The 144,179-nt window shown below is 46.1% G+C and overlaps 2 protein-coding genes, 1 long non-coding RNA gene and 1 other non-coding gene across 5 annotated transcripts; 1 reads left to right on the forward strand and 3 right to left on the reverse strand.

Annotated features, from left to right (window-relative positions):
- The first annotated feature begins 46,099 nt into the window (after positions 1-46,099).
- On the forward strand, positions 46,100-55,516 carry LOC120849531 (tumor suppressor candidate 3). Its single transcript, XM_040221771.3, has 4 exons — positions 46,100-46,304; positions 52,416-52,490; positions 54,413-54,503; positions 55,204-55,516. The coding sequence occupies exons 1-4, from the start codon at positions 46,100-46,102 to the stop codon at positions 55,217-55,219; spliced, it is 387 nt and encodes a 128-aa protein (XP_040077705.1). The 3' UTR covers positions 55,220-55,516.
- Positions 55,517-93,314: 37,798 nt separating this feature from the next.
- On the reverse strand, positions 93,315-113,931 carry LOC115314017. Its single transcript, XM_040221770.1, has 4 exons — positions 113,913-113,931; positions 113,185-113,326; positions 97,446-97,827; positions 93,315-93,599 (listed from the first exon to the last, which is right to left on the reverse strand). Exons 1-4 carry the CDS (start codon positions 113,929-113,931, stop codon positions 93,315-93,317), a joined length of 828 nt encoding a protein of 275 aa, XP_040077704.1.
- An 8,200-nt stretch (positions 113,932-122,131) lies between these two features.
- On the reverse strand, positions 122,132-126,293 carry LOC120849515. Of its 2 annotated transcripts, none has more exons than XR_005717943.2 (3): positions 126,253-126,293; positions 122,518-122,636; positions 122,132-122,441 (listed from the first exon to the last, which is right to left on the reverse strand). It is a non-coding gene; the product is annotated as an uncharacterized LOC120849515 (long non-coding RNA). The 2 variants fall into 2 exon arrangements; XR_006076941.1 differs by lacking the exon at positions 126,253-126,293 and adding an exon at positions 122,711-122,722.
- Positions 126,294-127,521: 1,228 nt separating this feature from the next.
- Positions 127,522-131,584, reverse strand: LOC120836230. Its single transcript, XR_006076942.1, has 11 exons — positions 131,397-131,584; positions 130,284-130,386; positions 129,963-130,221; positions 129,539-129,902; positions 129,064-129,237; positions 128,902-128,977; positions 128,689-128,799; positions 128,352-128,600; positions 128,123-128,294; positions 127,783-127,930; positions 127,522-127,718 (listed from the first exon to the last, which is right to left on the reverse strand). It is a non-coding gene; the product is annotated as an uncharacterized LOC120836230 (transcript).
- Between the last annotated feature and the right edge of the window lie 12,595 nt (positions 131,585-144,179).

The following is a 144,179-nucleotide window of genomic DNA, read 5'->3' on the forward strand; positions in this document are numbered from 1 at the left end:
AAATGCGCCCCTCCGAGGGACCCGCATATAAATCGATTTATCCTCGAAACTACCCTGCCTTTTCAAAGCAAATTTAATTTAACAGGATTATAGGAACATACAATGGGTACTAGCAGTGCTGTTCTCACATTTCATTTTTGGCGTGTCATAACCCCTTTAGGAGAAATACGCTATCGCAAGCATGAGAACGTAGGACGCCCCTCAGCGAAACGATGCGGAGGTCGGGTGTGACATAAACGTTGTACAGGTCCTTTATGCTGCTCTTGTTCATTCCCATGAGACACATAGCCATGGCGCCTCGCCTGTTTGTATCGAAAATGTGTTTGGAAAACTACGCGACGGTCTTTAAATCGTCGTTGTCCATGAGGAAGATTCTCGCGGCGTTTATGTGGTACCTGTCGCGAATCGTTTCAGCTGCTTTACTACGTTGGGACAATCCGAGTCTATTATGTCTTAACCTTGTAAAAGGGCCACCAGGCGATGCAGGATGGCCGGTAACATGACGCCGCTGCCCCCGATTTCGAAGAGACGAAACAAATGACGCACGCGGCACAACGCCTGGTCCAGCAGGTGCATCGCACCGGTTTGGATGTCGATGCTGGGCTCGGCGTCAAACTGCGTGGTGCTCTCGACGAATTACGATCAAATGCCCCCGCATTCGGCCTGGTGACCGGATTCCGATTTCCGCAGTTGTTTCGTCTTCCACGTGTTTAATTTGGTTAATGTAGTGTTTCCTCCATCAGAAAGTACGACGGTAGGATGTGAATCAGCTCGTTTATCGTTGTATGGAGAGCCACTTGCGAGAACACCTTTTGTAAGGGTTCCACATCCACGAAAGCCTTCTCGTACTATCCGTGATAAACGCAATTGTTGTGTTCTTTATTAACGGCCGTAGCCAAAGCAGGTCGCGCCGTGTCTACGGTTTTCACCACGATCGACCCGGGCATGGAGAGGTACGGGACGAGGTAGTCCGCGTCGTGCAGAGGCTTCAGCCACTTTGAAAAATAACTGATCGCATACGCGGCGTCGTTGCCCTCGGGTATGTTCAAGGTAAACGATCGGCAGCCCTCTGCCTGCTTAGGAATAGACATGAAGCGAAAAATAGGGACTCTAACCAAAAATATATTAAAGACTTCCCCGACGTTTCGGCCCGAAACGTCGGGGAAATCTTTATTAAATTTTTGGTTAGAGTACCTATTTTTCGCTTCATACGTTCAAGGTGGGTACGATTTCGTATAATTTTTCCACGTATTGGGGCTCTTGTTTATTTCGAGCATACTCTATCATGTCGGACATGATGCGTTCACCGACCGTTTTGGCACACGCACTTCCCGACCATTCTATGCATCTCGCGGAAGTATCGATGTCGAAAAAGTTTGCCGAAGCCCGCACGCCGTGCACGGTGACGTTGGGAACGTCACGATCGATGTGCTTGGCGAAATTAACTTTGGCGTTTTTTCGTATTTGCGAATGTCATAATAAACTTTTTTATCGATACGCGTGATAAATCTTTATTTCGGGGTCGGATAAAAAAAATTGCCTTCCTCCTCCCATGAGCGTGTGTACAGTGGCCCAATTTTTTTATAATATCAAGCGAGAGCCGACCTCCAGGACGGCCAGTCCGTGCCACGGAGCCGTGCGGCGATACGGGAGAGATTAAGCGCGTGCGCAGAAAGCCCTTTCTGGTGGGAGCGTCGTCCGCTGCGAGCGCCTAAGGAGAGACCTGCCCGCACCTAGATCTGGGGGACAACGCCAGTGTAGGGAAGACCGCTCGTGGGGAATCCGTTGATCCGGTGGTTGCCAACATCACAGCCGTGTCCGGTGTGCCGGGGTGGCGTGTTTACAGTGGCGTAACTATAGTCAGTTACAGGTTAAGAAGGTAGCGGCAAATGCTCCTCAAAGGGAATCGGATATACCTCCGCCACCTCCCACCGTGTCCGTGACGTCGCGGCCAACGCGCGAGGAGGGTCTTGCCTTTCTGTACATATTTGCTTTATCTTTCGACTTCGACTTAGCATTGTGGAAGCCACGAGAGGGAGATTAGAGTTCTCCCCCACCGACGGAAACAAATACGACTTTCGGGGATTAGCTTCCCCCCCGATGGATACAAAGGCTGCTTTCAGGGGCTCGGTTCCCTCTCCGATGAATACAAAGGTCGCTTCCTTAAAAAGTGGGATCGGAGACAAGTGGGAATCCATTGAAGCGGAACAAGGAGCGTTTTTAGTGAACTCTTCTTTCGACTGCGGAGAGATTTGAAACGGGCGCATCACACTTGTGGGAGGAGCTTCTCCTACCTTCTTGACTTGTAACCGACTATAGATATGACGGCGCCCATGGCAAATGAAATTTCGCGCCCCTCATGATGATTGTGATAATGACATCATCATCATCATTATGTTGTTGTTATTAATATTATTATTATATATGTGCAAAAAAGACCATCTCACTGTTTTGGGCAAGCGAATGTGTGATTTTTTGAATGATTGTTCACTAGAGTGGACTATAGCCGTCTTGTATATCCATGCATCGTACGATACACCAGAAGTCCACTAGGTTTGCAAAAAAAGTGAAAGAAGAAATGAACCTTGCCGGTCACCCGTTGTCGTCCCTCTTTACACGAAATATGCGAAGTTCTTAAATTACATAAAACCACACAAAAGAGAACTACGAAGTAGGCATGTAAACAGTTCTTTGTTGCAGTTTTTCTCTGCATTACAATGAAATATGTTGCTCGAATTTATTTATTACATACATCAAATCTGTATTCTATGCCTACATGTTTTTATGAAAAATTCGTTTCGGCAAACTCGGTCGTCTCCTCGCTGTCGCATATTATTGCCTTGTGTGACGCCAGTGCTGTTGTTGATCATGAAAAATTGTCAAGAAACACGCGTTCTTTATGTTTAAACGCTTTATTTATATCATTTGGTTATTATTTACACAAACATGAAAAGGACAGTACACTAGGGCACTCCGTCAAAACTAGAGCAGCACTTTTCTTGCTTTCGATGATGCAAACTGTTCTAGAATGACATCAAAGTTCGTTTTTTTTTTTTTTTTTTAGTTTCTCCTCTTTCTACACTCAGAAGAGCAAGATCAGAAATTCCGTCCTGGCCCCTTGAGGCCCGCTAATAAGAAAGTATCAATTTCAGCTTGCTGAAGGACTTCTCACAGCCAGCGATGGAAACTGCTATGGTTAACATTATCTGAATAGCGACGCGAAAGTTGGGGAATATGCTGTCGGTCTCCATACTTCACAATAAATTTCAGAAGTTCTTCAGCTCTTGACAATTTCTGGTCAACCCGCCGTGAAATCAGCAGCCGGCAATCTAAAATTTCTTCATAAAGGTCCAGCGCGTTAACGTCGGAACTGTAAAGCTCGCCAAAAGTGTAGCAATCTATTTTTAGTTCGTTTTCGTCGTCCCTGTAGCACAGCTTGTTGATATCGAGGAGAAAGCCAAACTTGGCATCGGTGTCCTGCAGGCGAGTAAACCTTTCGTCGATTTCAAAATGTAGACGGTCGAGTGTGAATTTCATGGCCCTTTCTATTCCCTGCTTAGCCGTTAACTCTTCCCCTTTGGACTTTTTACCAAGCATCTGTTATTTTCGTCGTGAGCGCCTTTCAACATCGACATCCCATGCCTCCCCGCAGGGGGCACCTGTGAAAGCAGGTGTTTGGAGAGTGGCGTCTCCACGGACCCCGAGCCATGCGGGTTCGCCCGCCCACGTCTGGCTGTGCGTGGCTTTCCCGTGTCTGGGGAAAAGGGAATCCTGGTGGTTGAGCTGAGCCCGGGGCAGGTTTGGACCCTTCGGGGCCCCCCGGGTGAGGCAATCCCTACTAAAAAAAAACCATTTGGAGCCTGTATGAAAATAAACGGGTCCATACCGGTAACAGTTTAGCCATACCGGTCACCAGTTTGCCAAAGGGGTCGCCCGTATGGCTCAAAGGGGTCCCCCGTATGAGCCATAAAGGTCACCTATTTGGGCAACCAGGTCACTTCCTTGGCAAACGGGTCACTCGTCGGGTCAAATGGGCGACTCGTTTGGGCAAAGTTGTCGCACGTTTGCTCAAACCGGCGACCATGTTGCACAAACGGGTGACCGGTGACCGTCAAACTGTACCGATTTAATCAAACGGCTCTCGGGAGCCCGTTTGATATTGAACGTACAGATCGGCGGACTGGGCACGCCTAGCTGTTTGAGCCGTGGCAGCCAATGTTTCCGGAAGGCTGGCAGCGCCGGTTCATTGATTTCAGATCGTCCGCGTAATGCAAGTAATTGTATTTATAGTTTAAGTGCGCTGATGTGCGCTTATACTGCAACTAAAACTAACACTTTTTTTTTGCGACGTTGGTGAGCCGATATTTTTGACAGAACTTTAAAACTTTGTCCATCTTTTTTTCCTCAATTTTCTTGTTCAGCTCGAATATTTCTCGCAGAAGACGCGGCCGCATGAAAGAATGTACTTCTAGAGTCCGTTTCACTTCATTTCAAGACGCGGCGAAGGTAGCGCGAACACGTGCCTGCAAGAACATCGAGCATTGCGAGAGCACCCCCGCCGTTGCAGCAGTCAAATTACGAGTTCGTGCTGGGTGCTTTTTTGGCTTGGGCGCAAGCCGAGCTCATGGCCGACGCCATTTCCAGCGTGCGTGCTGAAATTCGCGCGTTTCGCCTCCTTTCCAAGGCTGCAAACGCGACGTGCAGTGGCAACTCCAAGAGAGAAGAAAAGCGCGTGTAGAGGTAGAGCGGTCCGTGCACCCTCTCCCCTACCATTGACTGCATTGCCACAAAACGCCAACCACAAGTTTTTTTTTTTTTTTTTTTTACATATATAGAATGCATGAGGAGAGGGTTGCGAAGGAGGGGGGTGGGGTGTCCCGGTGTCTTGCTCCTTGACCTCGCCGTCGCCCCCTTCCTCCTCTCTGGTCGGCTTTGTCACGTGACCAGAGAGAGGGTATGGCAGGCTTCACGCTGATAAGCAAAGCCAGATCCGGCTGCGCGCGCGTTGACAGTCGCTTGTTTCTTTGTCTGCTTGTTTTCCGTTGCAACTTCGTTTGTCCTGCCTGCTTCGATCTGCTGCCTTTCCCTGCGGTCTTATAAGAATGTCTCTCGACAACGCATGGGATGTGCACCAAATGTTCAAAAAGTCCTACGCGTATATCGGCAACAAGCGATTCTTCAAAGTCAGGAATTCTTGCGGTTTGGCTGGGTTCGGCAAATGACAGCTTGTCCGCCGCATCGTGTTGAAACTTCAACGAGCCTTCCTTCTTTTTTTTGGGTTTGTGTGGTTGTCCTGCTTTGACCGTGACGACAAATATCACGGATTACATCTTTCAAGTCCGCTATTATTATGGTAAGTGCACTGCAAAATACGTGTTGGCAACGATTGACCGCTCTTCTACGCGTACTCTTCCAGGTTATCCGTAGACTTATGCAGCGCCTATTCACGCGGCAGCGGGGAGAATAATTTCCTCGAAAGTCTAGCTGTATAGTCTAGAATTACCTCGGTTCTTGTTTGCTTTGCAATCTTCTCAGTTGCATAAAAGCTTAAAGTGCCTCGCACATTTCACAGATCGCTTGCACGTTTGTACTTGTCGTCAGAAGAGGTAATAAACTTCGAGGAGAATTGAAAACAATGTTTTGTGTCTGTTTTCCTGTCCATTTGCATGCACCTACGCGAGCGCATTTGTTCTACGTGTTTTCTCCATGTTATAAATACGTTTTTGAGTTTCGGGACGTCTTAAATAAGTTTAAAATAACCAACCTCCCAGACGATACCCATTTGGGCCTAGCGAATCCGAATGGCACGTTCAAACGTGTGGTCACGTGCCAGGTCGAACGGGCACCCGTATCAAACGGGCACCTGTATCAAACGCGCAACCGTGTCAAATGGGTACCGTTTCAAACGGGTACCAGTATCCCATAATCACGTTTGATTCAAACGGATCGACAGGTTTGATTCAACCGGGTCGACCAGTTTGAATTTCAAATGGTTTTTTTCAGTAGGGATACACCACTTCGGCCCCCGCTTCTCAAAGACGGGAGTCCTGGTAAGGCCCGGCCAGGATGATTCAGTCTAGTCGCCATTTCTTCTACTACCCCCCCGATCTCTCACTTTTACCTTTCCTGTTTCCTTTACTTCTCTCTCACTTATCTTACTCCTTTTTCACCCCTCTTTGGCGGCAAGGGCTAACCTTGGGTGGCAATGGACCTCTGTCTTGACCCACACTTGGGTATAGTTTCCCGGCAGCACTGTTAGCGTAACGTCTCCAGCCAAGCCCTTCTTGTTATGGTGCGTTACCTAACCCCTTGTTGGGCTCGGTGGTGGGCGGTGCACCGCGGATTCTGAACACCTTTTGCCCTCCTATGGCGCTCCACCCCTCTAAACCCCGTTCAGGGCAAGCCTTTAAAAGGCGTTGTCTTGAACCCAAGACCACTGACAAAGATCCTGAAATTGAAACATTTACAAAGTTTTTCATTGTTCATTCGCTCGATGAACATAAACCTGTTGCAAAGCTGTCGCCTTTTGTTGTTGCCAAGGTACTGGAAAATCTTGTCGGGTTTTCCTACAAGGCTAAAAAGCAGCACTCCGGAGACCTCTTAGTGGAGGTAACCACCAAAAAACAAAGTGAAGCGATCCTGAAGTTGACTAGTTTTCTTAATGTCAAAGTGTCAGTTAGCCCTCACCGCACGCTCAACACCATCCGTGGGGTCCTCTCCGAGGACGACTTCTTGCACACTAGTGAGGAAGAACTCCTCGAGGGACTCCAAGGTGTTGGTGTTGTTGCTGTTAAGCGCATTATATTTCGAAAAAATGGTGAGGAAATCCCTTCCAAACACGTCATTCTTACATTTGAACGACACACACAGCCAGAAACCATCAAGGCAGGATACCTTAATTGCCGCATCCGCCCCTATGTCCCCAACCCCCAGCGGTGCTTCCGTTGCCAGCGCTTTGGCCACGGATCGCGCAGCTGTCGAGGGAGAGAGACTTGCGCAAAGTGTGGCAGCCACGACCATCAAGCCGACATCTGTGAAGATGCCATTTCCTGTGCCAACTGCAAGGGTCCTCACCCTGCCTACTTTCGCGCTTGCCCCTTGTGGCGACAAGAGAAAGAAATCCTTACCCTGAGAGCCAAAGAAAACATTTCATATCCGGAAGCTAAGCAAAAAGTCTCCTTTCTTTCAAAAGGTACGTACTCCGATGCGGTGCGCAGGGGCCCTCCACCGCGAACGGAATCGAAGGTCACCTGAAGCCCTGGCAGTGGCCCTTCGGGCCCCAATTCCCCCGCAGGGGCAGCAGCTCCCCCCACTTTGTGGAGGGAGTACACCAGCTGCCCCCAAGTCTAAGGACAGGCAGGCAACGCCATTGCCAGTCCTTACTTCGTCGCCCACCCCCAGTGAGAAGGAGCGACACTCCCGCCCCAACTCACTGGGGAGGGCCTCCTCCAAAGAGCGGCACAACTCTCGTGCTGCTCTCCCAGTATCCAAGGGGCCGGAGCAGGCAGAGTTCAGTGATGTGATTGCTGCGCCAATTGCACCAAACTGCGCCAAGGGGCTAACCCTGCTACATCCTGCTAAATTTTGCCAAAATATGGGTAATCTGCGCCAAACCTGCGCCAAAGAACCAGTTTTGGTCGCCTTTCAAACCGAAACTAAACTGAGTACCGTAATTGAGCCTGCGTGACCTAGGTGGCGCAAGCGGCCACCCGACACCTGCCCGACACAAAGTACCCTGCATCAATCGTGACATTGTAACCCTGGAGCCGGGGAAAAGAAGGGACGTAGGACAGGCAGAAAACTCCAATGTCAGTATTGAACCGATTGAACCAGCTCGCCTGCACCCTTGCTTTAGTTACATCCATCGTCCATCCGGTCTCGCATGGTTTTTCCCGCCGTCTTCTTTCGCGCTCTCGTCGTCTCGTAAATCTCGTCTCGCGTTTATTATTATTATTTTTTTTTAATTTTTGCAATGATACATGCGGGCGTGTGCGGACGCTCCGACGCTAACGTGCTGGGTACCAGCCATGCCGTCACGCTGTGAAACGAAATTACGTTTTTGCGCGGAGGGAGTTACTTTTTGAGCTTGAAGCATTCGCTTCTGAAAGCAACGGCCGTGGGAAAACTGTATTTGGTGCCTGCCTGCCAGTCCGCGCGTCGCTACAGTTATGGAGCTTGCTAAACTGAAACATAAGGACGCCGCATGTTCATCAACATTTTTTTTCTTGTTTAAAACATACGCTACTACAAAAATCCCTTTTTTAAATCAAAGACTGCTGGGTGGAAGTATTGATTACCTAGGTTTCTCTTGGTTGGGTTTTTTTCGAGAGGGACCCCGGTACTTGAAAAATCTGTCGCGCAAGAAAGTTACTGAAGAGGAGTGAGCTGAAGTAAAGAAGGTAATGTCTGCACGCTGAACCCTCACAGCGCGCTTGTTTGTCTCGAGTTCAGTCGTTGCAGAAAGCGCTCCAAGAACGTTTTGACCCTGACTTGTCCCGCGCCGATGCGGTCAGGTTCTTTTTTTATGTATGTTTAGCTTGTACCTCGCCTGCCGGCCTTGCAAGCACGCGCCGCTGGACTGTTTTTTGTCGCATGCTGGGCAGTTACACTTTACATACATTTTTGGAAACCAGTTGGCGACGGAGCGGAGAGACATGATTTCGGTTTCGATCGAACAGCCGGCTCCGCTCGCGCGACGAAGCACGTGCTGCTGCAAGCCTGTCGAAGTTGCCGCCCTCACGTGCATGCGAACATGATTGCACGACAGAGGCACCAGCCGGGACGCTTGGAATCCACTGTTTCACGCTTACATTTGACGAAAATCTGGCACGTCGGGAATCAGTAAAACGGTGGCAAGCGGTTTTTCAGAATTTCTCGGCAACGCCTACAGCACTGTACACTTTTGGGATGTCTCAATGTGACTTTGGAGACATTGAAAGTGGACATTCTTTACTAGCCTAAGCCAAAGCGGGAGACATTGAAAGTGGACATTCATTACTCGCCTAAGCCAAAGCGAAGCTTTGCAGAAAGTTTTGAAAAGCAAAAAGTACTTGCTAAATGCAATGCACATTTTTCTTGTGTGCAATTTCGCATTGCACTGCAGTAGCTATGTGTTTCATCAGTCGGGGACTGCTTCCATATATTATTTTATATCAATAGTCAACCTAATGCTGTGATATTTACTACTAAGCTTGTCATTTTCAAATAAATTTTAATATGTGAAGTTTGGTTTTCAAATAAATTTGAATAAGTAAATGAATGAATTTGAATGAATATGAATAAATAAGTTTTCTTATATCCATTCATTCGTTCCAACCCAGACGTGGTTCTCGGTCTTACGTCGCAGTTTTGAGCGTCGTGTCGCATAGGTTATCTTCGCCACCATATAATATCAGTCTGCGCGCTTACAGTCAATCATGGGCGTTCAGGGAGAGATCCGTTATCGACCGTTATTTTTGTTTGATCTTTCGAAGCTCGTGCGGGCGAGTCGGGCGAGTGGCGTGCGCGAAACGCTCGAGCGACACCGAAACCTTCGGCGGTGGGGGTCTGCGCGTTAGATGGTTCTTTCAGTTTTCAGTTCGGTGGGATTGCTGCTGTCTATGGATATTACTGCTCAGCAAAGTGGTGCCAGCATACGACAAAATCCGCTGTCTGCAGTTTTTTTTTCATTTTGCGACGGACGATAGGTGAGACTACAAACTTCGTATGCGCGATACTGAAAGAAGTGAACGCGTTAAGTTATGCGCGCTATTTTTCTTCTTTTCCGCTTACTTTTTCAAATAGAGTCAGTAAATGGATCTGCTATGCAAATTGCCCAGAGTTCAAGTTGCTGCCGTTGAGCAAACTCCGCGAACGTCGTCTCTGCGGCGAACGGCTTGTTTGCTTCTTGCTCGAGGTGCGAGTTTTTTTTCTTATTGGCTCTGTGCAACTTGGTGCAAATATTCGTTACTTAAAATCCTGTAAATACTTCCTTGCGTATTGTATATTGTCCTTTTAAGGTTGCTCATACATTGCATAAAAATGAATTCGAATGCTGTGCACTGGAGTTTTAGTACGCTTTTTCGTGTGATGACTAGTACGGCATTATGGGGTATAAAAGTAATTTATAATTTCTTGTAAATGTTTTATTGAATGTCATGGGTAAGAGCTTAAATAAATGAGATGTGCTATTTGTGAAAACTGCTTGTTTAAGATGTATGTAGTAATAAAGTAAATATGTAAAATATGTAGATACTAAGTGAAAGATTGCGAGATGCCAGTGAACGCAATGATTTCTATATGATGTATCATGTTACATGTTTGTATATCTATGTTCTTGATCTCGCCATAAAGTTGACTTATTCATTGTTTATGTATTCCTGTAAACTTTCTCTTAATTCTGTAAATAGCTAGGCATTTTTAGAACGTGAAATGACTTCAAATAAAATGCGTCTTATTCAATCTTCCGGTTTTATGACGTTTCCTTGGCGAGGTTGTGTGAGTGTGCTTGTTGTTAGGCATCGATAAAAAACAGCAAAAACAGATGTCCATATCAAGCGACGTCCGTGTTTACAGTGTGAAAAAGCGATGCTTTAACACAGACGCACCAGTGCGCGCCGCACGCAAAATCTCAACACGCATCACCACCCATCATCGTACACGCACGCGCGATAAACACACGCCGAAGAATGGATAGTTGGGCGAGTTGGTGGAAATTCATCGTAGGAAACAGCGCGAAAAACAGACGAGGACGAAGAAAAAACACACGGGACGAGCGCTCGTCCCGTGTGTTTCTTCTTCGTCCTCGTCTGATTTTCGCGCTGTTTCCTACGGTGAAACACACACATACAGTCCAACCTCGTTATTACAAACACTGATATACCGAATTATCGGATATAGCGAAGTAAATATAAATTTTGGTTGGTTATGCTTTATTTCAAGGGAAGTTCGACCTTTAAAACGAAACCGAAACCACGGAATCCTACGCGGTATCGGTTATAGCGAAATTATTTTCGGCCGCGCACGGCTCGAAATATGTGTAATACCAAAACAAAAAGAAATAAAATCTATAAATTACCATGTAAAAAGGCAATGTACCTAAATTCAGTGCCGATTTTCAAGATACCGAACGTTGCCAACGCTCGAACGAGCACATTGGGAGGTGACTGGCGCCATCTATGAAGCGGGTGCATAAACCCTAAAAGATGGCGCACCAGCGGCGCCACCTATAAGCGTCATCGAACACTAAAATTTAGAGTGCCAAAGCGACAGCGACGGCAGTCAGTCAATCTGGGAGCAGAAAATGGCGACGTTGAAGCGCAAAGCTCTGTCTCTTGAGACGAAAGTTGAAATTTTAAGAGCAGTTGACAGCGGCCGCAAGAAAGATGTTGCGGAGGACTTCAAGATCCCACCCAGCACATTGTCTACTCTCTTAAGTTCGAAGAAGAAGACTGAAGAGACCTACGCCAACAGCACTCTGAAAGGTGACAGAAAGCGTGACAGGCCTTCTCATTACCCCGATGTGGAAGAGGCTTTGTTCTCCTGGTTCAAGGACGTCAGAGCGCGAAACTTGCCGGTGTCTGGTGCTCTTCTGCAAACGAAAGCCGTCAGTTTAGCGTGCCTCTTGGGGCATCATGACTTCAGGGCAAGTAGCGGTTGGCTTCAGCGCTTTAAGAACCGGCACGAGATCGTCTGCCACACCCTGTCTGGCGAAGGATCCGCTGTTAACTTGGACTCCTGCGAGAAATGGCTGGAACACTTCCGACCTGTACTCCAAGAATACGAAGAACGTAACGTATACAACGTCGACGAGACTGGAGTTTTCTACAAGTTGTTGCCGGAGCGGTCATTGGCTGTGAAAAACGAAACCTGCCACGGAGGGAAGAAGCACAAAGACCGGGTAACTGCTGTCGTTGCGGTCAACATGGATGGCTCCGACAAGAGGCGGTTGACCGTCATCGGAAAGTCTGCTCGCCCTAGGTGCCTACGGGGTGTTCGAAATCTGCAGGTTGATTACTGGTCAAACAAAAATGCGTGGATGACGACGAAGCTCTTCGAGGACCGGCTGAAGGCTGTCGATGAGGACATGGAGGAGCAGCATAGGAAGGTCCTTCTTCTGTTGGACAACTGTTCGGCGCACAAGGTGTCTTGCCCACTGAAGGGAGTCCGCCTAATGTTTCTGCCACCCAACACAACGTCGGTTCTCCAGCCCTTGGATAAGGGCATCATCCGTTCTTTGAAGTGCTCGTATCGGAAGCGTTTGGTGACGCAGCTTGTGTTCGACATGGACCGGCGCCAACCCACAGCCATCAACATGAAGACAACGTTGACAATGCTGTATGGATCTTGGAATGACGTGAGACGGTCAACGATAAGGAACTGTTTCGTAGATGCCGGCTTCGTTCTGTCCTCCGACGAAGTACATCCTGAAGACCCAGTGGCGCAACTTGACGAGACACCGTGGGATCGGTTGACGTTGCCGGATAGTATCACATTCGAAGACTTCGTCTCCGACGACGACAATTTGGCCGTGGCGCCCGAGCTAAAGGACCAAGAAATCGTGGACCGTGTTGTGTTGCCCGGAGAGAATAGCGGCACTGACAGCGAAGGTGAGAGCGACGACGACATTGAAGAACCTCGCACAAGTACTGCGGATGCCGCGGACATCGTGACAAAGCTGCGAAGCTACTTGGAGAAGCTCCCCACGGCAAAAACCACTGAAGTGGAGAAGGCTCTCGCCTGCATGGACACTGTCGAGAAGTTCATACTACTCAATGCCGTGAAAGTCCACCAATCGGCGGCTGTTCGATCGAAACAGACACCATGCCACTCCGCTCCGTCGCCAACTGGTTCGCAAAATTTTATGCAAAATGTAATTGCCCAGCATACGACAAAAAACAGTCCAGTGGCACGTGCTTGCCAGGCCGGCAGGTACAAGCTAAACACACACAAAAAAAAAAAAAAAAAGAACCTGACCGCATCGATGCAAGACATTGCGAGTTATGGCCAAAACGTACTGGAGCGCTTTGCGCAGCGACTGAAGCGTCAACACACGCCCGCGTCTTTCGTTGAATTTTTTTTTTTTTTTAAGACGCGAGACGAGACACATGAGACGACGAAAGCGTGAAACGAGAGTCGGCGGAAAAAACTATGCATGACCGGATGGACGATTGATACAGGGTACTTTTTGTCGGGCGGCCGCTTGCGCCACCTAGCTCACGCATGCTCAATTACGGTACTCAGTTTAGTTTCGGTTTTGAAAGACGACCAAAATTGGTCTTTTGGCGCAGGCTTGGCGCAGATTACCCGTATTTTGGCAAAATGTAGCAGGATGTAGCAGGGTTAGCTCCTTGGCGCAGTTTGGCGCAATTGGCGCAGCAATCACATCACTGCAATAAACTCCCCAATAGGAAGCCCACAAGGCTCACCATTAAGTCCTCTTATTTGGAATATCTTCATCGCTAACCTACAAGACCTTAAATTTGAGGAAGGAACACACATCCAGGCATTTGCAGATGATGTAACAATCATAGAGGCAAAAGTAGATTGGAAATAGAAAAGAGAGCAAACAAAACGCTGGCAACCAGAGACAAATGGAGCAAGGAGACAAAAAGTTTACTGCAATAAAACGAAATCCCAATACATAACAATTGGAAAAGACTAAAAAAAGGCCACCAACAGCGAAATTCGGAGATAAGAATCTCAAACACACGGAAGAACTTAAGATACTAGGAGTGGTTTTCGATCGAAACCTATCATTTATTCAACACGCCAACTACTTAAAATATGAAATATATCAAAACACCACTAAATTGGCGACATTTTCAGGAATAAAATGGGGAATTAAACCTAGACAATTCAGAGACATTTATATGAAATCAATTGAGAGAATGATAGTATACGCAGCAGCAGTATACTGGAAACGTAATAAGAACTCCCACTTACTTAGAAAAATGACCTCCGTACAGAAAATCACACTGATAAAAATAGTCAAAGCATACAGGACAGTCGGTAATAAAAGTCTCAATATACTCGCAAATATAAAACCAATACAATTGATACTGAGAAAAGAAGTGGCAACATTCAATGTTTTCCAGAACAAACAATATTGCACAATTGCCGAGAAACAATATAAAAAAAAAACAAAAAAACTCAACACCTAATTGAAGTGTGGAAGACCCACCCTGGCAAAGTTGGAAGGCTTTCCCTTCCGAAGCAACAACCAAACTGCTATCCCAACGGAATACAAAATACACACAGACGGATCAGTGGCAAAAACATCAGTGGGCACCATGTACATTATAATGGACCAGGCGGAGTCAATTATAGCTATGGAAAAAATAAAATTACCAGCATATGCAAATATATATGAAGCTGAACTAATTGCCATACTTGAAGCATTAAAGAAGATACTAAGATACAATCATAACACATTTGCAATATACTCAGACAGTATATCTTCATTAAAAGCTATTGAAAACCCAAACAACGCAATAGTACATAAAATAAAAAAATAATAAAAAGAATCCTTCAAAAACATAAACTCTACTTGCACCATATAAAACAACATTCTAATTTGACGGGAATGATAGAGCGGATAAATTAGCGAACGACGCACGTAAGACAGGCACACTAACGGAACTGAGGATGTCAAAAAAAAAAAAAAACATATTAGGAACGAAATAGAGAAAAGTATGAGAGACATTTGGAACGAAGAGTGGGCACAAAGCGATACAGACAAAAAGGTACACAGTTGGATCAAGTCGATTTACAACATTCCAGAATACTTCCCAATCAATTACTATCAAACTCAACTTATAACAAATCACAGGAAATTTCCCTACTGCTTCAAGAAAATCAGAGGAACAGAAAACAGTGATTGTGAGTGTGGGGCGGAGGCAGAGGAGTTCCAACACTACATTGGAAACTTTCCTATCACCAAAGCACTTAGTGATACCTTCATAGCCAAAAATCCATCAGGACCAACATCTAAGGAGCAAAGATCAGAAGACACCAGGAACCCACACATTAGCATACAAAAAAAGAAAAAAAACTCAAGATTATTGTAAGTCAAGAAATGAAGAAGAACAGAAGAACTCGCTTAAAATTAAATAAAAACCCGCTGGTTGGACCGGGCCCGGACCCTTGGGGTGGTTTCGGTAGATATTACTTTCCTTTTTTTTTTATCTAGCATAAATTGGATTTTACGAAAATTATCACTTGGGTATTACCCCTATTCATTTTATCTTTAATTTGGGTTAAGTCTGCAATGCTAACGCTGGAGCAGACTGAGGCACGTTATTTTTCTTTCTTTTTCTCTTGCCTCACAACATATTTTGGAAGTCTGGAGCGGACCGGTTTCCTCCAGGAAGGTAAGCGCTGCTTTGAAAGCTCGCCCCTTGGTCTGTTTTAATCCGTGCCGTTTGTTCCTGGTTCCGCAGGTGAACCCCGATTCGGCATCGGCCGCCTTCAGCACCACCCGAGCGCCATCGTGTTCGGCGCATTCAAGGAGATGGTGGCCAGTGCCGGCCTACGCGCTGCAAGCCTGGCAGTCACGGTCATTTGGGCGTCTAAAGGGTTGATGGGCTAAGAAGTTCGGGCTGAAGGGTCCGGCGGGTTGAAGGCCTTCAGTCTTTGAAGGCCTTTGGTCAGATCAAGCCGTCTGTCTCGCCAGGCCCCGACAAACCCCAGCCTGCTTTTTTTAAGATGCCCTGCCCGCAGGCGTCTTTATCCCTCATCATTATCTTCCAATCCTGTGTGGACAATGCTGAGGTCCCAGACGCATAGAAGAGGACTTTGGTAACGCCCATCCACAAGGGCAAAGGCAAGCCCGCGAACGTTTCTTCCTATTGCCAAGCGCATCAGCGAGGAGCGCGTGCGTGGCCGACTGGTTACCGTGCTTGACTGTTGCGCGGAAGGTGCAGGTTCCATTCCAGTCAGTGGACTGTCAATTTATTTATTTTTTCAACTTGGCGTTCTCGTAAGTTCGAGAACATTCTCGTCTGATCAAGTTTCGAATGTTCTGCGCACTGAAAGTTCTACTCAAATGTCCCAGAAACCCACGAGGGTACATAAAGGACTCCGCATGGCGAGTGAAATCAGTCTCACTCCAGCGCTCGATCCTGCTGTTTCGCCGACATCGACGCCTGCGACGTTAACTTACTTCTATTTTGTTTTGGGCACAAGTTCGCCCCATTAAACATTTAGTTTCTTCAGTTATCGCCTCATCAATCGCCTATTGTGACACTATCGACCAGTTTCCGTGACATTAGTCCTCTGTAGGACCTTCAGGAGGCAAGTCAATCGGAGTCTCCTGGATTACCCGATCGACAGCAAGACCCTCTTCTTGTCACAGCATGGATTCAGGCCAAATAGGAGCTGCGGAACTGCCCTGGCCACCATTATGCACTACATCAATGATGGTTTGGAAGACAGCACTCCTACTGACCTTTCCGGAAAAGGACTCGTCCGGTGACCGCGAAAGAGGTAGGACGTGTATCAGCGACTTCTCCGATGCTTCCCCAATCTTGGCTCTCTGGAACCCTGTGACTGACAGGTAAGGACCTTCTTACATTGCCAGCACAAAGGGGGGAGGGGGGGGCATTTTGGGAGGGGTACGTAGTAGATGGGGACGTGCACTCCCGCTACGACAGCACCTTCAAGAACAAGCTCGTCTTTACGTCGTTGCACAACGAAGAGACGATGGATAGGGTGGAAGGCATCGACGAGTACGACAAGATCGTGCTGAACGCCAGCTACGACGAGAGACTGGTCTACGACTGGTTCACGAGCGAAAAGCCGCTTGGCGAGTACCTCAAGACTTTCTTTCCCGTCTTTCGAAAGGTCGAGTTTGCGGGCAGCCAAGTCCAGATCAATGGCATCCTGACTCTGTACTACGGAACGAACGCCAAGGTGCTGGATCCGCTGGCGGCTGGTGACTGTAACCGCATGGTGGCCGAGGACTGGGCCATGATCATGGCTCACTACCTGCTCTACTCGGCGGATCAGGCCTTTGCCTACAAACTCGAACGGGCATTCGAGAGACTGAGCGCGGTTCGCCAGCGCGAGTTTCTCTACAAGGCTCACGTGGCCGTCAAGCGCATGACCAAGAAAGACGTGGCGTTCCGCAACGTGACCGAGTTTATCAATTTCGTGCTGAGGCGCGACGACTACAGGCTGATGAACGTCGTTCTGACGGACAGCAAGATCGGCCTTTAGTGCTACGAACGGCCCGACGTCGTGGAGAACCGAATGTGCAAGCGGCAGTGGCGAGTCGACTTTAAGTGCCGTTTCGGGCGAGAACCCAACCTCGCCGAGGAACTGTCCAAAGATCGCGAGTTGACCATGTGCACCTTTAGCATCGGCGGCGGTAGTAGCAGTGCCAGTACTAGTACCAACAACAATTTTATGTGCGGCAGAACGGACAACGTTTACGAAGAAGGGCCTTCGATACTACAATTATAAAAATGACGGAATCGGCGGATTCCCAAAGGAAAGTGTTGAGAAAGTTTATCGAGGACTTTGTGATCGGAGAGAGAATTTGGGAACGTACGGCCATCGTCTACAACCCCTTCCAACACAAGTACACGCCCAAAATGTTGCGGTACCTGCGGATTCAAACGGCCATCTGAATGATCATGGACGGTGAGCAAAAAAAAAAAAAACTGCCAAGTCCGTTTGACCTGGCGTTTTTCATGTTAACCTTTTCGTTCATTTCGTTTATCGTGTTGTGTCGAGAGATGAAGCGGAAGCGTTGTAACGGTGGCGGCGGCGGCGGTTGCAAGAGGCGAAAGAGGGGCTCTCACAAGAACAAGATCAAGACGAATATCGGCGGCGTTTATCACGTGACCAGAGTCCCCGACATAGAGAGTCTGCCGATCGAAATGCGCAAAGAGATTGAAAAGGCGTTTACTCCGAATCCAAAGTTGAAGGATCAACTAAATAACCTCCTCCTGCGAAAGGCGATCGTACAGTACTGCAAGCAACGCCAGTGCGATCTCTCGCAGTACCCGACCAACGATCCGGCCAAGCATTACAAGTTTAAAGATATACCCGAAGACGTTTGAGATCACTTTGAGAAGGGAGTCGCCACGCACAACTCGGTCACCAAGCAGCCTCTGTCAAAAACGTTTCGCGAAAACGCCATCGCCGTCCACGTTTCTTCGTACATCAATAAAATCAAGAAAGACCAGCGCCTTCCGACGCGCTTGCCCGAAATTGTCGAAACTCTCCTGAAACGTATGGCTTCTAAGGAGTAAATAAAAATGGCCAAGTGTTCCAAGTGCGGTTCCTCGAAGCGAACCGCTAGAGCCAAGTGCTCTAAATGCAGCCGTGGTCGTGGCAACAACGGTACGGCCTGACTTTCGCCCGACCGATCCAAAGGCGTTCCGTCAGCTGTTGTGGACGGACGAGAGCATGTTGAGGAGTTCCTGGGCCACGTATGGCTTTTAATTCAAAAAGAAGACACAAACATGAGGAAGTGCATCAAGCCCGACACCCGACTGGAACTTACCTTGAGGTTCCTAGTCACAGGTGGGTTCAGCTTTCTTCATTGCAACAACCACGCAAAACAACCATATTCGAGTCGCATTCGTAGAAGACAACTTGATAACACTGACCACATTTGTCCTCAGAGTTATTACGGAAGACGCATCTCTATCGGCGTCACTGTTTTGACCTTCTTTCCAAGATGACTGCTTTGTTTCGTGAACGTTCTGCGACTTCGGCGATTTACGCAACTTACGAACAGCACTGCCTAAATGATACGTTGATTTTGGTCGCTATTTATTCCGTATTATCGTGGGAATCTTGTATCTCTACAGAGAGTAGTACTGAAGGTTGATTGTTCTTCGTAAGAGCCTTAGCTTGGTGTGTCATCTCATCTCTTCTAACTTGCTTGCTTGCCTTCTTCGTCCAAGCTTCTCTCCTTTCCAAACCCATCAAACCCTCTGGTTCATTTTCCAGTTTTCAGTACCTACAATTGTGCTAGCAGCAATTATGCTTTGTATGAATTCGGAAGTATAGAAAGAGCGCATTCAACTCCACATGCACTGCTTCCTTTATGTTGAACGACGCGAAAAACCAGTGGTGCGGCTATGGGGGCTGCAATCTCCGTCACTGTGGCAAACCTCGCAATGGACGCAATCGAGAGAAAAGCTCTGGACACTTTTTCCCCAGCACCTGTGTGTTTCCTGCGGTATGTCGACGACTGCTTTTGCATTGTAAAGACCAGTGAGATTGAATGTCTCCACACACATATGAACTCCATTGAGCCGGCTATTCGATTCACCATCGCTGCGCCTTCGATTTGCACCTGCCACGCTCGGATGCACACTGACCGGACCTTCCAGCCACCTTCAACCATTGTTTCGGTGTACAACCTGCGGTGTCATGGTGTCTTAGTGAAAAAGGACAAGCTGTCATACGTTATGGGAGCCCGAGGAAACTCCATGTTTGTAAAAGAGGCCACAAAGCTGGTCTTCGCTTCAAGGGAACCGTGGCCAAGAGGGCTCCGACTCCAGCCAAGTTGGCAGCAGTCAGCAGTAAGCCTTCTCACAGATGTATAATACTTGGTGAGACATTAAAGCCCGATGGCTTCCGAAGTTGCATGTTAAGACAAAATTAATGGGATAAAATATTCCAAGGCTTTCAGAGGTTTCAATGCTATAGGCTGTTGAAGGGTCATAGTTTGACTAGCACGAGCTTTAGGAATGTGAAGCTCCGAGCGCAAAACTGAAATAAAGAGGCCCTATCTCCCTCTTTGTTTTTAATATATGAAGAAAAATAGTGATCTTGTCACGGTCATCTAAGTCGCTTGGTGGTTTCTGATATATTCACAGTATGGAGGTTTTACAATAGCATGATCCGCGTCGCAAATGCCTGCTAATCTTGCAAGTTTTGTGGGAGGTCCATGATATCAGTGGCCCGCTCGCCGGGCCTTATGCTGGCTCCCCGGAGTAGCTGGGCCCCTCTTATATTTTCCAGAAAAGCATTGAACTGCGAGGCACTTATTTTTTTTTTCTTTTGTAACGAACAGCTGCCACTAGCAAGGTTGCGAAAGTCAGTTGGTTTGTTCAATAGAACTGCTGAAACCCAACTATGTTTGGCACTGTCCGTTGAGTACTGCCCATATTTTCTGAACCACCTTCTCATCGTGGGTGTTCCTCTTTTCTAGTCTATGACATGCTCAGTTTTCTTACCAGGGAAGTATCTTGTATGAATGGGCCATTGGAGGGTCATGACAGGGATATTAAATTAGAAGATTCTTGATGCGAAATCTGAATTGGTAATTTATATACATGCCTAGAAAGAACAACTGCGGCTCGAAATCTTTCTTTTGCACAAAAACCGCCGGTCGAGAGTTGCGTGTTCAGTGTTGCTTTCACTCGTTTCCATGATGACATTGTTGAGCATGTAATATGCTCGAGGTACTAGGCAATCGGAGGCACATGTTCACAAGTGGAAATACATATTTGGGTACATAGAACATACTTTATTTTAGTTAACAGGCAGGCGAGCTGATTAAGGATAGATGTGGTAACCCTGGAGCGTGGGGACACAAAGGGACGGACAGACAAGAAGCTCCGGAGCTTCGTGTCTTTCCATTCCTTTTTGTCCCCCACTCCAGGATCTATATTTTTAGAACCACTGAAATTCAAGGAACACACTGTTGCAAGCAAACTTTAAGTGCATAGTTGTGGAAAGTCACACTAGGTCTGTTCGATTTGCCTGGACCGGCTCATCTAGTTCACATAGTGCAAGAACTGATGCATTTGATTCAACCGGAAATTACACAAAAGCCGAACTGGCCCGTTCAATTAGCCTCAGTTCCACAGAATCTTGCACTGGCCCAAAGTCAGTTCAGCGTTCATGCAGTAACAGACGGCAACTTTTTGGTCTTTCGGAAGTTGATTACAGCGTCGTTTGTAACACTGCAACTTAACTTCGTGCAGCCGCAACCCAACTCGCGCACTGCTGCTGCACTCCTCCAAACTCGGTCTCGACTGGTTCAGAACTTTCTGGCCAAAAGGTACGTACCTAGTGATTTATAAGCAGACTGCATAATCGCAAGAAGTCGCTTTTGGAGACTATACGGTATCGCAAGATATTAACAAAGCATAAATTGTAGTGGAAATTGCTTTGCTTATAATTGCAGGAAGTAAAATATTTAATTTTCCAAGAAACTATACTCCGCGACAACTTTTCTTGGCAATGCAGTGGAAGGCACGTCCCGCGTCCCCTCTCCCATTTTGACTGTACGCAGGCTCTCCTCCTCTCCCCCGAAATGGGGGAGAAGGAAAGCCTGCATACACTAGAAATGAGAGAGGGGACGCGTGACGTACCTTCCACTGCATTGCCAAGAAAAGTTGTCGCGGAGTATAGAAATACATGACAGCGATGCATGACTTGTATTCTTTTCCCTTGCAGACGCCTTCAACATGTACATCCAGATGCATCCTAGCGAGGCCTCTCCAGGGAAGAGGACAGCTCGGGTGAACAATTAGGTACCGGAGCTGTTGCAGGATATTAACAAGAAGCTTGACTTTTAAGCTTGCTTAGAGGTTGAGCTTGTTGTTTTATGTTCTCACTATGCCAATTTGGCTTCACTAAATACACATATAGCCTGAAATGACCAGGCTCATGCTCTTTCTTTGCATGACAAATGCATGTAAATTGTTGAACCTGCATAGATACATACGTCCGTGTGCAAACGTTTAACACCATGTTGATTCCTATTACTGCTTCCAAATGGGTAAACCCATAAAGATGTAGGTTCCTCTATCTGAACAGGTGAACCTGTAGAACTATTGGTTCCTATATCTAAACGGGTTAACCTGTACAATTACATGTTCCTGTAACTGAATGGGTCAACCAATAATGGTAAGTGTTCCAATTAGCATACGGGTTGTTTCAGTAGGAAACCGATTGCGCAGTCAAAAGTATTTTGCATTTCTTTTGACCATGACTGCATATGGTACTTTTGCATCAAATTTGAGAATGATGCAAGCAACAGTTGACTTCTCATGCCAGCAGCAGACACCATACTGTACTGTACATTATAGAGAAAATGTTTGAAACCTTTACAAACGCTAATTTTGAAAGAGCACTGCTATCAGGCATTGCCCCCAAATGCCTGTTTTCTGGCAGAACAGCAAAAGTTATATCCTTTTGATATTCTAAGCTGTGTAAGGAGCCATATCTAGAAAATAGTAAATTAGTTCTAGTGAGTTTCGCTTATGTTATGGGATGGAATTTTAGTATTGTAAACCAGGTTTTGTGGTAGCTAAATAACTAGTGATTCTGTATTCATTTGCTTTCTCTTAAAGAAACATACTGGAAAGCGAAGAGGAAGGCCACCGATGGGCTGGAGAACTCCTGCCTGGAGAGTACAGATGGTGGGGAGCCCGATAATGGAGTTATGTTGAACATAGTAACTTGACATTTTTCAACAGGAGAAACAGTTGTCATTATCGAGCTTAATTTTATTTTCATAGTGTGCCTGCTCTAGCCACTAGCAAAGACAGCAGCCAGGCGTCGGCTGGTACAGCTGTGAGGCTCTCCATGCCCGCTCCACGTGAGCTAGTCTACAGTAAAGCAATATGAATTTCATATTTTTAACCTTGGAGACACTGACAAGGTATTTACACTTGCCGTTGATTTTGCAGCCACAGGCCTGATAGGTGCCTACGCACGGGGTAAGAAAAGTGGCCTTGCTTATATTTCTACTGCAGGATAAATGCACGTGATCGTCATTTCATGGGACGTTGAAGAAAAAGAAGTTAATTTTCATGAATCTATTGAAAAGGCGTAGAAAGAAAAGAAGTGCAAATATAAATTGAGTTGTGAGTCAGTGCTGTGCGAGTGTTTTGTCTGCTGCGATTGTGTCACTATGTGCGATTGTTTTTGTGTAGTGACTTGCGTTTGTGTGTAAGTCCCTACTTGCACTGCCACTTTGAGACATGAATAACCAACTTGTCGAAGCCGCCCGTTTGGGTTCAGGACTTTAGCATTGCATTGCATTGTTCTGAATCAGTGGATAAAAATTGTCAAAGATTTTAGAAAGGAAAAGGGCAATCCGGCTAAGCCAGAATTAACGTTTCTACTTGAATGTAATGAGAGTTTCTTTTCAAAATTTCCCCCACCTAATTTGGGGGTTTGCATTATATTCGAAACGAGTCAAAATCTGCCTAGGCAGTGTCACAGAAGAGGCTCTTTAAAATGGCTACGACAAATCTTACGATCGTTCAATCTTGTGCTGGCAACATATACAGTAAAATACCACTTGAACGAACATCATTTAAACAAACTATTCAGTTTTACTAACTTTTTTAAATCCCCCACCGAAGCGCCATTGAACCCAATGCAAACGCCCTTCAGTTTAACGAAATTCAGCGCAATGCGCATTTCAGTTCTACGAACCTATTCCGCGGCACCATCCTATATCTTCCGGGTCATATTGATCACTCCAAGAAGTACAACCCGCACTTTTTGTTGCATATTTTCACGTTGAGAAGCGCGCGACATATATTTTGCTGCATTTTAGCTTTGAACTGGATTGGCTATCTTAGATAAGCTCGTAGCCAGCCGAAGCCATAGCTGGCTTTGCGTGTTTAGCTGGCTTCACAGCCATAGCCATAGCCGCAGCTTCAGCCACCAAGAAAAGGCGATCGCGTGCTGGTTTATCGTGAGCGCCAAGCGAAAGCGCCTGTCTCTAGACGAAAAACGGGATATTTTGCGAAGGCTGGACTCCGGGCAGCATCAAGTCAACGTTGCGAAAGCATTTGGGATCCCGGCATCGTCATTGTCTACGATTAAGAGCCAACGTTTCAGTTTCTCCAAGCACTCATGTGCTTGGAGAAACTGAAACGTTGTGCTTGGAGAAACTGAAGGCCTTTGCTGCCCAGCAAGACTGCTGTGCCGGAGAAGGTTCATGAGAGCTTGGATACAGTGATTCAATTCACGACCAGCGCAGTCCTAAACGCACAAGTGCAGCAAAATATTACTGCATTCTACACAAAGTGCTAAGTGGCGGAAATACACTTGCAAATGAGCAGAGTGACAGATAAATGGGTTGAAATATCATTTGAACACTCGATTTTTCCTTTAGTTTGTGATAACAAGCTACAACATACTTATTTCAGTTGAGTGAACTTTCACTTGCCTGGCTGGTGACGGCAGAGCCGACATGCCAGGGCACTGTGCAGACTTTGGAACGTATACGCTGCTCAAGACCACTACTGACCACTTCTGTCAAACCAGAGTTAGAGGATAGTTTCATCCCTCTAAAATTGACTTACCATTGAGAGCAATTGTCTACATCGCATAATTACGTGCGTGTCACATTATTAAAGAAGACCATCGTCGTCAAAATAGCGAAATTATGCTATTCTTTGCTTTTTTTTTCTTTTAGGGTTGCAAAAAGAGCAAGTGCTCGCTTGCAAAAAAAAAAAGAAAGTGCTCGGTAACCCGGCAAATCGGTCGCTGTGGAACGTTTGTGCGATGCCCAGTCTTATCAGTGGGGCCTTCCAGCTTCGCCTGCAACACATGCCCCCGTTTTCATGCCTGGAGGAATGTCATCACAATGGAAGCAAACTCCTGTGTACGAGTTTACAGGTAGTCACTTTTTTTTTTAATGAAGACCTATTGTTGAGATTTATTTAGATGCTAATAGTATATTTAAATAGAGCATTGCAGTATTTCTCACCAATAAATTGTGTGACAAATAAATCCAATAAAAAATAGACAAGGTTTATCCTTTCTTTCTTATTTGAGGCGAAAGTGGATAACAAAGAATATTAGCCAACATTGATTCCAAAACCTACTCAACGTGAATCATTCTGTTACAGGCACATCCGAATCCGCGGCTAAAGTGAAGGATTTCACATTCGACCTCATCAGGAAGTGTGAGTCGATTGGCCTCACCACTGATGCCATCATCGCGGATATGGGCCCAGGGCCTTTGGAGGCAATGTGGCATTACTGCCACTAAGCTTGCCAAGACCTCAGTCTCCTCCAGATGTTTATGTGCCAGGGGGTCTCACCGACAGCTGTACTTACTAGCAGATGCACCGCACATCCTCAAAAATCTCTGAGGTCATCTTGTGCGAGGACAGCATGTAGTCATACCGGACGAGATTGTACAGAAGCACAGCCTTCCATCAAGCGAGGTAAATTTGCAATCTTATCAACCAGCGTCAGTCACCACTTGTGCTCAAAAAATCATCTGACAGTATAAGTTGTAGGTACATATCACTCCTTCTCTCCCCTTGCTTACGTGAACATTTTGCTATGCAGGTGTCGATCAACTATGTCCGAGAGGTGGCCCAAAGAGATAGAAAAAGTGAGTTGAAACTGGCACCCCACCTAAAGGACAGGCACCTTGACCCCAGCCATTATGAAAAGATGACTGTTGCCTCGGCCCTGGCTGTGATAAAACACAGCACAGGTTCGGCAATATGGACGCTCGAGAAGGAGGGTCAGATGTCTTCTGCAGCCATAAAGACAGCGTGGTTTTTGGAAACCGTTATTAAGTGGTCCCACCAGTTATCATGGCGCAAGATGAGCCTGGCAATGAGCGAGATTGACGCTGGGAAACATGACGACGCCGTGGAGTTCCTGGCTGAAGTGCTGGACCTCTTCAAATGACTCACAATCCAAGGATCAGGCAAGAAGCCAGCGTGGAAACCCGTACAAATGGGTGCCCACATCACAACTTAGGCTCTCCCCATACAAGACCTGTACTTAAAAGAGAACGATTTCAGGTACTTGTACCTTAGTCGGCTCTCTCAACATGCACTTGAGAACCTGTTCAGTGTCATTGGGCAAAAAAATCTCGTCCTGCAACCTGTGTAGTTTAAAACTGCTTTGCATACAATGGCACACTGGGAACTATGAGATGGACAACTCTCAGTATCTATGACATGCGTAACGGCACGCCTATGGCCAACGTAATGGCTGCCGATCATGCTTCAAAGTGTATGCAGTGGAAGTACACAAATTTTATTCCCACATTGCCTGTGCTTGGCGACTCTCAGATTAATAAAATGCACCAGCACTTTCACCCACGTTGGAAGGACGCCCCGGCATTCCATTTCAGACTGGGGATTGAATATCGGGCGTCGGCCACCTTATGAACCTTGTGCCTTAAACTGTGACAACACTCGTGCTGCACGTGGGTGGCAATGACTTCACCACCATCGGAACGGCAACATTTAACAAGTACCGAGATCTGCTCCACAACATCTCTAGGGTGCACCCTGAGATTGCGTCGGTAGTCACCACCCTCGTCCTACCGCGATTTCTGAATCGCTGTCGTGGAAAATGCGGCTTGGACGCCATGCGCCGCGTCAACCAGCAGGCCTGGCGGTTCAACGAGCGTCTCTGTGAGCACTGCCATCGTGTTGCGGGTGCGTTCTACATCGATCATGCTTTCCACCACCTCCCGTTCACCCGGGTCCTGGCAGCTGAAAGACAGCATCCAAGTTTCTGCAGAGCGGCTTTGCTTGCTGGAAACCTCCACCAGTGTCTTTTGGTTTATTTGGTGGCGATCAACAAATGCAGAAGATATAGCTAAATTTGAATTTAGCTTGCCTAACACTGTCGTTAATGTGATTGCAGTGCAAGGGCTTCCTGGTCCAGTGGAAGGGACTACCTAAACAGCAATGCACCTTGGAGCCACAGCGGTATCTGAACGCACAGTGCCTGGCGGAGTTCTTCAACCCAACTAATGGCGAATTCCACTGAGCATTTTGGAGCGCGCCGGGATCAGTTGACATGATCCGGAATGGAGCACATGATCCGAACGGGGTCGCGCCCTCTACGGATCCCCAGTGGAATATGACCACTGCTCCGGGATCGGCGGATGCCTTCCTGTCATTCACCTGCCCGGGAATCCCCTTTCTGCGGCCGCCGCGGTCGTTTCGAAGACGTCTTCGGAATCGCGGCGCTAACACGTGTTCGACGCACGAGCGGCAGGTTTATGATTGGGGTTTAATGGCGCAAGAGCGACTACGGCCATATTGCGCCAAGAAAGTTAATTTAAGGAGCCTTGCATTTACATCTAACTTTACTTATTTATATCAAGTGCAAAAGGCCAATTGCATGTAGGAAACTTAAAATGCGAGCAAATGGTACCAAAGGTCTATCACCAAGCAAAAAATAAGGATGAAATGGAAGGTGGTTTCTGAAAAGTTCTGGAAAATATCTTCGACGTTGATGATCCAAAAATCTACAATTCCACAGGATGTGAAGGACAGTTAAGATTTTCCCACACTTTTCACAGAGCTTTACATCTTCACCGCAGAGCAAGTGCAGGTGAGTCAATCGAGAATGACCAATTCTCAAGCGGCATAAAAGAACTTCCGAACGGCGGTCCTTATGGGAGGAACTCTCCCACACTTTTAAGTTGGGCTTAATAATGTGAAGTTTGTTATCTATCTGTGTGTCCCAATCTTGTTGCCATAACTTAATAATTGACTTGTTTAAGGCTGGCTTGAGGTCTTGGTGCGGCAGGCCAAAAGACGTTTCCGTGTAATTTTTTGCAGAAAGTGCAAGATGGTCTGCATTCTCGTTACCGGGAATGCCCACATGACTGGGCACCCAGCAGAAGTTTATAAATTGTCCTAGATGGAAAGCTTTGTTTATGTGAAAACGAACCTGTTGCACAAGAGCGTTCTTGCTGTCTGCTAAAGATGAAATAGCTAAGAGAACACTTTGGGAATCAACAAACAGAACTGCTTTGTTAATGTTATTTTCTAGAATATATTCAATAGCCATCAGGATACCATACAGTTCAGCAGTAAAGATAGTTGCTAGAGGGTTGAGTTGCCTCACTTCACTGAAAGCGAGAGAATAAACTGCACAGCCTACGCAATTCAATGTTTTCGAGCCATCAGTGTAAAAGTGGAGATAGTCACTATATTTCTTCTCTAGCTCTGCGAACTCCCGCAAGAGAACAAGACGAGGAACAACCTTTTTGCTGTACTTCGAAAGTGACCAATCACAAGAGATTGGCACCAAATCCCAAGGAGCAACCCTATAGGCCTGTCTCAACAAAGGAGGCTCATCAAAACAAAGGTGCAGCGACCTTGCCATGCTCTCAGCCCGAAGGCTCAAGGGCCGAACAATACTGGGGTTATTCTCAGAAAGGCGCAATGATGCAGAGGTCTGCAGAGCAGAGAATGCAGGGTGGTGTGGATCACTATAAACTTTGTAGGCATAGCAGAGACTAAGATATTGTCTGCGTCGCTCAAGGGACATCTGATGTGTTTCAGCATACAGACTCGGCACGGGCGACGTGCGAAAAGCACCTGTGGCTAGACGCAGGCCAAGGTGATGGATTGGGTCTAACATCTTCAAAGCAGATGGTCGTGCCGACGCATATACCGGTGCACCATAATCCAACCGGGACCGCACTAGAGAGTTATAAATTCGCAGCAGACATCGTCTGTCAGACCCCCAAGTTGAGTGCGACAGCACTTTAAGAATATTGGAAGATCGTAGGCATTTTCGTTTTAGTTCTTTCAAATGGGGTACGAATGTGAGCTTCTTGTCGAATATCACGCCTAGAAACTTGTGCGCCTCCTTAACAGTAATGGTAACGTTATTCAGATGCAACGTAGGATCCGGTGACAACCCTCGACGCAGCGAAAAAAGAACACATACGGTTTTGTCGGGGGAGAAGCGAAACCCACGAGCGGCAGGAATGGCTCAGGAGCTTCTAGCAAAAATTGCCGGAATGCCGGAAGCTGCTCGAGCAACTTGACGACAAACTTTCGTCAAGCAGCAGCATTAGTAAGGCGGGCGGGTACACGCAGCACCTCTCGAGCGGCCATTACGAATTCTTCTGAGGCGAGATCAGGCGAGATGCCCCGCGAGAAAGGAAGCCACGTGTGTGCGCTGAGGGCTGGCCCGGCTGGCTTCCGGTTTAATCCGCCGAAATCGGCGGAGCGACTTTTCTCGAATCCAGATCGAGATCTGGACCGGGAGCTAATCCAAAACGACCAGTAGAACACGTCCGTCTCGATCCCGATCGCCCAGTGAAATAGGATGACTTCAGGAAAGTCGATCCCGGCGCACTCCAAAACGACCAGTGGAATTCGCCATGAGCTAGCGCAGAGCCACTTGGATGCAGTCACAGACAAGCTCCTCTATGAACTACAAAAGCTCTCCAACCCAAAGAAATGCGACGGACTTGTAAGAGTTGAGTTTAAGCTTGATGCTCGGTGGGTCTTTCACGAGGGGGGCACTAAAATTGATGGCGGTTGGTTACTCCGCGAAGAATGCGATTTTCAACGTCTGAACTTGCCAGCTGGGTGGTTTGATTGGGAGAATAAGTTGGGCGACTCTGTTGCGATCCAGTTTCCTTTTAGGGTGAAGGGCGTTGTTCGGCGTCAGAGGGCTTCGAGATTTTTCATGAACAAGTTCCCGCAGGAATGCTTTTAAATTTTTGTGTAGCAAGGGGAGTCAGTTTGTAGTGGGAAATGGAAAGGGACGATGTTGTCTGTTTGACATCAGAGTCAAGTCTCCTCCAAGTAACACTGAACAACCGGATGGTAAGAAAAGTGAACCATGAAAAAGAATTCTCGAACAATCTGTACGTGAAAGCAATAGAGAGATGTGTTTCAAAACTTGCAAACCCAATAACTGAGAACGATGCATTAAAACAGAGGTTACATTCACTATGCACATCAGTTGAGAGTCAATTCAAGCGAAAAAAATGGCGCAATAGGCCAACATTTTTACAAGACCGCAGCATAACTGTTGACCTCGGCACTAGTCTTTGTAGAGAAACATGTGATAGCAGCCCCTCTCAAGATGTTGTGGCATCTGAAGCGATAATCCACATGTTGCACAGAAGGCTAGACGAAGAAACTGCTGAGACTAACGAGCTTAAGGATGAGGTTTCCGGGTTAAAGAGCACCGTAGAGCAGCTGGAAGCTCGAAATCACCTTTTCTCTCGAGATGAAAACTTGTCCTTCCCCCTTATGTCACGTAGAAGTCCATTGAATAAGGGCAAAAGGATCGGAGAGGGTAGCAGGAAAACAGACCAGCGAAAACTTAAGGTAGTCGCCGAGGTCATTGCAACATCACTGGACGATTCCCTGAGCTTTGGCCTAAGCACAAAAGTTTTCTGTAGAAGACTTGAGAGGACTTCTACACAGAATATCCTATAATGACTCGGAACATGCTCTCGTGTTCAGAGTTGCAAAAGGAAACCGAAAGGTTGCTTTTCGCAACGATGAAAGGAAACCTTTCAGGGTTGCAGAATCACGTCATACGAGGATTTATGCAAAGGAGACAAGAAGATGGTCCATGTTGTCCGTGACATTGCGATGCTTCTGGATCTTCAAAGGTGAAGTAAAACAATTTGTCAAGCACTTTCGCGTAGCTTGAAGGGCTTGCCATCCGTAGCTGTTATAAAAAGCTATCGGCGGAGTATAGATGAGCGACTCTAAATAACAAAAACACCAGGGGCAGCTCATGGTTTTGTTTAAGATATTGGATATGTCAATCAAGAAATTGCGAATGGAAGACACATGACCATCCGCAAGCTCAGTGCTTGGCCACTGATACTAAAAATTTCAGGTAATGGCAGCCGGATTAGTAGAAAAACGTCTTGGACGACACTGTGCTTTGTTGTGATAGGACCGGGGAAGCAGCTGCAAGCTCACAAGCTTCACGGCCTTCTGGCACTCGTAGAAATATCGGAAAACTACTTTTCCGTGAGGGAATCATTCCAGCACCTCGTTTTGGAAATCAACTCTGCGATTGATAGCCAAAACATCCCTGTTGCGGGAATTAATTTTCAGATAACAGTACGCCTCGGATCGGACTTGAAATTTCTTCTTGTGTTGATAAGCTTGCAATCTGCTTCCTCAAAATTTCCGTGCCCCTTCCGCCATGCAGATTCCAAAGATGACACTTTTTCAGACTGAGCCAGCTCAAACTATACCAGACGTACTCCACATGCGTCAGCGAATTCTTGACTGCCTTCTTGACTGCCTATTGATTCAAATGGAGGTCTTTGATTGTGAGGCAACCACACCAGACATAGCAGATGTCATAGAGCTCATCCTTGAGAAGCTGTAGCACGAAGAATTTGTTCTGGTTGGCCTGCACGCTCGTCCGGCCCAGCGTAGCGTCATACACATCACAGCCCTCATTGTAGACGACTGCCTCGCCCTGAAGTTGCATGCACAGGGGATACACAGCTGAAATGGCAAGGCGTGGCCCACCGATTTTAAACTAAGTGTAGCTAATAGGTACCAAACAGGTAGTCGAAGTTCCACCTGGACATATGATGCATGCTTCGGGATCATCCGAGTCGTCAGAACTTATGACAAAGGGATTCAGTTTTGGCTTTTTCGAAAAACAATGAAACCTTGGTGTTCCTTGCGTTCCGTTCCTTGGCCATTTCTCTTGTCTTAGCCATATGCAATGTGGAAAAGATTGGTAGTGAGATATAAGTGTCGAAGGAGCTGTTACAAAGTGAGGTTGGCGGGGCTTCTGGCGTTAACGATTTTCATCAGAAGAATACCTACCCGCCCCTTGACAATCGCTGCATTAAAATGAGCTTGCTAAGAGGACAGGTCTAGGAGATATGTTGCGATTTAAGACTGTTTCAAAATGTCATTAGAATAAAACCAACATACCGCTGCCGTTCTCTAGCGCAAGCTGGCACGAGCTTAGAGCGCCAGCTCGCAGAAACTATGAACGGGATATTGACATGAGCTCTTGATATTTCTGTGAAACATTTGATGAAGGTTGAAAAGGTGCCTTGTACAGTGAAACCCCAATTACTTCCCATTAAAACCCTTACGCTGGCCTACGGGTGTCGTTTATGTGGTATTAAATGTTTGACATCACCATCAACGACCCTCTATATAAGGCAGTGAGAATATAAATAAATAATGTGCAAGCAGAAGTCACTGTTGGCTGTATATTTGCCTATCCATTTTTTTATGTTTTCATTGTAGAGGCAAGAGGAAAACTTGGACATTTTTTTCAAGTGATTGATTACATTGATTTTAAGAACGAAAGCTTGCCTCTTTCACACTTCTCGCTTGTTTCCATATCATCAGTCCACGTGTTGAAGTGTTCGAACTCATCGGAGTCGGATGTCAGGGAGTACCTGAGGCCTAAATGGTAACAGGAAAGAAAAAAAAGTTTTTTTTTAAACAGCCTAATTGGGACAAGCATGTCACAAAAAAAAAGGTTCCGCGAAAAAAATGATTTTTTTTATCAATATTTACGCCACAGGACGTAATTTAGTAGTCAGAACCTCTCCACATTTGAAACTCCCGCTCTTTCGACCCCCGCGGAAGAGGAGTACGCCCCGCCCCTCACTCTCCTTGCGTTGCGGAGTTGAACTGGTTGAACGACACAGCGTCTCGACTTCCGGCAAGATTTGGCAACTACGCCAGGCCGCGGTTGCCGCGGTATTGTTTTGGTTTGACGCGGTTTGTGAGCACATGTAGCGAAGACGTGACCGGAGAAGTGCCTCTGTGATGTTCCCGGAAGGCGGAAAGTATCGTTCGTAATCGTTGCGCGTGCTTTGAAAGCGAAGGGAGTCACAGAATCCACGAGTGCGCAACCACAAGCCAAGGTTCACGACAGCGCTGCGTTGGTTTCGGCGATCTCGTTCTGTTTGGTGCAACACGGCGATGCGACAGAGCTGAAACGTTCGTCGGCGCTATGTGTGTTATGCGGGGTTGACGTACAACGAGTCAAGTCCCGTCGTCGTCAGCTGATCCAGTAAAACTGGCCCGGGAGGACGCAGCGAGCGTTTTTAAAAGTAAATCTTCCTTCGTTCTGTTTCAAAATGTGGAAGATTCCGGACGCATACCGTGAGTAAAAAGCTGCGGGCGTTTTTAAATAAATTACGTCGTTTTAATTGAATCCTAAATCTGCCGTTTTTATGCTTCGTGTTGTTGGACTGCGTTTGCACAGCGACGTGTTGCGCTCGTCGTGCGGTGTGAATAAATTTGGGCAAGATTTCGTACCTGTCTACATATGCATGAACTAAGACCACTTTTTACGTAGTGAACATGGTGCTTTTTTTATTTTGTGCGTCTAGTTGTGGACGTTAGGTGCGCCCGGTGCGAATCTCGATGGCCTCCGGAGCGATATGACAAGAACGTAACTGGACACGTTTGTCGCTGCGCGAACGCCCGATTGCCTCCAGCCAAGTAGCATTCCTTTCGGGGCGACATGGCTGCTGGAAGGCTCACTGTCGGGATCACGCATCTGACATCTCCGAAAAGTCAGCATTTGCACGCGCAAACAAGCAAAACAAACACAAAAAAACACGCTAAGCAAGCAAGAGGAAAACGAAAGAACCGCGCTATAAAAGCCAAAACCTCCCGTCGCTTCCTATCACTAACACCTGCGACAGCTGCTAAACACACACTACTTCACTTCAAGAAGTCTCACTCAAGCACCTAGGTCAGCACGAAACACTGATCACTTCGCCGAAACGATTAGTCGAGGTAGGCAAGACAGGCGAAAGCAGAGACTTCGGCGGCCATGAAAGAATCGCGAAGCTTTTGTTTGTTATGGTATGAATCCAAACGGAAGTGCCCGTCTTGTAAACCTTTTGTAAAGAGTAACAACTCTCATCACATGGGTTATTATTTAAACGCAAAAATATGCCGCTCAAAAGGAAATTGCAACAGATAACAAAGGTTTAACAACCAAGATCTAAGCTGTCAATCAAACTCTTAGCCAATGAAAGCCGATTGGGATTAACGTCACGGAATCCCAACTTCGTGGCGCGCGATTTAAAACGGGCGAAATAGCCGCAAGCTAAAATCAGTCTCACGCAATAAATATTGCTGTAAATTTTTTTTTCTCGCGGAAAAATTGTTTTTTGACCTGCTTGTCCCAATTAGGCTGTTTAAAAAAATCTTTTTTTCTTCGCAGTTACCCTTTAAGTGCAATAATGCTGCAACGGCAACAAAGAATGGAGGTGGCTGAACAAGCATTCATTCTTCAGTGTTTTTGCACTGCTATTCCATAATTGTGCAGTGGAATACACTGAATAAAATCAAGGTTGCAATTGTGAATCTGTGAGATGTGGCGATTGTAGCACTCGGGTAGGGGTCTCTTGTTTGCACTAATAAGTGAACATTTAGTGCATTAGCTGATGATCAAAGTTTTGAACCTGGGAAGTGACAAGCACTATTTTAAGAGCATATATCAAATTCATTTTTTACTATTAAAGTGCATTGTTAATGCTTTTGCTACTGTGCGTGCAAGTGACTTGAACAATAAACAATAAGTAGAAATATTAACCCTTTAACCCGCAGATCAACAATATTGTAGACCTAAGTAAAAAGCTAGGCCTCTAAAATAAGACGGAATCTAAATACAAACACACATTGCTAAATTTAGCTTTTTTGAGACACATGTTCTTCATTATGGTTGATAAAACTATTAATAGACGCCGCAAGCTGCTGCTTTAGTGGTCAAAAGCGCGCGTTTTGTCATTCTCTGGCGTTCTGCGTGGTGGCCGCATTCTCGCCGTTGTGGAAAACGTTTATCTCAGGTAAGCGAATTCATATTTTACAACTTCGTAAAAGCATGCATCAGGAACACCGTATAGAAATATTGTCACGTTTAGGTGCGTGAAACGCTCCCAGGCGGTCCGCGATCATAGTCAACAAAATTGTAGAGCTGCCAGTTCACGGCAAAGAAGCCCACCTCATGCTGGTATAGCGAAAGTGTTGCACACAAGCCCCAATGGCTTTGGTATTAGAGGTATTTATCCGCAATAGCTCTCGTATTAAAATTAAATTGGTGTGTAATATCTAGGCTTACATTTCATGTTCTAAGCACAACAAGAAAAATACAAAGCACTGTGTAAGTGATTCTTTCGTGTGTTCGTGTGTGTCTGCGCTTGCGACTTTAGGGTATCTGTTTCTCGAGTGCGCTGTTGGTTTATGTCCTAGTTCCCGCGTTGTTTCTTAGAGATGATTTTGTGCAGCACGCAATGTCTGTTTAGAAATAAGACTGTTTATTGATCTGGATGCAGTTCAGGAGTAATTTTCATTTTGTAGCCATGGACAAGACTACGTTCTACGGGAAACCCAGAGCGGAGTGAGGTGTAGCCCTTGTTCCGCTGCACCCGAGTGACTCGGAGCTTGACTCAAGCGATGACGACGTACCTCGTGAAACAGAAGGTGTAAACAAAAGGTGCGGACGCACCAGAAAAGTCAGCAAGCAAAGACGAATGCGCGACCACAACTTTTGCTTCGAGTGCGGGAACCGGTTCATCGCGTCGTAAATGCTCGCTCACAGCTGCCAGCACCTGCCCTCCACAAAAGAAAAAGAGCCGTAGGCACGCGCTCGTTCCCCGTTCCCGTTCCTGACGACGATGAAGATGAGGGACCACAGAGGCCGAGTAAGGGTCGTGCCAAATCAATGGAATGGAAAGAGCTGACATCCCCAACCTGCAAGTTCCAAAAAAGGTCCACGAGGTCCGAACTGAAAAAGTCTGGACCGAAAAGGTCTACAAAATGTCCACAGTTCAGAGAAGGTCCACAGGAGAGTATGCCCTTGGTTCTCCGGCCAGAAACCAGGCCAGAGGCCGGCGTGCTCTCTGCCACAATGTTCGTCTGGCTACAAGCAGACTTGTACGTAATTCGTTACAAGTAACGAAATTACTTGTAATCCCTTACATTTATGAGTAATTTAGTAACGGAATAATTACATATTTTCTAGAGTAATTTTAAAGTAATTCCCTTACATTTTTTACGTAACGGATTCCTTGTAATCCGTTACATTTTTTTAGAAACCCCCCCCCCCCCCCCTTTCTAAATATTTTTTTTTTCTTTTATTTTGGTAAAGTTGAGGCGCAGTGACACTGTCACGCGAATTGACCTGCTCAGAGGGAGGCTTGGCACTCTTCAGTTCCGCAAAGCCTCTTTTTGCAACACCAAGCCCCTGAATCCATTTTTTCGACCCTAAGAACAATGTAAAAAAATCCAAATAAACATTTCTACAATAAAAAAAAGGGGAGGGGGGGAGCAAGTTATATCCGCTTTTTTTAGTCCCTTTGTTTTTTTTTTTGCGATCCAAGGTGGGGAGAGGAGGACACCAAGTTATTGTGTGCCTCTTCGAGAAGCTCGAGGAGGTAAGTGCACAGACAATAACTAACAATGTCCTTCTCGGTTATAGTGAATACGACCATTTTCATAATGCCACAACACGAGACAACGCTCCGTCTACCCTAAAATCCGCTAAAAGAGATGTGATAATATGTGAAGGTGTTAGTGTCACAAGCGTCCTCGTTCGTTGCTGCACACTTATCATCTTCTCTTAGAAAACAAGATGTATTTTTTTTTTCTGTTTCTTTCACCTTATTCGACCCTGTTTTAAAAGCTACTTACTTTTTTGTAGTCCAACTTCTAGGGTTGGCCCACTTTATTTGTGAATTCCAGCTCTACTTCGTTTCAGCTTCCGTCCGAGCGCAGCCAAAGGCTGAGGGACGGTTTGCCACTTTGAGAAGAGCATTCCTACGCACCACAAAGTAGTCCGCAAAAGTATTTTTTTGAAAGAACTGTTTTGTGCGTAAACATTGCACGATATTCCAGATGTGTACTGCGAAGAATGATTTGCAACTAAAGGAATTAAATATCGGAAGTTTGTTCTTAATATTATATGTAAATGCATGTGGTTTGGTGAAAACACGTACATCCGCGGGCAACACGGCTGCAGCGCTCGGTTTCTCCGAGTGATTTCGTTCCCGTAATGGTCGAATCATGTGCTTCGCTGCTTTCCACACCGAGTCGCTTCAAAACGTCTTTTCGCAAAGGAACGTTTGGGCGTCAGGCGCGAGAGGTCGTGATGGAATGTACTTTCAAATTCGGCAGGACACTCCGGCCGCGTCGTACCGCGAACGCGTTGTAAACAAGAAAAGCGTCCGTCCCACTACAATTCACTGATACACGGCGAAATCAGGGCACCCCTTTACCTGACGATCACATTGAACGCCGAGAAGCTGGTGGAAAGGACCGCGCCTCGAGCCCCGATATATCGAGACAATACAAGGAAACATTAACGGCCGGGTCATCGGGCACCTTGCAATGTGTACTTATATCTCGAAACTACATGCCGAAAAGGTGGAAAGCTCGGACACAGACGCCAGCGGCCAGCCTACGTACTGACATCCCGTCTGACTAAATTTCAGAACGTGAAAAGGCACTTTTTAAACCTGTAGCAGACGATACCGTTGATACACCCGTAGCAGACGAAATACTCGGCGAGCGCTGGCGGCGCGGACGACCAGCGGCGCAGCGGAGTGATACAAAAGTGCAGGCTTGATCGCGTGACCTACTGCCGGCGTGTGATTGGCTCCAGCCACACGTAGGTTTGGCTGCGCTCGGACGGAAGCTGAAACGAAGTATAGGTTATGTGCATATCAGTCACACTTTTTGTGAGTCAGCGTTTTTCTTCCTGTTTTTACCCCAGGAGGACACATCTTATCTCAAGCAGATATTTTCACAAATTAAACTTCTTGGTGTCTAACGTAGACTTGATATTCTGGGCTTGAGGAGAGAGTGAAACTCGTGAGTGTGTCCATAGCGGGGATAACTTAGTACTCTGCCCTTTGCTGCCTAGCTGTGACATCAGCGGACGTCTATCTAGAGAACACCGGAGTAAACTGCCGTCTGTTCGTGCTCCGTGCGTTTTTGAACGGCATCAAAAAAGGTGCGCACGGCAAACGTACGTTTACATTTCCTTGTTTTAATCGACGTTCTAATTAATTGTTGTTATGAGTGTACTCTTTTTTATTACTTATGTTTATATACTATAAACATTTTTTTTTTATTCACCAACGTCTCAACCGAGGCTCGACATGTTCAGAACCAAAGGAAGAAAAATATCGAGCGAAACCTTATTTATAATTGAATTATAAGCTTACTGTTACCGCTATGGTTTGCTATTGTCTGGCAATATAAGCCGGTATAGTAAGATGGACATAAATAAATTATTATTCTAGTTTTCGCTAGGTATATGATGAATTCTACTGCCTCGCGATTTCGACAATGGAGAATTTTTGTAGATCGGTCCGATGACTCTGAGAAGGATATTGGATACTCCGCCGCCGCCTTTTCGCATTCATCACATTGTTATTGGTGGTATCGGAGGTATCGGAGCGATCTACTTAAATTTTCGAATATCAGGCGCTGGCTACAACGACGAAGCTTTGCTCTATCTTCGAGGTAAATAGTACTTCTATTGCTTCGCTGCAGAAGCCCAATAGAGAGCATAAAACATTCGTGAGGAACAATAGGGCACTCCCATCCAGTGCCTCAGTTTAAAGGATGTTCAGCGTAGCAGTTTACATACTGAGTAAGAAATAACGCAAAATGTCTGACGAGACTTTCGAGAGTCAGCTGTTGCTCAAAATACTCAGGGTCATTAAATGATACAGGTTGCAACAATAAGAACTTGAATAACCGGCTCCCCTTCGTTTCTTAACTGAAGACAATATTGTTGAAAGTAACGCCACGAAAGTAACGGATTACTTTTTAGGGTAACGGTCACTTACTTTTATGGCAGAGTAATTGTAATGGTAATAAATTACAATTCAGCCTTGAGTAATTGTAAATGTAATTCGTTACTATTTTTCAGTAACGTGTACAAGTCTGGCTACAAGTGTGCCAAATGCAATGCGTTTTTGCGTCTGAAGGGCAGGTACAACTACTATGTCTATTTCCATCAGCCGTAAAATTGTTTCTGACTGCCACCGGGGGGCCCAGGTTTCAGGTTAACATCATTGCACTGCCGCTGACTTCGGCCCGTAACTTTACCGCGAACCGGCAGATCAACAAAATTGTCGACCTTTTCTATCTAGTTTAGTTTTTGAAGAAACAGTTTCATATTTATTCTGGAGTGTGTTAGCGTGTTGCGGAGAAGAAATAAAGGTACGAAAAAATTCTAATCTAACTGTTTCTTATCTTGCCAGTTAAAGGGTTAACACCAGAATAGAGGCACGCAGTGGACTGAAATATGGCTGATTGCCATAATCAACAATTCATTGTACTTTCTGGGATGTAAATTGTATGCAACATGCTGCATACTTTCGCTCAGCCAGCTATCAGGTTACCCTACTTATTTCAGACGCCCACGATCGGCCTACAAGCCCCTTCAGTGAGCCAGAGCTTATGCCAGCGGCTAGTTCAAGCACCAGTGCCATAGAAACGGCAGCTACAGGAGCAGCTCGGACTGATAGGCATCGTCGAGCTCGTGCCACCCAGCAACCTTCAGCCGCTGCTGGCATCAGCGCTGATGAAGCGAAGACCTCAAGGCACACCACTAGGCTGCCCAAAGGCAGGATGGCACTCCTAGAAAACACGCTAGCTAAGGAGAACGAGGTAAGGGACACTCTACTGCGAGAGGAACACACACTCTGCCCCTCTCCGATGAAAGAAGACCATGAGGACAGGTTGCGGAAGAGCGCGGCAGAACACAGCATGGAGATGGAGGTGAAGGGAGCAAAAAAGGAGCTCGGCATACATTTAAAGCTGGAGCAACTGAAGCAAGCCAAAAAATAAAGAGGCTGCTCACAAATAACACGGAACTTTAAAAGGTGGTCTCATTTCTTTTACGAAACTTGCAAGAGGAACGCTAGGGCTATATCACACGACTTGCTCGGATGAAGGTAACATCAATTATACTTAACAAATGGTGGAAGGACCACCACAAAATTTTACAGCACCATTTCTTAAAGGTGCACTAAAGAGGATTCTGCTATCGTCTGTTCTTGGTCATAACTGACTCTACGGGCCCTAAACCATCCTAAAAATTCTAAAATTATGATCACATGACGCCGATTTCTTTGTTAAAAACAACTTGAAAGGTCGGGACACTACTCTCTGAGTAGATCTTATGGCTCAGTCAAGGCTGACACCGATGCTGGGGTACTTTCCTGAGTTTGAAGATCAGCTCAGCAAGCAAATTCTTACGCCATGGAGCTCCACAACTATTAGTGAGCTATATCGCATATTTTTATCAACATATGTACAATAACTTTTTCAGGTCAGTAATGTTGTTTACCACACCACCACAGCTTATCACCCACAAACAAAAAGCCTAATTGAGCGGCTCAACCGAACGCACGTCAACATGATTTCAATGGATGCAAACACAAACCAGACAAACTTGGACAAAGTTTGTCTGGTTTGTATAACAGCTTACAGCACCAGTGTTCAAACCAGAACCATATTTTCTCCCTTTTTTTTTCCCCTGTTCGGAAGACAAGTTTCGTGCACCCTAGACACAGCCTTACCGTACTGGTCAGGCTTTGCAGAGAACCAGTCAATCTCAAATGTAGCCTCACATGCTGAGAAATATTTTGCATTATGCATAGTCTACAATGTTGACAACACAAATTTTTTGTGTAAAGAGTAAAATTGGAGTGCCATGTCAGAATGCTCAAAACGGCACACCCTGATAATCTGCTGTTCGAGCCCTAGCCAGAGTGCGCCGCTTAGCACGGATGTGCGTAATCATATATAACCTAGTCATAGATAAAATAGGTATATTTTAATTTTTATCTCAGTGCTTCTTATACAAATACAGATGTTTTGCAACACGATGGCACCGGCACAGCTCAGGCTGATGCTGTTGCTTTGCTGCAGTGATGATGCAGCTGGAACTTATGCGAGCTATGGCAGGAATGTAGGGAGCAGTGGTGGTTGGCAGTGATTTCACCAGGCAACCTAAAGGGCCAAATGGCACTCCTAGAGACGTCTCCATGAGAACAGATTAAAGGCTGGTCTTTCAGAGGAGGAGCATGCTCTCTTCTGAGCCTTCGCGTCTTCGCGGCCGATCCACGGCCGCGAAGACACGAAGCCGAACAAGCGAACTAAGCGAACGACTCTTGTACGTGCATCGAGCCAACAGTAGCCAAGGGAGTGCGACATTCACCGTCACATATAATTTATTTTACACAACGTCGCAAAAAAAAACAAAAAAACTTTGAATGCTGATGAAATTAGCACGTTTTTCTTTAGTTGGAATGAAAAGAAAAGTGAAAGCGAAGTTATGTGATGTGAAAGCTGTAGGCAACAATGCGGGATGTGGACGCGCGCCTTTTTCGAAAACTGGTAGCAGACGACAATTTACCGCGTCAATCATGTCTGATCCGGTGCGCGAGAGAGGCCTGCGAGTCAGTCAATTCCTTCTAAATAGAAGAAATGGACAATTTTATGTATCAACATCGAGACCTGGCTCGTGGGGCCTCTGACCTCACGCCAAACCTGACCAGAGATGAGAAGGCAAGGTTATGGGCGGAATTAACCTGGCACCTCAACCACCTCGGGCCGCCACGCACCACAGAACGATGGAAAAGTACTTGGTTCAACCGAGTGAGAAAAGCCCGGAAGCGCTGCGCAGTCGTTGAGGCTGAGAGGTAAGCTAGGCAGTAGATAAACTGTCGGGACAGAGTTATTGATATATACTTTGTATTCACAGCCGCAAATCGGGGGAGGCTCCTCCCGGATGCGGCTATCATCAACGTACTCCCACATCCTGTTTATTGTAGGGGTGGACTCTGCCCTGGGCGCCCCCGGGTTTCGTGTACCCTACCTTCCGGAGGAGGTACGTACTTGACCACGGAACAGCACAACAATCTACATGTATTGCTTATTTCTGCAGAGTTCCAGGAGGTGGGGCAAGTGTACGAAGTGAACGCTTCAATTTGTATTTTAAAATTAATGGAAGCATTGTATCAAAATTTTGATGAACTTACCTGAGAAAGAAGTGCCCAGTTAAAAATAACCATTGACTCGAATTAGGATATTCAATTGGAACCAATTGGAGTCAATGGAATTCAATTGGTTCTGGGTCATCCAACTGGTCATTCTAATTAGTTTCAATGTTTCCAATTGGTTACACCAATTAGGACAAACAAAATTCAATTGGCACTGGGCGACCTAATTGGTCACTCTAATTGGATTCAATGTTTCCAACTGGTTACCCCAATTAGTACCAACGAAATTCAATTGGCACTCAGCCACCTAATTGGTCACTCTAATTGGATTCAATGTTTCCAACTGGTTATCCCAATTGGGATCAATAAAATTCAGTTGGCACTGGGCCACCTTATTGGTCACTCAATTGGATTCAATGTTTCACTGGACCACCTAATTGGTCACTCAATTGAATTCAATGTTTTCAACTGGTTATTCTAATTAGGATCAATAAAATTCAGTTGGCACTGGGTCACCTAATTGGTCACTCTAATTGGATTCAATGTTTCCAACTTTATGTTTTCAATGTTTCCAATTGAATTTTATTGATCTCCGATTGGGATCAATAAAAATCAATTGGCACAGGGCAATACCACCTAGAACACAAGGCCTGCGCGTTTCCTCCTCTAAACGTCATCACTAGTAGATCCCCTCAGCGCCCCCTAGCTAGCCCGGATGAGCAACATCGTCTGCTACATCGTCTGCTCCATCGCCTGCTTCAGTGGTTTGTGTAACAGATAATGAAACAGATGCTCACGCCGAGTGTCTCTTGCAAATAGCATACGATGAAGTTAGACGTTCACATGGAGCCTCAAAGGCATGAGCGAAATTGCCTTACTGCTGCGCGAAGGGCTTTTTGAAAAGCCCTTCGTTGGACGCTGGACGCTGACACTGGACGCCATTTTCGAGGGCGCTGTTTATACCTCGGGTAGCTGCTTCGAAGCGTTCTACCGCAGAACGAGCGCGCGCGCTAGAAATGCGCGTCTCAATGCCAGGAGCGCGTCTAGCTCGCGCTCCTGGCCGAGGGAGCGTTCGCGTGCACGACGCAAATGCGCTGGAAGCTTGCTATTAGCTCGCGCTCAGCAGTCACGCACACAGCTGTCGCCGCAAGTGAATGCGACGTAGTTGCGACGCGGCCCCTACTCTCGTCAAGCTTCGGGCTGTTTGCCGCTTGGGGCGGGTCGGGGATCTACTAACGAAACGTCATGCGCAGGCCTTGTGTTCTAGGTGGTATTGCACAGGGTCACCTAATTGGTCAAACCAGTTAGACAGAACTTGCCATTATCTCTTTATCCTCACCACAAAGTTTCCAAAGATCGCAATTTCTTTTTTTTTGTTTTTGTTTTTCAGTATTGCGTTGCAATAAATTTTTTCAGCATTGCAATTTGAAAGGGGGAAAAAAATTTGTACGCTGTTTAATAAAGAAAAAATAAAAACGAACAAAAAATAAGAAAAACAAATCTGTTGCTAGAATTAGTCGGAATTGCCGGCAGCGTCGGTGTACACTGGGCGGCAAAGATGGCGCCGCGACGACGGTGGAAGCATGGAGCACATGGCGACGATGGCGTGCACGGCATTCGTAGCATGGTTCTGGCAATGCTTCAAGGAAGTTCTTTTGTGTTTTACTGCTGCAGAGTGCTCAATGGTGCGGTGAAAATTACTTCATTTGACCTGCCAGCTTGTTAGAGCGCGAAGGATTGGCAACAAACGTTTATGGGAGCAAGGTAAGAAATTTTCTTTGTCCTTGCTGCGCTGCAGTTTGGGGATTTCGGATTGCTAGATCTGCTGAGACACTCGTTGCTTGATCTTAGTGAACGGTACGAGCGTGAATGTATAGCTTTAGAGAATAACGTTTTCCGGGCAGCTATCAGTTCGGAAATTGTTGGGCATCTACGAGGAAAGTTAAGTGCGTTTTAAGCATCTCAAAACTAAGCTATGAATTGCTGAAAACACTGACTGGGCACAGTTTCAAAAATTGAAGCTTTGGGATTCAAAATGAAGCAATTTTGGGGAAATTTTCGATGAGTGCGAAGTGGGGTGGGGGGGGGGGGGGGTCGGTCGGTCGGTGATGTCGGGTCATTACCTCCGGCAGTTGATGACTTCTTAACAAAATAACAGTAGGTGCCGAAAATTTTGCATCTCATCCGGCGGACTATTTGCAGCTATGTTTCAAAATTTACTCTGTCTCACTCAGGGTAAGTTCAAAAACCTACCCACGTCCAGCGTTGCCTCTGATCCATTCGAGTAAGATTTGGAACACAGCCTGCAATGCATGATTTCTTTTCGAGATACGAAAGACACTTATTTTTTCACGTACCCATTTACACTTAAAGCATTTTTCAAGTGCACTGGCCAGCTTTACAGAGATGCCTTTGATTTGACTGTTTTTTCTCTTTATAGCAGAGAATGTCTCACAGGCTCATAGGATGCAAATGCAAATTTAGCCCAGTCTCGGCAAAAGCTTCATCTCCCAATTTTGACCAGAGTGTTTCAGTCACCCAGGGATGTTTGCCTTTTAATGCAAGGCCTGCAGGTTTATACTACTGCAACTAATTTCTTTGCAGCGAAAAAAAATGTTCAGTATGTTTCTAAGCTTGATTTAAACATTTATAGTCCCATAAGGTCATTTAATGCATATTTATCCTTTATTTTAGGGAAGCTGCAGCTGCTATCCTGGAAGAAAACAACGATGCCTAGAAGCAAGAAATCATTTTTAATAAGTTAAATAAAGACTGTCGTGATTATCTAAGTTTGATTTAGTTGCAACTTTTTTCTAGTTTGGAATATCCAAACACTAATAGTTGTCCCAATTCGTATCTGTCAATATGATTTGAACAGTTGGACCAATTGCTTTTTTCCTATTGGGAGTCCGAAAGCAGAAAAATGTTTTTCCAATTGGTTGCATCCTATTGACTGCTGAACTGGTTCGAATTGGTGATGTTCAATTAGATTTCGACAATTGGAACCAATCGACTTTTTCTAACTAGGAGTCCGAAATCACAGATAGGATTCCCCATTGGTTCTAATTGTCGATAACTAATTAGAACCAATTGACTTCTCCTAACTAGGAGTCCGAAATCAGATAGGATTCCCAATTGGTTCTAATTGTCGACAACTAATTGGAGCCAATTGACTTTTTCTAACTAGGAGTACGAAATCACAGATAGGATTCCCCATTGGTTCTAATTGTCAATAACTAATTGGACCCAATGGTTATTTTTAACTGGGCATGAGCAAGCCGTTGTCGACCTTGGTGGCACACAATTTACCAACTTCGTCTGACGTGCCACAGAGTGTGATGGGTACAGCAAAGACCCGTATCCATGTAGGTGGCTACTTGGATAACGAGTACACCCTGTTTTCATACGTGCCTCTCTCTGTGATATATGAGTGCCGATGTCACTTACTTAAACAATGGGTAGCTGGCATCGCCCCTCCTCCTTCCTCCTCCTCCTCTCCCTCCTCCTCCACCGCTTCCTCCTCCTCCTCCCACTTCCTCCTCCTCTTCCTCTCCTCCTCCTCCTTCTCCTCCCCTAATGCAAACGTCCCATAATGCAACGTGCGGGTCACGAGTGAGATGCCCGCACTGCATTATGTGACGTTTCCCATTATACACAGCGTGGTTACGGCGACGCCACTCAAGCCTGAAACGTGTGCCTAAGAGCTGCGCTCTAAAAGATTCAGCAAAGAATTGCAGTCTTTAACTGCTTTGTTAATAGATGCATAATGCAAAAATTTAATGGTCCTTCAGTATCAAACTGAAAACATACTAGGTTACTGCCACTTCCCTAGCGGAGTTGAGAACGAACGATGCTGCCACGAGTACTAAAAGGGTTTGAGCCCACTTGGACCGGGTTCTTTTAGAGCACAGCTCTTAGGCGCCCATTCCCGGCTGAGCGTCATTGGCGTAACCGTGCAGTGCATTATAGGAAACGTCCCATGATGCACCGCGCCGAAACGTCACATGACTTCACCGAAACGTCACGTGACGACGCGCATTTCGCACGTGAAAGGAGGACGAGGAGGAGGAGAAGAAGAAGGTATGGATAAGGAGGAGGAGCATACCCTCCCCTCAGTACCCTCCCTTCCTCCTCCTCAAAAGCTGCTTTCTAAATCTGTGTTAGAGGAAGGGGGCGATGGAAGGATTTGTGTACTTTCAGTAAATAGTGCTTGGAAGTATTCCGTGACATTCATTACCTATGAGGCCCAAGTTTGACCTGGGTAACCATCCCCAAGATTTACTTGTACTGCTACAAAAATCTGCTCAAATCTGCTTTTGTGGCTCCTGAGCCACTCCATAGCGGAACTTTTGCTGCTCTAAAGTGGCATCATTGTTGCTCCCACACCTTCTCAACGAAAAGATGAAGCTGGCTTCCATTCCTGGAAATGGCATCATCCATTTCCCCCCGAGTTGGGGTGCTGGAAGCTTCGAGATTTTCATGCGCTCGTTAAGACCTCAATTCTGGAAGGCGGCGGCTAACCTTGCGCCCTTTCATTTGCAGGCCTACATTCACAGCAGCAGCGGAGTCCAGCTGATCGTCGAGACCTACATCGTGATTGCCCTCAGTATCCTTTTTCCTGCATCTTGCATTGTCTATTCACGGGGTGCACCAACCTTTTGGCCGCTTTAAAAGAAGCCAGAAAAACCGTTGCCCTCAGCTGTAGTCGCTAACAGGAGAAGAAGAGCTCCAGTTGTCCCGCCTCCGGTACAAGCTTCCTACCTTGGACAATGCTTCCATGTCTCGTAAGCCACGAGCTTGCACGCTCGGTTAAATTGTGAAGAAAGGCAACGTACGCAGGCTGGGAATCCATGAGAGATGCTCCGTCACTCTCATTCTGTCAGTGGCTGCCGCTAGGCTCCGTTTCACTTTAGTCGCGAGCGTAGCAGAGGCTGTGAAAGTGAGCTCAGGGCTTTCAACATCCCTCACCAAGCATGTGCGCTCGTATCATGCGAGATCGGGGCAATGTGCTTGCACTTGTGACGTCGGCTTCGCCTGGAACTATAGCTGAAACTTTCGTCAGAGGTATCTCGCAAAAAATGTGGGTTTACCCTGTGAAACTTTTCCCTGCAAAAATGTGCAGGCTTGAACCTTTCCCTGCATGACTGACACGGTAATTTCAATCGAAGCAAGTTCATGATTGACTTTGTCGACTATTCGCTGCAGTCAGGATACACATACATTTTTTTTAGCCTGGGTTATGTACGAAGAAATTAATTTGGATACAGAAGCCTCCGAACTCCAAGAAAAATTTTTTTTGTGTGTGAAAACATAAATTTTATTTTTGTGGATACCATGCTTTAAATTCCTGGAATTTGTATAAAACCTATGCAGTTAAGAAAAACATGTTAAAAGAACGGTGTCTTACCACACAATATTGAAAGATGCCATTTTGAGTCCGAATAGGAGCTAAAAAAAATACTTTATAAGATTTTTTTTTTTTTTTACCGTGGAGCTGTTAAGGCCTAGTTTCCCCAGGATTGTGTCCCTCGCAAAGAAATGAAGACTCCAAACTCTGGACACCTACCGCCATCTATGAGCGACGGCGGCAAGCCACGTATCTGGTTGTCGCCGTCGCTCACAGATGGCGGCAGCTTTTCCACTCTGGCTTACCGACTTCTGGCCGGCCATTACTTTTCATTGTACAGCTCCGCTGGTCTTCCTTCTTTACCAGAGTGGAAAGGCTGAAAGTTTTTTTTAGTCAACTTGCATTTATGTGTTCGCTACAATACTTTTACTTTGTTCTCTTAAGACTAATAATTGAATTGCTTGTATTATATTTTCTTTATATATTGTTTATTATATTATATTATATTGTTGAGTTCGAACTAAATGTGAAAATCCCCAGTTTATGCACAAACGGTCATATAGAGACCCATAAGGAAAAGTTGTATTTTTGGCCCACAATGTGTGGAGAAACAAAAGCGATAGCTGCACGGTCGCGCAATGCGGGTGAGGTGGTGATGCCACGTACCTTACCTGGGTAAGCGCGATGGAAGTTTCTAAAACGATCTAACATTACGCGCAGCAACTGGATACTGCCAAAGTGGGATTTCGCATAATGCGAGGGACGTTTGAGAAAACGTTTTCAAGCAGACAACATGGAAGACTCCTTTCGTAGCACCGTAACTGGCGGGATGGCCGACAAGAAAACCCACTTCCCTGGCCTCGCGCCAAAAGTGGAGAGGGGTTTTTGCGTAGCGGCGACGACTGGGAGACAAGGTCGAAACCTTTGCAAAGTAATTAGACATCAGGAAGATACATAGAAAGGGGGGACGGACAACGAAGACTTCCAACTAGCAACAACATTTATTGACCCGAGGTTTGCATATATAGGTGAAGGAGGGGAGGGTGAAAGACGCTACACTGGAAAGTGGAAAAGCGATGGGAGAGAGTGTAGAGCCAGGGAAATGAGGGACGATCCCGTGGGGTAGACATCTAATCGCTCGGAGCCGCTAAAACGAGGGACGTCAGCTCTGGCCCCAGGAAGTTTATCTCCCTCCTGGATAAGCCTATGGACGGGGATCCGAAGTTGTTGTGACTGTAGTGCATGGCGAAGGCCTCCATGATCTCTCGTCCGTATCTTGAGGCGTGACCTCCAATCCTGGTGGTCGAGGGAAGGTCGGCCGAACAGGGTTCGCTGCACTCAGAGGTGTGTTTGGCAATCGGGTGGTAACAAATCTCCGAAGTGTCGGAGGCGGCTTTCTTGATCTCGTTTGCATGTTCCCTCACCCGATCGTTTAGGCATCGGCCCGTCTGTCCGATGTATTTAGCACCGCAGGACATGGGAATCGAATACACGCACTCTTTGCAGCAGGTTACATATTTGGACTGGTGCTTTTTCTGGCACGGGGGCGCTGGACCGGGGTTGTTGACCTTTCTACAAATAGAAGCTAATTTGAACTTGCAGGAAAATACAACGTTGGTGTTGAAGCCGAGCGCAATAGATTTCAGGCGATGTGAGGTGTTGTGTATGTAGGGGATGCACGCGAAGCGTGACTTAGGAGGGAGGGGTTTGGACTTCTGCTCCGCGACAAGTCTTTTGATTGTTGTTTCAACCAGGTCTCTCGGGTATCCTGCCTTTATGAGGCGACTAATCTGCTTGGATAGGCTGGGGGCGGAAAGGTGCTGACAGGATTTAACCTTTGCCGAAGCAACTAGATTTCGAACGATCCCATTTTTTACATTCCTTGAGTGTGAGCTGTTGAAAGGAAGAACGGGCTTAGAGGACCTCTGCTGGTGAGCCCAGCAGATACCTTTGCTAGTTGGGACCAACCTGAGATCCAGGAACTGTAAGCCCTCAGGGGACGGGGCCTCTTTGGTGAACGTAAGCCCATGTGAGTTCTTCTGGAACACGGTCTCTATGGCTGCAGAGTCGGAGATGGTGGAGTGTAGGATGAGATAATCGTCAACATAACGAAAAACCTTCGCATCGGGAAAATCTCGTTGAAGGTCCGCCTGAACTTTGGCGTCAACATAAAACAGGTAAATTTCGCTGAGGACGGGAGCCAAGCAAGACCCGATACAAACGCCGGCCCTTTGTATGTACACTTTACCCTCATATTCAACAAGCGTTGATTGGAGATACAGTTGTGTCAATTCGAGAAATGAGGACAGCGAGACGCCACATGAATTTTGAAAGTCTATGACACCTGTCTCGTGGATGGCGTCAGAAATGAAGCCCAGGAGGGTCTTCACGTTTAGGCTATAGTAGAGATCTACAACATCCAGCGAGAACACTCTTACAGCTTCAGTGCCGGCGTGTAACTCGTCCAGCACGGGAAGGAGATTTCCGAATTTCTTAGTCTGAAAGGTTGGGGGAGCTCTAACGTGCCGAGATGTTCCTGCAGAAACTTCGCCAAAGGCCTCTGCCAACACCCCGTCTCGGATACAATGCTGCGGAACGGCACGCCTGGTTTGTGGGTTTTAGCAGAAAAGAAAATAGAGAGGTATTGCTTCGCTGGGGCAAGAACGGCACTTTTTAAAGAAGGGAGGTTAGATGAATCGCACATTGCCTTCACCCTGGACCTGAGGGATCCGGATGGCCGCAATTTGAGGCCGCTAAAGTTCTTCTTTAGGGCCTCGTCGGATTTCTCTTGCATTTGTTGTTTGTTCAGGATGACGAACTGACCAGGACAGCCAAAAACGCCTCTACGCCAGTCATCAAAGAACTTCAGGCCGGTGAGCTGAGTTTACTTCAAGCTGACAAAACGGGTCAGTTCCTCATCCTGAACAAACAACAAATGCAAGAGAAATCCGACGAGGCCCTAAAGAAGAACTTTAGCGGCCTCAAAACGCGGCCATCCGGATGCCTCAGGTCCAGGGTGAAGGCAATGTGCGATTCATCTAACCTCCCTTCTTTAAAAAGTGCCGTTCTTGCCCCAGCGAAGCAATACCTCTCTATTTTCTTTTCCGCTAAAACCCACAAACCAGGCGTGCCGTTCCGCAGCATTGTATCCGAGACGGGGTGTTGGCAGAGGCCTTTGGCGAAGTTTCTGCAGGAACATCTCGGCACGTTAGAGCTCCCCCAACCTTTCAGACTAAGAAATTCGGAAGATCTCCTTCCAGTGCTGGACGAGTTACACGCCGGCACTGAAGCTGTAAGAGCGTTCTCGCTCAATGTTGTAGATCTCTACTATAGCCTAAACGTGAAGACCCTCCTGGGCTTCATTTCTGACGCCATCCACGAGACAGGTGTCATAGACTTTCAAAATTCATGTGGCGTCTCGCTGTCCTCATTTCTTGAATTGACACAACTGTATCTCCAATCAATGCTTGTTGAATATGAGGGTAAACTATACATACAAAGGGCCGGCGTTTGTATTGGGTCTTGCTTGGCTCCCGTCCTCAGCGAAATTTACCTGTTTTATGTTGACGCCAAAGTTCAGGCGGACCTTCAACGAGATTTTCCCGATGCGAAGGTTTTTCGTTATGTTGAAGATTATCTCATCCTACACTCCACCATCTCCGACTCTGCAGCCATAGAGACCGTGTTCCAGAAGAACTCACATGGGCTTACGTTCACCAAAGAGGCCCCCTCCCCTGAGGGCTTACAGTTCCTGGATCTCAGGTTGGTCCCAACTAGCAAAGGTATCTGCTGGGCTCACCAGCAGAGGTCCTCTAAGCCCGTTCTTCCTTTCAACAGCTCACACTCAAGGAATGTAAAAAATGGGATCGTTCGAAATCTAGTTGCTTCGGCAAAGGTTAAATCCTGTCAGCACCTTTCCGTCCCCAGCCTATCCGCCCCCAGCAGATTAGTCGCCTCATAAAGGCAGGATACCCGAGAGACCTGATTGAAACAACAATCAAAAGACTTGTCGCGGGGCAGAAGTCCAAACCCCTCCCTCCTAAGTCACGCTTCGCGTGCATCCCCTACATACACAACACCTCACATCGCCTGAAATCTATTGCGCTCGGCTTCAACACCAACGTTGTATTTTCCTGCAAGTTCAAATTAGCTTCTATTTGTAGAAAGGTCAACAACCCCGGTCCAGCGCCCCCGTGCCAGAAAAAGCACCAGACCAATTATGTAACCTGCTACAAAGAGTGCGTGTATTCGATTCCCGTGTCCTGCGGTGCTAAATACATCGGACAGACGGGCCGATGCCTAAACGATCAAGTGAGGGAACATGCAAACGAGATCAAGAAAGCCGCTTCCGACACTTCGGAGATTTGTTACCACCCGATTGCCAAACACACCTCTGAGTGCAGCGAACCCTGTTCGGCCGACCTTCCCTCGACCACCAGGATTGGAGGTCACGCCTCAAGATACGGACGAGAGATCATGGAGGCCTTCGCCATGCACCACAGTCACAGCAACTTCGGATCCCCGTCCATAGGCTTATCCAGGAGGGAGATAAACTTCCTGGGGCCAGAGCTGACGTCCCTCGTTTCAGCGGCTCCGAGCGATTAGATGTCTACCCCACGGGATCGTCCCTCATTTCCCTGGCTCTACACTCTCTCCCATCGCTTTTCCACTTTCCAGTGTAGCGTCTTTCACCCTCCCCTCCTTCACCTATATGTATATGCAAACTTCGGGTCAATAAATGTTGTTGCTAGTTGGAAGTCTTCGTTGTCCGTCCCCCCTTTCTATGTATCTTCCTCATGTCTAATTACCGTTACCAACACGCTCGTTTTGTACCTTTGCAAAGTGTTCCCCGTAAAGCTATCACTCTAAAAGCAATGTTGGGTTATTGCTCCGAATATGGCCGTGCCTGCGTAAGCTGGAGATTTTGTTGTTTAGTAAAATGCAACGAAACCAGGCTTTCAAAATTTAATACAAGCAATTCAATTATTAATCTTAAGAGAACAAAGACAGAAGTATTTGATCTGACACTCAAATGCAGGTTGACAAAGAAAGCAAATAAATCTCATAAAGTCTCTTCTTTAATGTAACATAGGGCACATTAGGTAATTAGGCACCCACCTAAATTTATGTGGTAAGCAACTGTTTTTTAAGAATGTTTTTCTTAATTTAAAAGGGTTTATGCAAATTCTAGAAATTTAAAGCATGACATCAGCAAAAATAAAATAATTTCAGAGGTTTTTTTTATCCAAGTTAATTGTTTCATACATATCTCAGAGCTGAAAAAATTGCTGCGTTTTCTTGGGCATTGAGTAACCCTGTGGTCGTTGTGCCACGGGGGCGTGCCATATTCCTTGACAGACTTCACTCCAGACGTTGCTGTCGTCTTCGGCATGATTCTCATGAACGACGCCGCAGAGTCGAAGGGTGACCCGAAGAAGCGCAAAAGTGAGTATTTCGGGGTCTTGAGGGCTCCTAAACTTTTAACTCTTGAGGAATGCCCATCTCTCTCAACTACTAACCGACAAACTCGTCCTGGTCACAGTATCGGTGCAGTAAGGGGGGATGCTGGTCTTTAATTGTCTGTTGTTTAGTTTTCAATCATCGTGTTGAAATTTAGTAGACTGATGCATTTCTGAGTGGTGATTTCAAATATGCATCTAGTTTTCACATAGCTTTACTAGATCCTGACTTATCAATAGTTTTTGTAATTTTAATTCGGTCCTCTTTTCGGGTCATTATCGTAAATATTCAGAATTTATCAGAAATGTTTATAGGATTGCATTCCTCAAGACATGCTTTGTGCGGTGATACCGTTTTTTTTGCTTTATATGTCGTACCATAATTTTAATTAATTAGTCTCAAAAAGACATAACCTCCCGTTTTGTGCCACTTGATTGCAAATCTTTTTTACCATTGTAATATCGTTAAATCAGGCTTAAAATAGCACCACTGCACAAAACATGTCTTGAAGAATGCATTCTACGAAAACTTGCGATATATTCTGAAGAATTTCATGCAAGCGAATCCGTAAGGAGGACCTAATGAAATTACAAATTTATTGATAACTCGGGATCTAGTAAAGCTATTCGAAAACTAATTGCCTATTTAGAGTCACCTCTGAGAAATGCATTAGTATACTGAATTGCAACACAATAAATGAAAAACAAAAAGTTGAAGACCAGCATCCCCTCTAAAGCAGTGCAGAAGCCTGTAGACTTCATACACAATGACGCCCACGCCAGGGAGAGTTTATTGCATGCTTATGCATGCGTAGACGGCTCGGGTCCTCTAAATTAATGCTTAATTTGGAAGAGCACTTCAACTAGGAGCAGGGTTTTTTGAGGGAACGTAAAACGTCAAGGAGCCTATAGGGTATTTCGGGGAACCCGGGTGCCTGGAAACCCAGTTTGAGAACAGTCGGTCATTTCAACAGCTTGAACTTCCCGAATCTTGTCAGAACGTCCGAATGTTGCGATCGAGTGACCCACCTGAGCTTCTTTTATTCTGTTCCTCCGAATTTTAAGACCTAGACAGAATGTGTACCCCGTAGAAAGGGGCCAAGCAGAAGCTGCGGAAGGCGTGCACCGAGACGGTGGCGCCACGGTGCGGCTGCTAGCAGAAGGATTTTGTATAGACCACGGCCGCACCGGCATAGATAGCCTGCGCAGCAGCAAACATTTCTAATCTATGTCAGCTTGCCTAAGAACATCGACATACAAACGTTCAAGGCCACAGTTGGCGCTAACTTTTTATGCAAGGCCCGGAAATTGAGAATACAAATTTCCTCCTTGCGACGTCGAAAAGTGCCGCTATCATCTCAATCTCAGGTACGTCTACTCGATCCGCCAGCGAGCTAAGAGCAATCTGTTAATAAGAGGAACAAAAGATACTTCTCCTGCTGATTCTTTTCACTTACTTTCATTGATTGAAACAAGTTTACATTAAAGCGTGCACGATCCTTTTAATTCAACCATTCAAATAAAACTTGCGCGTGCTATGTATTTTTGTACTATTGACGTCTTTAAATGAATGTTTCCCTAGGTGCTCGAAATTCAAGTTTGAATAGGTGCTACAATGCCTTTGAAGCGACGCCCCTTGTTTCAAAAAGAGAGATTTCAAATTCGTAGTGCTCTAGTCACTGGCAGAAATGCGGGGCCCGACGACTACCGAGTATGTTATTATTACACTGAAGCCAACGAGGCTGCTTAGTCAATGAGAATGCCAAAGGTTGAATCTCGTAAGAAGATTAAGCCATGTCCTGCGTTTCCTAAGCTCTCACTGACTAGAGTACTTCGATTTTAGGAATTTGACGTGTTGAACTCATTTTCGCTGCGGCAATGGCACTAACGATCTTCTTGTCTTTCCAGTCATGGCTGTTGTGGGGCTACTCCTGATGTCCGTCTTCTTCAGCTTCCTCCTCTCCATCTTCCGCTCCAAAGCGCACGGCTACCCCTACAGGTAAGCTGAGAAAAGACGCGACCATCCTGAGTGCGGTAAACACAGATTGTCTCGCACGTGCATGCACGTTTGCCACAAAGCAATGCAGTTTGCCCGAAGTTAGTGCATTGCCGCCGTTGCTGCCATTGCTCATCAACACGGCCTCTCTTATCCATTTCCTCCGCTGTCGGGCCACAAATTCTCGTATAACTTCCCCTAACCTGAGCTATCATTTGTGGTAACATCCAAAAATTGTTTATGCATCCCTCTCTGCATGACTATTCGACGGATCTTCGGGTTGGTATCGGCTTAATTTGTGTTGCTTTGGTTCTTAGGGGCTGCTTCCTCTTTTTGCAAGCCTGTCCGAATTCCTTAAAAATTTCTTTTGAGGCTCCACTTTGCTATAGCTTTCTAACTCCGCGCTCCCGATTGGTTCAATTGAAATTTTCTGCTTGCACACTTCATTGCATCCTGCTTGCTTCGTCGCACTCTGCTTTTTATACACTTGCTCTTCCGTTTGAGTGACTTCCTCGTCTCAACTTGCATTCTTTCGTGAGCCTCCGCACCCCCTTGGCAAGTATAGAAGCCGTACGTCTCGTGTTACGAAGCTGCCGTCAGTCTAACACAGTTTATTCATCTTCGCCGACTCACGTTTAGCTCACTGATCCATCTTGATACTGATTTCCACCTTCCGTCCCGTTTTCCCCGTGTCCTGTTTCAGTTTCCTGTTCAAGTGAGCGGTTCAGAAAATGCCTCTTGGATCGCTCGAAAGTCGCCGAAACGACAGCACCTTGGTTCGCTTGTCACGGGAAGATTGCTTTTGGAAGTCCTTGTCCTTTCTCTCTTCCCAACACATCCCTCCCCAAACCTTCCTTTCATGTTTGTTTCACTGTACATAGAAGTTAGGCCTTTTTAGGCCTAACTAGTTGAGCCTTTATTTTTTTCATTTTTGTTGATACTGCTTGAATTGTTTCGGTTCTTTTTTCATTTTTACTTTTTCAATAAAGGAGTCTGGAAGAAAACGATACATGGGAGCTACACTTGTCCGTGCATCCTCTTAGTTTCTGTATAGTAACTCACAGATGTGTAATCACTCACACAATGAGGACGGCAGGGTACCTTCTTTAGAGGTGCATTCTCGAAGCTGGCACTGGAAGTAGAACAATTGAAAGACCTCTCTACCTTTGTCATCCTGTGCATTACTATTGTACATGATTGGCTTTACTTGGCGTTCTTTTGCTGTCGCTGGGCCCATGACGTCTGACCGAGGAGTCGAAGGAATTTTGGTGATGAGATAAATTGGTGAAATTTAGATACTGTGTTTACTAGAAGGCAATGAATAAATTTTTTTGGACTTGGTTTCGACAACAGGCTTGCCATATTAATAATATTTTGGTAACGTAAGTGGGCTTTGTAGTTCTGGGTAATTACTGAGACACAAAGAAATATGCATTAAAAAAATTAAACAATCTCGCGAGTCGTTTAGCATTTATGATTATTTTGAGGAATATGGATACTATAGATTATCTGATTATTCTGCCTTTTTGAGGGTATGTGCGCTCCTAAATGCATAAGAAATCAAAGCTGCTTGCTTATTTACATATTTTATTTGTATCAGTTTTATATGCTGGAGTAGGCGCTAGGTCTTGTTTCATAAAGGCATTGACTATTTCAACATCCACCGTCAAAACATCTCAAACATTATTTTGACATCTATGATATCACTTCCTTAAAAAAATCGAAATAAGTGTCTTTATTGTTCCGACATCCCTCGTTAAATCAGCTATCTTCAGGAAGTAACATTGCGGACATCAATACATGTTATATTATTTTGTGAGAACACAGAAATAGCCACGGCCTTTAATCAACATAACCTAACTAGAATGGGATTTAAGGGAGTTATCCTGTCTTTGGAGGACATCGAGCAAAAGTTTGATGGCCACTGATTTGCCTTAAAATTGGTTCAACATATGTTACTAGAAGATCAGCTAGCAACTCAAGTTACAATTTTCATTGAACGATTTTTTTGCGAAGTAATTGAATTTTTAAATTGAGGCTAAGAGGCTTGTTAGCAAAACTGAAAACAAGCTCTACAACCTCCATATTATTATGTACAGCTTGTCACAGACGGGTTACGAGAAGTTCATTAGTGTGGTATGAATGCTTAAAAATTCGTGCCAGCAAAACAAACTCGCAAAATACGGGGTTTCCTAGACTGCCAGCTCGACTTGCAGGCTGCAGAATGTCACCCCACTGGACAGTGGAGAAACATTTAGTTGGTTTTGGCATAACCTCCATTTGAGGCATTAAATAGCATGCCAAAAAGAGTAAAGCCTGTGTGTTCTGAAAACAAAAGAAAAGCGCAAATAAAACGAGGACAATAAGGGCACAAGGACGACAGGATAGGCGCTTTCAACTGATTTTATTAGAAACCATCGTCACTTATATACGCACTCATCTGCCCGACTTGTATAACAACCAATCCCAATCTTACAGGCAGCCATCCAGAAAGGTCGCTTCTTTTTGAAGCTGGTAAAGACAATGCGCTAACGCATTTGTCTTTTCTTTTTTTATATAAAACGCCCCTACAATCTCTCTACGAATACTTGAAAGCAGAGATGGCAAAATTACTTTCAAAAAGTACTAGATTACCTCCCAAATAGGCTCCACGTTCATCCACCGGGTGCACATTGAAAGATCGTTTAATTAGCTTTAAAATTAGTTTTCTTTTGTCTTTCAACGAAAGACTGGTATTTTTGAGGTTGTGCTGCAACATGCAACACATTAAAGCTAAAAAATGAGCGCTGGAATTTTGTTTCCAGGAATCTGTCAAAGGGAATAGAGTGTTTCGAAGTTCGTGGACGACATCTCTTCCTAAAAAGCATTGGTACAACTTATAATAATTCGCCGCAGTCGCTAAAACAACATCCAGAGAAACGGCTTGTAGAATAAATGTTATCGCTTCTCTACATAGCACCACTCAGGACGAAGCGAGTCGAGGCAGTTTCTCCACTTTAAAAGAGTTATTTTGCTTTTCTTTAATAGTTGACTAGTTTAATATGGTTATTGAAGTCACTATGGTCACTTCATAACGGCAGGGTGTGCCTTTCGAACGCCTGGCGTCCACCACGCGCCCATGCCTTCCGTCGTGCTTTGACTGCACGCGCGCGGTCGAGGTGCACAAACGCCGAAGCGTTGTCAAGGGCAGTAGGCTCGCGCTGGAGGCGGGACAACAAAAAAAAAATCAACGTAAAGTGTATAGAAAGTCAACAGCTTTTCTTTTGACTCGGGCTGAAGATAATCATCAGAAAAGTTTCAACACAAAATGAACAAACTTTCCGTTGACCATGTCAACAGGAAGTCAGAGTCAAAATAAAGTAATCAGAGTCAACAAGAAGTAAGCACGTTTTCAATAAAAAGTCAGACATAATTTTTATAGGGGTGCAAGCATGTGAAGCGTGCGCGTGAATGTAGCTTTGGAAGGTTTGAAATCGCACATGCTCGCACGATCGGGAACACGGCGGCGGCCAGATGCCTTGTTTGCATTCGTCTATTGGCGACGTGAGCGATCGAAAGCGTCGCTGCGGTCGACCTGCCACGATTGACCGAATGCCGACTATGACGTCAGCTAAAGATTTCTCATCGGCGGAAATAAGATTAATGTACCACCTTCACTGATTTTGACGGTGTTGGTTTCAGAGCGCAATGATTTCAAGCAGGGATGGGCCAAATACATGCAAATATGTATCGAAATACAAATACAAAATACTTCGTCAAAAATGTATTTAATTACAAATCTAATTACATTTCCAAAAAAAGCATTTAAGTACAAAATACAAATACAACGAAATGTATTTGGTCTCCTCCAAATACCTTTGCAAATACATTCATCAAAATTTGCGTCAGCGACTTCAGGGCACCTGCAACGGTTTTCTGGGTTTCTCATTTTAATTTTGGATCGCACACTCGGGAGTTAGTGTGCGAGGCTCTAGTAAGGTAATAGAAATATAATCACAAAAAAAAAAAAAATGTAATCAGCTTGGACGTAATAGTTGAAAAAAGTACAGAGCTTCAAGCAGCTTTTTTTGTCGATTACATTTTTGTATATTGTTGTATATTGTATATGTTGGTATTGTTATGCAAATCGGAGGTATTTGTTTTTTAATCATGAATCCCGGCTTTTGGAACATTTTTGCATCTAGACGACCAAGACACGCAGCACAAGCTAGATAATTTTTTATTGTTGCAACACGCACCAGTTACGAACATCTGAACGACCCGCGCATTTAGAATGCTCCAGGCAAAAATATGGATGGAAATCAGGCTGGAAAGCATCACAAGTTGTCACAGGTACTTAATTAGCCAGTCTGCCTGTGAACGTCGATTTCGTCACTATTCTTGACCTGGACTAGCACCGCAATCACAAAGTCACTAAACGCTTGTGCTTGATAGAGAGACACTGCATTCGGTGCAGAACGTAGTTTTCTTCCTGCTCTGGACAGTGACCATAAAGTTGAGCGATGTATTTTCGCCCACAAAATTGTACTTGATTACAATTGTATTTGAAATGCCCACGTTTTAGTATTTAAATACACACGTCAAATACATTACGCAATTTGTAATTAAATACAAATGCAAAATACACAAAGTATTTGAAATACGTATTTCAAATACTGCCCATCCCTGATTTCAAGCTTCCAGCATGCTAATTACAAGCACCATCAAACTTGTTTCGCAATGTGATGAGGACACGAGAGCGAACCATAGGAGGGCGCCACCAAAACATCTCGCCGCCAATAAATGACCCCCAACGAATTCCCAATCGAAGCAAAAGACAAAAAAGCCTGTCGTGTTCGCGTGGGGTGTTCACACGAGAGAGAAATCCCGGGGATTTCCCCCCGGCACGCGCACATCACGAGATGAAAACGCGAGGCTTTTGCACATCGCAAAGCCTGACGTTTTCGTCGTGGAATGCGCGTGCCGGGGAGAAATCCCCGGGATTTCTCCCTCGTGTGAATACCCCTTAGCCATGTCTACACTGTAGCCATGTCCCTATGTCCGTCCGCCGTCGGGTGCACGTGCTCCTGCTCGTGTAGGAAAAAAAAAACCAAAAGAACAAAAACGCATGTTTACGTGGTGAATGATGTTGATTGGGGCGAAGCTCTGGTGGTGCTTGTCTGCGTAGACGGTGAGCCGCAGCATGCCGAGCCTTTCGTTCGTTTTCATCCAAGAAAGATAACGTATGGTATGGAACGTGGTTATACACGCATTTGAGCATTTGACCGCAGCGTGACATGGATGAAAACGAATGAAAGGCTTGGCATGCTGCGGCTCAGCGTCTACGCAGGCAAGCACCACCACAGCTTCGCCCCAATCAACATCAATCACCACGTGGAGATGCGATTTTTTTTTTTTTTTTGCTTGAACAGCTGGCTTTGTTTTAATTTTCAGTATTGAATCATACCTACGTTTGTGGCTATTGAATTAGATTGTGAATCATTCTATGAATAATATTATTTTCGCCATTGAATTATACTCTGATTTTATTTACAATACGTTTCTTTTCATATTGTTGTAGAGCGTACACTTTGAACTTTCGTTTCCGTCCTGTTTGTAAGCTACGCACCGTGTAAGATACACTCTTTAGGTGAGGACACGGCGGGGCTGAACGCGCGGCGCGAGGAATCGGAGAGTGTTCGTTCGACGGGCATCCGAAAGGCTGCATCATTCCCCGGCCACCGTGCCCGCGGCTGACAGTGTCGCCGGCGGCCAAACAGCGAAACTGTGTGAGGGCGAAAAAAAATATCTCGTTGCCATGACGCCCCGGTACACCGTGGTCTTTCTGCACGAGCGACAACCTCGCTGGAGCTCTGCGCGTGTGGAGCATGAGGCGGCACGAGCCGTCTTTGCCGTGCCCACGGGTCGACGAGTCATCTGCCGGCGCCGCTTGGAACCATAGTGAGAGAAAGAGAGAGAGTGAAAAGCGAATTTTATCTGCACTGCGCGAGGACCGCGCTGTCCTCACCTGAAGAGTATTATCTTACACCGTGGCTATGAGACGAATTCGCGTGCGCAAGAGAGGGATAAAAAAATAAATTGAGAAGAAAAAGAAAAATTCCGAACGTCCCACGGGTAATCGAACCCATGACCCAGGATTGTGGGCACGACGCTGCACCGCGGAACCAAACGCTCAAGCAAACAGTTTCATAAAAAGAAAAAAAAAGAAAAAACGTTTATGCATACAGTGCGGTTTAAACTGCTATGGCATTTCGACGACAGCAGCGATTTACGCAACAATTTCTCTTTAATTGTTTGTCTTACGATGCCCATTGGAAACCAAGAAGAGGCCTTTTCGGGTATGCCTTCCCCTTTTTGCTTTAGGCTCCCTCTGCGGAACAATGCAGAAGACGCAAATAAATAAATAAAAAATTACGTACCAGGATCTTAGCTCCGATGACAAATTTCGATGTGCATCTGAGCAAACACATGTCTCTTTACAACGTGTTTATTCTCCGTTTCACCTGAAATTCTGATTCACATAGTTCGACTTAAATTGCGATTTCGCAGTTGTGACACCACTCGTGTGTCGCGAAAAAAGCATGGTTTAAGCTGCGGTGCTCCCCGCCGCACTTGCGACATCGCAAAATAAAATCGCAATATATGTGAATCGGGCTTACCACAGCCGACGACGATCGGACGGGGCCAATGATGCAGCGTTAAAAGTGGATCGTCATGGCGCTCGCTAGGTGGCGCAAACTAACGCCCGTTACAAAGGGTGTTAACATTCATTCATCTATCCTTCGAGCGTTTGCCACCACTTGTCACGCACAGCGAGTCCGCCGTAATCGTGCGCCTTTTTCTGCGCCTGTTTGTTTGAGGCCGTGACTCCTCGGATCGTGTACCGTCTTCTGCGGTCTAAGGACAAATTAGTTTGGTCATTGCATACCAGCACCCTTTTCTACGTTCCAGTGACGAAGAATGACGAATCTCGAGTGGGACTCAGGAGTACCTGTCTGTTTCACAAAGCGACGAGTCACTGCACGCATATCCCTTCTTGTTCGCCGTCATCGTGCACGTGTGTGTGTTTGAGCGTGTAATAAAGACAATTGTTTTCGGGTAAGCTTCCTTCTAGTGGTTTGCTGTCGTACAATTGAACCAAACCTGGTCTAAATACAAAGTCTAGAGCTAAGGTTCTTTGTGCACGGAAATATAACGACGGCCTCTTTACATTCCTTGATGTTTGAGGCAAAGCGCTGGCCTAGAGATTCTTAGGTGGGGGATTCGAATCCCGGCCGAAGTGCCCGCAATTTGACGGAGGCTTATAGTGCAGGAGGTGCCGTGTCAAGGGATGTCCAAACTAGAGCACTATATAGCTCCTACGGAGCAGAGTAGCGCAATCCTTTGACCCCCGTGTTTTGCCGACAACATGGCCGACAGAGCGGCTCGGCGCGAGTCACGTGGTACTCAGGGTTCCAGGAGGCGGCCCGCCCTATGGGAGAATACATGGAGATCGACATAACACGGCTGATTAAAAAACTAAAGGCGAGTTCACATTTTTCAAAACTAGCCTGTCGTGAAGTTAGTAAAGCGCTAAACACTTTATCAAAGTTTTAATAATATCGGATGCGTGTGCAAATTTTGAGAAGGCAATTTCCAAGGCAATGGCGTTTGAAGCAGACGATTTTTGCTCGCAGCGGAGATGGGCTTTTCGGGTTGGCCGGAGCGGGTCACGTGAATGGTGTGACGTCGCCGTGTCGTCTGCTGCATGATGCCGCTCAGGCAATTTTTAAAAAAAAGTTACGTCCTTGTATGGCACAAAACTTATCGCATATTATTCTAAAATGTTTCATTATTATGTCAAAAATGATTTCCATTGCGCACATCCCCACAAAACTAAAGAAACAACGATTTTCTCACGTTCTCCATGCATTTCTGACCACAGTTGGAACCTCCGGGCGTTCGCCGCTAGTCGCCGAGAGACGGCGTTCTAGATTGCGCTACTCTGCTCCGAAGGAGCTATATAGTGCTCTAGTCCAAACAGGACACTTACAAAGATCGAGGTACACCTAAGCACTTCTTATGATTTGTGAATGCGGAAGCATGTACATCAATCTTGCTCTACGCGTATTGCGGCGCTGGCTGGCGCTGACTAGAGTTCCTGCATAGGCTCCCTACGGGAGCCAGAGTTGCGCGTTTGTTTTCCCCGCGCCGCCACGCCGCTATTCGCCGAGATCCATCACGTGAGGAGCAAAGCATCCGTTGGCGTGCAAGAAAGCCTCCTTTACGGTCGCTCCGCCGACGTTTCTCTTGCCCCGGCGTGTGTTTCCCTGCTTTCCGCCTCCTTTTCCTCCTCTCCAGTTTTCCATGCGCGGCGGCGCGCGCGGCGCCGCTATTCGCCAAATTTAGTCACGTGAGGAGCAAAGCATCCAGCTCGTGCGGGAAAGCCGGCGCTACGGCCACGCGCCGAGGCTGAATGCGCAACTCTGCTACCGTAGGTAGCTATACAGGAACTCTAGCGCTGACGGACACGCAGCGCCATAAAGTGGCCGGTCGTTGAAACTGACGCGCAGCGTAAGCTTGAACGACCGGCCACACCATGGCGCTGCGTGTCCGGCGAATGGGAGCCTGGTCGACGCGCGCTAGCCAATGGGATCGCAGCGGTGTAAAAGGTGCTGTTGGCTGTGGACGCTCGCTAGCCAATGGGATCGGAGCGGTGTAAAAGAGCCGTTTGGCGTGGTTTCAAAGCTGATGACATCGGCTCGCTCCATGAGACAGTTGATGCTTTCGCATTCAAACACGTGATGCGTCACCTCTCCGCCATATGAGGTGTAGCAATCCGCTTCCGTCCGTTTTATTTTTTTTCTTTTGCCGGGGGAAAGTTTTTTTTTTTTTTTTGCCAACGTCATTTTTTTATTTTAACGGAGGCCTACAGCATGCTCATCACGTGGGTTCGGACATCACACGCTCTGTTGGTAGTCAGTCAATCGCTCATGGCCTCCGCTTCGCTCCGCTCCTTCAAGTCCCCTTAACGGGAAAAGGTGGTAAAGGAGGGATGGGGAGCGGAAGATGAGAAGGAAAGAATCTTCAAGACAACACAACACAGGTGTCGGGGAAACCACTTCTCTTTTGTTTCTTGTGGGAAAACTACTGGGTGATTCAAGGAGCGGCCACAGGTGGTAGATTTTTTTCTTTTGTAACATTTGCAAAGAGCGAACTTACCTGCGGAAAAAGTAAAGGAAGAAAAAGGCTTAGCTCCTATGGAAATGCGGCGAAGCCACCGGTCTTCAAACCACAGGGCACCCTATTGTTTGAAGACCGGTGGCTTCGCTGCGTCTCCATAGGAGCTAAGCCTTTTTCTTTCTTTACTTGTTCCTCAGGTAAGTTGGCTCTTTGCAAATTTTACAAAAAAAAAAAAAAGCACAATCTGTGGGCAACGTTGCACAAAGTCGTAACGCAATAGGTTAAGGAACCAAATTTTGCGGTCGATTAAAAGAGCCTGGCCGCTCCTTGAATCACCCAGTAGAAAAGAAAAATGACCAAAATATAGGTTGCGGAAATTGTAAGAAAAAAGAAACAACAAGAAATTGAGGAGAGTTCCGGCGGATATCTGAGGGCACCACCGCCCTTCCATCCTCTTTCGGGCATTTTCTGTCATTCTGTCTTCGAGTTTTTGGCGGCCGGTTCGGGCTTCGAAGGCGCAGGATATGGTTTGGCGCATAAAACACTCGGACATGACGTGCGACGCAGACCCCCCCCCCCCCCCCCCCCCTCCCCTTCTCCCCTTCTTCCAGGAAATATCAAAACCGTGAAAGGTCAGGAAGCCCGCGTGGAACCAAAAGGCTTAGCTCTCGAGGATTCAGATCACCCCGCTTTGTATGAAGCGCAAGTTGGTCTGCTTCTTGCACACGGGTCGCGATGTTGTCAGAACGCCAAGCTCTTATTGGCTGAATGAAAAAAAAGATAGTGGGTAGACCTCAAGACGATCTAGGGTACTACTGGGGTACTCTTAGTCTGGGGTACTACTACAAATACAAATTTAAACAAAATACTTGTAATACAAAAGAAAATATTGCGAAGCATTTGTAACGTGTTCAGGCGAATCGAACAGACCTAATAAATACGTTTCGTATATACATGCGCTTTAAAGAGCACCCACAAATATGGCGTCCAGAAAATACTCCCTGTAGGGGGCATTCACTGGACGCCATATTTGAGGGCGATGTTTAGGGCGCACGCTCAGAACGAGCTTACATTAATAGCCTGCTAAGACAGGCAATCTTGATGGTGTGCAATGCGCGTTGCAAAAGAACTGTGGAAGCTCGTCGTCAGCCCGCGCTCAGCATTCGCGCACACAGATATGGCCGCCAGTGAATACTCCCTATAGGGAGTATTCACTGGACGCCATATTTGAGGGCGATGTTTAGGGCGCACGCTCAGAACGAGCTTACATTAATAGCCTGCTAAGACCGGCAATCTTGATGGTGTGGAATGCACGTTGCAAAAGAACTGTGGAAGCTCGTCGTCAGCCCGCGCTCAGCAACCACGCACACAGATATGGCCGCCAGTGAATACTCCCTATAGGGAGTATTCACTGGACGCTATATTTGAGGGCGATGTTTAGGGCGCACGCTCAGAACGAGCTTACATTAATAGCCTGCTAAGACCGGCAATCTTGATGGTGTGGAATGCACGTTGCAAAAGAACTGTGGAAGCTCGTCGTCAGCCCGCGCTCAGCAACCACGCACACAAATATGGCCGCCAGTGAATACTCCCTATAGGGAGTATTCACTGGACGCCATATTTGAGGGCGATGTTTAGGGCGCACGCTCAGGACGAGCTTACATTAATAGCCTGCTAAGACCGGAACTCTTGATGGTGTGGAATGCACGTTGCAAAAGAACTGTGGAAGCTCGTCGTCAGCCCGCGCTCAGCAACCACGCACACAGATATGGCCGCCAGTGAATACTCCCTATAGGGAGTATTCACTGGACGCCATATTTGAGGGCGATGTTTAGGGCGCACGCTCAGAACGAGCTTACATTAATAGCCTGCTAAGACCGGCAATCTTGATGGTGTGGAATGCACGTTGCAAAAGAACTGTGGAAGCTCGTCGTCAGCCCGCGCTCAGCATTCGCGCAAACAGATATGGCCGCCAGTGAATACTTCCTATAGGGAGTATTCACTGGATGCCATATTTGAGGGCGATGTTTAGGGCGCATGCTCAGAACGAGCTTACACTAATAGCCTGCTAAGACCGACAATCTTGATGGTGTGGAATGCACGTTGCAAAAGAACTGTGGAAGCTCTTCGTCAGCCCGCGCTCAGCAACCACGCACACAAATATGGCCGCCAGTGAATACTCCCTATAGGGAGTATTCACTGGACGCCATATTTGAGGGCGATGTTTAGGGCGCACGCTCAGAACGAGCTTACATTAATAGCCTGCTAAGACCGGCAATCTTGATGGTGTGGAATGCACGTTGCAAAAGAACCGCGGAAGCTCGTCGTCAGCCCGCGCTCAGCAACCACGCACACAGATATGGCCGCCAGTGAATACTCCCTATAGGGAGTATTCACTGGACGCCATATTTGAGGGCGATGGTTAGGGCGCACGCTCAGAACGAGCTTACATTAATAGCCTGCTAAGACCGGCAATCTTGATGGTGTGGAATGCACGTTGCAAAAGAACTGTGGAAGCTCGTCGTCAGCCCGCGCTCAGCATTCGCGCACACAGATATGGCCGCCAGTGAATACTCCCTATAGGGAGTATTCACTGGACGCCATATTTGAGGGCGATGTTTAGGGCGCACGCTCAGAACGAGCTTACATTAATAGCCTGCTAAGACTGGCAATCTTGATGGTGTAGAATGCACGTTGCAAAAGAACTGTGGAAGCTCGTCGTCAGCCCGCGCTCAGCAACCACGCACACAGATATGGCCGCCAGTGAATACTCCCTATAGGGAGTATTCACTGGACGCCATATTTGAGGGCGATGTTTAGGGCGCACGCTCAGAACGAGCTTACATTAATAGCCTGCTAAGACTGGCAATCTTGATGGTGTAGAATGCACGTTGCAAAAGAACTGTGGAAGCTCGTCGTCAGCCCGCGCTCAGCATTCGCGCACACAGATATGGCCGCCAGTGAATACTCCCTATAGGGAGTATTCACTGGACGCCATATTTGAGGGCGATGTTTAGGGCGCACGCTCAGAACGAGCTTACATTAATAGCCTGCTAAGACTGGCAATCTTGATGGTGTAGAATGCACGTTGCAAAAGAACTGTGGAAGCTCGTCGTCAGCCCGCGCTCAGCAACCACGCACACAGATATGGCCGCCAGTGAATACTCCCTATAGGGAGTATTCACTGGACGCCATATTTGAGGGCGATGTTTAGGGCGCACGCTCAGAACGAGCTTACATTAATAGCCTGCTAAGACCGGCAATCTTGATGGTGTGGAATGCACGTTGCAAAAGAACTGTGGAAGCTCGTCGTCAGCCCGCGCTCAGCAACCACGCACACAGATATGGCCGCCAGTGAATACTCCCTATAGGGAGTATTCACTGGACGCCATATTTGTGGGTGCTGTTTAGAGCGCATGCTCAGAACGAGCTCACATTAATAGGCTGCTAAGACCGGCACTTTTGATGGTGCGGATTGCACGTTGCAAAAGAACTTTGGAGGCTCGCTCGCCATCAGCACGCGCTCAGCATTCGCGCACACAGCTATGGCCGCCAGTGAATACTCCCTATAGACCTTTCCAATGTCTACAAATCCACAGCTCAGTGCGCGATCTCCACAGCTCAGCACGCGCGTGTGCGTCGCTTCGGAAAGCGAGCAAATCACGCGCGATACGCACGAACACTGAAAATGAAACCGGCCAGCTGCCCTTTTCTGGAAAAAGACCGATCTCACTGAGCGTTCCACGCATGTGTGACACCACCACAACTGTAGTTCAGAAGGGAGCTCGCGCCGTCTAGTGCTCTGCTCGCGCGCACTCCCAGCAGGGTTGTCGCTCGCTAAAATTAAAGTTGCCACGATGCATGGCGACAGCGCTGGCATAGACAGACTAGCTGGTGAGATCCGTCTATTACAGTAGATGGTAGCGGGCGTGAAGAGCTACCGACCAATAAACGATATGCTGTATTACTACAGTGTACTAGAATGCATGACCCAAGCATAAAGGAGAATCCACGCGCCACACGCGCACGCCTTCCCGGTATAAAAGATTTGAAGTAAATAACCAAAATAAAGCATTTACGAACGCGCGTGCAAGATACATTTTTTTTTTTTAGGTTTTTGCTTTGGGAAATTTACTACTGCTGAGGCCAGCACGTGCGGCACGTGGAACACCAATCCCTGCATTCTTCTTGATGCTTGGGTAATATAGCAATAGGCCTATTTAGCGTATCAAGCCATTGCCTCCGAGATCCCGAAGCGCGCGCGCGAAGGCTTCTCCGGTCGTCCCATTCGAGTCGCTCTCCAGCAGAAAAGTGAAATCATGGCCTCCGAGATCCCGAAGCGCGCGAACGCTTCTCCGGCCGTCCCATTCGTGCGGAGAGGGCGTAATCGAAAAAAGAGAAGGAGGCGGCCTGTCTCCGCGGGGAGGCGCTCCCAACCCAGCCATCGACAGCATGGCGCGAGGCTGAAGAGTTCAAGGAAAAGTCTTGTTACGTCGAATTACCTCAACTTATACTTACACATTTTTGTGTGTTGTGGTAGAACAGTGAAAAGCTGCTCTGGGGACGCAGATAAAAAATTTGTGATGCTTATTTAATTATTTAATTTGAGATATTCATCTGGCCAGGTTGCGGCTAGCACTATAAGCGCGCCTTTTGATATATTTGATTGCAGTCTGTAGCACGTATAAAACTAAAAAAAGCTCCATATATATAAAAAAATTACTATTTTCCTAAATAAAAATATTCATGCTGTACAATTTTTTTTTTTTTTTACCTTCGCACGTTGTTTGGCGTAGCTTTTTGAGCCTCACGAGGTTTGATACTACATAGTGAAGTCCGTGTTGTCCTTCTTTTAATATTATTAATATTTATTATGCAATTTTTGCGGGTCGTAATTGCGGTGTTCGCTTCTACTAGAAGTCTCTAAGGCGGGGTCACACTGATGATACATTATACAAAAGGCAGCTGCAGATATCAGTCACCACGATATTCGTGTTTCAAATGCTGCGTGCCAAGCGTCTAATTGAAGTCGTTGCATTGCGGCATTCGAAGCTCAGATCTCGAGGTGACTCGAGTTTGAATCTGTTTGCAGACTTTCTTTTGTATGATGTATAAGCAGCGTGACCCCGGGTTTGGGGAAAAACCTTTGGCGGTGAGGCACAACCACCTCGCAATGATTTCGCCATTTTTTTTATAAACTTCGTGATAATTGTAGGTACTCATTGCAAAGGTGGGGCGTTATCTTGTAAACGTCTAGTTTTTGGCACATGTAGAACAAACCACCATATCCCGTATTGCACTTTGTAATGTAACTTAATTGATATGCAAACAAACAATGGGATCTCAAGAGAAAGAACTCTGATTTATCCACTATCCATTTCCGACAGCCTGCGCAGCCCGACTTTTTCACGGGCCGGGTGCGCTTTATTTTAGCCCAGAATGAATAGCTCACAAATTGCGCGGCATGGCAGCTCGCTTGCAACTGCTACACGTAAGTTGATTACGATACCCAATAGTAAATACTGTAAGCATATTTTTTTTGTTGCAAATATTAGTTCGACCAATCTGCAGGCCTAGGCAGCTTGTTAAGAAAAAATAACCCGATCCTTCTGTTCTGCGACCAAACACGCGCGGAAAGGACGGAAAAACAAAAATGACAAGCAGAAGTAAGCAAAACGATGTGTCACAGTTGGAAAGGAAGGGACACATCGCGACGGGTTTGTACAAAAGACGGGCAATGTTCGAAATTAGCCACTTTCGCTGCGCAAAACCGTTAAAGAAAAAACAACAATGTCGTCGTCTTTTGCGGTGGTCTGCGAGAAATTGTTCAGGAAAACTACCCCTCCGGGGAACCTTTTCACCCCTATTGGGAATGCAAGCCCTCGTGCGTACAGATGGTTTACGCCGGCGCGTGTATGTGCGTGTTTGTGGTGACAAGCGATTGTATGGTGGCGGCGGCGCGGCTGGGGACGAAAAGGAACGCCGCGCCGCTGGTCCTCCGGAAGAGCATTCGCTGCACACACAAAAAAAAAACGAAAAAACATATGCCCATACACAAACGCTTCAGCACCTGTTTATCCCCCACTGTGGTTCCTCTTCCAACCCCCGAACACGATTCCAAAGGACAAGCCGTTAAAAAAAAAAAAAAAAGTAATGGCCGGTCTGGCTTGCTTTGGCCCCCCCCCCCCCCCCCCCCCCCCCCCCCTTCTTGTAGACGTGAATGCAAGGCCCGTCCTTCATGGATGTTGACGTGAAGCCCGAGCTCGGCCCGAGGGCCGGGCCGGCCCGTGGCCCACGGTCTGGCCCGTACCAGTGCCTGCGACGCTGACGGCTCGCCCTCTGTTGTGACTGGGCAGACAGCGCCGCCGCGCGGCGAGCGACGGAGTTAGCGCAATTACACTCTTCTGCTGGGGAGCGAGACGAATGGGACGGCCGGAGAAGCCTTCGCGCGCACGCTTCGGGATCTCGGAGGCCATGGTGTAATTGCGCTAACTCCGTCGCTCGCCGCGAGGCGGCGCTGTCTGGCCAGCCATAACAGAGGGCGAGCCGTCAGCGTCGCAGGTAGAGATCTGCACTGGTACGGACCAGACCGCGGGCCACGGGCCACGGGCCGGCCCGGCCCTCGGGCCGAGCTCGGGCTTCAGCTCAACATTCATGAAGGGCCCGGGCCGGGTACGGGCCTTGCATTCACGTCTACAAGGGGAGGGGGGGTCAAAACAAGCCAAACCGGCCAATACTTTTTTTTTTTTTAACGGCTTGTTTTTTGGAATTGTGTTCGGGGGTTGGGAGAGAAACCACAGTGGGGAACAAACAGATGCTGAAGCATGTGTGTGTGGGTATATGTTTTTGTATGGTTTGATGTGTGCAGCGAGTGCTGTTTCAGAGGACTAGCGGCGTGGCGTTCCTTTTCGTCCCCGGCGGCGCCGCCGCCCTCATACAATTGCCTCTCACCACAAACACGCACATACACGCGCCTATACAATGCGTACTTTCGCCGTCGTAAACCATCTGCAGGCACGAGTGCCTGCATCCCCAATAGGGGTGAAGAGGTTCCCCGGAGGGGTACCTTTCCTGAACAGTTTCTCGCCGACCACCGCAAAAAACGACATTGCTGTCTTTTTTTTGTCTTTTTTTTTTTTTTTTTTTTTACGGTTGTGCGCAGCGAAAGTGGCTAATTTAGAACTTTGCGCGTTTTTTGTACAAACCCGTCGCGATGTGTCCTTTTCTTTAAAAATGTGACACGTGGTTTTGTTTACTTCTGCATGCTTGTCATTTTTGTTTTTCCGGCCTTTCCGCGCGTTTGGTCGCAGAAGAGGAAGATCGGGTGATTTTCCTTAACAAGCTGCCTAGACCTGCAGATTGGTCAAACTAATAGCACAAGCAAAAAAAAAAAAAAAAAAAAGCTTACAGTAACTTATGTGTAGCAGTTGCAAGCGAGCTGCCATGCCGCGCAATTTGTGAGGGCTAAAATAAAGCGTAGCTGGCCCGTGAAAATTAGCTTCGGGTCGGGCTGCGCCGGCTGTCGGAAATGGATAGCGGATAAACCAGAGTTCTTTTTCTTGAAATCCCATTGTTTGCTTGCATATCAATTAAGTTACACCACAAAATGCATTACGGGATACGGTGGTCTGTGCTACATGTGCCAGAAACTAGACGTTTACAAGATAACGCACCACCTTTTCAATGAGTACCAGCAATTATCACGAAGTTTATAAAAAGAAATGGCGAAATCACTGCGAGGTGGTTGTACCTCACCGCCATAAGTTTTTCCCCAAAGCCGGGGTCAGGCTGCTTGAACATCCTACAAAAGACAGTCTGCAAACAGATTCAAACTCGAGTCACCACGAGATCTGAGCTTCGAATGCCGCAACGCGACGAATTCAATTATCCACTTGGCACGCAGCATTTGAACCACGGATATCGTGGTGACTGATATCTGCAGACTGTCTTTTGTATAATGTATAAGCAGTGTGACCAAGGCCTAAAGGTACTTCTAGTAGAAGCAAACACCGCAATATGACCCGCAAAAATTGCGTAATAAATATTAAAAATATCAAAAGAAGTACAACACGGACTTCACAATATAGTATCAAGCCTCGTGAGGCTCAAAAAGCTACGCCAAACAATGTGCGAAGGTAAAAAAAAAAAAAAAAAGTATTGCAGCATGAATATTTTTATTTGGGGAAATACTAATATTCTTTATATACGGAGTTTTTTTGTTTTGTTTTATACGAGCTACAGATTGCAATCAAATATATGAAAAGGCGCGTTTGTAGCGCTAGCCGCAACATGACCAGATGAATATCTCAAATTAAATAATTAAATAAGCATCACAAATTTTCTATCTACGTCCCCAGAGCAGCTGTTCACCGTTCTACCACAATACACAAAAAAATTTGTAAGTATAAGTTGCAGTAACTGGACGTAACACGACTTTTTCTTGGACTCTTCTGCCTGGCACCATGCTGTCGGTGACTGGGTTAAGAGCGCCTCCTTGCGGAGACACGCCGCCTCCTTCTCTTTTTCCGATTACGCTCTCTCCGCGCGAATGGAACGGCCGGAGAAGCGTTCGCGCGGTTCGGGATCTCGGCGGCCATGATCAAGCACATAGAGTTATTATAATGTACGCTAGAGGTTCAAGTGGCGCTAGTGTCTATACGACTTCCGGGAGGCAAATTGAAGCAGACAGCAAACATTCTACTTTTGCGGTGCTCGTGTGCACTCCTATGGGAAAACGCGCGTGCCTTTTCTCTCGGAAAATTACACGCCACACTTTTGTTATTTGGGTCGTACCGAATAGTGTGCATCTTTATTAACATTGTAAAATGACAATTGCTTTAGCTAGCGCATTTTCCTTCACCTGTGAACAATGTTTAACTTCGCTATATTTCAGGCCTAAATGTCTGTTTGGCAGCATGTGTGTAAAAACGAGCGACGATTCTAAGCAACACAACAATCGAAAGGAATATGAAATGTGTTCATGACTCGCCAGCACTCCAGTGACTCTTATATATTGCAAATATGCCAGTTCTGTGGCTATGCGAAAATGGCCCCGCTTCGCATCTGGTGCAGTTCAAAGAGCGTTTATTGATGCCATAAGCGGGGAAAGGGGTGTAAGAATGCATCGGTGGCTAATAGTCGAGGCCTGGCTGCGGCATACTATTTAAAATGTATGTACACTAAATAAAATATTCCAGCTTTGTCTCATGGAAGAAGTCCAGGAGACTTCGTAGGATATTTCGTTGTTGGTTCTCCTTTCCAGGTGGATGAGTCCAGCCCTCCAGAGTGGCGATGTTCTGAGGTCGGAATTTCGCCCTTTCTGCGTAATACTTGGGGCACACCCACACTTGGTGGTATGTGTCCGCCCTAGCGTTCATGTCGCCCTGGGAACAAAGGCCAGACCTTTTACCTTTGTTCCACAATGCGACTCTCGCGGGTGATTGAGTTGCTTCGATGGGCACTCGGGTTGGCAGAACCTGTCCTCGTCGTCAAAATCCCCGTGAAGGGAGCAGGGGATGTGCCGGCTCGGGGAGGAGCTCTTCAAGTTTCGCCTGTTATTAATTTTTTATCCCGGCCCTTTCTTCGGCGGGGTCATATTCTTGTGTCTGGCCATCGGCGATGGATGCTCGATCTCGAACGGTCACGCCATATTGGTGATCTTGAAGTGGAAGCGTTTCATCTTCGGGCTCGCGGAAGGAAGGGGTTCTAAGTTGCCTGGGATCTTTGCATGACCAGGAACCCACTCGATTCTTATAATGACTCCCCGCGACCGAAGTGTCGTGGCGAGCTTCTTGATTTTGCGTACTTAGACGCTAGAGCTATTCTTGCTTTGACACTCTTTCACCGCCTCCTGTGAATACGTAAAGATCCTGGTGTTCCCTGGGAGGTCGGTGGCTTGAGTGACGACCGTCTCTAATGCAAGGTGGATGGCTGCGAGTTCTCCTCCCTTTGTCGATACCGTAGGGGGCAGTGCTTCAATTGCCTCGGGTCGAAGTGCTGGGAATACCACGGCAGCTGACCTGAGGATGATGGGGCCTTCAACCGTTGCAGTGTCCGCATAAGCAGCGACTACGGTCTTGCTTTGCTTCCAGCTCTCCACCATTTTGTTGTGTGCTTTTACCCTGCGTGCCAGTTGTTTGGTGTCCCCTTTCCTGCATGCCCTTAGAGGCATGCTGATTGTGATGGCAGCGAGGTCTTCCCACTGAGAGAGTTGTTTTTGCAACTCCGGGAGGCCATCTACCGATTTTTTTAGGAGTCGCATGATGCCTCTTTCTTGCGGTGTCGTCTTAAGGCGTTCGTCATGCGCGTTCCTTCTTGCTTCCACGACGGCGTAAAATTCGTTCAACGGCGCGTACTGCCTCAGTTTGACGAAAAGAGTGAAACGAGGCAGCCGAGTAATAACTCTCATAGCGTGGTTGTTCAAAGCTTCGAGACGTTCCCATTGCCTTGCTGTCGGCCAATAGCGGCGTGCTCCGTAGCATACCCGGGAGACTACAAGATCCTTGACCATTTTTCTGGCAATGCCTTGTGACGCTCCTCCGCGTGCATTGCAGATCCGTCGGATCGTGCTGAGTACCGAGTTGCACTGTTCGAGTGTGTCGCGGAGCCAAGCGTCTCCTTTGCTGTTCTCCTGGATGGTGATCCCCAGGATCTTTACCGAAAGGGACGGCTGGATTCGTTTCCCCGCCAGGACCAGGTTGAATTTCGCTGCATAGTCGTCCTCTACGCAAATTCTCGGGCTGCGTATGACCGTGTAGTTCGTCTTGTCTGGTGCAGCCTGCATCCCCACGCGGGCCAGGTGAGCCTCGATTGTACCTACACTCTCAACAAAAGGGTAGTCGTAAGGTACTACATTTGGGGTAGTCAGAAGCCGTCACAGATATCGCTACCCCCCCTTAGTAATACTAACGACCCCATGCGTAGTCACGCGGCATGAAGTCAACAGGTGGCCACAGTGAGCACCCCCAAAAGCAACATGGCGGCTGGCAAGCGACAGTGGAGCAATACGAGTAAGGCCTAGCGAACTGGACTGCTTTTTACTAAAATACGATTCTCAAGTGCGCATGCCCGTCGCTGCTTTCCGTGCGCACTAAAACACTCCAAAACGCGCCTCGAAGCAAGGGGCGGCGATGTGAGGGGGGCATTCGAGGTGGTTTGTCCGCGACTGCTTTCGCGCGGCCGGCTGCATTTACTTCGCGGCCAGAAAACATTCAAAGAAGGAATCGTATAGCGACAAATGAAATGATGTCTTTATTGAACAGAGAACCGGCGTTTTCGGTTGACAGCGCCGAGGCGAGGCATCCCCGATTCAAGCGGCGTCGGTTTCGATTGTTCAACGCTCTTGCTCACCCGTTAGCATTCGTTATCCACTTTCAAGTCCCTGGTAATCCCCACCGCGTCTGTGCAGGCACTATTCACTGCACGGAACACCCATCAAGTGGCTATGGGACTGATCCACTGATCCCACTGGGACGAGAGGCCGAGAACCGAACCCTTTGTGGCTGCTCCGTGGAGCCATGGAGCGCCTCCGTGTTTTTCACTCAAATAAGTGGACACATAAACGCGCAACTCCTTGAATTGGGCGGCGACGCGCGCCACCTAACGGATGGCGCTCAAACTAGGGAAAAAGAAGCCAACAGTCTTTGCTCTGAGCGCCTCGCCTGACATGCACGTATTTCACACCACACTTCACACATACGCGACATACAGACACCATACAATACTATACATGAACGCATTCACAAACAGCACCAGGTACAACATGATATATTGACACTCTACATTCCTATATATATGACCAGTCGACACCACCAGCTTATATGCTGCTGTATTTTCTGTGACCGATTAGGAAGGTGACCACTGTCATATTTTGCATAAATACGAAAAGACTGTGCAAGATTTATCCGTCTATATTATTTTTCTCTACTGCCCTTAGGAAAGCGTCCGTATCTCTTATGTAATCCATTGCAAAAGTGAACTGCAGCTTATAAATCAAATTGAATAGTCGCTACACGCCACGTTTTGATCAGTTTGGTTTTCTCGCTTGACTACACTTAAAGTATACAGAAGCCTGTTTAATTAATTGTATTATTATCGAAACCAATTTCTGCAATCACAACTTTCTGAACACGCTGATCCATTTTCTTTTCTCTTTTTACATATCCGAATGACTTCAGCGGCGGTTGAGTAAATGTTGAGTACACTGAGCGCGCGCAGGTGATTCTAGGCTGCGTATTTTCGGCACCGATTTGAAAAAACAGGGTGCGTGACCAGTGACGTCACGGACGTCAAAATATGTTATTTTGACGTCCGTGACGTTAAAGAGGTTTATATTTGTTTCTTCTTTGACCAAAAAAAAAAAAAAAAAAAAAATGGCGTGCAACGTCGGGACGTTGGTCGGGCGCTCGGCGACTCGGCGGTGTCCGCACTGGACTTGCAGCCTGTGCTCGTTGCGTTCTCAGGAGCATCAGTGGGTAAGCGTCGTTCATTTTCGAATTTCGCCCGGTGCCAAGAAAAGAATTATGTAGCTCGGAGTTGGTTTGGAGGAGATCTGTGTCGTGTTTCCCTCCTTGTCCCTACTCTCCAGGGTTAAAATGTCTGTATACAACCAGCTCGCCTGCACCCTTGCTTTAACTTCATTACTTCTACCTAACGCAGACATTGTCCCAATATCTACTTCTGTCCTTCCCCTAATGAATCCGAGAGACCTCGAGTTCCATGCGCTGTTTGTTTTACGTCAGCTTGGTCATCGTGCTGCAGACGGAGTCGGACGCAAGCTACTTCAGCCTTGCACTACGGAAACGATGTGGTGGAGGTTCTGATTTCAGATATGTGACTTCTGCAAACTTTCAGTTGCGTTTTAAGGGAAGAATCCTCTAGTGTGATCAACTTAAGTTCGTTCATGAAGTGTCAACTAAGCTGTGGGTTGCTGTCCATGGAGAGAACTTCACCTCCTCGCTGGACTTCAAGGCTGGGTATCGACTGAAACAAGACTCCTATCATCGTCTTTGATTTTCGAAAAGAATCCAACTGTTACAAGTTTCGCGGAGCTAAAGTACGCAACCTTCAGACCTTCGTTCTACATCTTCAGCGAGCAGCCTCATTGGAACCTTTCGTAGCGCATCGGATTTCGAAAGGAGTCAAATTTATAATCCTTGTGATATACCCTTGTCTGCCTCAGGTTGCCGTCTATTAGAAAAAAGCCCCAAGTTATGTTTGAACGTAAAACCATCAAGTAGCAGCAAATATTCATGAGGTAGCACACAAAATCTCCTCTGACGATGAAAGGTTAGCCTTTATTAGCCCCGAGAAGTTCGCGTGGCGCCCCCTTACGGCAAACCGGGGTGACGTCACGGCGAGGAGTGAATTTTTCCCCGACTCGCGCCGCTCGCCCTGTGGAGGCTGTGACGACGCTACCTGTCGGCGCGCTCGTTTCTATATATTTTTTTTCTGGCATGTTTTTCGTAGAAAGTATAACCGTTTATATGTGCCTTTATTGAGGTATGGCTTGTAGCTACAGGCGAAACTTCAACCAACATTTTAAGCATGGTAGACAGGGCAGGCAACGCATGAATCGGAGCTGGTATATGAAAATACAGAAATATGGCCCCAATTGCAGGAGCATCACTATAGATTTACATCTCACACAATAAACGCTGCTGATGGTTTGGATGAATTGGCAGGTTACGTATACTATTTTTTTTGTGTCTCCATTTTTAAACAAGATCGCCGAAGCAGAAAAGCTGCATGCTGTTCGAGCAACATGCTAAATACAGTCTGGGCCATGGGGAGAGAATCACAAGTAAGACAGGCCAAGTGCAGGGGGGCAAAGGAAAAAAAACAAGGAACATTTATTATATACATTGCTCGCATTTGACCTTTGCTGGATTCGGATAGTATTTCAATGGAATACACGGGTGGTATCTGTGGACTTGTTTATATCAACCCTCAAGTAATGTATAACAAACGTAGGCGAAGGTGTCTAGCTCGTTATTATTCCATTAAGTCCTAACATTGAGATTTTACTTAAATCGAAATGTACTGAAGCTAAAATACCAGAAGCTTTTCTCACGCAGTCTGTCGCCCTTCACAGGTTCCACATTTTATGCTACTAGTGCTGCATCTACCACTGGACAGACGTTCGAATCCTTGCTTTTACCCCTGTTTTCCTCTGTTGTCAGAGAGTCTAGCTGTAGGGAGTTTGGAGGCTGAGGAAGCTTTTGGGGACCTGCAGCAGTCTCTTTTGATTGGAAATGACAATTCAGACTAAACGGTGTATTTTCTGAATACCCAAGGCTGGAATAAAAATGTCAGGAAAAAATATAAACATTCCAAATTACGGCACTATTGCTGTGCATATTTTGGGCAGTTCAATACATAGCATACAGGCAACTGGAGGCAATTCGGCCGTCTTTGCTGCTACCATACAAACTAATTTCCAGTAATTGGGAATCTTTTAAGAAATATGCCTACATACATGTATAAACTATATAATTAATTCACGAAGAAGCTACATTTATGTAAGACAACCCTGTTCCATGAGCACTTCAAAGATAATCAGACACAGGGCCTTTGAAACATCTGTGAACCAGCGCATGCAGAGTGGCAGCCCACAGTCGGAGTCGCGAGCTCATTTGCCGACCACCCAAAGGCCCATGATATAAACGCCACTTCAAATGCCTTGAAAGCGGGATGTAATATCGTCATAAATGATGAACGTGCAAGGAACAGAATTCCAGCGTCTGAAACACTTGCGGCACCGCTTCACCGATCCCTCGCAAAATTGCCTCCGTCGATTGCTTTCGGGATTTGTAACCCAATTTTAAAGGTAAAAGGGACGAGCAGGCTTATAAAATGTACGGGAGCACGTCAATATCGGCCTAACTTAACGTCTTGTACACCGGGAAAACGATGTCCAGCTCCTCGAAGAGCTTGCGGCGCACATCGCCAAACCAAGAAACCGGTGCTGGGAAGCGAGCCGATGCGAGATCGCGGAGCGGAGTACTCGCCCTGACTTCACGGAACACATCACCCAATCAGAGCGCGGCGACCGCAGCGACGCTTGTGTTCGTTCTCGGGGCTAATAGACCAATCTGTGAAAAGGTTAAGTACCATTGTTGACAGTTCGTTTAGGACTAATAGTCGTGAATTTAGAGCTGTGCGTGATGTGAGAAAAGAATTATGTAGTTCGGAGTTGGTTTGGGGACCTGTGTCGTGTTGTCCTCCTTGTCCCTACCCTCCAGGGTTAAAATGTCTATATTCAACCAGCTCGCCTGCACCCTTGCTTTAACGTCACTCCTGCTGCAAATCAAGATTATGTGTACCGGAGGCGACAGAGTCCAGCCGCAGTAATTTTTTGTATGCACTTTTCTGGAGCTGTGCCTGTGTGTAATACGACGGATTATCACCCTTGCATAAAATAGCTGGGAAAGCCGTGCAAGCGGTGAGCGAGTAGCCTTCATTGCCATGCCTGGAGCACCTGCTGCAGGAGCGCTCGTACCACGTGATCCTAAGCAATTGCACTAGCTCGCACTTTTAGCACACGCGGTTCCGTGAATTCAGCCGCTGACTTCCCTTTCATTGCTCAAGTGTCGTGCGTTGCCCTTCATCTTTGCGTCTCCTAGTGCTCTCGTCAACCTGATGGCTTCTTTGTTATCTGCACTCACTGCATAGAGCAACTTCAGATGCGAGGCGGTCCAAAGGAAACCTTGGTAAGTGAGAACCTAGGCAGGCACCTGTCATCGATCCACTGCCACGAGTGTGAGCAGCCTGACCATCTTCAAAAGCGGTGATTGGCAGAACCTACAAACAAGCAAAGGTGGAACGTCGTGGCGACGAATGGCCAAAGAAACCAGCAGAGACGCTGAACCCAAACAGCCAATCACCTATGGCCGTTACTGTCCCTGGGAGTAGTGAGGCAGTGACACTGATCCCATCGGTATGCCGTCATGCTTTTGGGTGGTTGGGCCATTGTCTCTCTTACAGGAGACTTTGCTTTAAACTCTTGAAAGCGAAAGAGGTAAGCCTTAATATGTGTGCACGCTTACAATTACCCTCTGGCACAGCATCCTCACCAGGAAAAGCCCTGATGCCGCAAATGCAGCTTAACAGGATCAGAATCAGCACTGTGAAATTGTGGTGCCCGTGATCTTGGGCCGAGATTTGATTGCAGGCAAAATCATGACACTTGACTTTTCTGGCGGTGGCTGCCGGTTGGGGCAACAACCAGAGCTGATTCTGTTCACTGGACGAGAGGACCGCACCTGTAACCCAGAGCCGTATATGTAGAGTTTGGCCATTCGTTGGGAAGTAAAGGAGACAAATGAGGAGGCGCCATTGGCCGAAAGCGGGCTGGGCGTGTTCCAGGGCATCTTCAGAAATTCGAATATGGCCAACCATAAGCCGAAAATAATACCCTGGCGGTGGTTGCGAGAAACAAATCTTCAAGTGCGTTGGAGTAACTCTCGGTGACTGAAAATATGGTGCACGTGATGTTTCAATCATGGTGGAAGAGTGTGACTAGCGAAACGATGGACATAATCCGTATGCCAAGCGTCGAGGGCCGGGAATCTTCCGTCCGAGTGGTCACACTGTCCGAGCAAAACAGAGTAGAGTGGCGCATTCGTTTCTTACATCTTTCTGCATGATCATGATCGAAACATCACGTGTACCCTATTTTGGACCATAAAGGGTTACCACACTTCACTCTCACACACTTATTAAGACCTTATCCCAACATATACCTTGGACCAAAACAGTTACCTCGCTACCACCGCTAAAGGATTTTAGGCTTCTGGTTGGCCAAGGGAGCATGTCTAGCCTACTTTCTGTGTCTGGTGCACGCCTGGCTCTGCCTGCGCCTCCCATTGACCGAACTCTCTGTATACACGGCTCTGCTGTAACCCACCCTCGCCAGCCAAGCTTGCCATGATGCCAGGTGCCTTGCATGCCAGCAGCCAGGACTAACTGTGCTGGTGGGTGCTGGATGCCAATGAGCCCTAGATTTTGACAGTGACAGTTTGTGTGTTAATGGCTATGTCGAAAGTGTTAGTTACATGTTTTTACCTGTTGGCAGGTATATTGAGAATATTCACACTACATCCTATCACCCCATCTCCAACGGAATGGTGGAACGGTTTTACAGACAGCTAAAGGCAAGTTTGAAGACGAAAGGTACAGCCGCGCCTTGGACGGAAACTCTACCACTCGTCATGCTTGGAATACGCACGTCCCTAAAAAGTGACCTGGGATGCAGTACAGGAGAAATGGTGTACGGCACGCCTCTACGCATCCCTGGTGAGGTTCTAACACCTACCACCAACACCGAAACCACCACAGCAGAGGACTACGCAAGCCGTCTACGTTCCTCATTCGAAAAACTACGACCTATGCCCACACGACAGCGGAACTCTCGCAAGGTGTTCCTCAGCCCGGAACTGTCACGCTGCACCCACGTGTTCATACGCACAGACGCCGTGAAGCGACCGCTGCAGAACCCATATGAAGGACGATTTAAAGTTCTAAAACACGGCGACAAGTACTTCACCGTGCTCGTGAAAGGACGTGAAGATACAATTTCACTCGACAGGATAAAACCAGCTCATCTCGAGCAACCCCAAGCACACACAACTCCAACCCTAGCACGACGTGTACACTTCAAAGGAGCACCTGGGGGGCTATGTTGCGCTTTTTGCACTTCCAGGAGACTAGGGAGAGGGAAGTGACGTCAACGACAAGAGCAAACGCAGATTGGATGTTGACAGAAGAAAACAAAATCAACATCCAATCTGCATTTGCTGCGTTGTTGACGTCACTTCCCTCTCCCTAGTCTCCTGGGAGTGCAAAAAGCGCAACATAGCCCCTCTGATCGCTCGTCACCTCCACCTTCTCGCTAGGGGGGGGGGGGGGGGGGGGGGGGGGGAGTACCTGTAGCGGCACGCAACAGCGAGTAAAGAAGACGAAGAACACCAGCTCGAGAAAAACGCCATCACTTGCACGCGGGGGCTCGAGATGACAAGGCGAAGGGCTACGCAGTCCACGTTCCACGATCTTTAGATTTTGATTCTTTGTAAATATGTAAATATATTTACAAAGAGAGACAACAATAAGTAAATATAAGATTTGTTAGCAAATGAGAATATCTTTCTTGCCTACAGACTTATATATATATATATATATATATATATATATATATTTATTTATTTATTTATTTATTTGTAAACATCGTGGGCAAAAAGTAATCGCGCTTAGTTCTTCATTTTAAATTATAATGTGGGTTATACGGCGTAAAACATTGTATCTTCAAACGTGCCGCGTTTTGGGTCACTTTTGGGCTGGACAGCTTTTTTGGAAGTTCCAAAGCTGCCCTTCATGGAGCTGTCGTGTTCACTCGGTATTGACGGCAGGGTGGACGCTATACGTCTTTTAGGCCAATCGTGTCTACGGTTAGGGTCACGTGACAAGGAATTTTGAAGCTGGTGATTGGGCAGAACATGGCACCTGCCTCAAGCCCAAGGTCACACATAGCATCCACTGCACTATCAACCTTGGATACATTCGACAAATCCTCTCGTTGCGTTTATTGTTCGGATGCCCCTGAATATTAGTCTTTGTGAGTGCACCCCCGTTCTGGACTTGAAGGCTGCTACCTTTCTACTCCTTCTCTTTTTTTCTCTCTCTCCCAAAACTGAAAGCGTGGTAGCGCACTCGCCGGACCAATAAACCGTAGACTTTTTATCGGTTAACTCCGCTCTCTGTGCGCGGGTGACGGCAGAAGCGTGATCGCGTGGTTTGACGGATGAAGTAGCCGTTGAAATTCCCGGAATGTCTGCTTGCGAAATTAGTTTCGCTTGTGGTGCGGCCTGCGGGGCTGCTGTGGATTCCGCTTCTGTAGGAAATGGTATCTTGTTTGAAAAGTCCTGCCCGTATGTCGGCAACAAGCGATTTCTTCAAAGAAGCCTAAGCATATTTTGTAGTGAGTTTCGTGTTCGGTTCGGCAAATGACAGCTTGTGCTACATCGTGTTAAATATTCACGCATCTATTCCTTCTCGTATTTTTCTTTGTTTGAGTGGTTGTTCTGCATTACCCGTGTCGACATATAGGCTCCTTGCACTGACGTCACATCGCATACATTTGAACACCATGTAAAAGGAGGAGAGAGAAGCTGCTTTTGTAAGAATTTTGAGTGGCATGTAAATCTATAATCTTCTGGGAGGAGAATAGCGACGGTCTGTGCTTATCCGGGAGGCACAAAGAGGATCCTGATGAGAGGGGAGCTCCTTCCCCTTTTCTCTGGAGGTCATCAGAAACGACGTCATGTGGAAGCCGCGTATATCTTGGATTACATCTTCCAAGTCCGGTGTTGTCATCGTAAGTGCGCTTCAACATACCTCGCGACAATCGACCGCTCTTCTACGAGTACTCTTCCGGATTACCTCTAGAATTAGGCAGTGTCTATATCCTGCCGGTAGAATTTCCCCGAAATTCTACCGGCAGTCACTTCCATTAGCTGTCTGAAATCGCGTCCCAACTTCAGGTAGAATACTGAATTAAAAAAAAAAAAAATATTTTTCCTACGTTTCGAGAAAACAAGTATCACGGCCACCTTTCGTGGATACACGTTTCATGGACACACGTTTTGTCGACATTAACCTTTCATCGACATTCGTTACGCGAGTTGCACGCTGTAGGGGCATTTCGTCGCGCACGTATTCCTGAGGCGCGTGCTCACCAAACCAGCCCACCCGTTCACGCCACTTCATGGTGAGTCTGCAGCGGCTCATTACAAAATGAAATGGATGATTCAGCCTCCTGCTCGGAAAACAACACTGACACCTTACTACCACCGCACCCCTGCACCGAGGCCAGGTGGAGCCTGCCCTTAGCGAAAAGTCGTTCAAAATCAGTACACTGAAAGTATACTAATAGTGAACTTAGGGTATGTACTGAAATCGTACTAGTTTCACACTTTTATGAAACAAAATAGTACACCTTTAGTACACCCCAAGCACATATGTAGTATACCATAAGTGCACCTCGAGTGTACTTTTAGCATACTATAAGTGCACGCTTAGTACACTTCATGTATGCTTTTAGTGTACTAAATGTACACTACCAGTACATATATGCGGAGTGTCCCAGATAACTTGCACCAAACTTTAAAAAAACAAAAACGGAGCGTTCTGCGGGAGTGAAACCATCCGTACACTGTTAGAAAGTCTCTTGCGAAAGTGCACGAAATTGTTTTAGTGCGCCTATTTATTTAATTAACAGTAAGAAGCTAACTTTTGAAATCTTTGTTTAAAAGCCGAGGTGTGAAATGGAAAGTTGTAGAGCGCATTAAGAAACACCCAATTAAACCATTTTCAACAAGGTGCACTTTGCACGCTCCTTTTCCCTAGCCTTCAAAAAAACGCCCGCGTAATACAAAAAAATACCCCGTGACAACTCGCTTCACCAATCACGGCGTGCGATCGCGCCGCGAATATGCGTTCTTTGAAGGCCGGAAAAAAGCACGAAAACGTATTATGTTTCAAACACTTTAATTGGGTGTTTCTCAATGCGCCCTGCAACTTTACAATTGATATCTTGGCCCTTAAAAGAATATTTGAAAGGTTAGCTCATTAATCTTAGTTATTTGCATAACCAGGCGCATTAAAAAAATCTGCGCACTTTTTCAAGACACTTGCTAACGACAGTTGATTTCACTCCTACAGAGCCATCCGGTGTTTATTTAAGTATGGTGCAAGTTATCTGGGACGCCGTGTATGTCGAACGTTCTGAATGGAAAAAAACGGTCTCAAATTGACCAGAAAAATCGGCGCCTGCATTTAAAAAGCTGACTTTTCAAAGGTGTTTCTTTGAACGGCTGTATTCCAACCTGTGAAATTTCATCTCATACAGCTCCATTCTCGTGAAATGTTAAGAAACGCCGTTGACAACTCAATTGATGATGATAATGCAGAGGTGCCACCATCGGGAGAAGCACTCTTAAAAATGAGTCCGGAAATTAACGAGGAAATCTTTGGCAGCTCTATTCCTCGTGAGAATGACGTACCGGCGTCTTCCGAAACTGTGTGAGAAAAGCCATAAAGAAGAGGTGCACTGCTTTCTTCAACTAAAAGTATGTATGTGTAGCATACAAACATTATGATCAGTGTTCTTCGCGTAATTGATAAGACAGAAATTGAAATCCTACTTATCACTTTATTCAAGTTTCCGAGCATGCGTCACTGTACACTCTCGTTTGTGATGATGGTATGCCATTACATCCTGCGTAAAAAGAGAAGAGAAAATTACCCTATGCCGCTCAAACACCTTGTGATATAAAATCACAAAATTCGCTCAAAGGACCACTGTGTGAGAAAGGCAAGATAGTAACAACTTCATCCTAACAAAAGGTCGAGGAAAATCGGACAATATCGTTTCTGAAAACCTGATACCTGAAAGAAGCTCTAACACAGAGTAAAGAAAATGATTGGCATTTTCTTAATGTCTCCTTTTCTTTTGCTGTGAACACACATACAAGTCATACGCTATTACACATTCAGTGGTGCGGCTTAATTTATGATAAGTACTTTTTTTATATAACTTCGAGCTTTTAGAGAAAAGATTCAATATAATGGGTCGGACATAAATGGTTGCTATGAACTATCCTATATATTTACACATTATCTGATATCATAAAAGCACTAGAGCAGGGTAGGGCTGTACTGCATCAATTATAAATTTCTAACCAATTAAAAGTTGGCATTTATTTAATTTATTAGTATTGGCTATTATTCTTTGACGAAGAATAACTGGGCGAGTTGGTACGTTGGTAATCTTTCAACTCCATCGAATATTCAGGTCCTTTTAACATTTTTTTCATGCTTTTGCTTTTTATAACTGCTCTGCCTTTTGTAGCGGCTTTCGCCGCCACTAAAAAACGTGACATCCAAACTCACTTTATTCACAACACAAAATCGCAAACTTGGAAAGCGTGCCGCTTCGGCATACGCAAAGAGATCGTCCGTCTCTACGGCACAGGCATCAGCACGGGCAAGAAATCATGCTGCTCGCTCTTGTAACATTTTTCACGCTCCCGCTTTATGAAACAAATCGCTGACGAGAGATTGTTGGAACCACACCTCAGAACTAGCATGACCTGTGATTGCTTGAACTGCCGTCAGACTGTACTTGAACGCTCCGCAAAAGCGTCGTCGGGCGACCGTCGTAGGGACGGCGCCCAGGACGGGCCCTCGGCTGGCCCTCGGTTCCGCCGCACGCGAATCTTTCTCACTCTGCGGAGAGAGGCATAAATTTTGAAGATACGCTGTTTTCAAATAACGAAATACAACCGGGTATAGCATAGTGAGAGTCAAGCATAGCTTAGCAAGCACACGGTACAAGACAAAGTTTGAAACAGCGGCGCACTTCGCAGAAACAAAAGGAACTTCCTCACCTTCGCTTGCACCGGTCGGCCATGACTGTCCGCCACTTGCGACGCTGTGTCTCACAGCTCTCAGTAATCGCTTGCCATTCTTGAACACGGTATTCGTAAGTAAGATATCTAAAATATCCGCAAAAACGGCTAAAACGTAAAAAGGAAGCGATGCTCGAACTCCCCGGAATTCTAACGGCGGCCGAACGGAAGCTGATTGCAATAGCGATGGTCTTGCGCAGTTTTCAAAAGTCTCTTCTTTTTGTTCTTTTTTTTTTTTTCTTTTTTGAAGACAAAACTAAGCAAGTCAATATATTAATAATAATAATGTCACTTTATTATATTCGTAAAATATTAACAAAACGTTTAGTCTATCTTAGGTTTTATCTAAACTTTCGGTTTTCTTTTTCAGTGTAAAACCGAAACTATCTCAAGCAATTTCTCCCTTGTCGCCAAGGCTATTTTGATTCATCAGCGCATGCTTGCACCGCTAGTATTTCGGCTTTTCTGGAAGGATCGGCTCTCGCGGCACATAAATAATGAGGGCAACCTCGTGTTTTGAAACAATTAGCGTGCCCGTCTTTTTTGACGAGGGAAAGACACGTTAAATTTACGTCGATTTTTTACAGTGTGGAAATCTCGATCGACGGTGTTGTTCGTTGTTGCAATTGCCAATCTCTTTTCCCGTGAATTGAGATGTCTTAGAGTTTTGCAAGATAAATCTACACCATGAAACACTTTCGGGGAAAGCTTGAGGTTGTTACATAAAGGCGCCGATTTCTCCAGCCAATTTCACAGCGAGCTTCCATTCATAACATCACTTCGCTTACGCGGTTCGGAAGTTGATTTGCGCTGCATGCGACCATGCAAGGTTTAGGATCTTATGCCCCTATTATTAGCCGTGATTTCTTTTGCCTCCTGTCCTTTCGATTGCTGTCAATGTGGATGCAGATATCTGAAACAGCGTATAGTACGCTGAGACCTGCATTACAAAAACACCGGATTATCCTACAAACGTAATTTGTCTACTAGCCTATGAAACAGCACGCAAGTGGCGGTGCACTTTGAAAACAAAGTCATGTGCATGCTTTTTCATCAGCAGCATCAAACACTTGGTGCGATTGCCCTCGATCGCCCAGCTTCCGAATAGTGCTAACAGTTTTTTTACAGTAAACTTTTATTCTTCAATAAAGGTAACAAATACAGCCCAGGGAAAATAAAAGCTATCTTTGCAATAAAAGTAGACTGTTCAATTGATAAATATAGTAGAAATGACTAGCTAAAATAATTATTGACAAGTTAGATAACGCTACTTTCCGTGGCGTACAATGTAGCTAATTTTTCTATTTGTGCTTTCTTTTAGGCGTAAGTCCATGTTGCATTTGCAACGTAAGTATGCTGTGACAGTGCCGGTCGTTTCTCCGGGGAACTTTTGGACCACGTGGTCTGCAGTGAAATGAGAAATGAAGCATCCCTTTGTCACATTATGTCAGCTATACCCGGTGATATTTTTTAATCAACTGGTTTTAGGAAAATGGGGGCTCATGTCATGTTGATGCACTCTTCATGTGTGTCGTGCGACTCGGCGGACATTACATGGGTGAATAATCGTGGCAACATCTTTTTAAGTAATTAAAATCCGTAAATATACTTTTTTTTATTATTGCTGTTTTAGAGGCAGTCGTTATTGCAGCCTAGCACAATCAAAACTATTCACGAAACAGCAAGGGGCTTTAATATATTTATTTATCAAATTTCGCACTTTTTCTCTCGATTCAAGAACCACGCGCGGCAGGGGCGGGCAAAGTGGAGAGTGAAATTAGCGGTTTTGACATGGCATATCGGTGATGGCTTGTTTGTTTGTGTTAGCGAGAACTTCTCATACTGGAGTTCTATGCATTATTTAATTTTCTAGTGAAGTTACAACCCTCATAAAGTGCTGTCACATTCAGCATGAACGAAGTTGCACTCTTTTGAAAGCGTGCCTTTGGTGGATGCTCCAGCATCATATTTCCAACGGTTCGACTGAAGGGAATACGTAAGAATAGCATCCTGCGCTCTGTCCAGTGCGCTGTTTTTAATCAGGCGACGAAAGGCAGAGTTTTAGCTATGAATAACCCAAAACTCGTCACCTTTTCGCAAATGTTTCAGTTGGGCTAGGGTTTATTCATAGCCCCTTTAAAATTGAAAATTCAACATGGTCAATTACACTGTCAATTACAAAAGCTAATTAGACAACGTATATGACGTTTATTTACTCATCTAATGTCCACCGAGCCCCACAAATATTCTGTGAAAACGACATCGGCCTATCTATCGGGTTTTTAGTGTGTTGATGTTAAAAATCGCACTATATATATATATATATATATATATATATATATATATATATATATATATATATATTGAATTGAATTGAATTGAATCTTTATTTCTTTCGGATCAAACCGAAAGGGGAACAGAGACTAAAGGCAGAAAATGCCTGACGAAGGTCTCTGTCCCCTTTGCAGTTCGTACAAACGGTACACTGTATAGTAAACACTCATGCAGTTGTAGAACAATCAGCAATTCAAATAATGTCATAGCTTTATAATACATCATCATGAGGATCGCAACTAGTAATATAGATTGTGAAAGAAACTTTTTCACAAGTTCAAAAAATAAGAACCATCAAATTGTACATGTATAAAAATGGCTATAAAACAGTGTCACTGCCCACCAAGAGTGTCCTCAGCTCTTTTTTAAATTTAGAAAAGGAGTTATTAAAATCCACGAAGGTCCCAATTGAATTTAATAATTTGGTCACCTGATAATCTTTAGTTTGCTTTCCGTAATTTGTTCGAATCTGTGGGGGTCGTCTTAAAGAGTGCCGAAAGGTGTATCTGTGCTCTACATCACTTGTATTTTTATCATAAAGTTTCTCAGTTTTGATACGTTGCATTAACTTGAAATCATAAATTTGGTTAGCCTTGAGTATACCATGTTTTTTAAAGAGTGGCTCAGTTGGAAGGTCTTGCATATTTCCCGTGTAACTTTCAAATAACCGCAAAATTTTCTTCTGTAATTTAAGAATCTTATTGTAGTTTGTGAGCGTGGTGGTGCCCCATACTAAAATACAGTAGCATAACTTTGAGTAAAAAAGAGAGTAATAAATTTGTTTTTTTAACCATGTAGGAATCAGGTTTCTTATTTTATACAAACATCCAACTGCCTGAGAAAGCTCAGCAGTCAACTGCTGAGAGCTTTCTATATATATATATATATATATATATATATATATATATATATATATATATATATATATATATACCCGTTATTACAATTTGAGTACGCCGACTGCAAGCACTGAAAGTAGACCTTTAGTATACTTAAGTGCACTTTCGGTATACTGATTTTGAACTACTTTTTACCGCGGGCAGTACGATTCTACTACATGTACTAGTTTTGTACGGACCAGTATACTTTCAGTCCACCGCCATTTTTACTGGAAGTATACTTTAAGTACACTTAAAGTATACAATCAGTACAAAGACCGCACTGAAAGTATACTTTTAGTATACTTCAGTACACTTCGAGTGTACTGATTTTGAACGACTTTTCGCTAAGGGTGTCCACCCGTTTACCTGAGTGGGCGGTACCAATTCCACGGTGATACCCGCGGCCGGCCGAGGTCCGACTTTGCCGTTTCGCGACCGGCCGGGCTTGGACTGTCTCGCCCGCATTAGACTAAGTTCCCCGGAGCATGGCGGTTGTGACCGTTGCGGTACTAGCCCCACTTCACATCAGGCAGAGCGGAACGTAGGCCTCACCCTCGATACAGCCTCTAACGAACATCCTTCAGCGCCTCTCGCCACTCTACATCACCTGCTGTCGGAGTGCTCGGCAGGGCGACAGGAGAGAGAGGCTGCACTAGCCAAGCTTAGCCCAGCGAGTCGACCCAAGACGCTGGAGGCTTGGGCGGTACCAACAGGCCCCAATGAATCAAGGAAGCTTGTCTTCGACTCGCTGTCGGCTTACAGGAGCGGCCAGGCTCTTTAAATCGACCGCAAAGTTCAGTTTCTGAACCTATCGCGCTACGACTTCGTGCAGCGTTGCCCACAGATAGTGCATTTTCTTTTTTGTAAAATCTGCAAAGAGCAAATTTACTCGAGGAAAAAAGTAAAGAAAGAAAAAGGATTAGCTCCTATGGGAACGCCGCGAAGCCACCCGTCTTCAAACGATACGGCGCCGTTTCGCACGGGAGACAAGAGATGGCGCAAGCGGTCGCGACGCCAACTGTTGCCAACGAACGAGCACACAGCGCCGAGAGCCGGCGTCTTTAGCAGACGATATTTTCGACTCAAAAGCGGCGCGCGTTCCGCAGGCGGCGACAGTCGCAGAAACATAAACAGGCGCGGTAACGACAATGAACTGCAAAGCAGATGACGACATAAGTACCGCGAAACAAAAAAGCAGTCAAAATAACCCGATAAATCATTTTTAATCAATTATGTGTCCATTTAAAGTGTTTTATCAGTAAGGACGATGAAATAATGCATTTGAAACTAATATCAGAAAAGCTCACGCCACTTTTGAGTCGAAAAGATCGTCTGCTAGAGACGGCGGCTCTCGGCGCTGTATGCTCGTTCGTTGGCGGCCATTGGCGTCGCGACCGCTTGCGCCATCTCTTGTCTCCCGTGCGAAACGGCACCATATTGTTTGAAGACCGGTGGCTTCGCTGCGTTCCCATAGGAGTTAAGTTTTTTTCTTTCTTTACTTTTTCCTCAGGTAAATTCGCTCTTTGCAAATTAAAAAAAAAATCGCACCATCTGTGGCAACGCTGCAAAACGTTGTAGGGCGATAGGTTAAGAAACCAAACTTTGTAGTCGGTTTAAATGGTCTGGCCGCTCCTGTAGTTCCTCCTAACCCTCCCCTCTTTATCTCTCTCTCCCCTTCCCCTTCGCAGCAAAGGCTTGCAACCGGCCGCGTCGTACCCTCCTATACCTAAATAAAACGTTTTCAACAACAACCCTTTCCAAGTTGTTCCCCATGGCCCGGGCTTTCTTCTGAAGCAAAATAGTAATCGCGATAGCTCAAGAACAAACAAATAAAACAAAAAAAAGTTTCACAAAACAGTTATTTGGTTTTGAATTCGTAATTTGCATGTTAGATATGCATAGTACAAAGCACAATCGAGTTGTTTCTGTCCCTTGTAGTTTTTCTATACTCGGGTCTGGACACACGTAGCGGAGATTCAAAGTACAATGCCATTATTCTAATATCCAGGTTCTAGGAAACATGTCTAACACTAAGATAGCCAATGGATTAGTGGCCAATAGTGACCAAGTGTTCGCTGGAATTATGGTTGGTTAATGGCCCAAAATTGGTGCAAATGACGGCCAATGTCGGCTGAAACGGTGGCTAGATAGTGGCCCATCATTGGTACGAAATAACTGGGCCTTACATCGGCTAGAATGATTGCTCAACATCGGCACCAATGTCAGCCAACATTGGATCGGGTAGCGCTTCCAGTATTGTCCGATAGTTTGGTCGATCTCTGCCAATGTTAGACGAATGTCGGACCAACATTGGTGTGCTGCTTGGGTCCCTTCTAATCAAATAGGCCATTCCGTCTGTCTAACTAGTCGAAAAAATTTCGAGTGCGTCGATGTATTACTCACAATTTAGGAGCGACAGTATAAGAGAACACGAGGCTTGCTTAGCTTCGTCGTATTTGCTAAATTTTATAATACTGTCGATGTTGCCGACCAAAACGGATAGAATGCTGGGAGACGTGTTGGGGGGCTCTCGACTCGCCAGAGTTTGTCCACATGCAAATACGGACTACGATAAATAATGGAAGAAGTATACTCGGCCGGTAACCATGTTCCGCCCTCCCCTCAATGTGCTAGGCTCCTTAAACGATCCTTGAGCAGGGAGAGAGAAGCTGCACTCTGGAGTGGAAGCCAGGTTGCTATGAAGGTGTGCGAGGTGGCCACCCGTAATCCTACTCCCCCTAAGCCAAGGCATGTCCCTACGGCCGCTGAAGGTTCGTGTTTCAACGGGGGGCTCTCAGAAAGATGGTTCAGTGAAATGCCAGCGAGTGCGGACTTTATTTTTATGCAGTTCTGAGATGCACTCCTTCGTCAATGTGGCAATCGAAATTGAAGCCATGCCCCGTGATCAAAGACGTTCCATAATGCTACTTGCGAAGTGTTGCGTGCGGGGGTTTTTTGCATGAGTCTTTTGGGTGGGGACCACGTACCTTTACGTTCAGGGGCCCGTGCTCATTGGGAATTCCATGCACGACCCGGCGGCTACCACAAAGGGCGGTCGCCACGCCGGGTTCACCCCCGCCGTGCCAACAACAACAATGATCCCGGTGTGCGACATACCTTGTTATGCCTGTGTCCCACTAGAGCGACAGGCAGAAACAAACGATAGCGACAAGCTTCAAACCAGAGTCTTTCGCGATTTGAGAGGCTTTGTAGAATAAAGGAGGCTATGCTCAAACACAAGCATCATGCACGCGAGGGTATCTTTGGCAGGCTTGCAACCGCTCGTGTTTACTTCACGAGCAGCGAACGACTAAACGGCTGCCAAAGGTACCATCGCGAGCATGCCGCATGGGTTGGAGGCTTGTCGCTGTTTCTTTGTTTCTCTCTGTCGCTCTAGTGTGACACGGGCATTAGTAAGCAAGGGTCGCCAACAAGAAACTGCTGTGGAGCAAGCCACGGATACAAGCACCCGCCGCGCCCGCCGACCTGAGCCAGGGGAACCGCAGCCGGAGTCCTCGGAGGTCGGACTAGCTCGCGCCACGACTTGACCCATCCCAGAAGCTCAATCCAGAGATCTCTAGAGACGACCGTCCACTTAGTGGAAAGGACACCCGACAATCCCCCGGGCCCGTAACGGGAGCCGCGCGGAGTGCGACAGAGTAGGCCAGAAGGGGTGACGAACTCTCCCAACACGATGAGGAACGCCAGGCGCCAGACTCCGGCCGTCACGTCCTCAGTTTATGTCTGCTCCGAAGCCAGTGGCTCCCACAATTGGCATAACGACATTCTAAGTTGCTCGAGGAACATCAACCAAGTGTAATTTAGAAATCGTTTGATTTGTTTTATTCAACTGGTGTCTCTGTGCTGTTGCCATAACATCGTCGACGTTTACACCATAAAAAAGCGAGATAAGTTTGCTTCAAATCACCTTTAATATGCCTAAGGAGGGGTCATCGATCTCGCCATACTCTTCTTTAAAATTCACCAGCGATCCGTGATCTTCCAGAAATTATCACTGTTTTTTTCTTCAGCGTTTCTGTCACATCATTCGTGTAGATGTCAGATTCCGGCACGGAGACCTTAGTGAACAAACCTTTAGCCACGAAGCGTGCGTGCCTAGGGCCGACTATTTCCAGTTCCTTGTTGGCAAAGGCGAGGTAATACGTAGGCATGATGAGCACGGAGGTGTCTTGAAACGGTTCCTTGAGCCCCATAGCAAAGTATCCACTGATGGTCAAATCACAGGTCCAAGAGATATCCTAAAAAGGTCAAGAAGGAGCTCTGAGAGTCGATAAAAGCTTCCGTAAGCAATTAAATGCACCCTTTTAAAATGTCTGTATTTCTCGGGAAGCCTATCCTTTTTCTATACGTTGTAATGATGCCATATCAACCGCCATTAAGGCGGTCTCGCTGCTAAGTGCGTACGTTTTATGACATACATTTAGCACCACAGGAAGTGTTTTTTTTGGCAATAACAGGTACGGATGACCACCAGCACGGCGCGATGGTGTCACGTGCAAGAAATATATGCAGCGTGGCATTCGCGCGCAAACAGTGCTTTTTATTTTATGCAACATACGGTAAGTCAAGTGTGCAAGTTTATTTCTTTAGGTTTCAATTAATTTCTTCAATGAAGGCATTCGAACTATTGTTAAAACATATGCAGTGCACAGCTAACGATGCACTTTTGTATGTTATGCGACCGTATGCAAATAAAATTGTATACTCGTTTAACATGGAGAGGGCTATGCGCACGCGGCTTTTGTTCATTTCAGCTTTAAACACGTCCTTGATTACGACATCTCGTTCCTCGTTTTTTTCAGTCAACAAAGATTAAAAACCATTGGAACTGCAGCGAAGATGAAATGAAGCAACCGAGCGGCAAAACCAGATTTGACGTTCGTGTTTATAGAGCGTAAGTTCGGTGTGTCTTTGAATTGCGGCAATACTGGTTTACGCTGTACACTCTAAGAAATAGAGGGTGTAAAGAAGTACTCCCCTTGTCCCATATGTAAGTCCCCAAAACTACATTTCGTCGTTCTGTCCACTGACGTCGAGCCGGCGATACCAACGTTTACAAGCGGCTTGATAGTCGAGCAACACAACTTATTAAAATAGCTAATGTACTCATTAAAGGCTACGTTAGGACAATCAAGGTTTCCTTGGTCCTGCTGCAAAACCTCAGTACTTTTTTTTTGTTTGTAGTCTTTGATACGCATCGTAGCTATTTAGTACGTTATGTCCAACAGCTATCAAGCCGCTTGCAAAAGTCGGTTTCGCCAGCTTGACGTCAGTGGACAGAAGATCGAAATGTAGTTTTGGGAAGTTACATATGGGACAAAAGGAGTACCCCTGTACACCACCTATTTCTTAGAGTGTAGATGATAAATTTAGCCAGCCCAGTTACGCTGCTAGCCTCGTGTCTTTAAAGTATGTACATCACGCAGTAACGATGCACAACTACAGTGTACTAGAATACGAGAGCCGGAGCGGTTCGCGTGAGGCGTGTGGTGTAGATCGAAATAGATGTCGATACCGGCGCATCGGCAGTAAGGTCAGTATGGTGGTCGTTATGCACGTGCACTGCGTGCACGCGCACGTGCGGCGACACGTGCGGACTGCAGCGACTTTGTGCTGCCTCTGCTGCCCTGTCGACTGCAGCGCAGCGATTGTTGTCTGCACGCGCAGCCTCACAGCTCTCATAACCGAGTCCTGGCGGTCCAAACACTACCCCGTCTTCTAGTACACTGTAACACGACCGCACGCCACTACGATGCTCATGCAGATTGAAACGGGCGGGATCTCCAAGTTCTGCAGCGCGAGCTTTTGCTCCACGTGCTCCGAGCTGTAAGAATGGCGCTTCACTGGTGCCCCGTGCGTGCAAGCATGTGCAGCGTGCGCGTGAACGTAGCATTCGCAAGCCTGTAAACGCACGGACTTGACAGTACGAGCTGAAAGATGGCGGCTGCCAGATGCCCTCCTTGCAATCGTCTATACTCCGTTCACCCTTAAGCGGAAACTGCCGCTAAAGGTACAAGCGCGGGCTAGCCCGCACTCCTGGCTTTGAGGCGTGCATTTCTTGCCCGAGTGCTCGTTCTGCGGAAGAACGCTTTAAATCCGCCACCTCGAACTCTCGTGCTTGTGGCATTGGCTGTAGTGTCAGCTTAAAGGGTGAACGGAGTATAGCACAATTTTCCCAACCGAATAGCGTTTACGTGTGTCACTCACTAACACCGCTAGGGGGTTATTCACGGCTTGTGATTGGCCAGGTTAACACAACCAATCCGCGTCCGGCCAACTGCGTTCTTTTATTTGTGTTCCATTTACCTAAATAATTGGTCAAACTGGGCTCATATATGGCTCTAAAAAAATAAGTTTGTCTGGTCGTTTCGTGATGTAATATTAAAAAGTATTTATTTATTAGCTAATGAATTGTATATTAGAATAATTTTTGATTAACTGATAGATATGGTGGTTGAACGATCGATCGAAAAGGCTGGGCGGCTTGCGCTACGTTTGAATACAAAGTGAAAATGTATAAATATTTGCACCAAGAAATTTTGCACCCTTAATGGCATACAAAATGATTATTATAATGCAATTAAATGCAGAGGTGCAAGCGAGCTGGACAAGAATGACGAAAATAATGTGTTTGTCCTTTGTCCCTCTTGTTCCCCTTCTCCAGGGATTATTTTCATCATACAAAATGAGTTCTATAGACTTACCCCCCCCCCCCCCCCCCCAATCACGGCGAAACCTTTTCAACACATTTAGTTTGAGTAATTCACCCTTTTCGGTGGTAAAGTAAGGTGCTGTTGAATGGAACACCATTCAACTTTGAAGGGTTTGAAAAGATAGCATAAAAGGCTGCTAAAGTGAGGTGAGAACGCACTTCATTTATTCAGGATGTTTGCTGCACTAACAACAAGCTGATGCTAAGTTCGCAGCTTTGTCGAATAATATTCCGCTGTATCAATGATTTTTTCTTGGAGATATCTTCCTTGAACTTAGACACAGTATGCTCTACGTGGAAGACAGCAAAACAACACACGTGTGGCCTTCGTAATTGCGGAGACGGTCACCCATGAACGAGTGTCTGAATTGTCGAGTATACATAAGATGGTTGAGCAGTAAAAAGGGTCGTTATTTAAATACCGTGCGTGATTTATTGCATTTGCATTTGTTGTTTCTGCGCACGTGAGTACTCCATGTGGTGCTTGCTGCTCGTAAACGTCTTGCGCTTAAAATATTGTTTCAGGAATGCTGCTAAGATTGCCAACAGTCAGTCTTTAGGGTGTTCGTTCACATCCCGCCCTAAAGCCGGGATCACACTGCTCATGCCCGAGTCCCATTTGAGCGACAAGGAGAAACAACCGACAGCGACACGCCGCAAACCAGATTCTTTCGAAATTCGACAGGCTTTGTAGAATAACGAAGGCCATGCTCAATCACGAGCTTCATGCACGCGAGGGTATTTTGGGCAGGCGTGCAGTCACTCGTGCTTACTTCACGAGCACCGAACAACTAAATGCCGGCCTACTGTCATCGCGAGCACGCTGCATGTGTTGGAGGCTTGTCCACGTCGGTTGTTTTTGTTTGTCGCTGTACTGGCGCTCGGGCATCATACATCATACAAACGACAGACTACAAACACAAGTCACCGCAATATCTGTGGTTCGAATGCCGGGCGCCAAGCGTATCGAACGCAGACGCGTGGTGCGAAAGTTTTTCTTTTCTTCTATTTTGTTTCGGCTTGTTTCTCCTTTAACTCGTTGCCATGCGGCATTCTAAGCACTGATCTCGCTGTGACTCGCGTTCCATTTTGTATACAAACTTCCTTTTGTGTGATGCATTAGCAGTATTACCACGGCTTTAGTGTGCTAGGCCTGGGACATGTTGATTTGTACCCTTAAGGGTGTAAGCGATTTGAGTGCATGGTTGGATATCGATGGTAAGGATTAGTTCAACAACAGCGCCCCCCCGGCTCAAAGCGGGGGTGGCGTTGTTGTTCTAATGTGCAAATCGTGTGCGCTGTCGCTCTAATGTGCAAATCGCTCCAGTCAACACAAAGCTGACTGCTGCGCCCTGGTTAAGTAATTACGTACGCTTTGAGCGGGGGTGGCGTACCACTTAATTTGAACAGTCCTTCTGGAGGGAACGTTGACTCCTGTGGCCACCGCAAACGTCTTGAGTTTCGTCTGACTGTCGGTCGTGGTGTTCTCCGAGTTGTGTTTAGCGCCGAAGGTCCCACCCAGTCCAAACACGTGTTTTAATGACACGCCTCCCGAAGTTTCAATGCTCAGGGTGAATGCGTTGGTTACTTTTAAAGATGTTTTTTCTTTGCGAATGGTTGTATGCGTGACGGTGTATGTTTGGGTAGCATTCGATCCGTTGTCATAGAGGTTAGCGTAGAGAAGGCTGCGGTTACCGGGAGCTATTTTTGGATCACTCATTGTTACCTTGCCCCCTTCGACTTGTATATAAAATCTGGCATAAAAAAGAAAAAAAGAATATATCGTCAGATTTATCTAATATACATTTTAAAAACAATGAAGAAACCAATAAACCGTTTATCGATTAACGTGCAGGTTTCGAAATATCGCTTGCAATATAGGGGTGGACAACGTAACACTGGTGTACTTATCGCAGCAGGAATGGCGACACGTATTAATATTTTTCATTGGTAAATCCATATTTTTAGCAGTCTGTAGCACTATGCCCTGTGGGCTGCGCATGTCACTCTTTAAAGGAGAGCTCCGGCGCCAATTTCAACGTTTTTGACTAGGCATGTTTTCCGAAAGAGCGCGAGAAACTGAGCCTAAAGCATCAATTAAATTTCTCACAAAAGTAATTAAATAATTTTTAATCGTAGAACTACGTTAGAAGCGTAACCGAAACTAACCTCCAACTTTCCAGATTCCCCGTCTTTTTGATGTCAGATGTCAGATGTATAACCATTAGCACATGGGCAGCTTAAGCCTGTTTTGCCTAGCGTCAGTGTGAAATAATAAACTACGATACATTAGGCGAACAAATACCAGCAAAGTTTTAAAGCATTTTAGCTCCAGATATCAGACGATTCGCCCTTCACATTTGATCCCCCGGCATCTCCTCCAAGGACACCTCCCGTGTGGGCTGCTTTCACAATCCGCCTACGTGTAGACCAATATGTCGCTGCGATGCAGAATGGCATGGAAGGTTTGATGTGCTAACAAGGTGTGAACTGTTTTCTAGCAAGACGTGAACGCCAAGAGCCAGCGTTTGCGTCGGACTTCTCGGATCCACTTGCATCCTAGAGACTTGTCGGATACCAAACAGATTTCACTCCGTTGATCTCCTTCGTGGAGCTATTGCACCCCAACGCCAATCACCAATTACCGTCACCCTGCATCACACGCCGGAAACAACCTAATCCAAAGGCAATTCATAAATCCACATATGCCATCACCAGGGCCGGCTTGCTCATCTTGCGGCCGCGGACGCGGCTGCGGCCAAGACGGATTTTTTAGTCACGTGACCAGCTCCACGGGGACAAGGAAGTGCCTAGCGTCCCTGCCTAATGGCAGAGTCATCCGCATCGCTTCAAGCACAAAAGTCTAATTTCGCTCGCAGAAACTGATTGCAGGGACTTTCATCTAGAGCCCAATTGACCGCCCCTTTATACTGTAGGAGCGCCAGGTAAAGTTACGGCCAGGAAGGGTGAAAATGAGCCAAAATAAAGAAAAAAACACTGTAGATGAAAGCGGTGGCAGAATATTTATGTACCTCCGCCAGCGCCGACGTCTCGCGCTTTCTGCGATGGGGGGGGGGGGGGGGGAGGAGAGGAGGGGAAGGGGAGGAGAGGGGAGGGGGAGGGGAGGAGAGGGGAGGGGAGGAAAAAGAAGTGACCATAAGTGGACGCTCTATTCTGACTGTCTGAAAATTTTAACTTCTTGCTAGGGCCCTTGTGGCCCTGGAAACCGCTGCGGAGAAGGCAGCGATTTTTCAAGTAAGATGAGCTCGAAGGAGAGTACTATAACGGTCATTCGTGACCGGGTTTATGTTCATGAAGATGAAAACTCCAAGGTGTACAAGGACTACAGGATCATTCTGCCACGTCTACCGACAGGAATGCTGGTTTCCAACTCACTCTTTTTGCACGCGAATATCACCGGAAGACCATACAAGCCGACAGACTTCAAAGAAGCTCTTTTTTTCGATAATTGAGCGTGAAGATCTGATCGCACTAGGCCCCTACCAGATGAGCCATGTATGGATGGCAGTCTTCGCCAACGGAGCAGCCAAGTGCAAAATCAAAGCGTGTGAAGAGCTCGTAATCAAGCAAAAAAGGTGCGTCGTGATCGATCCCACCAAGGACGAGATCAAACTTAAACTTCTATGGTTACCACCCCAACTACCGGACAGTGAGGTTAAGAAGGTCCTAGAGCCGTTTGGAACGGTAAAGGAAATCACAAGAGAGAGGTGGAGATTTTCTGATTTTGAGGAAACAGCCACCTTGACACGAATTGTGACTCTTGTCCTTAAGGACCACCTCTCTGTTGACAGGGTACCCCACATGTTCAACATATATGGAGTGAATACTCTGGTGGTAATTCCCGGTCGACCTCCCGTCTGCCTACGCTGCAAAGCAGTAGGCCACATCCTTAGGCACTGCTCTACCCCACGTTGCACTCAGTGCTGGCGGTTCGGCCATTCCATTGAGGAATGTGTCGTGACCTACGCCTCAAAGCTTCAGGGTAATGCTTCACCTAGCGTTGATGTAAGCGAACTCATCATGGACGTCGAGGAAATGTTCCCCAAAGATCAAGAACAACCAGAAGATTCCCAGGATCCTAAGGGCTCTGTTGACCAAACAAATTTGAAGTCTCCAGAACATCAGGAGAGTGAACCGACGCCCAGTTTGGACGACGCAGAAATGCAAGGTTCCCAAGGGGACACTCCACCTACAATCGTTAAAGAACCAAGAAAGTCTCCCGCCCAGTTGACTTCACCTACAACGGCTGAGGATAAAGAAGAGAGGCTGCGCAAAAAAGCGAAGGTGGAGAAAACTGAAACCTACCCCACAGCGGAACCCTGCTGTTCCAAAGACATCGCTGTGAGAGATGAACAGCAGCGAAGTCCCGACCTCCAAGAACAACGAGGAAGGTCAAAGTTCAAGGATAGACAGAAAACAAGCCAAGTGTCAGGAGACACGGCTTTGCTTTCAGCAAACACGGCCTGGACTAACTTGTACGACATATACCACTGCCCAGCAAGAGACTATTCTGCTGGATGCGCCCTGTTGTTCAAAAGAAGTTTGCAGTACCGCATGTGCAGTTTGCTTGAAGAAATGGACGCAGGTAGGCTCCTCGTAGCTAATGTCCTTATACAAGACAACCCCTGGCGCATAGTCGTTGTTTATGCGTACAACAACACCATACAAAGGGAGAGCATGTTCAACCAAGTGAGGATACATGCAGACACTAGATTTGACGTTATTGTCCTTGGTGATTTCAATTGTGTATTGCATGCAAAGGACAAAGTTCCAAGCAAGAAATTCGCTGATTCCAGTGTAGACATCCTTCGGGCCCTCGTTTAAGATTGTGACCTGGTCGATGCATCTACTACAACGAACGTTCTTCAATACACGCATTTTCAAGGATCGTCTCATGCTCGTTTGGACCGCATATACGTATCTGGCTCTTCTGGCAGTAGGCTTTGTGACTACAACGTGATCCCTGCATTCTTTACAGACCATTGTATGGTCACTGTCAGCGTAGGGCCTAGTCGCAAGCAAACGAAAAAAAAGCTACAGTCATTGGAGTGCTGGAAAGTGATCGAAAGTTTCTCGAAAACGATGACTTTAAGACTGGAGTAGAACGTTTAATTGATGACCTCAGACAAGGTAAAACTAGGTGGTGCCAAAAGTGGGAACTGTTTAAGATAAAAATACGAGAACTCGCGACCGAGATATCTTCAATAAAAAGGTATTACGAAAAAATAGAAGAGAAACGCCTTAACAAAGACCTCTTATAACTATACAATCTCGAAAGCCAACAACCGGGGCTGTATAAGAAAGAAAGAAAAAATATAAAGGCACAAATCGAAGAACACGACAAGAAACGATATGAGGGAGCTGCTGTGAGGACATGTACCCTGCAACTAATTGAGGGTGAAAAGCCTACAAAGAGATATCTTTATGCTGAACGTGAATACGTGAAGAAAAAGCTGGTGCCACTAATACGGAAAAATGGTGAAGAGTTGACAGCGGACAACGACATTGAGCAGGCATTTGTGTCTCACTACGCTGACATCTTTGCATCGAGTACCAATGCCCCTGCTCCCCGACTGCGTGAAAAAATAACAAGATTACCATCATTACAAAAAGAAACAACGAAAAAATTGATCGCCCCTTTCGATGCACTCGAAATTACACAAAATATTACCGAAATGAAAAGCCGTAAAGCTCCCGGACCGGATGGTCTACCTGCAAGTTTTTACGAGAAATGGAAAGAAAAACTAGCCCCTATTCTATGTCACGTGATCAAATACTCTTATACAGAAGGTACACTGCCACTATCGTTCCGTAAGGCTCACACCATACTCATTCCAAAGTCAAAAGACCCTGAGAAGTTACAACAGGTTAAAGGCTATAGACCAATCAGCCTCCTCAACAGCGATTATAAGATACTAGCTCGAATAATAGCGGCTAGGCTCCAGACTGTGATAAGTCAAATCGTTGGAGATCACCAAATGTGTTCTATCAAAGGCAGAAATATACAGACCAATCTCTATATCTTTCGATCAATATTAGAGATTTGCCAGCGTACGCATGAATCAGCTGCTATATTACAATTGGACCTGGCGAAAGCTTTCGATAAGGTGTACCATTCTTTCCTATTTGCCCTTTTGAAGCGCGTAAACATCGGCGACATTTTTGAAAACGGCATTAAGTTATGTTACAAGGATATATCAACGAAGCTACTCATCAACGGATCTATTTCTACATCCATCATGGTGAAACGATCGGTACGCCAAGGCTGCCCAATGTCACCGCTACTATTCAATGTTTACCTAGAACCTCTTTGCAGGGATATCATGAACGATACTAACGTACAAGGTTTTCGTCTTCATGCCTGTCAAGTAAAGCTCCTGGCGTATGCAGACGACTTGGTCTTCATTTGCTCCGACAAGCCAAGCATCGCTACAGCAATGTCACGTGTTGCAGACTACTGCTCTGTGTCCGGTGCCTCCGTGAATAAGGAGAAAAGCAGTGGATCTTGGTGCGGGTCGTGAGGAACAACGCTAACCATATACGAGGACATCCGATGGTCAACGAACAAACCGAAACTCTTAGGCGTTCCACTGAGCGTTATGGACAATCCCAGGTCCATGTGGGACACTTTAAGAACTAACGTTAAGTCAGCTGCTCACATGTGGAATCTAAGGTACATTTCTATATTTGGGAAAGTCGCTGTCTGTAATATTTTTCTTTTGTCTAAGCTCACATACCTGCTCCAAGTCATGCATTGTTCCAGAGTTACCGTTAATGAATTCAACAGAATTTTTGCGACATTTATTTGGAATTCGTCGTATGAGCCAATGAGGAGATCTAACCTTTTTCGACGAACTGAAGATGGTGGCCTCGGCCTTGGCCATATCTTTGTGAGGAAACTTATCGTGAGATGGAAATTTTTTAGAACCTTACAGTACCCGTTTCTAGAAAGATGCAAAGAGTTTTTCTTGGGGAGGTACATACACTCTAAGCCCTGTCCCACTTAGTAAGAGGGACATTTCTTCGATTTTTTCCCACTTAACTTTAAGGGGGGCGACAGACCTCTTAATATTACATCGAGATTCTCCCTCTTAATTAAGTGAGACACCAGCCCTCTTAAAGTAGGCGATACGGCGTCTCCCTTAAATTTGACGTCAGAGTCTCTTGGTAAGAGGGACATTCTTTAGATATTTTCCCCCTTAAATTTGGAGGGACGGTGGCCCGCTTAAAATGCAGGGGTATACAGTCACCCTTAAGTCGGGGTCACGCTGCTTATACATCATACAAAATACATTCTGCAGACATGTTCCGGAACGAGTCGCCGCGACATCCGAGCCTCGTACGCCACGAGGCAACCGAATCAAGAGGTTGCTTTGTCACGTGGCATACAAAGCACGGATGTCGCGGTGACTCGTTCCGGAACATGTCTGCAGAATGTATTTTGTATGATGTATAAGCAGCGTGACCCCGACTTTAGGTTATCTCTTTTATTGTATCGTAGAATTTCTGCTCCTTCGTGTTTGGACTGTCAGTTGACATGCTGCACTGCAGTGATGCAGTTCTCGCACTTTCGCTGATATTGTTCAACCAAAGTTATTCTGTGCTGCGTAACAGAATTGAAATCTGATCTGTATATTATGTTTGATAAGCGGAATCAATGTGTTAAATAAAACTGTAACAATCTTTAAGAGTAAACACGTGTTTTATTTGCCATGACACAAGAAAATATTTTGAAATGTCTTTATCAAAATAGTAATTTTATAACGATGTTCTGGTGGCTTTTACGGATAAAAAAGACGTTAGAACGACGCCAGAAATTGGCGTTTCTTGGAAACAATCACACAAATAAGTTCGTGCTGCAAAGTGACTCCTTTTGCCTATCATAAACAATAACAATACAATCGTGCTGAAAAAAAAAATTTTTTTTAGCGGATAACACAAAAAATAAGTACATTCTAAAAAAAGCCCGTGCGTCTACTTTCCCGCACAACACTTGGAAAGACAATCACCATAACTCTCGGAGGCAGCTCAGCGAATGTAGATGCCGAAACATATGATTATACCAAAAAAATGAGTTGCGACACTGGCCACAACAAGCGTGACGTTTTGCATTGCTTAATGTCACAACTCAGACTGTTGTTTTTTTTGTTTTTTTTTGTCTAATCTTATGTTTCGGCATCGTGATTCGCTGAGCTGCTTCCGTGAGTTACGGTGATTGACTTTCCAAGTGCTGTTCGGGAAAGTAGATTCCTGTGCTTTTTTTTTTTGGAGCGTAGTTACCTACTTCATAGCATTAAAAACGAATTATTCGGCGTCTCTTGTCGTCAGCAGAAGCTCGGAATTCCTGTTGTTTTCGAACGGCCATAAGCAATTTTCGGAGCTTCTCCGACATAAACTGAATCGAAAGACTTTATTTTCAACGAGCAGAATTTAGAGGAGTCCAAGGGTTTGTCCACATGCCACAGGGTAGGAGAGTCCCGTTATATAATACACCCATAAGCACATGACTAGTGCCCCCTCCATAGTCGTGCTAGCGGAGAGTTTCACTGACCAGTTCCCAGAAACGATTCGTTTCTCCGAACCGAAGAAAGTCTTGGGTCCTGGAACTTCTTCGTCAGGGATAAAATCGTCCTGCAAACAGCAAATTAAAAAAAAAAAAAAAAGCGTCAGCATCAAACTTACATTTCTATTTTTGCATTCGCTTTTTCACATACCATAGGCGATGAGAGGACTTCTGGCCAATCGAGACCGGAGAATGGTGTTCATGTTCAAGAATGTTGTTGGGTTGTCTCCGCAGAAGGCCCCTTTTACCTCCTCCAGTTTCTTCAGCATGGTGACGATCGTGTTATGAACCGAAGCTGTGCATCCACCTTTAGTTGAATGAAAGACAATATTGTTTTCCTTTATATACAGAGAGTTGGAATTAGAATGAAGGTAATGAAGCGCTTTCAGCTGTTTTCAAGCAGGCGGTAGGAAACAAATGCGAAATTAAAGTGCAAACAGTTCAAAGATTCGGAGCCCAATCTGTATACGATGAAATAGCGAGTGACATTAGCTTATGACGTAACTTCTGCTACTATTAATATTTGGTACGAGAATAGACTGCTGTTTTAAGTAATTTACGCGAATCGTTTTTGTATTACCAAGACAAAACGAAAACGCATTTAGATGTAGATGAACATTAGAAGTACCATGTGCTTTGGAAAGCAGGGATTGCACTTGCGGCTCGAAGCTGCAGAAGAGATCTAATGCGTGTTTTAAAAAGCAACATAATCAAATAAAAAAAATATATTTCTGTTGACATTTCGGTGCAAGTTATTCATTTATTCTTTTTTTCAGAAGCAACGCATATGCCAACAGAACGTAAATAGAGCCTACCTACATACCAGAATACAAGCCTACCTACATACAAGAATACAAAAAGTTCATAATTACCGAGTTCATTGTTGGCCGTGTGCGAGTGGCCACAGTAGACTCATCACTCAGGGTGGTGCGTTCCACCGTGCAGAGGGTCCCGGTAGAGCTCTTTACACGAGAAATCCGAGCAGAACCCCCGTCTGATTCCCTTCATGTCGACGTTTGTTGCCATTGCCTCACTCTGAAAACAATATTTTTAACAGTCAGTCATATAAACTTCTGTTTATATATTTTTCGCAGATGTACCACACAGAAAAAAAGATATTCAACCAGCTACAGAAAACAAGGAGCATAATAAACATCATAAATAAAATCTCCAAAAACAAAAACATGATCGGCGCCGGAAAAAAAAAAAAAAAAGCCGGTAGCTTTGCTGGCGCGACCGTCAAAATATAACAAACAAAAAAGTACGTCAAGAAAATATAAAAAAAAAAAAATGTACTCCAGGGCTATCGCGGCACTTTTCCCCTTTTTCCGCAGACGCCGCGACGCCGACGCAACGCGCAAAGAAAAAAAAAAACTTTTTTCTTCTTTTTTTTTTGTGGCGTTTGAATTAGAAGCTTGTCCCCCTTTCCCCCACCCCCTTTTCACATACATACACACACATTATGGGTTTTTGCTCGCCTCCCACTTGAGAAAGAAGTTCATAATCAGTGTAACGCTAACGATATCTACAACATAACGTTGCAGTGTAAATTGCTGTAATGAACTCTGAAGGCAAACAAACGCAAAATCGCCAACATTGTTTCCGTCAGTCAACGCTCTCGGGCGGTGAACCTCAAGCATTTAGAGTGCACACCGAGAAAGAAATCGGCGAGCCAAGCTTACAAACACTGACTGCCCCAGCTAGGGTGCCTTTATGCTGGCTTTGCCTTAGGGAGGGTGATGCCATCCTTTGTAGTACTCGATGCCGACAGTGTACGCTCACGGATAAAATACAAGGAAATTGCCGGTAATGAAATGCCGGCGTAGCAGTGCCAAAGCTAGCAGCTCGAGCTGGGAGAAGAACGAACGCGCGTCCGAAATTAAAAAGTAGACAAAAGCGTCGGGCAGAAAATGGTCTGATATCACCAGCCTAAGACAGACGCGCACACATTGGGGCACCCTAACCCGCTAAAAGTGTTTTGTGCGAAAGACAGCCCTGCGGCTCACGGCAGGGCAAACGATTATCGGCGCTTTGTCGTAGCTGAACGAGCAGATCCAGGAAGCGACCGCGTCCGCGGTCTACAGCTGAACACTGTTACTCTACATGCAGAGCTCGTACATCTCACAGCCAGCGTGAAAATATTGATGGCTCGTTATTCCCACCCGCAATGCACCCAAAACAAAAGCGTCAATATGACAGGATTACTCACCCGAAGGAAGTCAAACGAGCAGCATGACGCTTGCGACCCTCCGGCAACGACTGTTTCCAGCTCTCCGTGAATTGGCGCGAAGCCTTAGCACCGTCCGAACTCTTTGCCGTGGATTAGTGCGCCTGCCCCTCTCCTCCTGACCGAACTACATTGGTCCAGTTAAGAGGGACCACTCCCCTCTGAATATGAAGGGAGACGCGTGAATCTTTCTGTCGGTCTTTCCTGTTCAGAGGGACTAACGAAACGGTTTCCTTGGTCTCTCTTAATATGTTGGTGTCCCTCTAGATGTTGCTATTTTATTTTTCAATTTCCCTCTTAAAAAGAGCTGTCCCCCTGAAAGCATTGTTGTCCCCTCTAAAGTCAGAGGGACAGCGTTTTTTATGAGAGACCGGTTTTAGAGTGTAGGATCCAGAGTAGACGAAAAGCTTTCGGGCGATACAATCACTTTACGTGGTTTCTATAAAGAAGTTGCCGACACTATCGATTTCTTGAATGCACGGTTCTCTAGTGCCTATTTAGAGTCATGCTCCAAAAAGAACTTAGTTACATCTGTCATCAACGCTTTGTTTCCCGAACCCTTGTATCGCTTAAGTGCGTTTGCGGCTTCTCACAATTGTAAGCAGGATGTCCTGAAACGGGTTAAACTTATGCCAATACCACCTAAGTGCAAGACGTTCTTTTTCCGCTTTCATTCTCGAACGATACCTGTGAAGGAATGGCGCAAATCCTGTGGGTTTGACGTATTTTGGAGCACGGACTGTAGACTGTGCAAGACAACTGAGACATTCACTCATGCTTTTGTACTGTGCGTTGATGCTGTATTGTTCTGGGACGTCTTCAAGCGGACACTGAAAAAGGACTTTGAAGTTGAAGAGTGCATTCTTCATTACTTGCATTTTGGAAGCCAACTGGATTCAGTTCTAGACACACTCGTCGTGTTAGGTTTATATAGCCTATGGAAAACTCGAAAACTGGATACGGATGGGGGTGTGGCCAAACCTTCTTGGGTAAATTTCAAAAACATAGCCATATTCGTAGGCCAAAGCATGCTCGAAAATTATGAAGGACATGATGAATGGAAAGAAGTTGTACAAAGCTTCAGTCGTTCACCTAACATCATTTAGGTTATACTCAAAACACCTAGCTTATATAATAGCAAAACATTTTTATAAGAAAAGTTAAGTTTTAGTTGAGGCGAACTGGAATCGGTGTCAATGAAAAATAACTAATTTGGAAAATAATGCGCCCTAACATCTTGAGTGTCGTGTGACATGTGCAACCAGTTCTGTGAACAATTTATGTATATATTGTACAATAGTGTAAAAGTGTATATAATCATGTAAATAAACCTTTTGGAGAAAACAAAAAGACAAAAAAAATCCTTTTGCGATGGTCGAGAGGCTAAAGCGCCGGTACTTGTCGTCGCGGCGTGAAAGTTCCGGGTTCAAATCGCGCTCGGGACTTCTTTTTTTTTTTGTGTGTATTTTTCGCGTCTCTTACTTTTTAACTGTGATCCTTTTTAGGAAATCATTCACTCGCACTACTGCGCCTTACACGGTTTTACTGTTAGTCCCACCTGTTCAATCGAAACACCGGGAAGAAAAAAAAAAGATCAAAACGCAAGTTAACGCGCTAATACAATCATTTCATAATGTTTATTAAAAGGAAACCAAGGTAAAAACATCGGTATGGCTTTCACACAAACGGAGCCGAAACAAGCATCCTTTCCCCAGCAACTACAATTTTATCTGTTTTTAAACAACGCTCTTGCTGTGATTCCCTTCAATAACAAGAGAGGCCTATTTAGGACTAATAAAAACTGCAGTTGTGACAATTAAAAAAAAAGAACTAAAAAAACAAGCAAAAAAAAAAAAAAGACTAGCAACTGTGGATACATTGATTGAGCGAAATCCTACAGGCAAGGAGCAAGTCAAACGTCTGAGAAAGTAGTAAAACCGAAATAAAAGAGATCATACTTCTACTTGCATGGAATGTGATAAAAAAGTATATTTATACTCTTTACATTTTGTTGTGGCAATCGTTTTTTAATATTAACACATTACTTGTTGAATTTTAGTTAGATTAGCAGACGATCACGACCGAATGCAAAAATGAATCAGGCGTCGCCTATCTCAAACCCTCTCTCTAATGCGAAAACCTAAAATGACTTTGGATCAACAAATGGAATTAATTATAATTAATTTCATTTCTTGATCCAAAGTCATTTTAGGTGTTTGCATTAGAGAGAGGGTTTGCGATGGTCGACGCCTGATTCATTTTTGCATTCGGTCGTGATCGTCTGCTATTCTAACTAAATTCAACAAGCTGCTATTAAAACTTAACAGTCTTAACATTGACGCAAATGTCCTGTCCTGGATAACTTGTTTTCTCACTAATCGTTCCCAGTTTGTAACCACTAACGATGAAACATCCCCGCTCGCCTCCGTCCATTTTGGAGTACCGCAAGGTTCTGTATTAGGTCCGCTATTGTTCCTTATCTATATTAACGATTTGCCGAATTCGATTTCTTCTTCAATTAGTTTATTCGCTGATGATTGTGTTATTTACAGAGAAGTTACTAACGCCTCGGATGTTCTGAATTTACAAACTGACATCAACCATGTTTCAAAGTAGTGTGAATTATGGGGGATGGAACTTAACACGACTAAATGCAAGGCCATGACAGTATCGCGTAAATGTAATTTTCCTTCTTATTTTCTCGAAGATGTCCCCTTACATGCTGTCTCTTCTTATAAATACTTAGGCCTGTATATAACCTCAGATATTTCCCGGCAAATGCATGTTGAGTATGTTATTAATAACGCTAATCGAATGCTGGGTTATCTAAAACGAAACTTTTCACTTGCCCCTTCATCTTTGAAACTAACTCTGTACAAAACGCTTGTACGCTCTAAATTACAATATGCTTCTTCTATCTGGGACCCCGGTCATTCCAAACTAACTAACGCCCTGGAATTAGTTCAGAATCGCTCTGCTCGTTTTATTCTTAATAACTTTCATCGCACCGCAAGCGTGAGCTCAATGAAAACTAGCCTATTGTTGCCTAACCTCAATTTACGTCGTAAAATAGCTCGCTTATGTCTTTTTCATAAGATATACCATACTAACTCATTACTTCACAACCGACTGCTGAATCGACCTTCTTATATTTCACCTCGCATTGATCATATGTATAAAGTAGACATTCTAAAATGCAACACTAATGCATTCCAACAGTCATTCTTTCCGGAAACTTCAGTAGATTGGAACCACCTTCCCGCATCTATCGCAACAATTGTTCCTGACCATTTATTTAGGACTGCCATAAATAATCTATACTGCTCAGATTGAGCTGCGAAGTGTACTACTGCCACTAACCCCCACTCCCCTCTGTAATGCCAATGGCCTTGAGGGTATTTTAAATAAATAAATAAATAAATAAGTAATGTGTTAATATTACAAAACGATTGCCACAACAAAATTTAAAGATTATAAATATACTTTTTATCACATTCCATGCAAGTAAAATTATGATCTCTTTTATTTCGGTTTTACTACTTTCTCAGACGTTTGACTTGCTGCCTTGCCTGTAGGATTTCGCTCAATCATTGTATTTACAGTTGCTAGTCTTTTTTTTGCTTGTTTTTGGAGTTTTTTTTAATTGTCACAACTGCAGTTCTTATTAGTCCTAAATAGGCATCTCTTGTTATTGAAAGGAATCGTAGCAAGAGCGTTATTTAATAACAGATAAAATTGTAGTTGCTGGGGAAAGGATGCTTGTTTAGGCTCCGTTTGTGTGAAAGCCATACCGATGCTTTTACCTTGGTTTCCTTTTAATAAACATTATGAAATGATTGTATTAGCGCGTTAACTTGCGTTGATTTTTTTTTCTTCCGGGTGTTTCGATTGAACAGGTGGGACTAACAGTAAAAACCGTGGAAGGCGCAGTAGTGCAAGTGGATGATTTCCTAAAAAGGATCACAGTTAAACGTAAAACACGCGAAAAATACAAAAAAAAAAGGAAGTCCCGAGCGCGATTTGAACCCGGAACTTTCACGCCGCGACGACGCAGAATTTTTTGTTTCTTATTTTCGACCATCGCAGAAGGCCGAGGCGCCGGCGCCGGTGGAGATATATAAAGATACTGCTACCGCTTTTATCTCGTGTGGTTTTTTTCTTTATTTTGGTTCCTATTTACCCTCCCTGGCCGTAAGTTTACCTGCCGCTCCTACAGTATAAAGGGGGCGGTAAATTGGACTCCAGTTGAAAGTCCCTGCAATAAGTTTCTGCAAGCGACATTAGGTTTTTGTGTTTGAAGCGATGCGGATATCTCCCCCATTAGGCAGGGACGCTAGGTACTTCCTTGTCCCCATGGAGCTGGTCACGGGACGTAAAAATCCCTCTTGGCCGCGGCCGCGGCCGCAGCCGCAAGATGAGCAAACCGGCCCAGGGCCGTTTGTTCGAAGCGCTAACCGCGGCTAAAGTTAGCCGCAGTACCTAGGAGAGGGATTTTGAAATCACGCGACTGGCTCGGTAGGGGTGCGGGGAAACATGGCGGTGCCCCGGTGAGTGAGCGCCGCTCGTTTTGGAACTAATATGTCGTTGTAGCTGCAATATCGGGCGCGTTAGTCAGCAACGAATGGTGCAGGAGGCTTTCGCTTTGCCCTAACTCACTTAAATCGTAAAGCATGAGCAGTGACATCGCCGTATTTTTTAGATAGTCTGTCGATTCTGGCCATTCTTAAGCTTAAATGAACGCGATAATTGTCGGCATGGCAACGTGTTTGGAAAGTGGATTGCCTTGACTCAATAGGCCGGGTATTGCTAGCACACAAAGGCAGACAGCGTCCCACTAGACCTTTTTCTAAATCCGAGGTGCATGCTATGAGTGTAGTTACACACGTTGCACGTGTTGGTGTCTGCAGTAGTAATTGTTCTAAAGCAAAAAGTCTAAAGCAAATACTGAATTGCACGCGCGTTCGTCAAAGCCTTATTATGATTATTTACTTCGAATCTTTGATAAGAGGAAAGACAGCGCGCGCGGTTCGTAGAATTACACTTCCAGCGTTCTCCTCGATGCCTGGGTAATTTACAAAAAAGGTCTATTGGCGATGTGCGCGATCGAAAGCGTCGCTGTGGTCGGCTTTCCACGATTGGCCGAAAGCTGACTATGACGTCAGCAAAGGATTTCTCATCGATGGAAATGCGAGTAATGCAAGATTTTTAAAATTTTGATGATGTTGGCAGTGTTGGTTTCAGATCGCAATGATTTCAAGCTTCCACCATGCTCATTACGAACACCATCGAACTTGTGTTTCGCATGGTAATGACGTCACGAGAGGGAACCTCATGAGGGCGCGACCTCGTGTGCTATCAATACCCGGCCGATTGAGTCAAGGCAATCCGCTTTTTAAAGGCGTTGCCATGCCGACAACTATCGCGTTCATTTAGGCTTAGGAATGGCCAGAATCGAAAGACTAACTAAAAAATGCGGCGAGGTCACTGCTCATGCTTCGCGATTTAAGTGAGGTAAGGCAAAGCGAAAGCCTTCGGCACCAGTCGTTGCTGACTAACGCGCCCGATTTTGCAGCCACAACGACATATTAGTTCCAAAGCGAGCGGCGCTCACTCACCGAGGCACCGCCATGTTTCCCCGCATCCCTACCGAGCCAGTCACGTGGTTTCAAAATCCCTCCTTTAGGCACTGAGGCTAACTTCAGCCGCGGTTAGCGCTTCGAGCAAACGGGCCCAGAACGCGCAACGCAGCGAGGTAGCGAGCATCGCCTGCTCTCGGAGACGTTTGACGTCACAAGTGCCACTGCTCATGGTTGCCAGTAAAGTGGCAGCCATAGATTCAGTGGTGCTCACGTAAATTTCAGAATACATTTTCTTGAAATAAAATTATTGTTTTGAATAAATATTTGGTCGACATACTCACTGGTGGATACTTAGTAAATTGTAAACATTTTATATAACGAATGACCCTCATAATTTCGCCGGAGCTTCCCTTTCAGCGCTGCATTTAGAATTTATTTATTCGTGTTGATTGATTCTTTCACGTAGAATGTTATTTGGCCTCATATCAGAAAGTTGTATTAACTTTTTTTTTTTGCATTGAGCGAGGTATAAAAATTACGTGCATTGAAGCTGCAGCCCAATGCCCTCGTGTCAATATAACTGTTTCAAAGCAGGGCTTGTCGAAACCCTTCATTAATAACAACACAGTGTAAGGGAGTCTTCCAACGAAATACGTACGTAAGATAAAAATGTCGAAATATCTTTCTGAATTGTGTGAGAGTTTAGGTTGAGTTTAGTTACTTTTTTGTCTGGAACAGGTTTTTCATATCTTCACTTTCTGACCGAATATCAGTCCAATTCACTTCTGTTTTGTACTGCTCTTGAAAAAGTTTAACGAACTTTTCCATTGCAATCGTTAGATTGAAGACCTTCGGTTCGTTTTCTGCAGAGATAGAAAGAGGGAGAAGCAAATGAAGCAAGCACGTTTATATACATTACAAATATAATTTTAATATACAATATTAGTATCGGAAAACAAGGTAAGGCAAAAATTAAATCGAACATTAAAGAAATACAAAATTCCTTAGGTTGATGAATGATTATGGTAAAAACAACTTGAGCAGATACGAAAACAAAATATTGAAAAAGTGGCAGAATTTTTCCCCGAAGGGCGCCGCCATCTTGATTGTCGTCACTCGAAGTATGGGCGAAAACGGGTTTCGCCGTCGCCACTCCAATAGAACATAAGCGCAACCGTCACCCATTCTCGTTTTGCCTCACCTATATATTTTTTTTTTAATGCGAAAGCATTAACTGTTTCATGGAGCGCAGCCGGCGGCGCCTGTAACCGCAAACAACGGGAAAGAAATTCCCACGAGCCGGTGGCGTCTGTAATCGCTGTAACCGCGACAAACGTAAAAGAATCCCTGATTGGCGTAAAGGGAGCTCTGGTTGGCGGTGCTGGTTAGGCCGAGAGGGTAGGTGAGAGAGGAGGAGGCGGCACGGAGGGGGCCCTGATTGGGCGCGGCGACAGGCGTCAAGCCGCATTCCGTGAAGCCGTGCCCTGTGACCACCCTTAAAGCGAGGCGCGCAGGGCTGCTTTATGGTACGTCACAGATGTACACGCCAATTTAGTTTCTACGCTAAATATAGCGGAAAACTTGAATTGGTGTACATGTCTGTGATGTCCCATAATGCAACGCGAGCAATGTTGCATTATGGGACTCTTAAGCGCCCGTTACCGCTAATAGCGGTTACGCTGGCTGTGACGCCGACACCGATGCCGACGCCGCTATATGTAGGAACAGGTGCTTAAAAGCTGCGCTTCAATAAGAAAAAAAAAAGAAGAAAAATGTCAACCTTCTATAGTTCTCCTTGAAAACGAGATTTTTAGCTTAATGGTCGGTTTACAATGGGGAGTTTTTCTACGTTGTTACGTTACGACCGCTTTTGACCGTTTACGTCAAGAGTCACAGGGACATCCGTGCTTCGAGTGAAGCGTGGTGACCGGTTCAAAGAGTAGCTTTGCACGCGACTTAAGAAACAGGAATGTTCCGGTGAATCCTCACGTAACGTACTAAATCGTAAACAAACACCCTTATGTGAACCGACATTGAAGGGACCATGAAACGATATTTCTACGCTTGCTACCCGAAGGAAAAATCCATCAATGTAACCCTGTTTGGCAGTCAATGTTTTCTAGTGGACTGCTGACTGTGCCTGACTGTACGTCAAGCATGTCTGATTGGCCAACAAGTTACTCTGACCTACAGTCAAACTCCAGTCAGACTCCGGTTGTCGGCTTTCTGATGGTTTCCTGGTGGCAGTCGGCCGCCGCGAAATGCCATCAGGATGTCTTGGTGGCGATTCTGACTGTACATCGATTGTCTCTGACTGTACGTCAAAAAGCTTTGACGTGCAGACAGACGTACGGTCAAAGGACGTAAAGTTCGTTCGGATACGACTATTTCGTCAAATCTATGAATACAAAAAGTAATCTATGCACGAGAAAACGATTTCGGGACGTGAGCCCATAAAACCGCTGACGTTAGAGATATGACACGCAACGGACCGACAACCTTGATCAGAAGCCCGCCGAAGCGCCGAACACGACACTTCGCCGACTTCGCTTCGTCCATAGAGACTTCGCCGAGCTTTCATGAACGATCGCTCTCGACTCGTTTTGTTTGCCTGCTTGCTTTAGCCTGTCGATCCTGCCCGGGCTCTACAATGTCTTATGTTTTAGTAGAATTTCTACTCGACAAGACCCAGCCTGTTGTGAGTTCCGACAATGTAAGGGACTTTAGCGGTGTAGTTGAAGACGACAAGGTGTACCAGGTCTACTGGGCCGGTGACGCGCGAACAAAAGGATCGCTCTACGACGCGAAAGTACTCTACATGGCAGGTGAGTAGAACTGAAGTACGGCGAGTGATGTACGAGTGCTTTGCATAACACGCTGACGACTTAAAGGGGCAGTCAAGCGGTTTTTGAGTTCGTGTTTTGATGATGACAACTGAATTAAGACACCCTAAGTATCCCTAAAAACCAAAAAAAATATAGTCATACGGTGATTATTTCTTTAATAAAAATGTAAATGAAGACCGCCAAACCTCGGATCCACCCGAAAACGAAACCACTCTCATTGGTCATCGCACGCATATCAAAACGATCTCGGGCCAATGGCGTTGAACGACGTTCCGTCGCGCAGCGATCCCGAGGTAGCCGCACCGGCCGAACTTCTTTGTCATTCGAGCTTCGATCATGGCGGAGTTCTGTACGCTCGAGGACCTGACGCCGTTAGAGCTTGACATTCTTCGGCGGACAGCCGACCTGGGGATGATTTCCTACGACGCTACTCCGACGTGTGATATATACGACAGCAGCGCATCGGAGTCGTGTTCGGGCTCTGAGGACGAGCAGGCGGCCATGTCCGAGGACGAAGACGGCGCCTTTGACGAGACGGGGCGGATCGGCAACACCGACTGGTGGGTGATACGCTGTTTATTTTACCGCTGTATGTGTCATTTACGCTTGTTCTCTTCTTATCTTCTTTCTCAAAGGTGCCAGTGCGGATGTTGCGCGCAGATGCCGACAGCTGACGAGTGCGTCTGCTGCCGCGAGTACCCCGCCGCCGCGTCGAGGCAACCTGGCTGCCTAACAAGCAACCCGGATTTCGAGACGGTGTGCTTGAATCCGGGGGTGCTCGAGGTCGCCTACCTCATGATGCGCCACTACCGCCAGGACGGAATGGGCACAACAGCGCACGAGTGAGTTCAACGCCGTAATTTGCTGTTCGGCTAACTTGCAAACCGGCGCCAGCAGTAAAACGTTAGACAGCTACTTTACTATCTGTTTCAGTGAGCGTTACGCACGTTACTTTTCAAATGTGAAGTCACATTAGTGGTTGCATCGCATGTTTTACTTGCGTTTCGTGCCGTGTTTCATTGTGAAGTTGTGGGTCATCAGAAAGTAAAATGTTCAAAACCTCGATTGCTGCATCAGTATCTTTTGCTTCAGAACAAGTTCGTGAGATCTGGTTAGCTCCAGTTTAGCTTATCACTAGTGATGGGACGGATCTTTATTCGAATCTGAAGGTTCGGAAAGATTCGGAAAAGTAGCCGAATGCCAAGCGATTCGGAAAAGTTTGGAAAGATTCGGAGCGTTGCCATGGTTGTCAAATCACGTTGATGAGTGTTTCAACTTTTCGTGATATTATACTCACTGAATTCTACAAAGTGCACTAAATATATTGTAATATAATATCACAGTAATAAATAAAATGTTCCGCTTTGTTTAAATTATTTTGGATGTTTGTCGAGAACGGTAGCCAGACATCACGGGAAAATTGGTTTCAGTTCCAAATTACGACCCAATAGGCATGCTTGGTGCACACACATAGAAATGCAAGCGCATTTTTTCATCGCTGTAAGAGATTGATGCCGTACGTGCTCTTCGGTACAGACCCATTTCGTGCCCATAATTACTGTCATAGTGGCACACAACCGCACAAGTGAGTATGTTCGATTCGATTATCTCCAACGAGTTTCCACTGAGGTATAGGTGACATTCACTTGACGTCACTCGCTAGGTTCGCTGGCATCGCCCACCACGGTCGCCATCTTCGAGGTCTCTTTCTATCGCGGGTGTCGTATGGCCGGACCTTTTGAGCGTGGTTTAGCAGCATTTTACAACTTTAAAGAGCCTTTTTAACCGAAACTAGGGGTTATTCTTATACTTTGGTGCTTTTGAAGCGCCGTAGCAGTATTTTTTGTGTGTTTTAGTTCGTTTTTGTCGCTATCGGACTCGTTCACTGCGGCCGCGTTGCCCCCTCGGCTCCATGAAGCGCTCCGTGTCGCGCGCCGTGCCCACGGCGGTAGCTCTTGCAAGAACTGATTTTTCTACTTTGGTGATTTTGTAGCACGGTGTGATTACTCTGTTTTGTTTTGCTAGTTTCTTTATTGTTTTTCTCTTGCGGATTTGCTGCACTACGGCCGTGTAACCGCGTTGCTCCATCGCCTCTGTGTCGTACATACGTCCTGCCTTCGGTGTTCGTTCCTGTGCAAAGACATACCGTGCGGCTCACAGAGTGCGCAGCTTATGAAAGATGCGGCGCATTTTTCATTAGCCCTAGCGATTTAAAAACCGCATGTAAGCGATTTGGCGAGCGGCGAGACAAGCGACGGTGACCCGCTTCGTTGCCGCGAGGCAAACCGCATGAAAGCGACGGGAGCAAACGACCAAGGCGATGAGCACTAAGTTTTCTAAAAGTCCCAAAACAGAGCTACGCGACGAGCGACAGTGAGGCGTGAACCGCATGTAAGCGATTTAGCGAGCGGCGACGAGTGACGGAGATTTCTCACGGTCGGTTGTCGCTCGGTTTTTAGATTTCTAGAAAACGTCGCTGATCGCCTTGGTCGCTTGCTCCCGTCGTTTTCACGCGGCTTGTCTCGTCGCGCAAGTGACCGAGCGACAGCGAAGCGGGTCGTCGTCGCTTCAGTCGTGGCTGTCGCTCGTCTCGTCTCATTGCTCGCTTACATGCGGTTCAGCCTTTACACACGCGGTACTCGGCGACAACAAGAAAACTAAAACGGCCCGCCCCCGAGATAAACCTCTTTCTTTCTTGTTCAACGAAAGCTCCTTCAACGATATAAAATTGTACGACCGCGTAGCCAAGCCAGTCAAACCGCGACCTCGAAGATGGCGAATCGACGGTGGCGCTCCCTGGCAAAATTGAACCTGCAGGCTCAGTGAATACCGCCTATTGCTATCGAAACACGGGAAACAATGTGAAACTCCTGGTTAATGCTATCCGATTTAGTTAGTGTTTGGTTGCAAACAATGAAGTTGTGTTGGACACCCCTGTGTTGTGTTTTTTTTTCGTCAAATAAAGTTCACGTATAAAAAAACTTGCTGACGAGAACGGAGAAACGACAGTGCAACGTTTTTCTTCGCCACCGGTGCCGGTACGCAGTCGAAGTTGTGACGAGCAACATTCATCTAGTTTTCGCGCCTTATAGGTGCTGACATACGCAGCTCTAGAGAAGGAGAAAAATCATTTCCTTGCCTGAATATATATTTCTTGTACGTTGCGTCACATTATGTATAATACACCTCATTTTGCTACATTTTACTGATCACCGCGAAACCGCACAGGAAGCGAAACCGTGCATTGGTTAGGCCCACGTCAACCACACCGATCAGCTCAGCTGGACCTTGGCGCCTGCCAGGGTTTAGAACGACAGTTTAGTACATATCATATGTTGAAATAAGCAAGACGAAATCTGGTTATATGCAGTAACAGTACCTAAGAAAAGCACAACTGTCCACATTCGCAAAGTTTACGACTATTTTCACACTGCCGTCTGCAACCAGCGACGAATCTGATGAACCTGTCCGAATCTAAATCTCCGGTGATTCGTCCTATCACTAATATTACGTTCACATTATGGACCTAACGGGCGTAACTTTTGCAACAAACGTTGGCACAACATGCATAAACGCGACGTTCAGGGTACACTACTGAACGCAGCGTTCACACCCATTGGAGTAGTGCGCTCAAGTTTCGCCTCTGACTGCTGCGCCACTCGAGACCCCCGTGGGATGCCTTTGAAGTTTTGATATGGCCATTTTCTCCTCGGTAGCAGCGACGGGCTTGCAATTGTGTCGTTAAAAAAGCTGATCACGGCGGAATGTGCCCCTTGATCATTGCCCCTTGATTCCACTCCGGCAGGTGCAGCTTCCAGACGAAATGGTGCGTCGAGACTTTGAACACTAGATAAAAAACAACAAAAAAGCTCATTTCCCTCAGCTTCATTGAAGTCCCTCTCTGAATTATCCAAACGTTATTGATAGCGTGCAAGCAATTATGATAAAAGCAATGCCCCGTCTCTTTGGCGTGAACTACTGCATCTCTTTGCCACAAAGAGATGCAGTAGTTCGATCGAGTCAGCATGAACAGTGCTGCTGCATATTTTAGGGTTTGTGACATGCATATTGTTGTGCATGTTAGGCTTTGGTCATCTGGTCTGTTGGAATTGACTTTTTCTAACAGTTCTTTGTGATGATTTATGGCCCATTACTACACGATGCAGAACTACAACGCAAAATGGTTGCACTTGTGCCCCATAACCGCTGCTACTTTCTTGTACATGGAGTATACACTACTGCGATTCAATTATCAACCTATATAATGTTCACACCTGTCAATTGAATTTGTGGAAAGAATAATGGACACAATCTAGAACTTGCTCTGCTCTTCGGGTTATTTTAGATCGGTTGCTGCCCAGGCATGAGGGCCCGTTGCAGCACTTTTTTTTTGTTTCTGCTGGTAGAGCCCAGAATCTGCAATTTTAAAAGGTTGTGATATTGCGTCTTACAGAAAATTATTGTGGTTATTCTTTCAGGCGCAACCGCTACGCCGCCTACCGGCAGTGCGTCCTGTGGCTGTGGCGGCGCCTTGGCCAGCACAACAGGCGACCACTGCCATCCTGTGTGGTGAAGGCCATCAGGGGCCGGTTTCCCGACACTTTGTATTCTGGCTTTCGGCACAGTCACTGAAAGCCACTCTGGGGGCTCAAACATATGAGGGTAAGTCAAAACGTATCTGCAATGTGGCTATAACGTTTCGTACATTGTATTTACTGACTTCTGTCTTCGTTTATTTTATTGTTATGCCGTTGTGGTTCTGCTATGAAAGTTTGACCATAATTCATTTGTTTTCTCTTTGCTGCAAATAGATCATGGCCCCTCCCTTGGAAGTTTGCACCAAAGAGGAAAAGCGAGCAGGGAACCAGTGTCTCGCTCAACGGAGTGTCTATGAATGGAGCGTCCACACCTTCCGACCACATAAACCGGAACCCTGCTCGTTTTTCCTCTTTGGTGCAAACTTCCAAGGGAAGGGCTGTGATCTATTCGCAACAAAAGGAAAACCAAGGAAGAATTATTATCAAACTTTCATAGCAGGGCCACAACAGCATAACAATAAAATAAACGAAGACAGAAGTCAGTAAAAACAATGTACGAAAAGTTATAGCCACATTGCAGATATTTTCTCACTTGCCTGCACCCCCCCCCTCCCCTCCTCAAGCGGATTCCCACCTTACTGTGGTGGAGTTGTTTGTGTGCCCCAATGACCCTCTTGGGCTATGCCGGCCAGGGTCACCCATGCCGGGCAGGCCAGAGGATAGGGGCCAGACAAAGAGGAATCCGTGGGTTAGTACCCACCCATGCCTGCCTTTGTGTGGCGTTGCCAGTGTCTGGGAAAAGGGAGATTGTGATGGTTGAGGTGAGCCCTGGGTCATTACTGCAGCCTTGGTTAGCTTTGCTGCATATTACGAGTTTTCTTGTTGTGATTACTGTTGTAGCGTTAGCATTTTTACAGCTCTGCTTCATGGAATAGCACAGATTGTCGGCGATGTTAGAAATGTTGAAGTATTGATTTCTTCGTTGATTGACAAAGTGTCAATAGTGCCATGTGATCTTTGAAAGGCACTAAAGATATGTGAATCCGTCATGTATGTTGTGAAGGTAATAAAATGCGATTGCTTTTTTGGACACATTAACCATGTCTTTGTCATGCGAGTTTCTCTTTGGGGAGGTATACAAACATGAGTGGTGTACAGGGTCGTCCACTCTGCGTGGCCAGCGCTCCGCGAAGCGCCGCAGGTGAGCGCCTCGCGAGTTAGGGCCAATTAGTGCGCAGGCTCAGGGAGAGCCAGGGGCCAAGCCTCCCCCGCGTCATCTGCTACAGTGTCGGCACAGCGGCCATGTTCTGAGGCGAAGCAAGCACTGTTCTTACATCCCTGGTGTCACATGATACTCAGAAACTTTGATCTGCAAGTGCTCTGCACAACTTGTTCCTCTGAGAAAGGTAAACCAGCCGGCACACAGCAAGTGTCCCGCACGAGAAAAAATTACTTTGCCACATAGCGAAGTAATTGCCGCGTCGGTTGCTTATGTAGCAGACGACGCAGCAAAGGCTTGGACAATGGCTATCTCTAATCGGCCCCAATTCACAAGGCAGCCAACTGCGGCGCTCCACCGAGCATCAGCCACGCAGTGCCGTGTGCACCCCAACAGTGGACAACCGTGTACATCGAGACCTACTTGCTTATTTGCAGGGCACAATCATGAAGCAATTTTTTTAATATGATTTCACCATTCCTTTATTGGCAGAAAATGCCCTCTATCTATTTCTTATGCCCGATGCACCGGATCCTACAGGTAATTTTTAGGTTACATTCTATCTGCTTCCACCTTCTCTTGATGAGTCATGTGAAACATAAAAGTTATTCCAAACATTTATTTATAACTATCTGGAGTGCAGTGCACCTCCTGGTCTACACAGGAGAGATATCGCACAAAGGTGAAACAAGAGAATGATTCAGATGGGGGAAAACCGTGGTGTAGACTGGCAGTACTGCTTGGATATCATTAAAAATAACTCTGAGTGATCCGAGTTATGCACAACTTTACTCAGCATTGCCAGTCTACCTCCTGGCTGAAAACCCCATTTATTAAAAAAGTCGCAGGCGAGCAGTGCTGTAATCGTGGTAACTCCTCTTCAACCTGTCAGCTTGCCAGCACATGAAATGGAAAATCAACGCCAGGGTATTAGATGCTTCAATTATAAAAAAGAAACGTGCCATGAACACGTTCATTAGTATGCTTCAACTGAATATACATTACACTTTCAGTAAACCTACTATTTTTCCTTTGACAATGTTGAAAATTCCCTGCATGCAATGACAGACCCTGTCCTTCTACTTGGTTGTCAATGTCACACTCCGGTCGAGGTCACATTATGAACAGTGCGTGAGATGGTAGCCCACTGGTAAGTATAGGGTCCTGATTATCTTGACTTCCCTAATGTAGCTGCACCGAAGACAATATACTGACCAGACTTTCTCAAATAAATGTTACGCCTCACTCCTTGCTAACAAATATTGAAAAATGGAGGCCTCCTGATATATGTTTCTTTGCTCGCTGGTGTTCCTTGTCCTCTAACATCCACACTGGCAGGTGATATCAGTCGTCAAAGCTTGCATCTCTCGTGGTCCTGAAATCCAAACACAACTGTTGGAATAGGTCTCAATTCTACTTAAAAATTATTGCAAAGCAACACATATCCTTACTGCAGGTCTCTGGTTTCAGGATTGGCCATTCTTTCCTGGTAGTGCTCACCTGGTGCAAGTGTTGTAAAACAAACTTGCTTCTTTATAAGCTGGTTCACCCTTTGCTGCAGCCAAACTTACTGCCCGGGGCATTTTTCAGAGAAAAAGTGGCGTGGTTACAGGACTGCTAGCATCGTGCAGCGGCCACACTTACTGCTGGCTTTCATGACGAGACTGCGGGACGGTTGAGTGGACTTTGTACTGCCTGGGGCATTTCTGTAGAGAAAAGGTTGCGTAGTTACAGAACTGCTAGCATCGTGCAGCGGCCACACTTACTGCTGGCTTTTATGACGAGACTGCGGGACGAATGAGTGGACTTTGTCCTGCCTGGGGCATTTCTGTAGAGAAAAGGTTGCGTAGTTACAGAACTGCTAGCATCGTGCAGCGGCCACACTTACTGCTGGCTTTTATGAGGAGACTGCGGGACGAATGAGTGGACTTTGTACTGCCTGGGGCATTTCTGTAGAGAAAAGGTTGCGTAGTTACAGAACTGTTAGCATCGTGCAGCGGCCACACTTACTGCTGGCTTTTATGACGAGACTGCGGGACGATTGAGTGGACTTTGTACTGCCTGGGGCATTTCTGTAGAGAAAAGGTTGCGTAGTTACAGAACTGCTAGCATCGTGCAGCGGCCACACTTACTGTTGGCTTTCATGACGAGACTGCGGGACGATTGAGTGGACTTTCTACTGCCTGGGGCATTTCTGTGGAGAAAAGGTTGCGCAGTTACAGAACTGCTAGCATCGTGCAGCGGCCACACTTACTGCTGGCTTTTATGACGAGACTGCGGGACGAATGAGTGGACTTTGTACTGCCTGGGGCATTTCTGTAGAGAAAAGGTTGCGTAGTTACAGAATTGCTAGCATTGTGGCAGCGGCCACACTTACTGCTGGCTTTTATGACGAGACTGCGGGACGAATGAGTGGACTTTGTACTGCCTGGGGCATTTCTGTAGAGAAAAGATTGTGTAGTTACAGAACTGCTAGCATCGTGCAGCGGCCACACTTACTGCTGGCTTTTATGACGAGACTGCGGGACGAATGAGTGGACTTTGTACTGCCTGGGGCATTTGTGTTGAGAAAAGGTTGCGTAGTTACAGAACTGCTAGCATCGTGCAGCGGCCACACTTACTGCTGGCTTTTATGACGAGACTGCGGGACGAATGAGTGGACTTTGTACTGCCTGGGGCATTTCTGTAGAGAAAAGGTTGCGTAGTTACAGAACTGCTAGCATCGTGCAGCGGCCACACTTACTGCTGGCTTTTATGACGAGACTGCGGGACGAATGAGTGGACTTTGTATTGCCTGGGGCATTTCTGTAGAGAAAAGGTTGCGTAGTTACAGAACGGCTAGCATTGTGGCAGCGGCCACACTTACTGCTGGCTTTTATGACGAGACTGCGGGACGAATAAGTGGACTTTGTACTGCCTGGGGCATTTCTGTAGAGAAAAGATTGCGTAGTTACAGAACTGCTAGCATCGTGCAGCGGCCACACTTACTGCTGGCTTTTATGACGAGACTGCGGGACGAATGAGTGGACTTTGTACTGCCTGGGGCATTTCTGTAGAGAAAAGGTTGCGTAGTTACAGAACTGCTAGCATCGTGCAGCGGCCACACTTACTGCTGGCTTTTATGACGAGACTGCAGGACGAATGAGTGGACTTTGTACTGCCCGGGGCATTTCTGTAGAGAAAAGGTTGCGTAGTTACAGAACTGCTAGCATCGTGCAGCGGCCACACTTACTGCTGGCTTTTATGACGAGACTGCGGGACGAATGAGTGGACTTTGTACTGCCCGGGGCATTTCTGTAGAGAAAAGGTTGCGTAGTTACAGAACTGTTAGCATCGTGCAGCGGCCACACTTACTGCTGGCTTTTATGACGAGACTGCGGGACGATTGAGTGGACTTTGTACTGCCTGGGACATTTCTGTAGAGAAAAGGTTGCGTAGTTACAGAACTGCTAGCATCGTGCAGCGGCCACACTTACTGCTGGCTTTTATGACGAGACTGCGGGACGAATGAGTGGACTTTGTACTGCCTGGGGCATTTCTGTAGAGAAAAGGTTGCATAGTTACAGAACTGCTAGCATTGTGGCAGCGGCCACACTTACTGCTGGCTTTTATGACGAGACTGCGGGACGAATGAGTGGACTTTGTACTGCCTGGGGCATTTCTGTAGAGAAAAGATTGCGTAGTTACAGAACTGCTAGCATCGTGCAGCGGCCACACTTACTGCTGGCTTTTATGACGAGACTGCGAGACGAATGAGTGGACTTTGTACTGCCTGGGGCATTTCTGTAGAGAAAAGGTTGCGTAGTTACAGAACTGCTAGCATCGTGCAGCGGCCACACTTACTGCTGGCTTTTATGACGAGACTGCGGGACGAATGAGTGGACTTTGTACTGCCTGGGGCATTTCTGTAGAGAAAAGGTTGCGTAGTTACAGAACTGCTAGCATCGTGCAGCGGCCACACTTACTGCTGGCTTTTATGACGAGACTGCGGGACGAATGAGTGGACTTTGTACTGCCTGGGGCATTTCTGTAGAGAAAAGGTTGCGTAGTTACAGAACTGCTAGCATTGTGGCAGCGGCCACACTTACTGCTGGCTTTTATGACGAGACTGCGGGACGCATAAGTGGACTTTGTACTGCCTGGGGCATTTCTGTAGAGAAAAGATTGCGTAGTTACAGAACTGCTAGCATCGTGCAGCGGCCACACTTACTGCTGGCTTTTATGATGAGACTGCGGGACGAATGAGTGGACTTTGTACTGCCTGGGGCATTTCTGTAGAGAAAAGGTTGCGTAGTTACAGAACTGCTAGCATCGTGCAGCGGCCACACTTACTGCTGGCTTTTATGACGAGACTGCGGGACGAATGAGTGGACTTTGTACTGCCCGGGGCATTTCTGTAGAGAAAAGGTTGCGTAGTTACAGAACTGCTAGCATCATGCAGCGGCCACACTTACTGCTGGCTTTTATGACGAGACTGCGGGACGAATGAGTGGACTTTGTACTGCCCGGGGCATTTCTGTAGAGAAAAGGTTGCGTAGTTACAGAACTGTTAGCATCGTGCAGCGGCCACACTTACTGCTGGCTTTTATGACGAGACTGCGGGACGATTGAGTGGACTTTGTACTGCCTGGGGCATTTCTGTAGAGAAAAGGTTGCGTAGTTACAGAACTGCTAGCATCGTGCAGCGGCCACACTTACTGCTGGCTTTTATGACGAGACTGCGGGACGAATGAGTGGACTTTGTACTGCTTGGGGCATTTCTGTAGAGAAAAGGTTGCGTAGTTACAGAACTGCTAGCATCGTGCAGCGGCCACACTTACTGCTGGCTTTTATGACGAGACTGCGGGACGAATGAGTGGACTTTGTACTGCCCGGGGCATTTCTGTAGAGAAAAGGTTGCGTAGTTACAGAACTGCTAGCATCGTGCAGCGGCCACACTTACTGCTGGCTTTTATGACGAGACTGCGGGACGAATGAGTGGACTTTGTACTGCCCGGGGCATTTCTGTAGAGAAAAGGTTGCGTAGTTACAGAACTGTTAGCATCGTGCAGCGGCCACACTTACTGCTGGCTTTTATGACGAGACTGCGGGACGATTGAGTGGACTTTGTACTGCCTGGGGCATTTCTGTAGAGAAAAGGTTGCGTAGTTACAGAACTGCTAGCATCGTGCAGCGGCCACACTTACTGCTGGCTTTCATGACGAGACTGCGGGACGATTGAGTGGACTTTCTACTGCCTGGGGCATTTCTGTAGAGAAAAGGTTGCGTAGTTACAGAACTGCTAGCATCGTGCAGCGGCCACACTTACTGCTGGCTTTTATGACGAGACTGCGGGACGAATGAGTGGACTTTGTACTGCCTGGGGCATTTCTGTAGAGAAAAGGTTGCGTAGTTACAGAACTGCTAGCATTGTGGCAGCGGCCACACTTACTGCTGGCTTTTATGACGAGACTGCGGGACGAATGAGTGGACTTTGTACTGCCTGGGGCATTTCTGTAGAGAAAAGATTGCGTAGTTACAGAACTGCTAGCATCGTGCAGCGGCCACACTTACTGCTGGCTTTTATGACGAGACTGCGGGACGAATGAGTGGATTTTGTACTGCCTGGGGCATTTCTGTAGAGAAAAGGTTGCGTAGTTACAGAACTGCTAGCATCGTGCAGCGGCCACACTTACTGCTGGCTTTTATGACGAGACTGCGGGACGAATGAGTGGACTTTGTACTGCCTGGGGCATTTCTGTAGAGAAAAGGTTGCGTAGTTACAGAACTGCTAGCATTGTGGCAGCGGCCACACTTACTGCTGGCTTTTATGACGAGACTGCGGGACGATTGAGTGGACTTTGTACTGCCTGGGGCATTTCTGTAGAGAAAAGGTTGGGTAGTTACAGAACTGCTAGCTAGCATCGTGCAGCAGCCACACTTACTGCTGGCTTTTATGACGAGACTGCGGGACGAATGAGTGGATTTTGTACTGCCTGGGGCATTTCTGTAGAGAAAAGGTTGCGTAGTTACAGAACTGCTAGCATTGTGGCAGCGGCCACACTTACTGCTGGCTTTTATGACGAGACTGCGGGACGATTGAGTGGACTTTGTACTGCCTGGGGCATTTCTGTAGAGAAAAGGTTGGGTAGTTACAGAACTGCTAGCTAGCATCGTGCAGCAGCCACACTTACTGCTGGCTTTTATGACGAGACTGCGGGACGAATGAGTGGACTTTGTACTGTCCGGGGCATTTCTGTAGAGAAAAGGTGGCGTATTTATAAACCGGTTATCGCTTCGTTGCAGCCACACTTACCACTGGCTTTGAGGATGAGATGGCAGGCTGCATGGAGGGCATGGCGATGTTCGGGGAGTCCTGTGAAAGTAGAGTCATTGATGTACTAGGACGCTCATTTTAACTGGCAGGTATACTTCGTTCAGGCTGCGGAAATGAAACATGAGTTTAGAGAGTGCCCTTACTGCAGAGTACGGCCGAAGCGGGACCTCCGTGCTTCCACTAACTCCTCCTTTGAAGGCCTGGCAAAGGCCGCAGTCATGGGCGCCGGAAAGATGTTGGTGCTGGCCTTCGCCGCAGTAGCAAGACACCGCCATCGACTATTGATTGCGATCACCTCCTCTTGGAGCTTGTGAACGTAGCCTGGAATTGAAGGTTCTTTTTTTTCACTTTATCAAATGACCGAGCAAGTCAACGACCATAAAATGAATGCCACACTTACTGTAGGTGGGTGCTGTCTTGACGGGACAAGCTGTGTGGTGGCCCTTGCGTGCTTTGGATGTTTTCACCGCCCAGCGTGGCTTGCCCTCTTCGTCTCAGCTTGGCAGCGATCAGCGTTCTCATTGAAATGCAAGATTGCCACTCGAGTCCTGCAGTGAAATGGTGTTTTATTAGGGATGATGTTTGCAATAATAATTGTCATTCGACCGTTTCTCTTGTACTTTGAGAGACCAATATCTAGTCGTTGGGGAAAAGGACTAAGTCAGGTCGTAGTAGGTTCAGGTGATAAACGATTATATGCAAACTGATTAAACATTAATGCAGCTTAATCATAATATTACCTTGCACGCATGCCTTCTGGAGTGAATGCCCGGGACTTGGGAGCGAAGTCAATGAGGACGCTGTGGAAGGATTCCAGGGCGAATGTCTGGCCGTGGGGGGACATCTGGGCCAGGTCCTTCAGGAGGCGCTTGTTCCCAGTGATCTGCTTGTAGTGACTGTAGGCCGGGGAGTCTGAAGGAAGAATGTGGTTTAGGAAAAGCAAACTAGGCTATGAAGGCAATAACTTACTGGGATCCATCCACATTTTTGTGGCTTCGAGAATTTCGTTGTGCACACACCGCGTGTAGCTGCCCCCGTGACCAGTGTGCTTGTCGATGACGTGGTTCTGCATGCTCAGCCAGATCTCGACGAGCAGCTCCCTGTTGCCTCCCGCAGCCATGGCAGACCAGTACATGTGGTTGGTGGTCGCCTGCGTCCACTCTTCTAGGGGTTAACATCCAGCTCGTTTTCGTGCTGCGTTCAGCTTTTTCTTCACACCTAAGATTTGACGAGATAACTCAGATCAACCTGCAGCATATTTCCCTGAAAATGTAGGTTAAATGCAATACTTGTCAAAATTGCTTACTTTTGGAGATGTGCCAAATGTCGAAGTAGTGGGCGGTCCCAGGTTCGTGCACCTCCATGTGTTTTCGTATGGCAGGGTGGCGGTCAGTGCCCAAGGATTTTACATGGATACCTGCACCATATATTTCCAGAAAGTTGCAATAATAAAACTAAATGTGAGCTCAGGTTGCTAAATTTGCTGCGTAGCTGCTGAGCCTTGACTGAGTGCACGTACGTTTCTCCTTGAAAAATTCCAGCAGCTTGATAAGGCCCTCCTTCTCCATGTTGACACTTGCCATGGCTCGCTCCGACTACAAGCAGAGGTGTGGCATATTTTAATCGAGTCATGCGACCAGCAAAGCAGTGTTTATCGTTTCGCTCAGATCAGGTTTCTTACCTCTCCTAGCTGGACTTGGATGGAGTGGAGGATCTTGTTGATCTGCTGAACATGTGCAGTGTAGGTCAGGAACTTGGCAGAGAACCCAGGAGAGTCGAATCTGCCATCGCTGGTGATGTCAACATCCTGGTCCTCCAGCTGTCTGACCAGATCCTGTTGTTCTTGCAGGTAGACCTGTTAATGTAAATGATTGTTGCTGCTCAAACCAGGTGAACCTTACAAAGTTACGGTTATGTGTGCACAATAAAATAAAACTTGCTTATTTGTAATTTCAGTACCTCCTAAATACACAAGTAAATAAATATTTAGTAGTCAACCCTGGCTATGTTGCAGTATTTGTTTACAAAAACTAAAGTGCATTAGTCATTTTTCAACTAAGATTTCACCCTTCTCTGCCTTCAGATCTACCTATTTAAGCATAACCACTAAGAAAAAAAAACAGAAAGCAACTAAGACCCTTTGAAATATTGCTCACTTCGTCGATTGCAGGGAACAGGAGGCTCTTCTGATACGTGTAGAAGGTCTGATCGCTGAAGACCTCCACGTTCATGTGGCGCAGCATCCTCAAGGTGCTTGTGACATTTGATCCAGAGAACAGCAGGTGGCTGGACAGCAGGATGTTTCCAGCTGCCCTCCCGTTCATGAGAGGCTGACTGTCCCATATCCGCTCGTGATTCAGGGGGCAGATGCTTTTCACCTTGATCAGTGTGCCCAGGGGGGTGATTGTGGTGTTGCAGGGCCTTGAACACTCCTGGCAGGTGCTGAACAGCTCCCTCAGGCAGCTCTCAAACACGAGGAACTGTCGCTCCCCCTCTGGTGGGCCTGGTGTGTATTGATCGCTGCAGCAGAATCAAGAAAATATGTAGAAACGAAACGGAATGTAAACAAGAACAGCTTACCTCTCAAAATCTTCGTCACGAGTTGGGGAGTATGTCAGATCGGATCCCGATGAGATGCTGGTGGCTCCAGGGCTTAGCGGACTTAGTGGAACCGCCTCCTCCACAGCAATGGCTGTCGCTGGTGGTGCAGCTGCTGGTTGTGCAGCTACTGGTGGTGTAACTGCCTCCTCCATGGCAATGGCTGTCGCTGGTGGTACAGCTGCTGGTGGTGCAGCTACTGGTGGTGCAGCTGCTACCACAGCAAGGGTGTTTGTCACTGCTACAATTAGAAATTACAGACTTGTAACCTCTATATGCACGCTGATTTCCGAAAGTACTTACGAGCACCTTGACCTGTTGTGGCAGGCTCCACAGCACCATTGTCCTGATGCTCAGGACTACTAGAAGGTACTAGTACCCGACTGGTGGCACCAGTGTCGTTGCCCTGCGGAATAGTTGTTTGAAGAAAGATGAGTATTTATTTATTGAATCTCATTGTGACACAGTGGTATTATGCATCATCTGCCTAGTTCTTGGGATATGTTCTGCATACATGATTTTCATTACTCGTAACAGTTTGCAATGGTACAAGCTTGGCAAGCAGTAAAAGTAAGGGGGGGAGGGCAATTTTCTGAATTAAAAATAGTCTTGCATTTCCCACATCTTTGTAACCCGATCATTTCCTTCTATTTTTCAACGCGCAACATGTACTATCGGGACCAAAAGAATAGAAACAAAGCAGCGCATAATACGGCGTGCAAGTGAACCAAAATGCGCCTTTCGCGTAGGAGAGAGTTTGTACGAGCTTCCGGGAAAACATAAATACGCATAAACAACGTGCCAATCAACGCGCAATTTAGAGAATACTCAAGAAACACACGTTTACGAAGCAGCCAGGTACGCGCTGCCACTGGTTGATCTCAGATGGCAAACAAGAGCACGTGGGCACATGTCGGTTGTAAACGAACGCATGAGATACGTGAACAGTAGACGCACTTGCACTCCGTATATATTCCACCCACCCTTATTTCGCCAAAGACCACCGTGAAAAGACGCTCAAGCGCTCCTGTTCTATTTCATCTGGTGCCGACGGATCACAGTGTGCACAGTAACGGCATTACTGTTGCTTGTGAAAACAAAATTAGGCTGCGACCTTCCGGGGTCCGAAATATTGAGACTAACCCTCCATAAAACAGGAAATAACTGATCTTGACGACACTACTGGCACTGGGATTATCTATTATTATACATTACGTATCGATTGCACTTTTCGTGGGTATCGGTACGTCCGTGTTCGGTCACTGTCCAAATAAATCCCTTTACGTGGACAGCTCCTGCTCATAAGCTTCGCGTGCACGCGCAATTCGTCTTGCAACTTGTTCCGAACACGTGGCTTCTAAGATTTTCGGAACTCCCCACAAAAGCTATGCCGCGAAAAAAAGAAAACGAACTTACCACGACTTTCTGGCGCTTCAGCGGAGATGCCTCGATCACGTCCTCGACTGGAAGCAGAAGCGTCGGCATCGCGTTCCATCGAAGCTGTGAACGACCCGTGTCCTCCGCGCAGAAGAACTCACTTTGGTCGAAGTGGTCGTGACAAAAACGGGGCGTCATAGGCAAGTTCTGGGTGTCGTCTTGGCGGCCGGCGCGACGTAACCACGTGCTTCTCCGAGGTTCATCTTTCGGCAGGACGACGAAACGCAGGCCTTTTCGGGCGTTCTTCGATTTGCGGTTGGGGCAAGTCGTAACCAAACAAACGTTTGGCATCGCAGCGTAACCTCTGGTACGTGATGTCAAACGATGTCGCGACGTTGAATTTCGCCTCGGGAGGACGGGCGGACACAAACGCACTTCCCGAAAACCCGGAGGGAAAGAGTTCATGATACGCGCGCTTCCGCGCATCCCGAGGGAACGGGAAATTCACCCCACGTGGAGGAAGGCAAAAAGAAAACGTAGTCCCTTGTTTGTGAAACGATAATTGCAGTATCGCGTATTCTAAACTAGAAATATTTTACGTCTTGTGAAATTATCATGCACAACATATTTAAATGAACTGAAAATTGTTTCTTTAGCGAAACTTTACAAAGACCGCCAAAATTTTCAAACATACGATAATTTCATTGGCCCTCGCAAGTACAGAAAAGAGTCCGCACGTATTTTATTCCTGCGTGATTAATAGGCGGTTCTGACTTCTAAAACTGAAGATACTCATTCACTGACACTTCCTTAACACCATCGCACCAAAAAGTAGCTTCTCCAAAAACCGCTTGACTGCCCCTTTAACCTAATTGCTGTGTCGCGCTGCCGGGTTAGGACCTATACGTATGCCATTCGACGTGGATGCTTCCCACAGGACGTTATTGCGTTATTTCATATGCGCCATGTGTCGTTCCACTTCTTTGTCCTTGTCTTTTTCGGTGCTTTTAATTTTTTAAAGAACCATGAACCAACTGGCCCAACTTTCCACTTTGCTGCAATTTATTTCTTTTACAACGGGCCCTTTTCTTTGTTCCCCCACCCATCATCAGTCGATGTATCCCTTAATCAACCTAACTGCTGTGTCGTGCTGCCGGGCTAGGATCTATACGTATGCCATTCGACGTGGATGCTTCCCACAGGACGTTATTGCGCTATTTCAAATGTACCTTGTGTCGTTCCACTTCATTGTCCTTGTCTTTTTCGGCGCTTTTAATTTTTTAAAGAACCATGAACCAACTGGCCCAACTTTCCACTTTGCCGCAATTTATTTCTTTTACAACGGGCTCTTTTATTTGTTCCCCCACCCATCATCAGTCGATGTATCTCTTAATCAACCTAATTGCTGTGTCGTGCTGCCGGGCTAGGATCTATACGTATATGCCATTCGACGTGGATGCTTCCCACAGGACGTTATTGCGTTATCTCAAATGCGCTTTTTTTTTTTAATAACGGAAGTAAAAGCAAAGAGGTTAGCCCTAAACTTCCGGGGCTGGCTACTTTGCTTTGGGAGAAGGAAGAATGGGGGAGAGAGAGTTTTAGTTCTGGAGGGAGCACTCAATGAAGCACGACTTTGGATGTTGATCTTGATGGCGCACAGCACTGGAGAGTTATTCACTCAGCACAATTGAGTTTAGTGTAATACAGTCATGGCAGTCTACGTTAAATCACTTGTCGCGTATTGAAAGTTATGAACACGAAAGTGTATTTACAATGGAAAGAGTATGATAGAAGATCAATGAGCCCTGCATTTTGAAGAAATATTTCCAATGCAGCTATAGCCTTTTGCTGAAGACGCGAAGGGTCCCACGAACCCAAGACCCTCTCTAAGCTAAAGGGCTTGCTGTCTAATTCTTGAATATTATTTATCAATATCTGCCTGTCTTCGTCGAAAAGCTCACATTCATAAAAGATATGACAGTTCCCTACTGAAAAAAACCATTTGGCGCCTATATGAAAATAAACGGGTCCATACCGGTAACAGTTTAACCATACCGGTCACCAGTTTGTCAAAGGGGTCGCCCGTATGGCTCAAAAGGGTCTCCCGTATGAGCCATAACGCTCACCTATTTGGACAAACAGGTCACTCCTTTGTCAAACGGGTCGCTCGTTGCGCAAATGGGTCGCTCGTCTGGGCAAATGGGCGACTCGTTTGGGCAAAGTTGTCGCACGTTTGCTCAAACCGGTGACCATGTTGCAAACTGTACCGGTTTAATCAAACGGCTCTCAGGAGCCCGTTTGATACTGAACGTACAGATCGGCGGCGTGGGCACGCCTAGCGTTTCATCCGTGGAAGCCAATGTTTCCGGAAGGCTGGGAGCGCCGGTTCATCGATTTCAGATCGTCCGCGTAATGCAAGTAATTAAATTTATATTTCAATTGCGCTGATGTTCGCTTATATTGCAACTAAAAATAACACCTTTTTTTGTTGTTGTTTTACGTAAACGCGGGGCGTCGGTGAGCCGATATTTTTGACAGAACTTTAAAACTTTGTCCATCTTTGTTGCCTCAATTTTCTTATTCAGCTCGAATCTCTCTCGCAGAAGACGCCACCGCGTGAAAGAATGTACGTCTAGACTCCGTTTCACTTTAATTCAAGACGCAGCGAAGGTAGCACGCGTACACGCGGTTGCAAGAACATCGAGCATTGCGAGAGCACGCCCGCCGTTGCAGCAGTCAAACTAGTACTTTCTTCGCTCGGGCGCAAGCCGGGCTTCTGGCCGCCCCGCCGCCATTTCCAAGGTTCGAGCGTGCTAAAATGCGCGCGCGCGTGTTTTTTTTTTCTTTCGAGGTTACAAAAACACGGCAGAGAGTTGGGCGAGTTGGTTAAGCATCTTAATAGGTGGGAACAGCGCAGGAAAAACCGACGAAGGACGAGTAGAAGAAGTGCGAGCAGAAGAACGGCGCTGTGTCTGTGCACTTCTTCTACTCGTCCTTCGTCGGTTTTTCCTGCGCTGTTCCCACCTATTAAAGTTACAAAAACACATCTCATTGGAATGCCTGGGGAGAGGGAGAGGGGCCGTCCCTGTGGTCCTCGCCACCTCCCTCCTCTCTTGTCACCCATCACGTGACCTGCAGCCGCGCGCGAGCTACACGCTGATAAGCACCGAGATCCGGAAGGGTGCGCCGAGCAGCCGCTTTTTCTTTTTTTTTTTTGTCTGCTTGTTGTCAGTTCCAGCTCGACCTTCGCGCGTCCACCTGCTTCGACCTGTCGCCTAACCCCGCGGTCTTATTAGGATGTCTCTCGACAACGTATTGGATGTGCACGAAAGCTATCAGTGTTCGAAAAGTCCTACGCCTATATCGGCAACAAGCGATTCTTCAAAGAAGTCAGGAAATCTTGCGGTTTGGTTGGGTTCGGCAACTGACAGCTTGTGCGCCACATCGTGTTGAAACTTCCAAGAAGCCGTTCCCTCTCATTTGTGTTTGTGTGGTTGTCCTGCTTTGACCGTGTCGACAAATATCGCGGATTACATCTTTCATGTCCGCTATTTTTATGGTAAGTGCACTGCAACCTTACTTCTTGGCAACGATTGACCGTTCTTCTGCTCGTACTCTTCCAGATTATCTATATAATTATGCAGCCACTATTCTCGCGGCAGCCGGGCGAATAATTTCCCGAAAGTCTACCTTCATAGTCTAGAATTACCTCGGTTCTTGTTTGGTTTGCTATCTTCTCAGTTGTATAAAAGCTTAGAGTGCCTCTCACATTTCACAGATCGCTTGCACGTTTGTACTTGTCTACAGAAGACGTAATAAACTTTGAGGAGAACTGAAAACAATCTTTTGTGTCTGTTTTCCTGTCCATTTGCAAGCGCCTACGCGAGCACATTTGTTCTACGTGTTTCCTTCATGTTATAAATAGGTTTATGAGTTTCGGAACGTCTTAAATAAGTTTAAGATAACCAACCTATCAGACGATCCCCGTTTAGGGCTAGCGCATAATTTCCCGATTCAAAAGGCACGTTCAAACGTGTGGTCACGTGCAAGGTCGAACGGGCACCTGTATCAAACGGGCACCCGTTTCAAACGGGCACCTGTATCAAATGGGTACCGTTTCGAGCGGGTACCGTTTCAAACGGCTACCCGTATCCCATAATCACGTTTGATCCAAACGGGTCGACAAGTTTGCACCCGTTTGATTTACCAGTTTGCCACCCGTTTGAATTTCAAATGGTTTTTTTCAGTAGGGTTGTCTTCAGGCATGTCGCAATGCTGACAGTTAGGGCTGGTGACAAGACCGAATTTGTGCCTTTCAATGTTTGTGTATGTGGCATTCAGGCGCAGGCGATGTAGAAGTGTTTCAAAATGTCTTGGCAAATTACATAGAAGTGCGTTGTGGAGAAAAGGATCAATCGCATATAGCGGTTTGTAATGATATGCCGGTGATTGCCATAATTGTTGGAATTCCTGCTTTCCAAGTTGTCGAATAAGGGCTCGAGCGTCGGTTTTGGTAAATAAGACTACATCTGGTACTCCAGTCAGATGGCCTTGTGCCGCCGCCCTATCTGCTGCTTCGTTCCCTTGTAGTCCCGAATGGCCTGGAACCCACTGGAACACCACGTCGTGTCCACGACTTTGTCCTTGTCTTTTTCGGCGCTTTTAATTATTTAAAGAACCACGAACCAAGTGGCCCAACTTTCCACTTTGTTTAACGAACATTTAGACAAATCTAGGTCGTAATATTTGAAGTGTGGTCTTCCTGGCTGATACTAAAGACTCCTTTTTTTTCAGCCACAAAAATAAAGCCTATTTTTTAACAGCCCAAGTCACAAGTGCTTTAAGTTAATGTTTTGGCATTTTTATGTTAATGGAGCTGTCCAACGATTTTAACGTTGAAAGAATTGGCATCTTCGAAATTTGACATTGTTCATCTTGTCCCAAAGAACAGAAAACACAACTCCTTCTTTCGAAATGTTGCGATTCCGCCGCGTAATCGCGAGGCGAAAATGAGAATGTTTCCCAACCTGCAGCCGCGAGCCGCGACTATGAGAAACACGCGGCGTGACGTCGATGGGGAGTCTTGTATAAAGATTGCAAGTTGTGCGAATACCTGATCGATAAAAGGTAACTTTTCTATAAATCTTGTCGTTCCAACATAAACATAAATGCGTCAAAAACCTGGTATCATGGACAAAACTTTTATTGTATTCAACCATGGTTAAAAGCTCTAAAAAAGGACGTACGCAAGCTAGAAGACAAATACGCGCGCTGTGTTTGTCTTCTACCTTGTGTACGTCTTTTTTTTAGAGCTTTTAACCATGGTTCAATACCGTCAACACCAACTAGCCCAACAACAAGTTCTTTCACAAAAACTTTTATTATACGCATTTTTAGTGGCGCCATCTATCCTAGGTCCACAAAACCGTCAGCTGTATCTGCTACCGCGAACAGCCGCCAGAAGCCAGAGGGGGAGGGGGACAGAGCCGCACGGGTATGGCCGGACCCGGATGAGACTTTCCTCCTTTTACCATATTGTTCGCGCTGCGCCTGCCAGCACGTGGTCACGCGGTCGCTGGCGGATGAGTTCTCGCTGCTCACTGATGGCTCAAGGGAGAGAGCTTCACCGGAACCCCGCGTGACCCCCATTGACGTAACAGCGCACGTGACTCGGAAGGTGGTGAAGGAGTTGAGAGGTGCCAAAAACCTCAATCTTTGCCCATTTTTAATACAAAAAGTAGAACATGCAGGAAAATGCGGTATTTTGCTTTTTATTTCAGAAAGGTAGAGACACCAACTCCCAAATTATTTAAGCAAATCACTGAAACTGTTGCACAGCTCCTTTAAGGATATTCAGCAAAGAAAACGGGATGGGTGATTCCTCGGGGGCAGGCGTTCATACGAGACTTTACGGTATACGCGATTTAAGGCGTGCAGTACTTCACACTGTGCAAAACAAAATAAGGAAACGACGATTTGATGTTTTAGTACTTCTTACAAAACCAGGAATGTCTGCCAATTTTTGGAATACATACATCAACATGCCGCTGTTGGCCGAGTTGTGGCACTGACAGGATGAAGCAACGCGCCCAAACAAGTACTTCGAAGGCACTGGTACGGGGAAGGGAAATGAGCAAACGACTTTTATTTATTTATTTAAACGTTCCCTCAGGGCCCGAAGGCATTACAGAGGGGACCGGGTTACATTACTGGAATTTAACCACATACAATAAATAACAACCTATGAATGCAGAACAATATGTACACTTTAGTGAAACGCTGAAATGTGAACATTGTTAAGACAATTTTTGAAAGCAACGCTGTCAGATGTTGATACCACAGACGTGTTATTCATACAGATACGGTATATTTCTGAACAACAATAAAAGCATTTTCCTTCCCTCGCGTTTGAAACACACGACTTGAACAACCAACTCGCGCGGTGTTGCCCCTCGTGCTGCTAGAGCTTGACAGCTTTCGACAGACTGAGTCTATTTACCTGGGCCGGAATAAATTGTGGTCATTCCCGCTAGATGAAAATAGGCACTTGGCACCAGTGCTCATCAAACGAGAATAGCCTACTTTGACGTTGAGACAACCACATCAGCATAAAGCTATTAACAATAAATCTTTTTTGGTGCAACATTTGCGCTTGGGAGCAGGATGGCGCAGCGAAAGTGGCTTGGAGCACAATGGCGCAATTGGCGCAGCGCTTCCACCCATGGGTACTGCGTTTGCCATCGGTAGCGTCATCCCAATATTGGGCAAGCAGATCCATCTGTTGTTTCTGATTGACTTTGTTCGGAGAGTCGTCAAACGAAACAGCTACGAATTGCACACTGGCAAGGCTCGACAGCAGCCTAATTCTAAACTAGGGTGCAATACCGTGGCAAACTGTACGCCCCGCCTTGTCTGTCACGAACTGAAGTTTTGCAGTGACTTCATACGTGAAGCACATGAAGGGGAAGAGTGAAGCCAACGATTCTTTTGAACAGAGGAATCCGTGAATCGGTACCTCGTTTAAGCACCAAATTATGTCGACCTCTTTCAAGGCGCTCTTCAACGGAAAGCTACTCATCAACGTCTTCACGCTTGTTGTGGTGGTTGCACGCTCCTCGGGCGCAAATGTGCTATCTCCGCTACATCCGGCCGAAACGTTCGTTGCTGCCGCAAACAAACGACAGAAGTCCAGCTTCTGTTATTTTCGCCGAGGCTGGAAAGCAGCTAGATGCAATTCGCTCGACGCGTGACTGGAAACTGTACTGTCTTGTCGCTAAAAGAAAACGTTTTGAGGCACATTGAACATTCAGAGTTGTGATGATCATTTTGCATGGGCTTAATCTAACTTGAAAATTCCGAAATATTTGGGTTTGTTCAGTCCGGACCCAAGAAGCACTTCCTTGTCGCCGACATCGTCAGTGAAAAGATTTCGCTTTGTAAAACCCCCAAAAAAACGCGACGCAAAACCAGTCCTGCATAACTAAACATTCGCCGACGCACCTTCGACCATGCGCTCTGTGGCCGCTGCCAACAAAAAGTTACAAAACCACAATTAAAAAAAAAAAAAAAGAAACAGGGAACCACTGATGCCCCATTTCGGCCCTAGGCCTAGCACTGCTAGCGCACGCTGCTCAAAATTGCCAGGTCCTTGGAAGAAAAAAAAATAAAAAAAGACGCCAAACCTGCAACCCGGGGCTGCTTTCCCACTGCAAGGCCTGGACTGGATTTGTCGGCTGTTCCCTTTGCATTAAGTGAGCAGGGTTCACACTCCGCTTTAGGCAGAATTTATTCCGTATTTTTCTGTCATAAATTTCTCAAGTCTCCGCTTGGTGCACTTGATGGCATTTTTGGCTCATTTTTCCTGACTGGGCTCGCTTTTTGACGATACCCCTGACAATTCCCCGATTTTTTCCGGCAGCTGAAATTTCCACGACTATTCCCGGCATTTTCGGTCACTAGAAACCCTGGGTCATTCTCCTTGGATGAAAATAAACACTTGGCGTTGGGCTGTGGAACAATTTCAGTGCTTTCCTTAAATAATTTTGGAGTCGGCGTCTCGACCCTTCTGAAGTAAGGAACAAAACACCGTTTTTGCCTGCAATTGGTCCTAGTTGTTATTTTAACAATTGACAATTAAAGATTGAAGTTTTCGGCACCTCTCAACTCCTTCACCATCTTCCGAGTCACGTGCGCTGTGGCGTGAAATGGGGACACGCAGGGTTCAGGAGAAGCTCTCTCTTTAGAGCCATCAGTGAGCAGCGAGAACTCATCCACTCGCAACCACGTGACCACGTGCTTGCGCAGCGCGATCAAGATGCGAAAGGAGACAAGTGCCAACGTTCTCGTCAAGGTTCGGCCATCCCCGTCCGGCTCTGTCCCCCTCCCCCTCCAGCTTCTGGCGGCTGTTCACGGTAGCAGATAGAGCTGACGGTTTTGTAGACCTCGGATAGATGGCGCCACTAAAACTTCATAATATAAAAGTTTTGTCAATGATATCAGTTTTTGACCCAGTTATATATTAGGTTGGAACGAAAAGATTCATAAAAAACATTACCTTTTATCGAGCAAGTATTTGCACAACTTGCTATCATTTTACAAGTCCCCTTTGACGACACGCCGCGTGGTTCTCATGGGCGCCGCTCGCGGCTGCAGGTCGGGAAATATACTCAATTTTGCCTTTTGATTACGCGGCGATATCTTAATGTTTCGAAGGGAGGAGATGTGTTTTTTGTACCTTGTGACAAAAGAAAAAATGTCAAGAGTAGATGTCAATTCTTCCAGCGTTAAAAGCGTCGCACAGCTCCTTTAATAGTATGTTAAATTGTTTTGGACAAAGTCGACGAGAGTCGTCTACTTTGACACTGACACGACCACATCGCTTCAGCAGTGTCTAAACAAACACCACACACTAAACCACATTGGCCAGTAGGCAAAAAGTAGACCAATAAATTTAGGAACAAAAAAGAAGGCTTTTTCGGCCAGTTTTGGCACATTTGAGGTTGGCAGCAGGATGGCGCAGCGAACGCGGATGTCCGCACAACGCCACAATGCTTCCTCCCCGGCATTAGAGATCAACTTGGTCATGTTACAGATCAGTCATGAACACTAAGACCTTAAGAGAATTGGCAAAGACACTTAAATCTGTTTACGTGTAGGAATGCGAAAGCATCCCTACATGGCATCACATTTCTACAAGCATCCCGCCACGTCTTCCTATCGCGTACGGCACTCCGGCGGTGACGTCACGCTCCCCCATTGCGCATGCGCGGCGAACCTTGCCGGCTTTACGACGGCTTCAGTGACGAAACATCTGCGTTGCTGCGTTTTACTTTGGGTTTTATTGGGAATGGAAATTCAGGTGCCGTTTCGCTCAGCCAATGGAAATACAGGTGCCGTTATGCTCAGCCAATCGGAATTTAGGTGCAGTTTTTCGCGGCTATAGACAACGATAACGTTGGCCTCACTCAGATTACGCCGGCTTCGCTTCATGGGACAGATAGTGCTTTCGAATTAAAACTTTCTTCAAAGTAAAAGGTATTAGAGTTACCGAGCCGCTGCGACCTTGTGCTGCTTTCGACTTTCTCTCTGTTCATGAAATGCCGAGCGACCGCGTAGGCACTCACGACTCCGCGCTGCATCTTGTGCATGACCGGGGGTCCACGCATGTGGTTCCACCTCGGACCAGGAGTTATTGCAAACACGACGCACTGCGACGAAACAGGGACAACGGGAGAGAGTCAGAACACCGGAGGAAGAAAAACATTGTGCTTTACTCAAAAAGAGTGGCAGATGCTTTCATTAGGCCCTGCAAGTGTGGGGTACAAAACAGTAAACAACTAAAATAAATATAACGCGAGAAATGCACGTCAACGATCATTCCATTCTTGCCAAGAAAGAGAAAAGCAGCTCTGTAAGAATACACATTCAAGTCATATTAATTCAGAAGTTGCGTTTACTCAACGTTGTAGCTCACCGAGTTCCGTTCCTTTTGCAGAGCCAAGGCCTCTAAAAGGGTTAGAATTTCCGGGCTAGATACGCTGTACAGCCAAATTCCGCGTTTGTTAATTTAATAAATGCACAACGTGCACAAGTCCATGGATACATGAGAGTGCAATTAGGATTCTTCATATAAAAGCTAATTTATAAGAAATAGCTTTACTACATCAGGTTACTAGGTACTATTAACAACACCTGATATGCCTTTGTATTCCAAGTTCAGAACAGCTTTTCTTTATACTCTAGCGTAGAGGTCAGTCAAAACCCTAGTAAAAAAAATCATTTGTATGAGAAATGTCTTGTGTCCAATAAACATATATGAATCATACAATATATATAAGAACATATAAGAAGATATAATAACCATATAAGAATTATATGACAGCTATATAAGAATTATAAAAGATATATAAGAACCCCATAAGAAACTTATAAGAAACTTCCCAAGAGTTCCTTATATATTGCTTGTATGTTCTCATATATCTTATATAGTTCTTATATAGCTCTTACATGGTTCTTATACGGTTCTTATATGTTCTTGTATATCTTGTTTGATTCATATGTGTTTATTGGACACATAAATTTCTCATACAAATGAGAATTTTCAATAGGGAATACTCATCCTGCAGAGATTATTTGGTCTTGTTGAGAATTGAATTCGCTATAGAGAGCTTCCACTGTGTATAATAAAACAGCACTGCATTTCGCGATGTTCGTTGTAATTCTATTTCTGATTCAACCTACTTTTCCCATTTTTATTCTCCTCCATACCCAAATAGGTAATTTAACCAAACTTTTATATTCAACCGTTTGGCTAAAGGTCCCCATTACACTGAATGGTGGGGGATCGGGAACTTTGGAAAAAAACGATTACTTTACGGCTTTCATCTGGAATATTATGCTGGTTCAGCATTCAAAACATCTAGTCTACGAGCGTTAAAAACGAGAACCATGGAGCACGAATAGGGACGGCTACCTTCCATGGGCTCACTAAAACAACGAGCAACACGCAGACGCCAATTGAAAGCCCACCCCTCAGTAATTGTTTTCCTCGCAAATTGTACTGTTTTCCCCAGCATTTTGGTTGCATTCCGTAAACCACTCAAAGTCCCCAAGTTTACCTAGTGACTTGATTGAAAGCTCAAACCAGCATTTTTTTCTCATTTGGCTGGATGTTCTAGTTTACCTCAATTCTCAGTTGGGCCATAATAATTAAACTCAACTGAGGGTTTCAATCCAAGATCATTTTTATGGTGTAAAATACCCGAGACTCTGGTAAAAGCTGGGAATCTTAGTCGAAGAAAAAAGACAGGGAAAAAGAACTTCTCAAACTCAGCTACTGCGCTTATTTCCTCAAAGCCTTATATATCCACAAACTAATAACCGACCATCGACGTCACAAAGTCAACCTTTGTTATACAATTCTACCCACACTGTTGTTCACGTAAACCTTAAACGTTTACCTCAATCCCAAACTTGTATAACAAAGAAATGTATAACAAAGGTTCACTTTGTAACGTCGGTGGTCGGTGATTAGGTTGTGGATATATAAGGCTTTCAGGAAATAAACGCAGTAGCCGAGTTTGAGACGTACTTTTCCCCTGTCTTTTTTCTTCGACAGTCCCCGGTATTCTACAACATGATCAACTTCCACCAGCTCGCCTGCGCACTCACTGTTTTTTACCATTTTCCGTTTGGCTAAAATTCCTGATTCTACTGAACGCCGGGGGATGAGGTGCTTCGAGACAAAAACAATTACTTTATGAGTTTCATTGGCATGCTGAGGGGGTTGGGAAGATCAACATAAACTTTCTAAGTACTGACTTTTTTTTTTGCCTCAAACCCATAAGGCCTGTTTATGCAGCACTGTTGACGAAAGCACTGATTTTGCACTCTATCATTGCTGTATCAGTAGGCATATGACTCCACCTTTCCTCACTTACACACCCAGGGCAGCGCAAACTCAGCGCTCCTTCAGCACTGCACGTAATGCTGAGTCAACACTGACAGTAATGCTGAGACAGCACTGACAATAACGCCGAGTCAGTAAGGCTGAGTCAGTAGTGTCAGTAATGCTGAACCTGCACTGATAGTTACACTTTCAGTAACACTGATGCACCGCTGACTGCCTTATTTCAGCGCCGAGCTAAACGTGTGAACTGGCCGGTACAAGACCATTGTCCGCAATGGCACTCCACGGACTTCCACTTCCAGTAGACAACCAAGCGGTCTGGAATCTCACCACCTCCGCAATGCACCAGGACGTCTTGTTGTGGAGGAAGTCGAAGTTGTCCCTCCGCATGTACAGCAGCGCTCCGATGAGGGTGACCAGAATGACCAGCGCAATCGTGGCCGATTAGCTCGGCGGTCGGAAGATGTGGATCTGCCAACCCAGCCGCAAAACCACCTTGCCGCCCGAAGAACCAGCTTGCAGACGGCGTGACGCTTGCCTTTTCAGAACCCAGATACAGAGTTTATGTACACCTTTCTGAGCACCACAAAAACCGTGTCCCAGTGGTTGGTTATTGCCCCGCTTGGCCGGCACCGCAACCCAGAGTTGATGTTCGGCTTAAAAAAAGTGAAAGCCGTTTACAACTCCCTGTAATACCGAATTAGAGCGCAGCTCTTGAGGAGGAGGAGGGAAGGGTACTGGGGGGGCGTCAATTGACCTGCGGGAGGGGGTCACGTGACGATGCCGATGATGCCATCAGAGATGTCACTGATGACGTCATCAGTGACGATGACAATGCGGATTCCGATGACGTCATCAGTGACGTCACTAATGACGTCATCAGCGATAATGACGATGACGATGCGGATTCCGAT

This window comes from Ixodes scapularis, unplaced genomic scaffold (assembly GCF_016920785.2).
Source record: "Ixodes scapularis isolate PalLabHiFi unplaced genomic scaffold, ASM1692078v2 ptg000080l_1__unscaffolded, whole genome shotgun sequence".
In the NCBI taxonomy this organism is placed as follows: domain Eukaryota; kingdom Metazoa; phylum Arthropoda; class Arachnida; order Ixodida; family Ixodidae; genus Ixodes; species Ixodes scapularis.

Excerpts from the sequence above, each read along its gene's own strand:
- LOC120849531 (XM_040221771.3), top strand. The coding sequence starts at position 46,100 with ATGAAGCTGGCTTCCATTCCTGGAAATGGCATCATCCATTTCCCCCCG. Across the intron at positions 46,305-52,415 it reads CTACATCGTGATTGCCCTCA|ACGTTGCTGTCGTCTTCGGC; the intron begins GTATCCTTTTTC and ends ACTTCACTCCAG. Across the intron at positions 52,491-54,412 it reads TGACCCGAAGAAGCGCAAAA|TCATGGCTGTTGTGGGGCTA; the intron begins GTGAGTATTTCG and ends TTGTCTTTCCAG.
- LOC115314017 (XM_040221770.1), bottom strand. Across the intron at positions 97,828-113,184 it reads AACCTGTTCCAGACAAAAAA|ATTTTATATACAAGTCGAAG; the intron begins GTAACTAAACTC and ends TTTTTATGCCAG. Across the intron at positions 93,600-97,445 it reads ACGCCACCCCCGCTCAAAGC|GATATCTCTTGGACCTGTGA; the intron begins GTACGTAATTAC and ends TGACCTTTTTAG.